At 42.1% G+C, this 144179-nt stretch overlaps 2 protein-coding genes across 5 annotated transcripts; one reads left to right on the top strand and one right to left on the bottom strand.

The window, feature by feature from the left end:
* Positions 1-41662: 41662 nt before the first annotated feature.
* KIAA0319L (KIAA0319 like) lies at positions 41663-100621 on the bottom strand. Of its 3 annotated transcripts, XR_009156607.1 has the most exons (22): positions 100379-100621; positions 90847-91015; positions 77219-77913; positions 70923-71196; positions 66390-66491; positions 66039-66136; positions 65390-65477; positions 63711-63803; positions 61329-61461; positions 58850-59078; positions 57645-57768; positions 55458-55590; positions 54136-54284; positions 53514-53668; positions 52585-52723; positions 51066-51225; positions 50047-50189; positions 48523-48645; positions 47289-47379; positions 46803-46894; positions 43842-45141; positions 41663-43190 (listed from the first exon to the last, which is right to left on the bottom strand). XR_009156607.1 is itself a non-coding variant. In XM_058195902.1 (21 exons), exons 2-21 carry the CDS (start codon positions 90986-90988, stop codon positions 44954-44956), a joined length of 3351 nt encoding a protein of 1116 aa, XP_058051885.1. In that variant the 5' UTR covers positions 90989-91015; positions 100379-100621; the 3' UTR covers positions 43197-44953. The 3 variants fall into 3 exon arrangements, 2 of the variants coding, with proteins under 2 accessions (XP_058051885.1, XP_058051886.1); XM_058195902.1 differs by lacking the exon at positions 41663-43190 and having other exon boundaries at positions 43197-45141; XM_058195903.1 differs by lacking the exons at positions 41663-43190; positions 77219-77913; positions 100379-100621 and having other exon boundaries at positions 43197-45141; positions 90847-90983.
* A 535-nt stretch (positions 100622-101156) lies between these two features.
* On the top strand, positions 101157-118260 carry NCDN (neurochondrin). Of its 2 annotated transcripts, none has more exons than XM_058196186.1 (8): positions 101157-101274; positions 107929-108033; positions 108448-108587; positions 108933-109907; positions 110489-110733; positions 112629-112853; positions 114383-114525; positions 116953-118260. In XM_058196186.1, the coding sequence occupies exons 3-8, from the start codon at positions 108462-108464 to the stop codon at positions 117387-117389; spliced, it is 2151 nt and encodes a 716-aa protein (XP_058052169.1). In that variant the 5' UTR covers positions 101157-101274; positions 107929-108033; positions 108448-108461; the 3' UTR covers positions 117390-118260. The 2 variants fall into 2 exon arrangements, with proteins under 2 accessions (XP_058052169.1, XP_058052170.1); XM_058196187.1 differs by having other exon boundaries at positions 101158-101274; positions 107934-108033.
* Positions 118261-144179: the final 25919 nt, after the last annotated feature.

Here is a 144179-nt window from a genome sequence, read left to right as displayed (position 1 = left end):
TTGTGAGAATCGGGGAGAGAAAGAGAAGAGAGAGAGGGAGGGAGAGGGAGAGAGAGAGAGAGAGCTAGGAATTCTGGAAGCTGTAATCAAGACCTCTTGTCGTGTCCCACTCCCACTCCGATGAATGAGTCAAGGAAGTCCATAACAAACTTGGCAACGAAGCCTCTGCAGCTTGCCAAGTTCCTTTGAGGTTTATCAGGGCAGGCAGGAGTCCAAGTTATGACTTCAGTGATAGGGTCCAATATCAGCAAACTAGACAAGACTTTGCTTGACTCAAGGTTGGAATGCCAAAAGCAGGTCCTTTATATAGGCTGTGGGGTGTGGCTCCATGACTCAGCATTTATCCAGGCCTGCCCCACCCTTCCTTCTGCTGGTGTTGCCTCTCAGATCTTCGGAAGCGAGGGTCCACCCACTCTAAATTGTCTTCAGGTGGATCTGCTGTCAGCGTCTGGGAAAGGGAGGGGTCAGAGGGAGTAGGCCTGGGTAATTCCACCACCTGGCTGGCTTCCTGCTCTGAAGGCTGAGCCAAAGGAACACACGCTGTATGAGTGAGGTTTATTGGGCTTCTCCTTTTACTCCTTGAATCCTCTCCGGGCTTGGGGCCAGGGCCGGAGGCTGGAGTCATGACTGGCCGTTCATCTTCATTATCAGACTTGGAGTCTGATAAAAGGCCCGGTTGGAGACGGGAGGGGCCCGGCTGAGGAGAGGAGGGAGGACGAGTCACAACACCTCTTCACTTTGCCAAACACTGGACTTGTACGTTGTGCAAATGAAAATATGGATTAATCCCACAGTCACATGTCCAACTCTGCTTCCTTCACCAGCTGGTTGAAGATTGTCAGGGTTCTCCTAATAGAAACAGATCTCTAGAACATGGATCTCCAACCTTGGCAACTTTAAGACTTGTGGACAAACTCCCAGAATTCTGGGATTTAAAGTCCACAAGTCTTAAAGTTGCCAAGGTTGGAGACCCATGCTCTAGAAGTCATACTTTGCTCTGTCCTTTTGATGGAGCAAGGACATAATTACAAGAATTCTACTCAGCAGATAAACTGAAACTCAGGAACAAGAATGCCAGTTCGATGAGTTCACTTTCTTTGGAACCATCTTCAAAACAAGAGAGGATGTGCTTTATAGAAGCCTGAAAAATCAGGTAAACACAAATGATGATTTGCTATGCCCAAGTAGGTGGCAACTCTAAACTGATCTTGGCTGGTCCGTTGGACTAAATCATAGAATCCCAGGGTTGGTAGCAGAGGTGGGTTTCAGCAGGTTCTGACCAGTTCTGGGGAACCGGTAGTGAAAATTTTGACTGGCCCTGCCCACATCTATTCTCTGCCTCCCAAGTCCCAGCTAATTGGGAGGAAATGAGGATTTTACAGTAACCTTCCCCTGCCATGCCCACCAAGCCATACCCACCAAGCCATGCCACGCCCACAGAACCGGTAGTAAAAAAAATTGAAACCCACCACTGGTTGGGAGTGACCTTGGAGGTCTTTTAGTCCAACCTCCAAGAGACAGAATTAGTTCTTAGATGGAAAACCACAAAGAATGTTAAGGCAATACTTATAATCTGAACTACAATAGATGTATCAGATTAATTTCTCTGAGGGATCATGAGATTAAATCCTATGATACCAGTTTCACATCTTTCAGATTCTGCAATTTTGTCTGGTACTGACATCACAGAACAGTTATTTTTTTTTAAAAAAATGCAGTCCACTCTTATCCATATTTCTGAATTAAGGCGGATGAATCCCCAGAATTACATCTCATTGTCCATCAGGAAATTCCAAGACAGCAGAACTGACAAGGAGGAGGAGAAGGAAAAGGAGGAGGAGGAGGAGGAGGAGGAAGAAGAGGAGGAAGGGTCCATGAAATCATCAGAAGTTGAGCTCAGCTTGAAGGAGTTATGACCCTTAACATTAAAAAATAGGGACTTAAATTATATGAATTTATTCCTATTCAGGGTTAGTGGTTGGCTGGTTGGTTGATTTGTGGTCCCAGATCAATCAAACAAAGATACAGAATTAAAAATACGGAAAAAACACCAAAGTTGTTATACAACACACCAATATATATGTAGTCTCCATAATAAAATATAAAAATCTAAATAATAAATAAATAAAATAATAATAGATATGACAGCAATTTGAGCCAAGGTTTTTAAAAAATCTGTCTGGAACATGTATGATGTTATGGAAATAATTAGAAATCATTAGTGAAATACCTGCAATTAATATAATAAGGGTGGATAGTTTTCCTTTATCATTTTGAAGGTCTAAAACCCAGGAAGTGTTTCTGGAGAAAAGAGAAATCTGTGACATTTGATAAAGAATTTTTAGCATGGCCTCTCTATGGTGTCCTTTTTGAACTTTCTTTGTGAGCAAGCCATAAAATCTGGGTTGTTATAAAATGGAAATAAGATTGTGATCCATAGAAAAAAACGTACAGACCCAAGCATACTTCTCTAAATAAAGACTCTTTTGAAATAAGCTTAATTATTTTTCCACTTGAAGATTTAGGCTAGAAGATGGGTCTACTGTAGATCAGGGGTCTCCAACCTTGGCAACTTTAAAACTTGTGGACTTCAACTCCCAGCTTTGCTGGCTGAGGAATTCTGGGAGTTGAAGTCCACAAGTCTTAAAGTTGCCAAGGTTGGAGACCCCTGCTGTAGATCCCAGGCTGGGCCTGATTAGCAATGATGGCATTGCACTGAATTAAGAGTTTCAAATTGGAGCTTATTAAATCCCACTGCTTGGGATCACCCAACACATATTATAAGTAATTGTGTTCTCTTCGCTGACGATGTTAAACTATTTAACACTACCAGCAATACAGCTACCCTTCAAAAAGACCTTGACTTTGTGTTGGAATGGTCAAAAACTTGGCAACTCCAAATCTCAACCAGCAAATGCTCTGTCTTACACCTTGGAAAAAAGAATCAGAACACTAAATACAAGCTTGATGGACATTACTTTGTAGATGACCCCCACCCCGTTAAAGATTTTCATATCAAATGATCTAAGTGCCAAAGCCCACTGCAACTACATCGCAAAAAAAGCTTTAAGAGTTATAAACTTAATCTTGCTCAGTTTCTTTTCCAGAAACACTACACTACTAACCAGAGCACATAAAACATTTGCTAGACCAGTTCTTGAATACAGCTCGCCTGTTTGGAACCCACACCTCATTTTGGACATTAATACAATTGAGCGTGTTCAGAAATATTTTACAAGAAGAGTTCTCCACTCCTCTGATTACAACAAAATATCTTATGTCACCAGACTTGAAATCCTGGGTTTAGAAAATTTAGAACTCCACCGCCTTCAACATGACCTGAGTTTAACTCATAGAATCATCTTACAATTTCCTTCCTGTTAAAAACTACTTCAGCTTCAATCACAGCAATACATGAGCACACAATAGATTTAAGCTTAATGTGAATCGCTCCAATCTTGATTGCAGAAAATATGACTTTAGTAACAGAATTGTTAATGCCTGGAATGCACTAGCAGACTCTGTGGTCTCTTCCCAAAATCCCCAAAGCTTTAACCAAAAACTATCTACTATTGACCTCACCCCATTCCTAAGAGGTCTGTAAGGGGCGTGCATAAGAGCACCAACGTGCCTACCGTTCCTGTCCTATTGTTTCCTTTGATTGTATCCAATTCATATAGTTATTTCATACTTATGCTTATATATATGATTATATATCATGTAGTTATTTCTTGCTTATGCTTATATATACTGATGTGACAAATAAATAAATAAAAATAAATAAATAAACGCAAAACAACAAACCATGATTTACAAACAGAATGGCTTATTTTACTCAAGCTGAACAACCCATGTTGCAATTAATGGGATGGGTAGGCTTAGTCAAGGTCAAGGGGGAAAGTGGCGTGGCAAAGATGGGAAAGGAAAATGAATCCTTGGTCCATTTGGCACCCAGAAGTAGGGAAATGACCTTCGTCCCTTCCATTGGTAGTAGAATGACACATCACAGCACTGCTCAGTGCTGGCAGGGGTTGCTGGGAATTATAGATCAGTACCTGGAAAAGTACCAGCTCCCTACCTTCAGCTGCTCCTTCCTGGAAGTTCTGAGTGATTAAGAATCTCAACATAAAATAGAATTTATATATCATCTGCCTGCCTGCCTGCCTGCCTGTCTGTCTCTATCTATCTATCTATCTATCTATCTATCTATCTATCTATCTATCTATCTATCTATCTATCTATCTATCTATCATCTATCTATCTATCTATCTATCTATCTATCTATCTATCTATCTATCTATCATTTATATCTATCTATCTATCTATCTATCTATCTATCTATCTATCTATCTATCTATCTATCTATCTATCTATCTATCATCTATCTATCTATCTATCTATCTATCTATCTATCTATCTATCTATCTATCTATCTATCTATCTATCATTTATATCTATCTATCTATCTATCCATCTATCATCTATCAATCATCTATATCTATCTATCATCTATCTCTCTCTCTCATCTATATCTATCTATCCCTATCTCTCATATCTCTCTCTCTCTCATCTATCTATCAATCATCTATCTATATCTATCTATCTATCTATCTATCTCTCATTTATATCTCTCATCTCTCTCTCTCTCTCTCATCTATCTGTCAATCATCTATCTATATCTATCTATCTATCTATCTATCTCTCATTTATATCTCTCATATCTCTCTCTCTCTCTCATCTATCTATCAATCATCTATCTATATCTATCTATCTGTCTCTCATTTATATCTCTCATATCTCTCTCTCTCTCTCATCTATCTGTCAATCATCTATCTATATCTATCTATCTATATCTATCTATCTATCTATCTATCATTTATATCTATCTATCTATCTATCTATCCATCTATCATCTATCAATCATCTATATCTATCTATCATCTATCTCTCTCTCTCATCTATATCTATCTATCTATCTATCTATCATCTATCTCTCTCTCTCATCTATATCTATCTATCCCTATCTCTCATATCTCTCTCTCTCTCATCTATCTATCAATCATCTATCTATATCTATCTATCTATCTATCTATCTATCTCTCATTTATATCTCTCATCTCTCTCTCTCTCTCTCATCTATCTGTCAATCATCTATCTATATCTATCTATCTATCTATCTCTCATTTATATCTCTCATATCTCTCTCTCTCTCTCATCTATCTATCAATCATCTATCTATATCTATCTATCTATCTCTCATTTATATCTCTCATATCTCTCTCTCTCTCTCATCTATCTGTCAATCATCTATCTATATCTATCTATCTATATCTATCTATCTATCTATCTATCTATCTATCTATCTATCTATCTATCTATCATTTATATCTATCTATCTATCCATCTATCATCTATCAATCATCTATATCTATCTATCATCTATCTCTCTCTCTCATCTATATCTATCTATCTATCTATCTATCTATCTATCTATCTATCTATCTATCTATCTATCTATCTATCATCTATCTATCTCTCTCATCTATATCTATCTATCCCTATCTCTCATATCTCTCTCTCTCATCTATCTATCAATCATCTATCTACATCTATCTATCTATCTATCTATCTATCTATCTATCTATCTATCTATCTATCTCTCATTTATATCTCTCATCTCTCTCTCTCTCTCTCATCTATCTGTCAATCATCTATCTATATCTATCTATCTATCATCTATCTATCTATCTATCTATCTATCTATCTATCTATCTATCTATCATTTATATCTATCTATCTATCCATCTATCATCTATCAATCATCTATATCTATCTATCATCTATCTCTCTCTCTCATCTATATCTATCTATCTATCTATCTATCTATCTATCTATCTATCTATCTATCTATCTATCTATCATCTATCTATCTCTCTCATCTATATCTATCTATCCCTATCTCTCATATCTCTCTCTCTCTCATCTATCTATCAATCATCTATCTACATCTATCTATCTATCTATCTATCTATCTATCTATCTATCTATCTATCTATCTATCTATCTATCTCTCATTTATATCTCTCATCTCTCTCTCTCTCTCTCATCTATCTGTCAATCATCTATCTATATCTATCTATCTATCTATCTATCTATATCTATCTATCTATCTATCTATTTATCTATCTATCTATCATCAATCTATCTATCATCAATCTAATCTAATCTAATCTAATCTAATCTAATCTAATCTAATCTAATCTAATCTAATCTACCTATACACACAGACACACATGGCTCTATCAAATGGCAGTCCTGTAGGGGTGAGACCTAGAAGAAGTTAGCCTAATTTGATCGTGACTAGATGGGGAGATAAATACAGGAAAAGGTTGTTCCTCGAAAAATTTGGATTGGAGCCATGTAGTTAGTACATGTTAGTACCTGGAAGCCAACAGCATACACACTTCATTATTGGGACACTGCATCAACTGTAGCTTTCAAACACTCTTCATGGGCAGCCACCTGGACAGCATTTTATGGTAACCCATGTAGGAAGAGGTTAAAGCATGAGTGATGGTAGGCAGATCCTGTTAGTCCAGCAATGTTGTGATTGGCACACTAATTGCATATAGTGTGCCAAGGTTCTCCTGGCCACAGCTTTCGCCTGCTAGTCAAGCAGGAGCTGCGAGTCCAAGAGAAACCTCTAATCTGTGAACCATTTCTGAACATTTCTGGAGTCCAGTTCCATTCAGAGTCAGAGGGGGAACTACTCCTGCATCGTTAGGTTCATGAGCTCAAAGCCTCTCTATCTTGAAGGGAATTGGAGTCTGTCCCTCCCGTCCTGACATTTGCTGGCTTGGCATTTCCACCATGCAGCAGAAGTGGACAGATGCCAGAAACTACACAAGGGATATCGTTAGATTAATTGCAGCTGTCAGGGTTGTCTGCAAGTAAAAGTAAAAGGTAAAGGAGTCCCTGAGAATTTTACTCCAGGTTGCCGACTTTAGGGGTGGGGTGCATATCTCCATTTCAGGGGCCTTTGAGCCAGGGGTCACAACATTTCCAAAAACATTTCCGCAGTCATGTGGCCAGTATGACATCACGGAGCATTGTTGCCTTCCCACCAAAGTGGTACCTATTTATCTACTCACATTTACATAATTTCAAATTTCTAGGTTGGCAGGAGTAGGGCAAAGACTGGAGCTCACCAATCGTACGATGCTCGGGTCTCGAACCTGGCCCATCTGTTTTCCAGCCAACAAGCCCAACATCTTAACTGCTGAGCCATCGTGCTACACCTGGTGTTTGCAAGGCCTGAAGTCACAATGGCATCCACAACGGAGTAACCAAAAGGCCTGCCTGCTTTTTATGTGCATCACAGGTGCAACACTCATTTTAAAAAGATGGAGTTTTGATCACACCATCAAAATAGCCATCCTGTCTTTCTTTCTTTTCTTTTTTTTTCATCATACTCTGCAGATCTCTTTGGTCTATGTTCACATGAAGCGTGCTAAATTAAGCTACTTTCTGGAGTTGTCCAGACTGAACCCTAAACTCAATCCATGTGTCAGGCTAAAAAATATGGCTGGCAAGTTTACTTTTCAGTATTTATCCATTTCCCTTGCATGAATTCTATTGAAATAAAATAAAATGCATTGTTTTTCTTGACTTGCTCCTACCCTGGCTTGGCTCTACCTCTTATTGTGAATAATTATCATAATTTCGGAAACTTGTATGCCGTCCAACCCTCAACATCTCTGAAATTACCGTAGAATCAACAGTAAGTAAAAAAAAAAAAACCAGTAATGAAGATTAGGGTGATAAAGGGAGGGGTCTCATTATCTCTCGCCAAAATTCTGGGTGAATTTCTCCTCCCCTTCCTCTTCTGGGAGAGACTGTAATTATGGTAAAATCCATATATTGCCTTTAGAAAAATCCAGCCCTTGGCAACTCCAGTTCTAGCCATCTACAATCTGGTACCCTCCAGTTGCTGGGAACTGTCCACACAGCATCCTGAGCCTAAGCTATAAAAAGGGGTTGGAAGGCTTGGTTTGAAGGAATCTCTAGCCGATTGTCTTAGCATCAGAGGTGGGTTTCAGCAGGTTCTGACCAGTTCTGGAGAACCGATAGCAGAAATTTTGAGTAGTTTGGAGAACCAGCAAATACCACCTCTGACTGGACCATCTATTCTCTGCCTCCCAAGTCCCAGCTGATTGGGAGGAAATTTGCAGTAACCTTCCCCTGGAGTGGGGTGGGAACAGAGATTTTATAGTATCCTTCCCCTGCCATGCCCACCAAGCCACACCCACAGAACCAATAGTAAAAAAATTTTGAAACCCACCACTGGATCTGTCAGAATATTCTATTAGTATTATCAGAATGCCAGAGACCACACTGGCAGAAGATTATGGGCAGCCTAATCCAAGACATCTGGAGAACATCAGTTTGGAGACCATTCTAGGAGTTAGCAAGAAAGGGCCTTCTTGGCAAGGGCAAACTGGAGAACTTGTTCCTGATTATAGATAGTCCTTGACTTATGACCACATGTGGGACAGTAGTTTGGTTGCTAAACAATGCAGCTGTCAATCTAGTCACCTCATGACTGGACCCAATTTTATGACCATTTTGCCCTAGTTGTTAAGTGAATCACACAGTTTTTAAGTGAATGTAGCTTCCCCCACTGACTTTGCTTATCAGAAGCTGGCTGGGAATGTTGCAGGCCGTGATGACCACACGACACTGCAGCTGTCACAAATGTGAGCTGATTGACAAGTACCCAAATTGCAATGATGCCATCGCAGGGGTGGTACGACTGGAAAAATCATAACAGAATACCATAATAACAGAGTTGGAAGGGACCTTGGAGGTCTTCTAGTCCAGCTCTCTGTCAAGCAGGAGACTCTATACCATTTCAGACAAATGGCTGTCCAGTCGCTTCCTAAAAACTGTCCAGTCTCTTCCACAAACAGAAGTTGTGGGTGATGGAGCACCCACAACTTCTGAGAGCAAGCCGTTCCACTGGTTAATTGTTCTCAGAAAGTTTCTCCTTAATTCCAGGTTACTTCTCTCCTTGATTACTTTCCATCCATTGTTTCTTGCGTTGACTTCTGGTGCTTTGGAAAATAGGTTGACCCCCTCTTCTTTGGGACAGCTTCTCAAACATTAGAACACTGCTGTCACCCTTACTCCATCTTTTCACTAGACTAGACATACTCAGTTCCTTCAACCGTTCTTCATATGTTTTAGTCTCTGGTACCCTAATCATCTTTCTTGCTCTTTTCTGCAAATTTTTCCAAAATCTCAACATCTTTTTTATAATACGGGTGACCAGCTCGAATGGTTCATGTGCAAATGCAGGCAGTATTTTAAGTGTGGTCTTACTAAGGCTTTATAAAGAGGTACTAATACTTCACGTGATCTTGATACTAGCCTTCTGTTAATGCAACCTAGGATTGTATTGCTTCTTTTGGTTGCCACCGCACACTGCTGGCTCATGTTTAAGTGATTGTCCATTAGGACTCCAGGATCCCTCTCCCAGTTAACTGCTGTTGAGCCAGGTTTCACCTAATCTGTACCTGTACATTTGGTTTTTCTTGCCTACTTTTCGCCATAATGAATTTCATGTTGCTGAATAGGGCCCAGTGTTCAAGTCTATCAAGATCCATCTGGATTTGGAGCCTATCTTCTAAGGCAGCGGTTCTCAGCCTGTGGGTCGCAACCCCGTTGGGGGTCGAATGACGATTTGCCAGGGGTCGCCTAAGACCATCGGAAATATGGGAAGTATACTTGTGAGTCGAAGAATCGCGCTCCAATGGTTGACTCCACAAGCCAGCTGCAGGCTCTTCAAATCGCTAGCCGAATTCGGCTTCAGGCGCGATGAATTAAAAAAAGAGAGAAATCTTTGCTCTGATGTCTCCCTCTCAAGCCAGCTGCAATCACTCCGAATCGCTAGCCTAATCAGGCGTCAGGCGCGATAAACTTAATAGGGGAGGAGTCTCTGCTTTAATGCCTCTGGCCTCAAGGTAATCGCAAGCAGTTCAGATCGCTAGCCAATATGGCTTCAGGCGCGATAAATTCAAAATGAAAATAATTTTACAGTTGGGGTTGCCACATCGTGGGGAATTGTATTAAAGGGGTCGCCACATCGTGGGGAATTGTATTAAAGGGGTCGCAGCACTATAAAGGTTGAGAACCACTGTTCTAAGGTATTGGCTTTTCCTGCCAGTTTAGTGTCATCTTCAAGGACAAGTGATAAGTCAGTTTTTTCAGCCGCATCATAACTCTGAACCGTCATGAAACGAATGATCATAAGTTGATCACTTCTTGTAGTGTAATATAGATGATATCGGGGACAACTGCACTGATGTGCTTTAAATAAGTAAAAAGGCGGCTCCGGATCAGTTTGAGCACATTTGGTGTTGATGGCTCAGCTTCAGGAATGGGACGAGAAGGCTGAATGGTAAAGATTACATAGCTGGTACCCAGGATAATCTCTAATATTTCCCAAATCTAAAGAAATAATTTAAGCGGGAATGTCTCTCTTTCACACACATACCCATTTGGAAAAAAGGCTCCTATAAACCAGCGAGAAAACATAATGGCTGTTCTTGCTTGCTTAGAGGCATATGACATAAATTTAACCTAGTTGCCAAATTATCCCATTTTCTGGATTTATACTATTTGTGTAGCATCCACCCTTAACACAATAGCCAGCTGGAATGGTTCATGTGCAAATGCAGGCAGCAGGTTTAGCCATTGACCCAGTTCGGTGGGCTGTGTGAAGGAAGTAAGAGGAGAGGACTAAACAAACAAATGAGGAGTTCTCACAATGGATTTAGCTGGAAGTACCAACATTATTCCTACTGATTGTAAGTATTGCTTTCATTTATTTATTTATTGCATGCATATTTAGAAAGAAATTATAGCAGTACTTGCAATTCCCTGAATTCCTCATTGGGAGCAGGGGGTGGGTGGGGGGGATACATCCTGTAGCATCAGTCAAGAAAATTGAAGTTGTGGCCTAGTTATTTCTTGCTGCAGTCTTCTCCATCTGATCTTCTCTCCTTCCAGATCTCCTAAATCCCCCTCATCTTTTTTCCCCCCAGGACTTCCTAGTCAGGATAATTCACACCTTCCCTTCCTTGAGCACTCTTAAATCTTAACTGATTTCTTTCCAGCCCTGGAAACTATTGCAAACAGTTGTCTTTCCTTTCAAAGCCCTTGATGGTCTTCTCCTCTTCCACCACCATTCCAGGCACTGCTCCTTTTTGCCCTATAATAAGGGGAAGCGTGCCATAAGACTCTGGTGCAGAAGTGTCCAATTTAGCCCACTTTAAGATGTGTGGACTTCAACTCCAAGAATTCCCCGGTCAGCAAATTCTGGGATTTGAAGTCCACACATCTTAAAGTGGCCAAGATTGGACACCCTTGCTTTAATATTCGGTATCTCCTTTATGGCCAAGAATGCTTCTGAGTCGATAAGCATTTTTCCCCCCTAGAAAGGCACATGGGGATTCGTTGCAATTCTTTTATGGAAGGGCATCCACCTGTCCAGAAAAATGGACACAAGCTGGGAAGAGGGAAAATCTTCCGTGGAGTTTTGGAAAAGTGGATGACAGAGAATAAGCTCATCTATGTCCTTTGGAGAAACAGATGTTTGCAACTGGCTAGGCTTCCCTTAGCAGCTATTTTGCATAAGCACACCTAGTAAGCTCTCAAAATTCCAGATGTGCCAACTGACCCCCAAATGCTTATCAGCCATGATCAGTCAGCTCCAGATAGGGTGCTTTTGCCTCCTGTGCCTTCTATTTTTTTCTTTGCTGTGCCTTGGACACCTGGCTACTGATCACATATGCTTCTCTTTCACCCTGCACACTCCAGTTCAAGCCCCCAGCTTTTCCACAGAGTCTTGGCAAAGCGCTCTGCAATCTCATGCCCTTAGTCATCCAGTAAATACATGTCACTAAAGTGAATTCATATTCTCTTCTATTGACCTGCAATTGCATTCTTTCCTTCCTCCCAGTTGTTCTGGTCTCCAATTAGAGATGGTCACATTCCTGGGGTAGAGATCTCTCTCCGTGGGGTTTATAAAATAGCAGTCACATGCATGGTGTTACAGCAGGACTGGGCAACCGTTTGACCTCCAAATGCTCTGGACACCAAACCCCATCAGCCACAACATGAAGTCTTTGGAGAGAGGAACAGGTAGTCCTCGGTTTAACAACAGTTCGTTTAGTGACAGTTCTAAGTTAAAATAACACTGAAAAAAATGACTTATGGCTGTTTTTTAAACTTACAACCATTGCGGTAATCAGACACTTGACAAGTGACTTATATTTATGATGGTTGCAGTGTCCTGGGGACATGTGATCAACTTTTGCAACCAAATAGAATAGAATAGAATAGAGTAGAGTAGAGTAGAGTAGAGTAGAGTAGAGTAGAGTAGAGTTAGAATAGAATAGAATAGAGTAGAGTAGAGTAGAGTAGAGTAGAGTAGAGTAGAGTTAGAATAGAATAGAATAGAATAGAATAGAATAGAATAGAATAGAATAGAATAGAATAGAATAGAATTGAATTTTTTATTGGCCAAGTGTGATTGGACATACAAGGAATTTGTCTTTGGTGCATATGCTCTCAATGTACATAAAAGAAAATATACTTTCATCAAGGTACAACACTTGCAACACTTAATGATAGTCATAGGCTACAAATTTAACACTTAATGATACAACAGTTAATGAATAGACTTTCTAACATCAACCAGGTTACTAACTTCACTGCAGTGATTTGCTTAACAACGGTGGCAAGCAAGGTTGTCAAATGGGGCAAAACTCACTTAAGAAGGGTCTCACACTGCAACACAAATTCGGGGCTCAATTGTGGTCACAAGTCGAGGATTACCTGCCATCTAAGTTGCCCCCTTATTAGAGAAGCATTGGATATAGATGGTGCTCCAGAGATGTAGACCGAATTCTAAGGTTCTCAGCTATAGCAATTCTAGCTCAGGAACCTGGAAATTAAAGTCCGCCCATCTGGATGGTAGCCAGGTTGAAAAAAGACTGAGTTAAAGAAATGGATAAGGTGATAAATAAGCTGAAGACTCCTGACTTTTTGGAATTAGTGTGACTCTAGATACAAATCTAGTTGTCAGTCATCCCAATAATCCAAGAACTACGTATTCTAAATACTGGTAGTCCTTGATGTACGACTGACCACATTTGAGTCCAACATTTCTGTTACTAAGCAAGACACTTGTTAAGTGAGTTTCACCCCCTTTTATGAATTTTCTTTCATGCTTGTTAAGTGAATCACTGCAGTTGTTAAGTGAGTAGCCCGGTTGTTAAGTAAATCTGTCTTCCCCATTGACTTTGTCAGAAAGGTGAACACATAACCCCCGAGACTCTGCAACCATCATAAACATGAATCAATTGCCAAGCGTCCGAATTTTGATCAGGTGACCATGTGGATGCAGCAATGGTCCTGTGAGAAACGGTCACAAGTCGCTTTTTTTCAGGACCGTTGTAACTTTGAACGGCCACTGAATGAACTAAGTGGTTAAGTCGAGGACTGACTGTGCAGCATTTCTGCGAAGAAAGGTGAGATCCTTCCGCAGAATCTTCCCGCAGACTCTTCCCTCAGGCATCCTGGCTGGAGAAGATGCTCAGGAATGAGATGTTTAGGATTCCGCATTGGAATGAGGTTTGGTGGTGTGCAGAACAACATGGAGTCTGGCCAAGTCAAGGCATTGATGAAGTTTCTCGGGGAACTTGCCAAAGGCAGATTGGACGAGGAGCAACCTCCCCCTCCCCTTCACTGCTCAGCATTTGCTATAAAAGGAAGTCTCTTGCTTTTTAATTCCATCTCGTCCAGCTTCAACCCAGGGTTTCTGCAGCCAGTCACTTAACAGAGATGCTTCAAGTTTTGCTCTTGCCCTCGGTTGGCCCAATTCCTGGTTTTTTGCCTTCTCTCACTCCCTGTTTGTGCCATCGATTCCATTATAAAGGGACTGCACTAGCCGCTTTATCAAATGAACGTTCTTTTTAAAAAAAGAGAGAGGGAGGGAGAGAGAGAGAGCCAGAGGAAGAGAACAGCTTCAAGAAAACAAGTCTGGAACTTTAAATCCACACCCTGCTACAACAACAGCAACAAGATTTGTGGATTCAGAAGCAAACCTCCTAAGCATCTTTCCTATCGCTGTGTCCAAGTATGACGCCAAGATTCAATTACAGCGAAGTTCCATCCTCTTTTTTTTTTTTTTTTTCTATTTTAGAATACTTGCCTTTTGCTCATGAGTGCCCGGCCAATCGATGTCTTTCTCTCTCTCTCTCTCCGTATCAGATTCCTAGGAAGCCCATCAAAAATTTAAGAATCCGATGCAACCTGATGTCTAGGCTTATTTGTTTTCATTTTGGGATGGGGCGAGAGACAACCTTTCGGATTATTAAGCGAGATCTGGATTTGTGGGTGGTCAAAAAAGTCAAAATGGTAGCCGGAACAGCACAACCGAAGTCCTGCCCTTTTTAACAGAAGTGTGACGCACAAAAAAAGGGTGGGGGGGGGGCAGGGCTTCAATTGTGCAGTCTTGGTAGCTTCCTTCCCCCCCCTCCCCAGATGTTCTGTTTAAGAATTCCCTATGAAAGCAACACAGCTAAGCGTCCTCTGGAGATAGCTCTAATTTCATGCCTACAAAATTCATTTTATGGCACTTCTAATGTAAGAGATTTTCATTATTGGGCAAAAATGTAGAATTGCCCTCCTTCCTGGTAATTTAGGCCTACATCTCCAGAAATAAAATTAACACACCCATCAAAGATTTTGGATTTTCACACCAGGATGCCATTGAAGCAACAAGATTATTTCTGTGTGTATGTGCATCTCTGTGTTATAATAAGGATGTGTAGTGATTTTATATATATTTATATATTTGTGTGTGTGTGTATGTATATATATATATATATATATATACACACACACATACATACACATCTATAGCATCTGTCTCTCTCTCTCATCTATATCTATCTATCTATCTATCTATCTATCTATCTATCTATCTATCTATCTATCTATCTATCTATCTATCTATCTATCTATCTATCTATCTATCTATCTATCTATCTATCTATCTATCTATCTATCTATCTATCTATCTATCTATCTATCTATCTATCTATCTATCTATCTATCCCCTCTCTCTACCTGTCTATATAATATTTTATTCTAGTCCATCTGCACACAGAGCAGGAAGAATGGCGTCCTCAGATACAAGTCGGTGCTGATATTCTGAAAGAAGAAAAGTCCTGTAAAGTTACAGATCTAAATGAGATCCATGCTTTACTTGGGGACACTTCTGCAAAACTCTCTAGTGCAAATGGTCCTCGATGCAGAGAAGAGAAAGAAGCCACCTTACCGTCTTTCAGATTAACTCCTGCCTCCTACCTTTCCTCTTTTTTTTTTTTTTAACTCCTGCTTTCCCTTCTCTGGGCAAGTCTCCATCCCCCCCCCCCATGGGCGATTGGTAGCCTAGGAAGTGGGGAAGGGGGATTTCCTTCTCAGACCACCTGCAAAGCAGTCAAGACCCCTCCCCCCCAAAGAGGCTCCATGGCAGAATCCCTTTGCCCCCCCCCTTGGGGGAAACCACTTGCACACGTCCACGGAAAGCTTCTTGAAGGATGCTAGTTTCCCCCCCTCCAAAAAAAAACCCCGTTTGTACGTGCATGCTTCCCCCTTCGCCACGTCCACAAGGTTATCCTTATTTGTTCTGCATCTTTTTAAAAAGAGAGAAACAAACGAAAGGTACACCTCTAATGTCCAAGCTTTGCAACATCAGCTCCGTACTGGTGAAGGTTAAACACGCCCAACTCTTCTGCAGTGCCCGGCAATCTGCTGCCCCCCCCACCCAGCTCTCTTTTCCCAGAGCATCACTTACAGTCCTGGTAGAGATGCTCCCATCCTCTCTGCTTGGGGGTGGGTGGGAGCGATTCAGGGGCCTTTGGGGTTGTGCTCTGCAGCCTGCCAAGAAGGCTGCCTCGCTTACCGGCACCGGGTCTCGACTTTGCCACGGGGAAAACTCCCAGTTCATCCTCACCGCCTCCTGCATTCTGTTCCTTGCTAGCCGGCTGGTAGGAGCCGTGGCAAAACCACTCGCAGTTCAGCTTGAGAAGTTCCTTCCTTGCAACGAAGGGGAGGGATTTATCTCTCTCTCTCTTTCTCTCTCCCTCTCTCTCTCTCTCTCTCTCTCTGAGATGTGCATGGGTTGTGTGTGTGTTTGTATAGTCACAGGCGCTCATACACACACACACACATCCATTGGGCCATAGAGGGACCTGCTTGCTGAGCTTTGCAGGGCTTGTCAGGTGCAAAGCAGCCATGGATTTACAAAAAATGAAGGTCGTTCTGCCTCCCCATCTCTAAAGCACAAGAGAGTCCCTTTCCGACTTCTCCAGCACCCCCAACTTTAGAGAGAGAGAGAGAGAGAGAGGTGGGGGGGGAATATTAGTTCCGCCTACCTTTGTCCGTGCAGCCCCATAGCCAACACCCCCTTCCTTTCCACCCAACAGCCAATGGAAGTTTGTACAGAATTAAAAAGAGGGCTAATGGTTGCCTCTAAGCTTTATTTATCAGCAAAGGTTGGCGCAAAGGGGTAAATAATTCCCTGTACATGTTTATCCACACTTGCCAGGAAATAACTTGTATATCTTCCTAGCCTAGGCACCTCTGAAGGGCCAAGGAATTGTGCTCTGCGCGCCCGTTGCAAATAGCCAAGATCTGGGTGGAACTGGTGCCAAAAAACAACAAAGTCAGTGACAGATGGGTCCTGGATCTGCTAGAAGGCAAAATATTTTTTGCTTAGGGCAGTAGCTTCACTCGGCTTCCGGCATGTGAATGTTGGACAAGTTGCAAGGCCTCTCTCCAAGAGGCCTGGAGTCTATGCTTAGGGTAGGACGAGGGGCAGGGGTGAAATCCAGCAGGTTCTGAGAGGTTCTGGAGAACCGGTAGTGGAAATTTTGAGCAGTTCAGAGAACCGGTAGTGGAGATTTTGAGTAGTTCGGAGAACCGGCAAATATCACCTCTGGCTGGCTCCAGAGTGGGGTGGGAATGGAGATTTTGCAATATCCTTCCCCCAGGAGTGGGGACGGAATGGAGATTTTGCAGTATCCTTCCCCCTGGAGTGGGATGGGAATGGAGATTTTGCAATATTTTCCCCCAGGAGTGGGGAGGGAATGGGGATTTTGCAGTATCCTTCCCCTGCCATGTCCACCAAGCCACGCCCAGAGAACTAGTAGTAAAAACATTTGGATTTCACCACTGACTAGGTGTAGTTCTTGACTTACTATAGTTCATTTAGTGACCGTTCAAAGTTATGACAACACTGAAAAAAGTGACTTATGGCCGTTCTTCATACTTACAACCGTTGCTGCATCCATCCCCATGATCACATGATCAAAATTCAAACACTTGGCAACTAACTCATATTTATGACGTTTGCAGTGTGCTGTCATAAGTTGTGATCACCTTTTGTGGCCTTCTGATAAGCAGAGTCACTGGGGAAGCCAGTTTTACTTAACAACCGTGTTACTAACTTAATAACGGCAGTGATTCACTTAACAACTCTGGCAAGAAAGGTGGTAAAAGGGAGCAAAATTCACTTAGCAAATGTTTTGCTTAGCAACAGAAATGTTGGGTTCAATTGCGGTCGTAAGTTGAGGATTACCTGTACCAGGCATCTGGTAAACCAGGAGCTCCAATGCTCCAACACTGGAAGTTTTTAAGAAGATGCTGGAGAACCATTTGTCTGAAGTGGTGTAGGGTTTCCTGCCTAAGCAGGGGGTTGGACTAGAAGACCTCCAAGGTCCCTTCCAACTCTGTTGTTGTTGTTGTTGTTGTTGTTGTTGTTGTTGTTGTTGTTGTTATTATTATTATTATTATTATTATTATTATTATTATTATTATTATTATTATTATTATAGCTCACATTCTCCTTTTTGTCCTTATCTCTTCCATCCATCAGGCATATCCTTAAAATCAAATATTGACAAGCTTCCTGAGTCCCTTTTTTTTTTTTTTAAAGGGCTGGTTTTACAGCAGAAGTGATTCAAACTTTCATGCCTTGCAACTTCATAAATTGCCTGCTTCTTTCTTTCCCTCATCTATCAATAGGCTAGATTTACATTTGTTCACTTTCTGATTCCAGCAAACAGCTTCAATCCAGACTCTTTAAATCTATGATCACGGGTGTCTGGAGATCACATGAATCATGGCACATTTGTAGGGTGAAATTTGAAAAATGTCTTGTTGTCAATTCTATATTATTGCTAGTATATGCTGTTGAAAATAAATATTTGACGGAGGAGCATTGTGATTGAAAAACCAATCTTTCTGACGCTGGAAAAAGTAATTTTATATACATGTAGGCCCAAGTATATTTCTTTTATAGTTTTTTTGGCTGTGATTTTTTTTTTTTGTAATGGCATGTGGGAATAATTTTGGGAGATGGGGGTGTAGGGGGCAGAAAGAGATGATGCTTAGGGAATGATGAGGTCAATTGGGGGGAGCCTACAGCTGGATAACGGGCAGAGAAAAAAACTCAGAAAGGAATGTCCTATTGTTTCCTTTCATTATATCCAATTAATATAGTTATCACGTACTTATGCTCATATATAAGCTTATATATTATATAGTTATTTTCATGCTTATGCTTATATATACTGTTGTGACAAATAAAATAAATAAAATAAATAAATAAATGTCCCAGACTTAACAGGCTGTCACAAGAGATGGTGAGAGATTTGTAGTTTCACCTCTTGTGAGATTCCATTAAGGTAGACTTACAATAAAGTAGGATTAGCTCATCTAGTTGTGTTTCCTGTTTGGTCTACCTGGGAAGGCTGATATTTTTGTCAGGGATTCCAAGAAAAATAATGAATCTCCCTCCTCCCCTTCCCCAAATTGTTCTTCTTTTCAATTATCCATGTCCTCTTTTGCTTGTTCAGGGATTTACAATAGGGATCCAGGCTATTATCTAAAGGTATGGAGATGCTTTGTTGGAAGTTGTTTTGTAACTTGCTTGTGTACTGGAGGTGGGTTTCAGCAGGTTCTGATGAACTGGTAGCAGAAATTTTGAATAGCTCAGAGAACTGAAAATACCACCTCTGACCGGCCCCAGCCCCATCTAATCCCAGCCCCCATCTAATCCCAGCTGATTGGGAGGAAATGGGGATTTTGCAGTATCCTTCCCCTGCCATGCCCACCAAGCCACGCCCACCACGCCATGCCACGTCCACCAAGCCACATCCACAGAACTGGTAGTAAAAATTTTTGAAACCAACCACTGTTGTGTACCACCTTGGATTCCATGATAAGGAGTTAAATGGAGTTGTAGTCCTAAGAACAACATCTCAAGTTCTTGAGGTCTTTGTGGATCTTAAGCAAGAGTATATTCACTCTTCTCATCTGTTACAACCTCTTAAACAATGAAATACTGGGATTTTTTAGTTTCTTCCTTTTTTTGACTCACCTCTTCCTATTATAAATGGTGACTGCTCATCCACTCATTTTCAATTATTCTATTAACCATCTCAGCCCATGCTCAACCCAGTCCTCCCATTAGTCTGCTCTGAGCCAACACTTTTCTCTAGGAAACAGAACATTTCCCCCACCCCCCACCCCTGGGTTTCTCCTCTCAAGCACGGAATCCTATAGCCAGCCTAAAAATTCATGGAAAAAGGGAAAAGAGATGTGTAGAAGTGTACAGATATGTAGAGAACCTTATTGCGCTGACCTAAAATTTAATTCTCAATCCAAGATGTTTTAGAATAGGGGGATTGTAGTCCCCCTATTCTAGTACCCCTGTAGGAAAAGAAGAAGATACCATCTTTTCCCTTAGTTTCACTCCAACCTTCTCCAACCTCATGCCCTTCTAGATGTGCAATCTCCAGCATTCCCAACTGATCCCCATCCTGGCTTCATGGTGTATAGGCCCTACACAAATGCAAGGCCCCAGATTGCGAAAAGGCTATATCAGTTATCAAAATATATTATGCTTGCAGGAGAACAATAGCAGTGATGGGGGTGGGAATGGAGACCCACTGTTGTGGTCCGCCAGCAGTCTGCAGACCTGGCAGAGGAGTTAGACAGTGAGGAAGCTGGTGAGGACAATGGGCCAGTCCTGGAGTCAGGGGAAGGCTCGGACAACGGTTCTGCGTTGGAGGCAGAGATGGGGCCAGGGCCATCTGGGAGTGATATGCGGACTCCAGAGCCTCCAGAGGCAGACAACAGAGAGGCAGAGGAACAGGAACAGCCTGTCCCTAGTGCATGCACATGAAGAGCTGCCAGAAGGCAAGAGCAGCTAAAACAAAAAGGACGACTTGGAAGTAAGGCCAGAATATGATTGGTCACTCCCATAAGGCTTAAAAGAGCAGCAAAGGCTCTTGGGCTCTTTGTAGGAAAGCAACATTGCTACAATTGTTTCTAGTCAGCGTCTCTTGTTTCTGAACTTCGTGGGGCTTTGCCAAGAAAAGCCTTTGGCAGGGTGCCAAAGAAGACAAAGGTTTGTGACAAGGCTGAAGGACTTTTTTTTTGGAATCAATTTGGACTAAGCTGAGAATGAAGTAATTCTCAGCTGTTCTAATAAAATACGTTTATTTAGGACTGATTATGTCTGGTAATAACTACTTGGGCCTTGGTCACAACACCCCCCAAAGAAAAAGAAAGAAACAGAAAGAGTAACGGAAGGGCTGGAAGTGACACTTCTTTCCCAATACTGTCCCATGATCCTTTTGTACAAGGATCATGAAGGTGAGACTTTGTTCATGTGACTCTCATGATCTTTCTGCGCCAAGTCAGAAAGCTCAAACGGCCCAAGGAGCTGCTGATCCAGTTCTACAGAGGAATTATTGAGTCTGTCATCTGCACCTCCATAACTATCTGCAACCCAACAAGACAGACACAGACTTCAGAGGATAATTAGAACCGCAGAAAAAACTATGGCTACCAACCTGCCTTCCATTGAGGACCTGTATACTGCATGAGTCAGAAAGAGGGCTGTGAAAATATTTACAGATCCCTCACATCCTGGACATAAACTGTTTTAACTCCCACCGTCAAAACGATGCTATAGTATAGAGCACTGCACACCAAAACAACTAGACACAAGAACTGTTTCTTCCTGAACGCATCACTCTGCTAAACAAATAATTCCCTCAACACTGTCAAACTATTACTAAATCTGCACTACTATCTTCTCATTGTTCCCATCACCCATCTCTATTTCTTTTATTTATTTATTTATTTTGTCACGCAGTATATATAAGCATAAGCATGAAATAACTATACAATATATATATAAGCATAAGTATGTAATAACTATATGAATTGGATATAATGAAAGGAAACAATAGGACAGAATGGTAGGCATGCTTGTGCTCTTATGCACGCCCCTTACAGACCTCTTAAGAATGGGGTGAGGTCAATCTCCTCCCACTTATGACTGTATGACTGTAACTGTGTTGCTTGTATCCTTACAATTTATATTGATATTTTTTCCTGATTGCTTATTTGTTCCCTATGACTATCATTAAGTGTTGTACCTTATGATTCTTGACGAACGTATCTTTTCTTTTATGTACACTGAGAGCATATGCATCAAAGACAAATTCCTTGTGTGTCCAATCACACTTGGCCAATAAAGAATTCTATTCTATTCTATTCTATTCCGTTCCGTTCCGTTCCGTTCCGTTCCATTCCATTCCATTCCATTCTATTCTATTCTATTCTAGTCTAGTCTAGTCTATTCTAGTCTAGTCTAGTCTATTCTATCTTGCCTCTTTGGACCTCCCTGCAGGTGCCACAGGCAAGAGGCTACTTGTACGAGTCAGTTCACAGTCACAAGCAGATAGCCTGAGAACACAACAATCCTTTAGGAAAATAAAAAGAGATCATCCCTCCCATCCAAAATAAAATAGTTTCTAGCCTTTTATGACATCCAGGCAGGAGAAATAGCTACAAACATTTGACCCTTAATTTCAATATAAATAGGGCTTGCCTTTTAATGCACAGCACTAACTGGAACTCTTTCATAATGGCTCCGCTAGCTTTTGTGCAATAAATCTTACCAGAGTTTTTGTGTCCTTGGAAGTTTGTTCTAACAATTTCTTGTCTAGCTGATCAAGAGAAGGCTGACATTATTGCAGTGACTGTCCCATTCAAATTGGGAAGTGGGATAATAGTATTTCAAGACTTGAGATCACTAAACTATGGGCAGGGCCTCCCTAGAGGCAATAATTTCCTCTGTTTAGGCCAGTCCTACTGCTAAATAGAGAACTAAATAGAGCATACAAAACATTTGCCAGACCTATTCTTGAATACAGCTCATCCGTCTGGAACCCATACCACATCTCTGACATAAATATAATAGAATGCGTCCAGAAATATTTCACTAGAAGAGTTCTTCGCTCCTCCGAAAACAACAAAATACCTTATACCACCAGGCTTGAAATCCTGGGATTAGAAAACTTACAACTCCGTCGACTTTGACGTGACCTGTGTTTAACACACAAAATCATCTATTGTAATATCCTTCCTGTAAAAGACTACTTCAGTTTCAATCACAATATTACAAGAGCAAAAAATAGATTCAAGCTTAATGTCAACCGCTTCAAACTTGATTGCAGAAAATATGACTTCTGTAACAGAGTTGTTAATGCTTGGAACTCATTACCTGACTCCATAGTCTCTACTCAAAATCCCAAAATCTTCAACCAAAAACTGTCTACTATTGACCTCACCCCATTCCTAACAGGACTATAAGGGGCGTGCATAAGAGCACAAAAGTGCCTACCGTTCCTGTCCTATTGTTCCCTTCATTATATCAAATTATAAGGGCCGGTTTAGCTCACGCTGGTAAAGCCTGTTATTAAGAACACAGTAGCCTGCAATTACTGCAGGTTCGAGCCCGGCCCAAGGTTGACTCAGCCTTCCATCCTTTATAAGGTAGGTAAAATGAGGACCCAGATTGTTGGGGGGGCAATAAGTTGACTTTGTAAAAATATACAAATAGAATGAGACTATTGCCTTATACACTGTAAGCCGCCCTGAGTCTTCGGAAAAGGGCGGGGTATAAATGTAAACAAAAAATAAATAAATTAATATAGCTGATGCATATTCTTTATTTATATATATATATATATATATATATATATATATATATATATATATATATATATATATATATATATATATATATATATATATATATATATATATATATTTGTTTTCTGAGGTTTCGCGGGTGTTTGTATGTAGGTCTTTGGTTATTGGGTTTTCTCCGCGTAAAATTGGAAATGTCTTGGCGACGTTCCGACGAGGGCCTCATTCGTCATCTTCAGGCTTCAGCTTCGTGCTTCTGGGAGCAATGTGTGATTGCAGCTGTTTCTTCCTCAAAAAGGAAGAAACAGCTGCAATCACACATTGCTCCCAGAAGCACGAAGCTGAAGCCTGAAGATGACGAATGAGACTTCGTCAAACGCCGCCAAGACACATATATATATATATATATATATATATATATATATATATATATATATATATATATATATATATTCTTCATGATATGTTTTTTTTAATGACAATGTTTGTGTATACTGTTATGACAAAATGAAATTAAAAAAAAAACTGAATTCCCAGTTGATGATGAAGACAGCCTCTGGACCATGGCTTGATTGTACCAATGCTTCCTCTATGGCAGGGGTCTCCAACCTTGGTCCCTTTAAGACTTGTGGACTTCAACTTCCAGAGTTCCTCAGCCAGCTTTGCTGGCTGAGGGATTCTGGGAGTTGAAGTGCACAAGTCTTAAAGGGACCAAGGTTGGAGACCCCTGCTCTATGGTGGTATCAAATGGAAAGACAGTTATGGACCCTTTTAAGAAACGCTGCCAATATTCCATCTGCCTGTCAAGCAGGAGTTAGTCTGGCATCAGCTCTGAACTAAGCCAAACGTAGCTTCAATATGAATCAGATCAAAAGAGGTGCCAATGCCAGCTTCAAAAGGAGAAGTCAAGAGTCTTGTCAACTGGCATCAACTTTCTTTGAATGAGTTAGGAGGTTGGATCTACCACCTTCATTCTCATCATGTAAAGGAGGTTTTGGGAAGGGAAACATTGTTTTCTACTCCTATATTTCTAGCCCTAGAGATTTCAGTATGGCTCCTACCTCCTCCCATCTTACCTAGATGCATGGGTTGAATCGGATCCATCTCCTCAGGAGGTCCCGCTTACAACTGCCAGGTCTAATTTTCTAAAGTGTTTTTGGAAGCTACCGAGCCTTTAATTTCATAAGAGTTGATTTTTCTGAGCGCAGAGATGCTCTGAATTGCAAAGCTGGTAGGTTCTTTGTTTGTTTGTTTGAACATTTATAACAAACGTTTAAAGGCACAAGGCTCACCGTGTGGGCTGCAGTCAGTGAGGCCTCACACAATCTTCTGCAACTTGACACAGTCCAAAGGAACAGCCCAAGTTCCCAGAATTCCCAGGAAGACTGGTCCCAGGAAAGCCTGGGAAATGTAGTCTCCATCTCATTTTCAGGAGACTATATTGGGCAAACCTAGCTGGATCCCCAAATAGGAAACATTAAGGGATTGAGAGAAGATTTCGCTACAAGAGTTCCCCTTGTCAATATTCTGTCACTCTTTCAAAAAAAAAAAAAGATTTGCAAGCATTGTCATTTTACATGAAGGCTTAAATACCAATCTGCTATCCTTGAAGGAAAATACACGGCCATATCCAGTGGTGGAATTCAATTTTTTTTACTACCGGTTCTGTGGGCGTGGCTTGGTAGGTGTGGCAGGGGAAGGATGCTGCAAAATCTCCATTCCCTCCCCACTCTGGGGCCAGCCAGCGGTGGTATTTGCCGGTTCTACGAACTGCTCAAAATGTCCGCTACCGGTTCTCCAGAACCTGTCAGAACCTGCTGAATGGCACCCCTGGATATATCTTAATGTTTTACCACCAAGAATATTAAGGATACAGATCACTCACTCTTGTCCTAGGCTGAAGGGGAGGGTGTTTCTGAAAATACTTCTTTTTGCTTAAAACGATTCCCTTCCTATGAAAGTAACTCTTCTAGGAATCCTTATCAAAATTGAAATTGGCTCTCCTATTCTATTCTATTCTATTCTATTCTATTCTATTCTATTCTATTCTATTCTGCTCTGCTCTGCTCTGCTCTACTCTACTCTACTCTACTCTATTCTACTCTACTCTGTAGAGATTAATAATAATAACAACAGAGTGGGAAAGGACCTTGGAGGTCTTCTACTCCAACCCCCTGCCCAGGCAGGAAACCCTACACCACTTCAGACAAATGGTTATCCAACATCTTCTTAAAATTTTCCAGTGTTGGAGCATTCACAACTTCTGGAGGCAAGTTGTTCCACTTATTAATTGTTCTAGCTGTCAGGAAATTTCTCCTTAGTTCTAAGTTGCTTCTCTCCTTGATTAGTTTCCACCCATTGCTTCTTGTCCTGCCCTCAGGTGCTTTGGAGAATAGCTTGACTCCCTCTTCTTTGTGGCAACCCCTGAGATATTGGAAGACTGCTATCATGTCTCCCCTAGTCCTTCTTTTCATTAAACTAGATATACCCAGTTCCTGCAACCGTTCTTCATATATTTTAGCCTCCAGGCCTCTAATCCTCTTTGTTGCTCTTCTCTGCACTCTTTCTAGAGTTCTATTCTATCCTATCCTATTCCATTCTATTCTATGCATTCTAAATGTTCACAGCCCCAAACCTGAGCTGTACCTCGCGCAAAACCAGTCAAGCAATTTTAGCATCTGTAGGGGGGAAAAAATTCTGGGAATTGAAGTCCTCCAGGCTTAAAGTTGCCAAGGTTGGAGACCCCCTGAGTTAAAGAACTCCAACTGGTGGTATCCAGGAAGAGACCTTCTCTGCCACAGCTCCCATCCTGTGGAATATTCTGCCCCCCCCCCGCGCGAGGTGAGGCAAAACCCCCCCCACTTTCCCAGCCTTCTGGAAGGGAGTCAAAACATGGTTCTTTGGCCTTGCATGCAGAACCCAGAGGATTATGTAGCCATGGGGCTGGTTAGCACCTTGAAAGCCCTCCCTTCGCCCTTCAATTCATTTTTAACAGTGTTTTAATCAACCTTGCCTTTTAATTTTTTAAAAAAAAAAACTTTTGATATACTGCTTTTCAAATTTTAATATTTTCTTGCACACCTCCCCGAGTCCCTCCATGAGGGAGATGGGTAGTTCAAAATAAATAAATGAATGAATGAATGAATAAATCCTCCAGGTGAACCTGTTGGCTCATGACCTTTGCAAGAGTCTCGGTCATGGGCCCTCCTTCTCTGCCTTTCAGTTTGCCAGCCTTGCAAGCCAGAGGCCCTGAAAAGTCATTTAGCATTGCTCTAAAAGAAAAAGATTAAAAAAGAAAGAAAAGAAAGAAAAAGAGGGACTTTTTACACCAAAAGTGAGGAAAAAAAACGGAAACTCCTACCTCATCCTTTCTTACCCAGGAGAGCTGAAATTGACAAGGCTGGGAGATACCTTTCTCCCTTTGGACTCTTCCCTCCCTCCATCTCCTTGCCCACCATCAGGCAATGTTTGCTTGCTATTTTTGGCAGGATCCTCCAAACTCCGCTCCGCCTATTAATAAGGGGAGTGAGAAATCTGTTTTGCCTCTGCTATATAAGGAAAGGTAGAAGGATCTACACAGCTAACTATACTCTGAGCCAGAGACTGTGCACGCAGAAGCAGAGGAGAGAGAGAGTGTGTGTGTGTGGGGGGGGAAGAGAATCACACTTTTGGCACACGGAATGGAAAAGAGATTGTGTCAGGACAATTCAGGGGCAGTCGCCTTGCGCACGTAGAGGGGAACAAATGCTCCGGCATCATCTTTCAAAAATCTTTGATCACTCACCGCTGGAAATCTCCTTTAGAGTTTCACAAATAAGTCAGAATTAATGGAGTTTTTTTCTGAAGGTGGAGTCATCACCTGTCACATCGCTGAACCCAAACCTGATCCTGAATAGAATAAAAAAAATTCCACCTGGTCCATTTTAGCTACTGGTCAAATTGCCTGGACCAATAAGTCAGAACTACAGCGTGCTCCATGACTTCAATATTGTTCTGTTTCCCTTCCCCCAATACTCCCAGCAAAGAGTCCGTCAGAGGCCTTCCTTTTTTTTCCTTTTATTTACATAGATACATGTCCTGGCCACGTCTACCCACGGGCCTGCCAAGTTTCTGGAGATAACGAGGAAATTATAGATAAGGCCAGAATTACTCACGAATATATTCTTCCCTCCATGAATTAGCTCGCGCCAAATTCATTGCTTTGTCCAAGACAAAAAACCAGGAAGTCCCGCCTCCTATTTATAGTCTCTGCAGATGTCACTGCATGACAATTATGACTTGGCTTTGTCCCAACTCTTCCGCTGCTGCGCACGCCGATCAAGTCTTCGTAATCTTGCGTCCCTCCAAAACTGTTCTTGGGGCGTTGCCAAATCAGAAGAAGGCCCGGGAGAATCAGGCCTTGCCGGCCCCTCCCTTTGAGTGGGTGCCAGGGAGGGAGAGGGCTCAAGAGAAGCAGGGCTTGCCAGGTCTTCTCCCTCATTTTCTGAATCATCCGAGTCCAGGAGTCTGGGTCCAGGAACCTGGGTCACAACACTATCCCTCACCGCAGGGCCCTTCCCCCGGGGCTGACGATCGGGATGCGGTCGGGCTGGGTTCTGCTCATGGAAGGCCTGCACCAGGTCAGGGGCATGAACGTCGGAGGCATCTACCCAGGAGAAATCAGTCCCGTATCCCTTCCACGCGATCAAATATTGGAAACGACCCTTTAGCCAGCGAGAGTCTCGTACGCTGTGGACTTCGTATTCCTCCGACCCGTCCTCGGCGACAGTGACGGGTGCTGTTGGGCACCGAAGGGGACTCGGTGTGGCCTCAGGAACCAGAAGGGACCGGTGAAAAACGGGGTGGATCCGCATGGATCGTGGCAGGGTCAGTCGGTAGGCTACCGGGTTGATGACTGCCTCGACAGGGAACGGGCCGATGAATCGGTGGTCCAACTTCTTTACCGGCCGGTCGGACGGGAGGTGTTTGGTGGAGAGCCACACCCGGTCTCCAACTGCCAGCGGGGGCGTTGCCCGTCGGGAGCGGTCAGCGGACCGTTTGTAGTCCTCCTTTGCCCGATTCAGCTGCTGACGTACCAACTGTTGGACCGCATGCAATTCCGTCAGGAAGGTCTGCGTTCGGGAACAGGAGAGTCCGGTGGTGCCAGAGGAAGAGCGCGGATGGTACCCCACATTGGCAAAGCGGGGTCATCTGAGTAGAGGTGTGCTGAGAGTTGTTAAAAGCAAACTCCGCCAGGGACAGGTAATCGGCCCAGTTGTCCTGTTGCTGGTTGATGAAGCAACGGAGATACTGTTCCAGTATACCGATGACCTTCTCTGTACCCCCATCGGTCTCCGGATGGTGCGATGACGACAGACATACCTGCACCTCCAACGCGCCCATCAGGCTCTTCCAGAAGCGGGCTGTGATCTGAACTCCGGTCCGAAACCACCCTGTCCGGTAGACCATGGAGGCGGAAGATGTGCTGCAGAAAGAGGCGGGCGTTTTGCGGCTGTGGGCAGTCCGCGGCATGGGATGAAGTGTGCCATCTTGGTGAGCATGTCCACCACCACCAGCACCGTGGTGAACCCAGAGGACGGCGGCAGGTCTGTCAGGAAATCCATAGAGATCGCCCCCCAGGGTCTGTCGGGTGTCGGCAAGGGTTGGAGGAGCCCGGGAGGGGCCCCCGTGGCGGTCTTGGCTTGCCGGCACGGTACGCAGGATGTCACGTAGGCATGTATATCATGCCGCACTCGGGGCCACCAAAGGTCCGTGTCACCAGGTGGAGGGTCTTGAAGAACCCAAAATGTCCTGCTGCAGGGTTGTCGTGGCACTGGGTCATGACGAGGGCTCGGAGTGGTCCTGTGGGCACATATAATCGCCCCCGAAACTTGAGTAAGTCCTCCTCCAAGGTCCAAGGGCGTGGGGCCCACCTCCGCTCTCCTTTGCTGCGCCCAGGCGACCTGGCCCTGCGCCCCTCGCACCTGGGCCCGCAAGTCCACTGGCTCCCGTGCTGCGGCCAAGGCTTCTGCCGGCAGCACTGTCCGTGGAGGAAGGGGGTCTTTGGCGCAGAGGTACTCTGGCTTGGGACAGGGCATCCGCCCTCCGGTTGTGACCGCTGGGAATGTAGGTCACGCGGAAGTTGAACCGGGCAAAACAACGACCACCGGATCTGCCGCTGGTTCAACTTCCGAGCTGTGGTGAGGTGCTCGAGATTCCGATGGTCCGTTCGGACCTCCACCTGATGTCGGGCCCTCCAGATGGTGTCGCCAAGCCTCGAATGCAGCCTTGATAGCCAGCAACTCTTTTCCCAGATAGTGTAGTTGCGCTCGGAAGGTTGAGTTTCCGGGAGTAGTAAGCGCAGGAAAAGTGTGCCGCCATTCGCCGGAGCCTGTAGCAGCACCGCTCCCAGAGCCACATTGGACGCGTCCGTTTCCACCACAAAAGGCCGGAGCGGGTCGGGATGCCTCAGGACGGGTTCCGTGTGAAGGCTTTCTTGAGGGCTGTGAATGCTTCTTGCTGCGGGGACCCCACGGAATGCAACCTTCTTCCTGAGGAGCTGGGTAAGTGGAGCTGTCAGTGTGGCGAAGCCGGGATGAAGGTCCGGTAGTAGTTGGCGAAGCCCAGTAGGCGCTGAACATCCTTCACCCGACGAGGGCTTCCCAGCTACACAAAGCTTCTACTTTACATGGGTCCATGGCTATGCCCTCGGGCGAGATGATATGCCGAGGAATTCTATGGAAGTCCGGAAGAAGACGATTTCTCCAGCTTCGCATTGAGTTGTTGCTCCATAGCGTTGCAGAACCAGACTGACGTGTCGAAGGTGGCTTTTCCTGGACCGGGAGTAAATCAGGATGTCGTTCAGGTAGATAACCACGAACCGATCCAACATTTCTCGGAACACGTTGTTCATGAAGTGCTGAAAAACGGCGGGAGCGTTGGTCAACCCAAATGGCATGACAGTGTATTCGTAGTGTCCGTGTCGGTGCGAATGCCGTCTTCCATTCGTCTCCTTCTCGTATCCGCACCAGGTTGTAGGCCCCCCGGAGATCGAGCTTGGTGAAGATCGTGGCCTCCCGCAACCTTTCCAGTAGCTCCGGGATGAGCGGCAGGGGGTAGCGATTCCGCACCGTAATGGCATTTAGCCGGCGGTAATCACAGCATAGGCGCAAGTCCCCTGTCTTCTTCTTCACAAAGAGGACCGGGGCCGAGAGAGGGGACTTTGAAGGCCGGATGAACCCTCGGGCCAGGTTTTTGTCCAGGAAGTCCCTGAGGGCGGCCAACTCGGGCTCCGACATGGAATACAGGCGTCCCACAGGCAGTGGTGCGTTGGGCAGAAGGTCCACGGGGCAATCGTGGGGCCGATCACGGGTAGTCGGTCCGCCTCCTTCTCGCTGAACACGTCGGCGAAGTCCGTCAGCTCAGGAGGCAAGGTGATGGCAGCGGTGGGGACGTTCTGGCGGCACAGGTGTGGCGGATGTGATCGACGCACTGCAGACTCGGGAAAGAGATGGCGTTCGCGACCAGGCCACCTGAGGATCGTGGGTCCGCCAGGCCAACCAAGGACCAAGGGAAAATGAAGGTCCGCCGTGACATAAAACTGGATCGCCTCCTCATGGTCCCCAATAGCCAGGCGCAAAGGCTGGGTGGCGAATTTAATGGGGCGGACACCAGTTCTCGTCCATCAATTGTCTCTACCGCATCGGAGGGTCCACGGAACCACGGGACCGCAAACTGGGTCACAAAGGCCTGGTCCATAAAGTTTGTTGTGGCCCTGAGTCCACCAGCGCATGCGCCTGGAGCCCGTCCGACTGGTTCCCCAACCATATCCGTGTGTCCAGAATCAGATGCCGAGGGGCCCAGAGTCTACTTCCATAGCGTCCAGTGGGGGCTTAGTACGTGCCCGACCTAGGGTTTCCCGAGGTCGGGCCTGCTCCGTTCGATTGGTCACGCTGTGATTCGGGGACCGGCGTGCGTGCCCCACTTCTGGGGCAAGAAGCGCGGCGGCCGGGCTCCCCACAGTACAGGCACAATCCCCTTGGCGCCTCGGTTCCGCTCCTGGGCTGTTAGGCGAGGTCTGGCGCTCCCAACTCCATGGGCTCTTCCATGGCGGTTACAAAGCGTGGGCGACCCTGGGTGCTGGTGGTGCAGGAAGTGGGGTGCAGATGTCGACGGAGGGTCCCGGGGTGCGACGGGACGGTCGCCGTTGCAGGCGGGCATCGAGGCGGAGACAAAGGGCACCAAGTTGTCGAGGGTCCGCGGCGCCTCCACGGGCCAGCTCGTCTTGCAATTCCTCTGAGAGTCCCTCCTGGAACGCGTCCACCAGCGCTGCATCATTCCAGTCAGAGTCCTGGCACAAAAGACGAAATCGGCGATGTACTCCTGCAGGGGCGTTTCCTTGACGGAGTTCCTTAAGGCGCCTGGTTGCCGTCAGCATTGACGGGTCCTCATACATGGTGCGAGGTGCTGCCAAAACGCTGTTGGTCCGCCAGCAGGGGCTGTCCTGGAGCAAGAGGCGTGGCCCATCGAGCAGCCGAGCCGGAAAGAAGGTTAATCACGAAGGCCACCTTAGCCCGGTCGTCTGGGAAATCCTCTGGCCTCATAGCCATGTAGAGCTGGCACTGTCCCAAGAAGGTCGGGAACATCTCAGGCTGCCCAGAAAACTTATCCGCACGGTTATCGGGCACTTGCGGCGAGGAGGAGGAGGAGGATGGGGGGCTGCAGGCACATTCCTGGCAGCAAGTTGGCCTGCCAAGTGAGCCACTTGCTGCTGGAGCTGTTGATTAGCCGCATGTAGCTGCTCTAACTGCTGCTGTACCTGCTGCTGATCCATCTTTGGTGGAAGATGTTTTAGTCAGGTCTTGGACAAAATGTTCTGTTTCCTTCCCCAATACTCCCAGCAAAGAGTCCGTCAGAGGCCTTCCATTTTTCCTTTTATTTACATAGATACATGTCCTGGCCACGTCTACCCACGGGCCTGCCAAGTTTCTGGAGATAACGAGGAAATTATAGATAAGGCCAGAATTACTCACGAATATATTCTTCCCTCCATGAATTAGCTCGCGCCAAATTCATTGCTTTGTCCAAGACAAAAAACCAGGAAGTCCCGCCTCCTATTTATAGTCTCTGCAGATGTCACTGCATGACAATTATGACTTGGCTTTGTCCCAACTCTTCCGCTGCTGCGCACGCCGATCAAGTCTTCGTAATCTTGCGTCCCTCCAAAACTGTTCTTGGGGCGTTGCCAAATCAGAAGAAGGCCCGGGAGAATCAGGCCTTGCCGGCCCCTCCCTTTGAGTGGGTACCAGGGAGGGAGAGGGCTCAAGAGAAGCAGGGCTTGCCAGGTCTTCTCCCTCATTTTCTGAATCATCCGAGTCCAGGAGTCTGGGTCCAGGAACCTGGGTCACAACAAATATCTTGTATTTCTGGACAAGGTTCTAGTGTTCCTCTGAATGAGGCTTACACAATTACTGGGTCATGTTTGTGTCATAGGAAGTGGAGGGCAGCCCGAGTTTTAATCAATCTTGAAGCTGTCTGTCAGGATGGGGCGAAGGTGTTTGCAATCTGGCAGTGTGATTCATAGCAATAACTGGTTATTTTTGAGTTGTTCTGCCTTTCGAAGAGAGGAATAATAAGCATTATCCATTCTGCAGCTACATTTTCTACCCTGCAAAAAGTAGCAGCAGGGTCCTCTCCTTATTTTCTTGTGGAATAGGGACACCAAACTGTTTCACTGACAGCAAATGAAATCCAAAGCAGAATATCAGTGCATGCTATTCTGCAAATGAGGTGTCAACTTTCCCAAGTAGTTCAGCAATGGTAGATTGCTACCGGTTCACCCCAGATCGGGAGTACCTGTAGCGGCGGGAGGCTCCGCCTACCATCCCCTGCGCATGTGTAGAAGCATCACGTGTGAGGGTGAGCGCGCACCCGCCCACAAGCGAACTGGTAGTGAAGGAATTTCCACTACTGTAGTCCAGGCAGGAAACACGACTAGATGAGATAATTCTTCTTTATTGTAGGGCTATACATTAACAGAATCTTGCAAGTGTGAAAGAACAAAGTTCCCACTATCTACCATATAAGAAGTTAGGGAGGTTCCTTTCCGAGTTTCTTACCTTGCCTGTTATGCAGCTGCAGGCTACACCCCTTCTTATCTGCTTGTTCCTTAGGCAGCATCTCTTCCCCATATCCCAAGGTCACTCCAAAATACCACTACATGAAGCTAGTTACTAGCATTGCCTTAAAGATTTCTTTTTTTAAAAGCAAGAGTGATAAAATAGAACCAGCAGATAAAACGAATGCAGCAAGAAATTGAATGCCTGTCAGGCTCAAATAACCAGGAACATTCGCTGAGTCCAAAGCACAGGATTGCTACCCATATACAAGAATCTAGTCAACCAATGGTCAAAGCTTAAATAGGTGCTAGATTAGGGTCAATAGAATTTAAGAGGTGGGGGCTGGATTTGGGTCTCTTATAGCAATGCAAGAACTCCAAACTGATAACACATTTAATTCCGTCTTCCCGCTCAGCCTGCTCTTCTTCTTCATCACCCTCAGTATCAGCATTATTTCAGTTCCCAGGAGGATTTTGGAGAAGCAAAATGACCACAGAGGTACATAAAAACCAGTGTTTTTCAAACTTGACAACTTTTAAGAAGGTTGGGACTTCAGCCCTCAGAATTAATGTTGGCTGAGGAATTCTGGGAATCAAACTCCACCCACCTTAAAGATGTCGAAGTTTGAAAAACACTGAAACGAACTTGAAATTGTTCCTTTTTAATGTCAGAGTATCAAGAATACCAAGTATACTTTTAAAAAATGCACTGCCTGTGAAAAAAAATGAAACTTCACTCATTCTCTGATACAGAAAGGACCCCCTAAAACAAGCTATTTGTTTCCTAAATGACATAGGTGAATGGAAAGTCCTTGCTTTGCTTTAAAAAAAAAGAAAAAGAAAAAGCAAACTCTTTGTATTCTAATCTTAATCTATTGAGTTTGTGTAAAGAATAGAATAGAATAGAATAGAATAGAATAGAATAGAATAGAATAGAATAGAATAGAATAGAATTTTTTATTGGCCAAGTGTGATTGGACACACAAGAAATTTGTCTTGGTGCATATGCTCTCAGTGTACATAAAAGAAAAGATACGTTCATCAAGAATCATAAGGTACAACACTTAATGATAGTCATAGGGTACAGAGTAGAATAGAATAGAGTAGAGTAGAGTAGAGTAGAGTAGAGTAGAGTAGAGTAGAGTAGAGTAGAGTTAGAATAGAATAGAATAGAATAGAATAGAATAGAATAGAATAGAATAGAATAGAATAGAATAGAATAGAATAGAATAGAATTTTTTATTGGCCAAGTGCGATTGGACACACAAGGAATTTGTCTTGGTGCATATGCTCTCAGAAGTCAAGAAGCAAAGCTAAGCGTGCTCTGGTATACAATACTGCATTATTCCTGCCCTAGAAACCGACTATGACCCCACCTTGGGCCAAAAAGTTCTAAAATGCGCTCACTCAACCAGCAGACTTGGTTCAGTTTCTTCACTCCATTGGTCCATCCCAGGGGTGGAATTCAATTTTTTTTTACTACCGGTTCTGTGGGCGTGTTGTGGCTTGGTGGGCATGGCAGGGGAAGGATACTGCAAAATCCCCATTCTCTCCCCACTCCTGAGGGAAGGATATTGCAAAATCTCCATTCCCACCCCGCTCTGGGACCAGCCAGAGGTAGTAGTTGCCGGTTCTCCGAACTACTCAAAATTTCCACTACCGGTTCTCCAGAACCTGTCAGAACCTGCTGGATTTCTGCCCTGGCCCATCCCAAATCTTTGACTTCAGGTAGTGTCATTCTCTTCTTGCTGAAGAGGGATGCTTGAGGCTTCGGTCTTTTTTGCTTTCTCTTGCCAAAACCAGTGTAACACATTTGCAATCATCTCTTTCTCCTCCTTACATTTCCCAGTTGGAGACCGAAAAAAAGTTCCTGCTGTTGGTTCCCAGCCTGATTCATGCACTGGGATCTTAAATCCTTCAGACATTCTTTCCCAACCCAATGTCCTCCAGGTAGGCTAGACTGTAACATGCTTAGCCACCAATCAAAGTTACAATGGACCTGCTCAGGGCTACTTGCGACCTGGATTCTAGGTTCCAAATGGCCGGGCCCATTCCATAGTCATGGGATCATAGTTTGGGTGTTCCGCAACCAGCCTGCATTTACAGTGATTTGCAGTGTTCCGTCATCATTGGGCTGCGATTCTCCAACCTTGGTCCCTTTAAGACTTGTGGACTTGTGGACTTCAACTCCCAGAGTCCCTCAGACAGCAAAGCCAGACTCTGGGAGTTGAAGTCCACAAGTCTTAAAGGGACCAAGGTTGGAGACCCCTGACCTAAACAGCTGAAAATAAAGAATCTGGTGTTCACAAAGCAGTTGATCTGACAACTCAGTAAAAGACCTACAGGTTGCACAGTATAACAAGCCTGGATTAGTTTTAACCGCGATTAGTTTGGGAGTAGTGTACTGTGTTGTTATGAACCTAAGCTATTTGGTTAGTTCATGGATTACGCAACCCTACCCCACTCCACTCCAAACTGGCTAATTTGGGAAAGGGTTAAACATGGAAGCCGCTGAAAGCATTTAAATTGACTCATATATTAATATGCTTACATACTGCCTTTCTAAGTGAATTGCTTTTAAACTTCATGAGTAAGTATTCAGATAGTTAGTTTTTATTAAGTGTGGAATAGGAGAGGTGGAAACAATGAGTCATGTCCTTTTACACTGCTTGATTAAGAGATGTCTTTGTGCAAGAGCTGTTTTTGCTTTTGTAAAGATTTTTCAGGCAGACAAATGAATGTGATTTTTACCTTTTAAAGCTGAGCGTTTGCAGTTTTACAACTCATACGTACCCAACTATCATAGTATTCCCTTCCCTTCCAAAGCCATATTATGCAAAGTATAGAAAAGGAGTAAAGAAGGATTTAAAGCATGAGATAAGAAAACATAGCTAAAACTACTTTACCTATGCACATTAGACCTTTCCACGGCTTTTAGTCCTGGGAAAAAATCCTTGCTTCCACATTTATATACAGATATACAGATATATACGGATATCAATTGCTTATGATTACAATTGAGCCCAAAATTTCCATTACTAAGCAAGACAGTTAAGTGAGTTTTGCCAAATTTTACAACCTTACTTGCCACAGTTGTTAAGTGAATCATTGCAGTTATTAAGTTACAGCTGTTAACTGAATCTGGCTTCCCCATTGACTTTGCTTGTCAGGTCGCAAAAGGAGATCATGTGACCCCGGGTCACCGCAACCATCATAAATACGAGCCAGTTGCCAAGCATTTGAATTTTGATTCCGTGACCATAGGAATGCTGCAATAGTTGTGTGAAAAACAGCCATCGGTCGCTTTTTCAATGCTGTTGCAACTTTTAATGGTCACTAAATAGAGGACTACTTGCACCGTTTTATACTACTTGCACCTTGATCAACTCCATCTCAACCATGCTTGCTTTGGAGTTCTTGCTCTTCCCCTGACTTCTTACCCATTTGCTCCTCCTTCATATATTTGTTTTTCAATTCATTCTCCTTATATGTATATAAATCTGTATATTCTTGTGGATTCTTTTTTGTATTCGTTCTTCTTCCTTTATCACCTGTAAAGACCCCATTTACATTCAAGTACTTTTCAGTTCCTCCTATTATACCCGCCTCTAATTTCCAGATAAGTGGACCTACAAAGTCTTATATACAGGTAGTCCTCAACTTACGACCACAATTGAGCCCAACGTTTAGGTTGCTAAGTGAGAACTTCATTTTAAGTGAGTTTTGCCCTATTTTACGACTTTTCTTGCCACAGTTGTTAAGTGAATCACTGCGGTTGTTAAATTAGTAACATGGTTGTTAATTGAACCTGGCTTTCCAGTTGACTTTGCTTGTCAGATTGCGAAAGGTGATCATGCGACCCCGGGACCCTGCAGTAGTCGTAAGTATGAAACGGTTGCCAAGCATTTAAATTTTGATCACGTGATCATGGGGTTGCTGCAAAGGTCATAACTGTGAAAAACGGTCATAAGTCACTTTTTCAGTGCCGTTGCAACGTCGAATGTTGTAAGTCGAGGACTACCTGTACTGTAGTTATTTTCTCTTCTTTCACAAACACAACACATTCTGCTTACTATCTTTCCACCCGATTTGCAACTTCTTAAAAATATCTCCATTTTTGTTGTTCTTAGTGAATATTCTACCAATGTACACAATTCCATCTATTTACTTATTTTTTGCCATTTCCATATAACTTTAAACAGTTGACTCCATTATTCTAATTGAGCTCAACTGCCTTGGTCTTTGATACATTAATTTTCATGCTCTTTTATTTTATTGTGTAATCTAACATTCCTTGCATATAATTTGAGACCTCAGCCTAGAATACAAAGTGTGTGTGTGTGTGTGTGTGTGTGTGTGTGTGTACATCTTCAACTAATAGTCTTCTAACATCATTATAAGCATTCTTTATGGGTTTCTCTATCAATATATTAAGTAACTAAGGGAACATCTTGTCTTAATTCTTTTTCAGTGTTAAACTGTTCAGTAACCATTTCATTTATTCTTACCCACTTAGTTCCACTCTTAATGCATTCATCAATTAACCTTCAGCTTCATACTCATGCAAAACATCCATCATTCAAATCTATTCACTTAATCATACACTTCTACTAAATCAACAAATGCACAATAAACTTTCTCATATTCATATAAGTTCTTCATGACCTAAAGAGGAAAAAATTGTTCTCACTTTTCTTGCCTGGCAGTTCCCACTTTGGTTGTTGTCTGTTCTCGTAGCTTTACCATCACAATTCTACCAAACATTTGCCCAGGTACACATAATGAACTAATCTTCTGGTAGTTTTTGCTACTTTGAATAAGGTACAACATTCTTCTGACTCTCAAGCACCAGTAGAGTTTTCACACACATCTTAAACTACTAACAGTCACTTCATTAGCAAACTACCTTCTTAATTTCCTGTTACTCTAGTTATACTGTGTACTCCTGCAATCTTAGTTTTTAATATTTTCACATCAGTTATCTTCTTTCTTGGAAACCAACATTTCTAGCAATAAACTTTAAAGTTATGATTATAAAACTTTGTTGCTTGTATCTTATGATTTATATTGTTTACTTTGTATCCTAGTATGATTTAATGTATGTTGATTTCTTTAGTATCCATGACTATTACTAAGTGTTGTATCTAATGTTTTATGATGAATGTATTTTTACAATGTCTATGATAATGATCTATCACAATTGTTGTAGGTACACTGAGAGCTTATGCACCGGAGACAAATCATACTTGGTCAATAAAGAATTCTAACTTCTAAACACACCATTGTTCTTTTACAAATCTCCTTCCAGCATTCACTTACTTCAGTTTCATCTCAAATACTTTTATCCTTGCCTTATACACTGTAAGCCGCCCTGAGTCTTCGGAGAAGGGCGGGATATAAATGTAAATAAATAAATAAAAAAAAATCCTTATATGTTTACAGTGGTACCTTAGTACTCAACTGCTTTGAACCTCAACAAATTTGGCACTCAATGCATTTTGATAGGAAAATTTTGTCCCAGTACTCATAGTTTGTTAGGCACACAAGGCACAAGCTAGAACTTGTTGGTATTGGCTGCTGTGTGATTCGCTACATCATTCCTTTATTTTGTATGCATCATTTTTGGTACTCATTGTGCCTCCCAGAACCAATTAAGGATGAATACCAAGGTACCACTGTAATTCTACTTGTACTGCTGGCAGCTTCTCAGTTAATCCTTTTCACCTACTTCTAATTTGCATAATTGCTCTGCCTTTTTTTCATATTTTCAGTCAAAATACCTATCTATATTATTTACAATTATTTTTATCTCTATACATATCATATAGTCCAGGGGTAAAATCCAGCAGGTTCTGACAGGTTCTGGAGAACTGATAGCGGAAATTTTGAGCAGTTCCAAGAAATGATAGCAGAAATTTTGAGTAGTTTGGAGAACCGGCAAATATCACCTCTGAGTGGTCCCAGAGTGGGGTAGGAATGGAGATTTTGCAGTATCCTTCCCATGGAATCGGGTGGAAATGGAGATTTTGCAGTATCCTTCTCCTGCCACGCCCACTAAGCCATGCCACGCCCACAGAATCGGTAGTAAAAAAATTTTGGATTTCACCAGTGATAGTCTTTTTCTTTCTTTTTTCTTTTTGCAGCTATCATTCTTTTATATACTTTTTTCCCACCCATAGCCTCTTTCACTTCATCATCCCAGACAACCTTTGTGCTTCTTCTGATTAGCATCATTTCACACACTTCTATGCAGTGGTGTGATTCAAATCATTTAACAACCGGTTCTTTGCCCTAATAATTTCTTCCCACAACCAGTTCACCAAACTGCTCAGAAAGTTAACAACCAGTTCTCCCGAAGTGGTGCGAACTGGCTGAATCCCACCACTGCTTCTATGGCAGTGACACATTCTTCTTTTCACTCTGTTCAATAAGCTTCGGTGTCATCTTTTTATGACCATTTTCTGTTTACTCCATTAGGAGGTTAATTAATACAGGTAGTCCTCCACAATTGAACCCAACATTTCTGTTATCAAGTGAAACATTTAACTCAATTATGTGCATTTTACGACCTTGCTTGCTCCAGTTGTTAAGTGAATCACTACAGTTGTTGTTAGTAACATGGTTGTTAAGTGAATCTGGCTTCGGCATTAACCTCACTTGTCAGAAGATGACTCCAGGACTTTCATAAATATGAGTCAGTTGCCAAGCATCCAAATTTTGATCATGTGACCATGGGATGCAGTAACGGTTGTGAGAAAAATTGTCATAAATCAGTTTTTTCAGTGTCGTAACTTTGAATGGTCACTAAATGAATAGTTGTACCTTAAGGACTACTTGTATTTTAATATTCTTTTCATAGAAGAGTTGGTCACAAATACTACTGAAGCCAAGTCTGATTCCAAGTATGTTTCACTATTTTTTCCAATTTAAAATCTCTACTCTGGAGATTATCTTGCAAGCCAACACAGAGTTGTCACAATCCACTTCCTAGCAGGTACATGCAGCATATGGATTATTGCTAGAACCAAATGTTGCATTATTACCTGTTTCCTCTGAAAACTGCTGGTCAACAAACAATAAAATATACTTTGGATGGAATAGCTTTTAAAATGCATGGTATGCATGTTTGCTGTATTATGTATTCATGATTATTGATTTATGACAGCAATAAAATAACAAAAGTCTAACTTTTTAAATGATAGAGCAGATTCAGAAAAGAACCAAAGCCAAAACATTTTTTTAACTGTATCGAATGTTCTTATGTGACACATTGGCCCTGTGGAGCTATTCCACCTTTTGTTTTCTTAATGGATTTTTAAAAAAGAAATATCAGAAATCAAAGCATTAGAGAAGCAAATTCATATTACCTATTTAAGTTAGCAATATCTGAACCCTAAGTAGGTTTAGTAAGTAGGAATAAGAAAAAAGTAAAACAGAAGCTCATTAAATTGCTGGTTTCCGGCAGACAAAAAAAAGAAAAGAAAGGAAGATGGAAAGCAGGTATCATTTTAAAACAGGATTGTAACCAAAGTTTAAATGTATGGTCACAGATGCAAATACACTTCAAACATTAAAACGCCTAAATGCAAGGAAATGATGAAATATGATTTCCGGCTAAGGATGGCCTCTCTGTCGTATTTCAAGCTTCCTCATACAAGAGAGTTATAACCTTTGAATCTTTAATTGGGAAATCATAACGCATAACCATGCAGAGCAATTCTCAAGGTCAACATAGGCTCTGAATGCATAGCAAGTGGTTAACAATACTCAAGTGTACAAGGAAGAAAAGCAATGTACATTTGGATTGCAGTCAGAGCTAAGATTACACTTAGGATACTGCTGTGTCATTTATGACATATATTGTGAAACTGGGTTTAAATGGTTAAATATTATTTCTTTCATAACTGAACTCACACATTGTGTAAGTCATGAATGATTTGATATTGGCTTAGAATGTTGTGGGACTCCATTGCTCTTCTTTGAAAATTATGGTGTAGTATTATGAGTGAACTCAGATAATATGGTAGATAAAAACCTACAGCCTTGGGTGATGCCTGAATACATTTGCCGTTGAACGCCGTTCCTCAAGTTCAACATTACTCTTATTTACAAGATACTACATGATGTAGCTAGCTAGCAATACGTTTAGGGCCAGCATCTACTGGACTTGTTTTTGAACTTTTTTCTTTGCTATAAGAACTGAGAATTTATAATAGCTATATACTTATGGATGAGAAATACAGTATATCTATTACAGAACTTGGAATACTGAAAAGGATACAGAACTTATCTTTCATCTCCTTATCTTTCCCATGACCAATGACTTTTTTCTAACAATGTACCAATATTTGCACATAAAGGCTCAAACGAAGAGTTGGAAATTTCAGTTGAGACTGGAAAAAACTCACCAACAAGACATGATGAAAGACCCAGTTATATTTATTCAGGATATCAATGTGGGTGTCCAAGAAATCAAGACGGTGGGCTCAATCATGTGACTGGAGCCTCATCATTTTTACACTGGCTGTGACCCTCTAGTTGGTTGTGGCTGCCACCTTGAGCCCTGTGCCAACACCCCTGCACTTAGTAGATCATCTAGAGCAGGGGTGTCAAACTCACAGCCCACAGCCCAGATGCCTCATGTGCTGGCCACACCCATGCCCGGTTTAGCAAAGGGGAAAAAAGTTGCAATGTCACGTGATGACGCCATGACAAGGCGAGTTTGACACCCCTGATCTAGAGTCATCTCCCCCACCCATCCATTCACTTAGGAGCTATTCCCCACTCGCATACAATAAAACTAAAGACTCCTCTGAGTCAAGCTCAGTTCCTGTGACTTTATGAACACATCTAAAGGGATGGAATGTAATTTAAAGGTATTCTCCCACTGCCTCATCCAGTCCAGTGAGTTGTCCTGGAATTGTGGTTTGCCACCTGGGTACCAACTAAGACCTGCTTAGGTTTGTTTTAAGATTGCATATGTCAACTCCCTGTGTAAAATCTATGCTAATTTTATTTGTACATGAAGTTCAAACCCATCTTTATTCATAGCCAAAGCCTACTGCTCATGAATATAAATTGTCCAGCCTCCAAGTAATGTGTTCTTCTCAGAGTCCCCAAACGCGCTTCAGAACCTTCCTGCCCACCAGTCTTGACTCACAGGGCAGGGGCTTGTTCCATTTTCTTCATCGGTTACATTTGGAACATCACTACAGAACCTGCACAGAATTTGCTTCTTGTTATGAAAGACACCCAACTTTCAGAAGCATTAGGGTGGTCGGAAATGTCATCATTTTCAGCAAATGGGCACTGAGAGCTAATATGATTGTTTATTAGCTGTTTATCTCACCTTTATTGCTTTATAAATAACGCAAGGCAATGAACATACCTAACACTCCTTCCTCCTCCTTTTTTCTCCACAATATTATGACATGTATTGGTAACTGATTGGTCCAAAGTCACCCAGCCAGCTATCATGCCTTAAGGTGGGACCAGAACTCAGAGTCTCCTTAACCACCACACCAAACTGGCTCTTATTCACATTGACCTAAAATGAAGTACATTTCAGTACAATAAAGGAAAAGAAACCACTCAAAGAGGCTTCTATCATCATATATCGCTCCTTTTCCTCAAGAATAATTTATGTCTGCAGCTGTCCACGTGGGCTCTAGGGATCAAAAGACCTTGACCTTTGAAGAGGTATTTGTTCTGGACAGAGATTTTTTATGTCCAGACCCCTGAAAGTCCTCGATTCTCCAGTACTATCCAGGAATTTCTCTGTGCTTGGTGAGGAAGCAAAATATTCCTCCTGTGAACATCCCCATGGCAACTTAGACCCCATTCCAACCTTTGGTCTGCTGGAAGTAGAACACCCAAGAACCTTCCTTCACCTAGGACAAGGTTGTTCATTTTCAGGGAACCCTCAAATTCAAGAATTCCACCTCTAACACTGGAAAGAAGGAAAAAAAGACAAGGACAGCCATGATTCCAGTTCAACGGGGTTAAGTGCCCCCACAGGCTGAGCAGCATATTTATTCTTCATCTTCCCAAAAAAATCAGTAGTGCAGCAATGTAAACAGGAAACAGGAGAAGTTGAAAAATGATTCTTCACCAGAGACAAGCCTGGCCAACCTCAGGGCCACATTTCCATTTTTAACATTTGGGGGGGCCTACATAACATTATCAACTTTTTCTCCCTTACTTCCAAAGACTTTATTAAAAGGACAGAATGTTGTAAACCATTCAACCTTTGCTCTACTAACCTCCAGAGGACCACATAATTGTTCAGGGGGATATCTGGCCATCCTAAACCTAAAAAAAAATTAATAAAAATCTGAACTTCCACAATTTTTTAAATTAGGGCAGCTCTCATCACAGTGTAAGCACTTAGAAGGGTTTGCCCCTTGCAATTCATCAGTGATAGCACTAAGAAGAGGGAAGGGGGTGGGTGGGAAGGAAGGGATAGTCAATTAGAGTTCTTTTTTTTTTCCTTTAGAGGGAAAAAGGATGTTTGCCAAGTGTGAAACAGGGAGCATGGAAATGAATAAAGCATGTAACAATAGGAGGGAAAAAGAAAAATGAGCGAGGGTAAATCACATACCCCCTAATGAAACTAGGAAGCATTTTCCATCATCTTAGAAGAAGGAAAGGGAGCTGGTTCACATTGCTTGGTAACTTGTGATTTCCACCAAATGAGCTGTTAGTGGAGATGCCTGCATTTGCTCTAGGTAAAAAAAAAAAAGGGGGGGGGTGTTTCTGACATGGGATAACCAACATTTTCATTGGGAAGCACACAATGTGCATGGGATGAACAACAATAAAGAGGTGGTGCAATAGGAGAGGAGGAGGCATTGATCTACTGGGCAGTATTGGAATCCATTTGTCTACATTTGTCTTTTGATCTTCTTCTTCCTCATTTTCCACTTGTGCAAAGGTGGGTTTTTTGTTTTTTTTTTGCAAGACGACACATCAGTATTTTTCACAGGCAAAGGAGCCTGTTGTTTTACAGTGTGACTGACTACCAGTGAGAAAAACTTTCAGGGTTGATGCAGTGTGTGGAGGAAAAGAGCCAGAGCAACCAGTGATCTGGAGGCTCCATCTCAATTCTCACCACGGGCAAAAACTTAAAAGGGGAATTTACCATCCTAGTCAAAATGCAGTTTCTTCACTTGCCATGGAGACAATGCTTGGCTTCTTCCATTTCTGGAAAATGAAGCTCATAAATGATGGTGAATCAGGAAAGTTTTCCTAGGAGTGAATTGGTTGGGGGGGGCGGGGAATATAGTTCAAGGCATCTCAGCTTTCAAGACCAACTACAGAGTGTGTTCTCACAAACAATACAGAAGAGTGTGTGAAGAAGGTTGCCAACTCTGTAGCAAACAAATGCTTGCATGAGTAGCCTCGGATCTGTACTGCAGCCCTACGCAAATAGATGCCTTTTCACAGGAGTGGCTGGGAAGTTCTGCATTGTTTTCAGAACCTCACCTACCCTTCATAGTCTTTGTTTCACAGCTTCTTTTGCCAAAATTAAATTTCCCTTTTGAGTCCAAATTCAAGTACTGGCAGTTTGACTCAACATTTTCTTAGAGATTATCGGCAAAGAGAGAAGGACTCTCCAAACAGTGGTATACTCCCAAGGTTCCTCGTGCAACCGAGGATTAAGAGAGTGGTCTTTTGTATCATTTGCCAACTCTTTGTGACACAGGCCTGTCGCTATAGAATCTCTTCTCGCTGGGTTTTTGGCTTCAGTATCACCTGCCCATTTCTCAGAAAGCCATTCTGGCCGTGGAGGAGTTTTCCCTTCTCCCGGTCAGGCCAAGTGAAGATGGCTTCGTCGCTGTCCAGTTCAGACTCCGAATGCATCAGACTGGTATTCTGTGCCTGGGATTTCTGCTTGCTGCCTTTAAAAACAAACAGAGAAACATAAAGAAACAAAAGGTTGCTTATGCCAGGGGTCTCCAACCTTGGTAACTTTAAGCCTGGAGGACATCAACTCCCAGAATTCCCCAGCCAGCTTTGCTGGCCTATGCAGCTGTCTTCATTCTGTGACATCTGCCCATCCAATCTGGGAAGGCAGGGAAGGTTGATGTTGCGGATCCCATCAGTTAAAGAATTCTGACTGGCTGGGTCCAGGAAGAGAGCCTTCTCTTCCACTGCCCTGTCTTCTGGAATATTCTCCCCCACCCACGGCTCCTGGCCTTCTGGAAAGAATGAAGAGCTGGCTTTGTGGCCTTGTGTGGGGAGCCCAGAGAAGCATGCCGCCATGGGCCTGGTTGGCACTCCAAAAGGTCTCCCTTCGCCTTTCCATTAATTTTAAACAGTGTTTTAATCATCCTTGCCTCACCTCAATGTTTAACTTTTATACTAATTTTTGGAGTATAAGATGCACCTTAGTTTTTGGGGAGGAAAATAAGAAAAAAGCTGATTGGCAGGTGGATTTGCCTCCTGGAATACCCCCAATCAGAGGTGAATTTTAGCAACAGGTTCCTTGGTTGTGAGCTCTGTGCCTTGCTTTTTTTTCCTGCCTCTGAAACTCTGTTTCAGAAAAAACTTTTTTCTGCCTCCGAAAGCCTCCAAAACAGAACTTCAGAAAAAAAGCCTCTGAAGCTGTTTGGGAACTTTTTTCTGCCTCCGAAAGCCTCCAAAACAGAACTTCAGAAAAAAAGCCTCTGAAGCTGTTTGGGAACTTCTTTTCTGAAGCCTTTGGGGGCTTTTTTCCTGAAGCTTCTTTCAGCCTCTGAAACCTCTGTTTGAAAAGCTGCGTGGGCTACATTTGGAGTATAAGACGCACCCAGATTTTCACCCTCTTTTTTGGGGGAAAAAGGTGTGATTTATTCTCCAAAAAATATGGTATATTGTTTTCATATTTTAATAGTTTTATTGTGCATTGCCCAGAAGTGTTCTGTGAGGGAGATGAGTGATTTTAAAATGTGATAAATAAATGAAAACAAACGAACAAACAAATAGGAGAGCCCCAAGCCCATTCTTTCCTTTATAGCCCTCTCCCAGAATAAATGTTTCTTTGCAAAGAAAAGCATTCCATCTCCAGATCACAAAGCTATGATGTATTAGAGGAAAGGCAGCAAAGAAATCACATGCTTGGTCCTCTATTTCACACATTAGCAGGAATGAGGAACTATATCATGTGGCTGGATCTGATTTCACAACTATTTTTGCTGCAGTCATTAAACGAATCACACAGTAGTCATGAATGAATCCCGCTTCCCCAACTGACTTTGCTTGTTGGAACCCAGCTGATAAGGTCACAAGTCACAATCACATGACCGCAGGATACTGCAACCATCATAAATGTGAGTCAGTTGCTAAGCGCCCAAATTGTGAACATGTGACCTTGGGGGTGGTAGGACAGTCATAACTTTCAGGACTGGTCGTCACTTTTTTGAGGCTGTTGTAGCTTCAAACTATCATTAAATAGTCATAAGTCAAAGATTACCTATAAAGACCTAAACTGAGGTTCAGGCAGCCGTTTAAAATCCCTTGAGAATACAAAACAGGCCGCCTCTGTCTTCAGTCATGACTAACCTCTTCTCTCAGATCTCACCTGCTTTGGAATTTGGCTTCAGCTCCAGGCTCTCTTGATCCGTGGCATCCAAGATCTTATACTTACTCTTCCTTTTGGGTTTTCCTTTTTTCCTTCAGGAGACAAACAAACAAGTTGGGACTCAGGGAAGGCAGAAGCAGATTAACAGCTCAGTCAGGGAACAGCAGCAACAGCACCAGTGGTGGTATTCAGCCGGTTCTATCCGGTTCGGGTGAACTGGTCGGGGCGACTGCGGGATGCCCTGCCCACCCATGCGGATGTCATGATGTCCCATTTTTGCACGTTTTCGAGGCTCTGTGCATTCACAGAAGGCCTTGTGCACGCACACGTGCGCCCATTTGCGAACTGGTAGGGAAGGGAAGTGAATACCACTCCTGAACAGCACTTAGACTTATATACTGCTTCACACTGCTTTCCATCCCCCTCTCAGCAGTTTACCCCCAACCATCTGGGAACGCTGGCAGAGGGCACAGGGAGCCTACTCACTTTTTGCAGCAGCAGACCACCACCCAAGAGAAGATCCCAAGGGAGACCAGAATCACAAAGGATGCAATCACGACGTAGAGCACACTCCATTCTGGAAGAAGGACAGAAATGTTCTAAGATTGTCTGACTTTTGAGACGTAACAGAAATTTCACATGTCCTTCGGGCAGAACAAGGAGAAGATGGGAATGCAGTAGGGGGTCCTCAATTAGCAGGAAATGTGGCACTTCTGAATTACCAGGATTAGGATCCTGAATTACTGCCCTTGCTTGGCCACTCTTCTCAATCCCCCTCTGTACTTCTGACTCCAGATCGAAACCAGCCTTAGGTATCCACCTTTCAGAAATCACACAGGAGAGCCTGGACTCTACCTCTGTCTTTATAGATAGGTTCTCTGTAGCTGACAACAGATAATTGTAAACTCTGGTTTAAATTCAGGAGCTGTTTTAGGCATAGAGAGAAGAAGTATGGATGTGGAAACTGAAAAGCAGCCCAGCTCTCTTTACTTCACCTATTCCCCTTGGGATTTCAGGCAAGAATGGTAAACACAGGAATCTCGTGAAATTTGGCAATCTTGTGATTTTTTTTCTTTTTAAAAATTAAACAAGCCCCACTTGCCCCAAAAGATCAGATGGAAAAAGTTGAGGTATTCTGCTATTGTGGTGTTGTTGTTGTTGTTGTTGTTTTTAATGACCTTCCGTGTTTGGGAGAAGCTTCAGTTGCCCTTTTGGATAAACACTGTAAATGGATTGGCTGAATTAAGGGAACATCAGCAGAACCTCACACCCCAGAGAAATTGACCAGGGTATTTTAGCAGGGGACTGGACTAGAAGATCTCCAGGGTCCCTTCAAGTTCTATTCTATTCTAAGGTAGTAGTTACTGTGACTACTCTCCCATGCCCTTTCGCCATTGATTTACCAGGATGTGCTACTGACAGATTGTAGGTTAGACAAAGTGCAATTATTGTGGTCTCCCCTGAACATTCTTGCGGAACTGAATGGCCCCACTGACCCTTCCTCTCCTAGATAGCACTTAAAACATGGGACATGCAGTCTGAGAGGTCAACAGCAGTGCTCTATGCCAACCATTGACCCTCCTCTCCCTATAACAGAGTGTAAGGTTTAAAATGTAAACGGAACCTAGACACACATAAATTGTAAGCAGCATTCTGACGCAGCCTCTAGCAAAACTCATTCTATGTCCAGCAGAGTCATGAAACTGGCATATCCACCTACCACAATTGCTTTCACCATCACCAATTTGCACTTTGATGAAGTTCTCCATCCAAAAAGGATCACAAATGCAACGCTTGGTGAAAGAGTCGCAGAGGCCGTGATCTGAACAGTTGAGCTGGCAGGCTGAGGAGGAGGAGGAAAATGTAGTCAATATTTAGGCAGACAGTACCAGGGACAGGCACAGAGTACGAATTCTGTCTTTATGTATATTTTTCATGGTTATTTGTCCATATAGCACAAATGTATAAATAAAACACAAGTACTGCCCGGCTGTTTGCGGTCTGTAATGCTGAATTCAGCCTATATAAAAGAACTCATTCTGAAGGATCAAATTTCCAGTGAGATGATGCTTCTGCTAATTGTGAATAGTTATACTCTAACAGAAAACAAACAGATATGCAGTTTGAGGCAAATCTGCATTTTTTTTCTGGTTTTGCAAATGGAGGCAATCATTTTGATCAACTTTGGTTGATGTACAACTCTATCACTTCCCTATATATGCATCATAGGGATTTGATGGCTATTATAGGTTTCCATTTAATATGAGTATTTGATGTTCAGAAACTTCAACTGGTTCAGAACTCAGCAACCAGGTTGGTCTCAGCCATAACTAAAAGATCATATTATATCTATGCTAAAGAATTAGGTTGGCTTCTAGATTATTTCCAGATAAATAGCCAGCATTGATTATTATTAACTCTATAGTTTTGGTCCAGACTACTTGAAAAGACTTTAAGATCTAGGACATCTTCGGCTGACTCCCTTGTTCACAGAGTTCAACTGAGGAGTTATACCTAGAGTTATAGTGGGCTCATGTTGTGGCAATCCTTGTAGCTGGATATCTAGAATGGGATCCCTGTTGAGTGGTGGGAAATGGCTTCTTTTTCGATTTTAAGAAAGTCCTAAAGGTGTACCTTTCAAAAGAAATTTGGGGTAACTGATTTTAGTAGGCATTCTTTAGTATTTCTAGCTTTCGCTACTAATTTATATGAGTATTTGATGTATAGTTACATCAAATAACTATATATAGTTATTTATGATTATATATAATAACTATATCTAGTTATACAAATAACTAGATGAAGTTAGCTTCCTAGCCAGATGTATACATAAGGCCTGGAGTGTTAGATTTATTTATTTTATTTATATATCAAATTTGGAGATGGAAGATCTGGAGTGGGGTAGGAATGGAGATTTTGCAGTATCCTTCACCTGCCACCCCCACCAAGTCACGCCCACCAAATCACACCACGCCACACCCTTAGAACTGATAGTAAAAAAAATTGGATTTCACCACTGCTTCAAGCTCTAACCTCACCCTACTCTTGGAGGAAGAATCTTTATGGCCTCCTGGAAGATGGAACTCCTGGAGAGTTGGAGCCTGTTGGCTCTCTAGAGGAATGGCATGCACAGGGCAGAGGCTGCCATGGAAAAGAGCACACTGCCAAGGTCCTGCTAGGCAGCAACATGATTTCTGAGTGTGATAGATTCAAAGTGAATCTCCTAAAATATCCTCTGACTTACTGACTGTATTGATCTCCAGTGCACGGAAGATAAGGAAATCTGATTGCTGCTTCCGCAATTCACTCTTGAGGGTCCATGCAACATCGCGTCCTTTGAAGATCTGGTGAGGAGGCTGATTCCGCACATAGAACACCAACTTTGTGCTGTCAAAGGGAAGAAAATTGAAAATTGGGAACGGAAAAAGATAAAGAGAAAATGGTTGACCAGAATTGCAATTCAAGGGAGGCAGAAAGGAGCCATGGAAGTATTTCCTTAATACACCATCTTCAACAACTTGCCCAATGTTTCTCTCCCAATGACCATGTGGTCCCTGTGTTTAACATAATTCTCTTTCCCCTGAAACTTAATGAAGAGCAAATGTATAGATGATCAAAGTCCAATCTTATAAAACATACATTATACATGTACAAAAGCCCACCTGCCATTTTGTTCAAGGGAGAACTACAGAAAAAAAAGACTCAAACTGCAGACATGTGAAAACTGTCCATGTCTACTGAGGGCTGAACCCTTATTTATCAAGCACAGAAAAGTGAGGCTGCAGATAACAAGAGCTACCTGTATATATGAAAGGGAGGTGAGGCTTTTTGTTAGCTAACTGCCCTTTCCTCTGCCACCATATTGCTCAACAGAATCATGCAGCTGAAGCTGGACTGTAGCCCCCTTCTTATGCGTCAGACAGACCATCCACATTGCTTTTGCTTCTTCTGTTTTAAACCAGGAACCAAACAGATTATAGGCTTAAATATTTGATGTTCCTATATTTTTAAGGTTATTAAAAATCTGCTTGAAGGAAGCAAAGGTAATTTAAGAAAAGCATTTTAGGAGTGAATTCATCAAAACTATATCATTGGGTTTGTTTTTTTTAACATATTTATTACATAAAACAAAATTGGCTATGTTTAAGCAACACACTTACAAGCTAGGCTGGCTGGAAACCAAGCAACATCCTAAACTACAAACTTCCAAAATACCACCATGGAAAGGAAGCTGGGTTGAAAGTGTGACTCTTTTTTTCTTACCTCTTCTCAGTGTAAGCCTGGATCTTCTGAACTGTGATGTCTGAATCCAGGACCCCAAGCAGAACCCCGATCTGACGGATGAACATGCCCTTCTGCCGCTCTGTCAGGTGGCTGACGTTCACATCTAGGATCATTTCCACCAGGTTGCTCTTCCTAGGATCTGGAAGAATGCTGGCGTAAGTGCTAGAATGCTCAATTGCAGGGATGAGGGTGGATCTCATTTAAAACAGGGCAAGGAAAAACAAAATAAGTCTGCTGTGGTCATCTTTGTCTTAACTCATTTTATTCTTTGGAAAATCTCGAGGGAAGAACATGAAGGATGGCTCCTGAGACATGGCTGCTCCATTCCGGAGGGAACCAACTTGGAGAAGCTTTGTGTTGTTTAGAACAGGAGGCAAAGTTTTGATTTGACGTAGGGGGTGAAGATACTTAAACATTGCAGGAGGGATAGGGCGAGTGGTTCTGTCACTTACGTGTGTGTGTGTGTGTGTTAGTTTCCACTTTTTCCTGGATTTGAAAGATGGCAGGGACTTTTTTTGGGGGGGGAGTTCCTTTGTTGGAGTAACTACATGCAAGTTGGGAAGCCATATAAATCCATTTAAATAATAAATATTTGTGTGTGTTTCCCCAGCTTAAAAGGCAAGAGCCATGTAACTTTTCAGTAGTAAAATTGAGTATTGCAGTTGGAGAAAGATTTGTGGGTTGCATAAAATGGAGGAAAAGGGGTGTATGTCATTTGTACACTGTGTGCTGAGAAATATGATCTGAGTAATGTAAACTTAGAATACTAACCCTACCATGTCACATACAGGTAATCCTCATTTAGTGATCACAATCGGCAATAACCACTATATTCTTAAGTGAAGCTGTCATGAAACTACAACTGTGCTTATGATGTTAATTCAGCTTTCCTTTGCTTTAATAGCACTTAGCAATCGCCCTTAAACTTATATACCATTTCACAGTGCTTTACAACCATCCCTAAGTGATTTACAGAGTCATCATATTGCCCCCAACAATGTGGCTCCTTTAAAGATGTGCAAAGGTCAAAAACTGTGAAGATTAGTCGTAAAGTTACTTTTTCATTGCTGTCATAACTACAAATGGTTGTGAAATGAGGCAGTCAGTAAACAAGGACGACTAGAAGTGAAACCCAATGTTAGGGTATTAGATTTTAAAATTAATAAAGCATAGCAGCTAAGACCAGAGACTGTGCAGCTTAAAGTTGTGATTTCATCAGGTCCGTGAAGGTCCATTTCTGCAATTGGAAGAGATGGATTTATCTCTTCTAATGATTATTAACACTGTGGATTACATGGTTGGAGGAATAGTATGCTGACGTATATGTCTTACTACCAAGCTTGCTCCTTCATTAGTCATCTATATTATTGTTACTTGTTATTAGCACATAATAATAATATCTTAACCGCAATGTCTGCATTCCCCTTTCCACATAAGCTTCATGTGGACCCAATCATTTTCTGAAAGAAGATAGGATGAAGGAAATGGATGCACTCACCAGCTTTTACTTCCACAGTGGCTCGGTCTACATCACTCTCCCCTTTGGCATCAGTCACTTTCAGATGGAAGGTGTACGTTCCCTCCACCAGGTTGGAGAGAAACAGAATGGGATGATGATCCGAATTATTTAGCACCTCCTGTATTTCACACAAATGCCCAAAAGGAAACATAGCAGAAATTCAAGATCCAGCAAAGGTCTTGAGGATCCTTCAAATTCTTAGAAGTATTGCATACAAACACATGCACACAAATGCATGCACACAAACACATGCACACAAACACATGCACACAGTACAGCAAAATGGATTCTCTCCTTCATATGGAGGAGAAATTGGAAGCAACCCAGGTATCCTTATCAGCTTTTGATCAACAACCTAACTGGTAAGCACCAGAAATGCAGGAGAAGCCGCTTTCTGAATGCTTTAAAAAACAACAACAACCTGGGATTGTGAAGGAAGCACCTGAAGTCATTTTGATTAAATACAGTATCAGGCAAGGTGAGCAAATATCAAGGGCCAATTAACAGTGAAATAGATTTAAAAATTAAGGACAGAGCAAGGGTATTTCATAGATACAGCAGCCATTACGCAGAGATAATGCTGTGCAGCTTCAGGATCTGCTGTTTCCTTTCTGGTTATCTTCTATTAGAGAGCTCCAAAAGGCCCCTGGGGTTAATTAGTTTTATACAGATTTTACAGACTTCTCCTGTACAATATTTATGGGAGTTGTTTCCAACCCATTTAGAGGGCAACTGACTGAGGAAAATTGCTCTAAAGGAAAACAAAATTCAATATACTGGATTGTCCCTAGCTCATGAGCTGCTGTTATCGTTCATGCAGTTGTGCAAAATATTGCTAAATGTTCATGAGTCTCACATATAGGCATAAGCACTGCAGAAAACGTGGTAGCAGACCTCTCATTACCCACCCCTGCTGCAGGGCTGCTCTCATCCCGAGTCCACAGGAAGGTGACAATTCCTTTGTCATCCATAGATTGGGACCCATCAAGCTCTGCAGTGTTTGTAGGGAGAGTGATGGTGACACTGTTGCCCACAATTTTTGCCACAGGAGGCTGATTTATCTCTGGGCAAAAAAGAAAGACGGAAAGATCAGAAGGCAAATGAGTCCAAAGGGTAACAGTAGGTGAAGATACACCAGGAGAGGGATATTGGGAACATTCATTATAGCTTGGAGTCCATCATTAGCGTAACACCCAGCTGAATTAACCATATGTTTAAGAACTAGTCAGAATATGGTCAATCAGTTCCCTCAAACTCAATTAATTAATAAGGAAGGTGAGATAATCCAGAAATATACTTTTTAAAAATTCCCGTTAGTTCTCTTAGAAGAAAGTAATTACAGAATACAGTAATAGCCAAGGGTGTTGGTTTAGTTCAATGTTTCTCAAACTCAACAACTTTAAGATGTGTAAACTTAATTCTCAGAATTCCCCAGCCAGCATCCATGGACTTCAGCTCCCAGAATTTCCCAGCCAGCATGGTCCATCTGATTTGATGGCCATTAAAATATTATTTCTACCTGCTACTCACCTTCTTTCACAATGACAGTAACTGAACTTTGTCCTTGTAAGTTCCGTTCATCTTTAACTGTTAGTGTGAATTTGTACATTCCTACTTTAAGCCCAGAGACTGTGGCTATGCTGCTGTTGGCATTTTCCAGTTTCACACCATCTGGGCCCCTGGCACAGAAGAAATAAGTTGAACTTGACAGAATTGCTTGCACAGGAAAGGAAAAGAGATGGTTAATCCTTTTGATACCTGAGGAAGAGCTAGTCTTCAGGTGATGCAAGGAAAATAATTTGGTGGGCCCAGGAAGAAAAAAAATGCATCAGATTGTGTTTCCTTTCTCTCTATGGTAGTCTTGGTCATAATTCTTTTTTCCTTGTTTTATATAAGCGAATGGAATAAAGTCAAAATAATTTTATTCTTGGTGACATAGATTTCTTTCCCTAAAAAAGACTGAATATCAATTTGTGTAAGTGTGTGAGGAAGAAGGGATATGTTGCCCTCAGAGAATTTCCTGATTTTCCAGAATCTTTGGCATTTTGCAACTCTAGGAAGCTACTTCTAGGCTAGGTCAAAGAACAGCATAGTTTTTCAAATACACAGGAGCAATGAGTGGCCTGAGACAAGCTTTTGTTCCAACGTGAGACCAGTTTCTTGTTAGGACTGCCAGGAAAATCTCCCAAGAGATTCCAGAAAAATCTCTGGCCCCATCAACCTCTTGTACCAAAAGGATTTGTTTCTCAATTTAGGTTTCAGGGAGCCTGAAGTCAACACTAATTATGTAATCCCATGACAATTTTTTTTAAAAAAAGATTCTTCCTCCAAGATGATTCTGCCTCCAAGATGATTATCCCTAATTTTAGACATAAAAACATATTCTACCACACGGTTCCCAACCCCCAGTCTCTGGCCCACTACCAGTCCATGACCCATTGGAAACTGGTCTGCGCAAACACGCAAAGTTCCATTTGTACAAGTGGCGGGCACATGCACAAAACTATTCCCCACCCCACCCCGCCAGTCTGCAGACTCAGAAAGGTTGGGGATTGCTGTTCTACTACATATCTTAGGTCATATGGAAGGAAATCTTGATTGCTCCAGAGAAGGTTACCTTGGTGGGAATACAAGGTGCTCCATGATTAGCAGTTTAAGTACTCAACATCATAACTCAAAATAATCTACATCAGTTCAGTCTGGGAGGTGGCAAGTAACTTATAGATTCTCAGGCCTAACTCAAGATCCCAGCTCAGAAGACCTTACTTTAGTAAGCAGAGCAGAGTAAATGTATAAAAAAAAATTTCATACAAAAGAATAACCATCAAGTGTGGGAGAAGAGAGAGACATACTGTGTTTTCTCCCAAAGGAAGGAGACAATCTTCTGGTCATCTGAGCTCTTGCTGCCATCCAGAGTGGTGCTGTCCACTGGTAGGATGAGTTCTTTGTCTGGACCGGCATCTGCCCTGGGAGGCTTATTGTTTTCTGAGTAACACATGTACATATTTTAACAGCAGTTAGGATTGTATACGCACAATATTGGAAAAATCAACAACCCCCCCCAGATGAGAATATAATCAAAAAAATAATGGAATGTGCAGAAATGGATAGGTTAATGCTATAAAATTAAAGAAAAAGAAGATTCTGAATATTTTATGACATGGGAACTTTTTTTACAAATGGTTAGTCAATAGATACAGAGATCAGATGGACAGGTTTATATGAAATATGGATTATACGAGAAAGAAAAATTGATTAGTAAACATTTTGATGCTTATATAATTGATGCTAATATGGAAGATAGTATACTTTATAACAATGATCGATAATATCTGCTATATGTTTGTATGTTGATAGGATCATAATGATTATGAGGATGTTTAAATTTTAACATGTTTGTTACCTAGAAAACACACTGTTCAATTTAGAAATGGAATTTGTGATATAAAAACAATAAAACGTGAAGAAAAAAAAAAGAAATTGAAAAGACCAAGAATGTAGCAGAGTACTTGTAACGAGAAGTATAAAGATGAATAAACACAGATGAAATTGATTTATAGGAAGTCAGACCACTATCTAACCCACTGGAATCCAAGTGACTTGCAATAATTAATGGATTAATTATTGAATTAATTGCCAGTCCCACTGGCAATGCCCCCCCCCAATCCCAATTTTCAAATATGACTCTTTCCTGTCCCTGCTAAGTCAAGATGTTTTAAGCAGGAAGGCTTAGAATCAAACAGGGCCCTTTTTACATGCAAGGCACATTCAATGTCCTGAATTATGGATTTTTCATAAACAGTCTGTAAAATATAAAGTTAAATTACACATTATAAATTTACTTGGGTACTGTCATATCTTGTTTCACTCACTTTTTATGGGATTTATACATTTATTTAACATAATCAGCTTCTACTAAGTGAACAAGGAAGCATTCTGTAAATCCAACTGAGAGATTGTAAGAGGCCTAGACAATAGTGAGAACTTAAACCTAGATCTCCTTTTTGTGGCATTAGCAGAATAATAATATTCTTTCCACAAGACAGGCATTTATTTTGGTGGTAGGAACTGCACTTTACACCCCCACAAAGAGAGTTCCTGAGGGCCAAAGGGAAAAGGGCATGACATAATTCTGAGTTCCCTAGAGGGTACATGGTCAATATTTTTGGCAGGTCTGTTGATGGTTCTTTTTCGAGGATTTGAACTGTTTTAAAAATAAAAATAGGTATGTTTTGTCTACTCAGATTCAGATATTTATTCATGTTCTTTTTTGTCAAAATATAAAATAAAATAAAAATAAAAATGTGCCATCAAAAATAGATAATATCCTGCGGAGGTTTGGGATAATGATTGTAAGGCATTCTAGAATCACAAAAATGAGAGTGGAGATGCATGTGGCCTATGAAATTGCTCAGCCTTCTAATTCTCTCTATATGCGAGATAAGATCTTGACCTAGAGAGTGGCATATCCAGCAAACAATACTCATTGTCTCATAGTATAGAGTTTTCCATTCCATATCTGCCCTACATTTCAACCTAACATACAGCACATAGAGAGCCCATAAAGTAGGTTAGTAGAGTTTTAACATATTTCCATTAAAGACCTCAATATACAGTACAGAAACTACTGTACAGGCTTAGCTTTCTGCTTTCCAGCAAACATTTAGATTTTTTTTTTACAATAATTCTTTGTGCTATGCAACATGCCATTTCTGAAGCCCAAGGGAGTTTCAAATGCTACTTTTTATTTTTTAAGTAGTTTGGGAGGGGATTGGTGGGGAGATAAGAGCGTGTGCATTTATTTGGGGAAAATGGTTTTTTTTAAAGAAGTCAAATGCTTTTAAGTTCCACCGGTTGCCAGCAATAATATTTTAAAAGCATGCACCCCGTAGGATGATACTCAAGAAGCTTCCCACTATTAGCATCCCTGCTCTACATTTGGTCTATAACTATCTTCATAACTAGGTTTCTGGGAAGTAATAGGGATTTGCATTTTGCATTCCCTTATGCAAAGCAGATTGTTTTGAAAGGATACCTACCAGGTTGTACAATCACAGTGACCTCAGCAGTGGACTGATGGCCAGCAGAATCTGTCACTGTCAGTTGATAGGTGTAGTCACCTTCACGCATGGCTGAGAGCTGCAGAGTTGAAGTCCTTACCCCCTATGAATTAGAGGAGGAGGAGGAGGAGAGCATTCAATATATTACTAAGTATTTCATTATTTTGAATCAACATCCTGGGGCATCCTGGGGCAAGAAATAACAAAGCATGGCCTCCTTTTCATGCCAGCCTCTCCAGCCAGTCTGTAGTCCACAAATAAAGAACTTGTAATCCTTCCGTTGTTGCTGAACTTCAATTTCCAACATCCCTCACCACGATTTCTGAGGGATGTCGCAAGTGACAGTTCAGCAACTAGAGAGCCACCAACCGCTTGTCCCTGCTTTGATTCCTCATCTCAGTGCAGCAGAGAGACAAGGAAGGCTGATTAAACTTTTCCTCTTGGATGGCCAGAATGAACCCAACTCAGATAAGCACAATTATAGCTCTTATTTCAAAACTATGAAATACACTTAAATGAAAGCTATTCTGGGAGACTTAGATATCATGCCGATTTGGTGAAGAAAGCTAGCCCTGGGCACTTACATGCGTGGCAATTCTGATCTGGGAGAGGAACAGGAACCAATGCAGCCAGAAATGCAACGACATTGGCGGGAGAGAAGTTAACCGTCTACCAACCTATTTCTATGGATTGAACCAAAATGTCCACTATTTGAAAGAGCGCATGAGACACATTTATTTTCATTATATTTATCAAAAAGCAGAGGGAGATGGATATTGACTAGGCCAGAGGTCTGCAAACTTGGCTCTTTTAAGACTTGTGGACTTCCAACTCCTAGAGTTCCTCAGCCAGCTTTGCTGCTGCGGAACTCTGGGAGTTGAAGTCCACAAGTCTTAAAAGAGCCAAGTTTGCAGACCCCTGCACTAGGCCATAAAAATCCTTGAAAATAAAATGGGCATGTGACTGCAGCCAATTTAAAGCCTGCCCACTAGTGTGTCTTGAACACAAATGTTAACATTAAGAACCATATTATTTCTTAATAATGTAGAATCATTTGTTATATAAGCAAATATTAGACAATAATTGCCAGCTGTTTACAAAGAATTTTTTTTCTAAGTTGAACTGTAAAGTGTATTTAGAAAAGCTTTAGGGTCTCATTGAAACGGGGGTCCTGGCGATCTTACCTGCATTTCTGCTACCTTCACTTTGCTGTTGGGACTGAGGGACCATTCGTAGCTGACGATGCCATGGTCATCTGTGCTCTGATTTCCGTAAAGGGTGATGGAATTTTGAGGCAGAGTGATCACTTGGTTAGGGCCCGCATTTGCCACAGGGGGGTAATCCACCGCTTTGTTTACTGTAAGGCTAGCAGTGGTGGAGTTGCTAGCCCCATCAGAATCCACCACAGTGAGGCTAAAGGAAAGGAAACAATTTCGCAGGCAGCGATCAGAGCTGAACCTGGCAATCAGAAGAATGCTACCTCTGACGTTTTTCATTTGTGTTTATTAGCTCCTAACAGAATTGACTGAAATGTTGAGATGGTGCTTATTTGAACATGTGTGGCAGCATCCCTGGCTATAATGGTTATTTATTTCCCATGCTGCATGAAACCGACATTTAAGTAAATATTAGTACTTCTGGGAGCAGCTCTAACTGCTGGCCAATTGCATGACACACAGCTTTACAGAGTAACTCTGAAGCCCTGCATTTCTATTCACAGGAAAGTTAGAAGCTACCTAATAAGCAGTATGGAATTTTCCACTCTTTGCATTGAAGATACATCATTTGTGATTCCACAATGCACCAAGAAATTCTACAAGGCACCAAGCCTCAATTAGCGAAGTCTGGCTGGCCTCCAGGGACTCAGGGGACTTCTTAACAGTGGCCGCTATTGAACAGGTCTCTTCTCTAATGGATATGCAGTTGGCTAGTTCGAAAACCTACCTGTACCAATGATCTTTGAATCAAAGCTTTCATCACACTTTCTTGCTATGATCTGGGAGATTGCTTTGTACTGGTGGAATTATATCGAATGCACTGCTATTTTTTAAATGTTATTATATTAATACCAAGCTTCATAATGGTAATTTTATGTCATCTGTAGCCCTGGATATTCTATTAATAAATCTGTTAAAATATTAATGCCATAAATCATTTAAAATAAATTTCAGAATTCAGTGCCAGAGGGCATAAGGCTTGTGTGGTGTGGCAATTTTGTATCATTAAGCATTTGCTGATGCCCTGTAAATAAGGTGAAATTAAAGGAACAATTCGGATAAGGTGGGTGGAAGAAGTGACCAAAAAGGTTTTGTGAATAATTTGGTTTTAGATCTGTGGCAACCTAGTGTGGGCACTTCTGTATATATGAGTCTCATGAATAATAAGGCTTCTTTGCAATTACCAGTTTCAAGCTAGTATTCACTGCCAAAGTAAATACATTTTTAAAGTGTTCCTCAAAAGTGCCAAAGAAATCCTTTCAGAAACAGCTGAAAAGCCTTGCTAAGCATGAAAAAAGAAGCATAAAGGAACAACTTGGCAATTAAGGCTAGCACAAGATCCAAGATTCACTGCTGGTTTCAAATGCACAGATGAAATCTAAGCCGTCACATTTTATAGGCTATTTGCTATTTGATAATCTGTCTGTTCACTTATGGAGGGGTCTGTTACAGAGCCATGCAAACAGTTCATTATTTAAAATCATTGGCAAAGCAACCCAGGAAACAGCTTTTCAGAGGAGAACATCTGAAGCATATCATCCTACCACTGATCAAAAGAAAAAAAAAGCTTTTTAAACTTGAAACATTTCCTCTACAAAGCAAACAGCAGCTATACCAATGAGTAATCCTTAACTTTTAGCTATTAAATTGAAGCCAGCTAGACAAAATACAAATAAAACTGAATAATATTTTTTCTAATATTTATTTATTTCTATTTATAACCCTGTAATCCCCTTCATCGGGGTAGAGGCTGGACAACTGCGTCGAGCTGAGTGTTTACTGGCCGGATGCTCTTCCTGATGCCTTATTTAAATATATTATAGCTGCCCAAATCCGATGGATACTGAGTGGTGTGCAATCCCCCCATCCATAAAAACAGATACTTAGGACTACAGATAGCCCAAACAACAAAGAATTGCTGCAGAAATCTCTAGAAAACTTGACACTTTTACAAAAGAAGCTAATTTAAAGATATCCTCATTATTTTATTATTTATTTGCAGTGTCTTGATAACCCTTAAGAATATCCATCTGAAACTTCAATTAAACAGGTATTTAAACATTATTTTTTTTAAATAGAAGAGAGGGAGGAAGGGAGAAATTTAGAAAGAAATAATGAGGGATGATGAGCCATTGGATATTCTTTCACTAATGTTCCTAATTCACTAAAAACAATATAATGTGGGACCTAACTGTTTTATGAATGCAGTAACAGCCTCCGGGATCCAGAATGATGCTAGTAGCAGCTTTGCCAAATTATGTTGTGAATTGAGGTGTATATGCTTATATAAGCAGACCACCTACACAGGCTAACAAAAATAAAATAACATTGTGGGTAAAAACAGCCTTGCTTTCCTTAAAACTGATTTAGTTGCTACGGTTATTATGTAATCTAAAGTAACACTGTATTTTGGCCTCACAATCAGAGGTAGGATCCCTTGACTTACCGGAATGTGTAATTTCCTGGTACCAGGTTGGTCAGTTCCAGAATATCTGTATCAGCAGATACCTTCTCTTCTCGAAGAGGCCCCTTTAGTTCTTCCCAGTGATAGCTGACTATTTTGTCATCATCAGTACTTTCTGGTCCAGTAAACAAAGATAATGTGTGTCTTATTTTACAAGCCACTTTCTCCATAAACATGCAATACAATAGTCAAATCTACTTAAAATTAGTCCAAAGCTGAAGTGTAGTTATAGACCCTTCCACAGGCCACAACAATTTAATTTCCAAGAATGATGCTATAGCAACCATTAGATTTTCAGGGGATGATCAAGAGCCCATGGAGAGAAGCTGTGTTATAGATATATATGATTCCAGTTTCAATCTCCAGAATGTCATGAGTGGGGCAAGAAAAAAATGAAGATGAGACTCTGGATGGCCCAGAGATAATTCTAGCCAACATGTCTAACAGGCTACGTCTTAAAATAGTCTTCCCCACAATGGCCTTTGGAAGTGCTGAAGAAGCAATCTCCAGAATTATCTGTGGAGATCTCAATCATCCAACTCACAGTTGTCTCAAAGATGCTTCCCACCCCACAAAAGGCAACTGGACTCCTTTTTCCTTGAGGAAGAAGAAAATGTTTCACTTCTTATCCAAGAAGCTTCATCAGTTCAGATGGTGGGGGGGATGGAAGGGCAGGTTCTGATAGAATGGTGGAGGGGGTATGGAAGGCTTGTGTTTCTTTGCAGTCACCTGGTCATTAGCATTCTCCGAGAGCTGTGTGAGGCCACTTGGGAGTTTATCTGTGCTCTCAGGTTTATCTGAATCAGGGTGCAATTGGTTGTGGAAACGTCTTGGAACAGCTTGAAGGGCTGCATTGTAGACTGGAGACAGATGGTGTCTTATTCCTCTCCCACTGTTGAGGGAGGGATGTTCAATTTTAACGTAGATGGATTCTTTCACCTCTACTTAATGTTTTCTTCTTCTTCTTCCTCAAGGAAAAAACAGTCCAGTTGCCTTTTGGGGAAAAAAGTCACCTTTGAGACAATCTCCAGAATTCTTTTGGCTGAGCTGGTTGAAAAGGCTAGGAGATACAGTCCCAATATACAGGTTGTCCTTGACGTATCAGTACATTTGGTACCAGAATTTCCATTGAATTTGCTTGTCAGAAGCCAGCTGGGAAGGTCGCAAATGGTGATCACATGATCCTGGGATACTGCAACCAATGTAAATACATATCAGGTGCCAAGCACCTGAATTTTGATCATGTGACCATGGGGATGCTGCAATGATTGTAACTGCAAGGAAAAAAGTTTGTAACTTTTCAATGCTATTGTAATTTTGAATAATTGCTAAACGAATGTTGGTAAATCAAGAACGACTTGTACTTAGGAGAGGCAAAAGTATAGAAGGCTAGCATAAAATACTTCGAGGAGTTAAAGCCATTTAATAGAAAGAGCTAACATACAAGTTGATGATCTTTTATATCCTCATCATTTGCAACCATTTGAATACAGAAATCCTTTATGATGGCTTTCTTTGTTATTGAAAAGGAAAAGGGAAAGTAGAGCTTATTTTTGAACAGGTGTCAGAATCTCTTCCTGACAATACAGCAGCATGAAATTTAGGACTAGAACTGGGAAATTGAAAAACAGTGTTTAATTTTGTGTGTGAGAGAGAGTAGCATAAAGCCCTGAATCTTTCAGACATTCAGTTATGCATTTGGCAGTTATGGCTTGTAGATAGGAAATCCAAGAAGTGAGTAACACTTGAAGTGCTCCAAGGGATACCTCTTTTCTTCCTTTTTTCTTAATGAATCCATGTTGCCTTCCCTAGCTTTTCTGATGTTTTCAGGAGCAGACTGCAACGGTTGTGTTGATGCTTGGAAACTGCCAGTTAGGCTGCAAGGAGGGGTCAAGCAAGGGCACAGCTTGGAGTCATTGCACAGCTGCAAGTGGCATAGCTTGATTTCCCCCAAGATCCAGGAAGCAGTGGTGAAATTCAATTTTTTTTACTACTGGTTCTGTGGGCATGGCCTGGTGGGCATGGTATGGCTTGATGGGCGTGGTTTGGTAGGTGTGGCAGGGGAAGGATACTGCAAAATCTCCATTCTCACCCCACTCCAGGGGAAGGATATTGCAAAATCCCCATTCCCTCCCTATTCCTGGGTGAAGGATATTGCAAAATCTCCATTCCCACCCCACTCTGGGACCAGCCAGAGTGGTATTTGCCAGTTCTCCAAACTACTCAAAATTTCCACTACTGGTTCTCCAGAACCTGTCAGGCAAGCAGTCTGGAGAGATTCCTAGAACACTAGTGGTAGACAATAAAGTTAGTAGCTATCCATGATGGTCTCTGATTGCCTGTGTCTGACATTTGAGTACTTACGGCTGCCATCAATGACTGTTGAGGTGGTTGGAAGAGAGATCTCCAGAAATGGGGGTGACACAATGGCCACAGGTGGCTGATTTACTCGAGGCTCTGCAGTGACAAAAGAAACATAACAATTTCCCTAGGAACATATTAGAAGATACTCGTGGCACATGCCATCTCCTTTAGAAATCCACTTCATTCAAGTGGAGCATAGTGGTAGAAATAAGAACTACAAAAACTCAATGTTGCTTCTGGATTGTGCTTGCTAGACAACCTTAAGATGAACCCTCTGGAGCTCCAAGACCCTTTCCTGTTCACTGTGCAATGTGCTATTCTCTCTTTAAAGGCTATTGTAAGGATTAATCAAAGAATCTATTAAAAAGTCTGAATTATCTAGAAATGTTTATAAAATGTAAAATCATTAGGTGGCTACAGCAACTTTTCAGTTTCAAAATCCTTATAGTAAGGCAAACAGTCCCACCATTAAGTTAGGGTAGTATTATAACTGTAAGAATTAATTCTCTACATTCTCTGGATGAAGCTTCTAGCATTTTTCAAAGAGTGGATAGAGAAGCAAGAGTGTCCTCAGTTGGCTGCATATATATAACGTGCTCTCATGTTAATGTTTGTAGTATTCAGATGTTAAATTACTTTCTAAATACAAAATAAGGAGCTGGATAATTTGAACCTAGTAGTCCTAAATTCTAGATTAGCAATGTTGTTTGCCCACTGCAATTCATTAGAGATATCCACTCTGGCTGCCCTATACTAAGAATCATCTTTTGCAAGTAATGCCATGCAAGTATTCCGATGGATAATAGGGAATATTTAAAATAACAAGACAGAACAAAAGCTCTATAGAGCTTCTGCAGTTCATAACCAAGGCAACACCATTCAATGCTGTATTGCCTAACTTAAAATAATTAGTGGTAAACAGTAAACACTTCCATAAGCAGGCAGTCTTATTAGACTGCTGGTATAAAAAACAGTCTGTTGCATCCTAGCTAACTTATATTCATATAAGCTTTATGCATCCAGCCCACTTCAATCGGACAGATGGAACAAAACCCTTGAGAGAGATTCTCTTGAGTACATGCAAAGGAAGGGAATAAGAAGAATTCCTAAGAGAATCAGGACACAGAATGGTTAGATGCTGGTCATAATAAGTTTCAGAGGTCTCATTTAGTGCCTCAAAGGGCACTAAATCCAGTATGATGTGAGTTTTGTGTTGTGAAAGTGGTGGCTTGTCAAAATTTAACCTGTCTCTTTTCAAAGAATTACATCACTGGATAAACCCAGGAGAGCAACTGCAGTTCAAGAGAAGCCTATAGTGTTTTCAGAGGGGCAGAAAGTGGTTTATATTTATTATTCATGCTCAAATTGCTCCCTGGGTATGATCTCACATCATGAAGAAGCATTGCCAAAAAAATTATATAACAACCACCAACAGAAACACTGCTGCTGCTCACACAAAGTACAGAAAGGGAAAAGAGGTGAAAAGAATGTGATAATGACACACTCCTTTTCCTCTCTCAAAACTGAGTCAAACGTTTTGCTTAGAAAATATTCAGGTCAGTGATAATTTGGGCCACCTAGCTTGCTTTTCAAATGTTTACAAAGACAGAAAACTGTAAGAATAAGACCTGGGAAGACAATGCAGAACAGAAGGAGTTTGAAGCAATCATTGAGCATACCTGGTTTAACTGTCACATTCACCATCCCTTCTCCGTGTGCGTTATCGCCATCTACTATCACATTGAATTCATATAGACCAACTGTAAGCTGCCAAACAAAACGAGCAGGGATTGTTAGGAAAAGGGCAAGGCTATGATAATATGTTAAAAAAAAATCAATCACAAGGAATATTGGCAGCATGTCTGAGGCAGGCCCTGTTACAACACTGTTCGCCTCTCTTTCCACCACTTCCACCATGAGCTGTAGTCACCAAAAGATATTGCCATGTGCTCAGGGAACTTTTAGGAGCCAAGGAAAGGTTCAGATAAAATGGGATGAAAATATTGAAAAGCTTCAAACTGTTTTATATGCTGCTGCTCACATGGAACATGTTGTTTAAAAACGTTCTTCACATACACTAAAAAAGTAATGCATGTTAAACTAGCCTGCATTCTCATCCTGCAATTTTTACATTCTCATGATCCTTAAATATTGCTGCTCTTGCATTCTTGTTTTATTCATTTACCCTTTTGCTGGTGGGACAATAGAGGGAGATATCTACAATGAGCAGATAAACACATGGACAAAAATGTTTTTATTTATTGCCACATTCATCTGCACCTTGTACAACGACACTTCCTACCTGTAGTTCTTTCTAGGCAGACTCACCTTGGACAATTTGAGAATCTGAGAATGCTGTCCTTCCATCTCTCCACTATAATCCTTTGGGTGTGTAATCAATCTCCAATCATAGGAATAGCTACTTCCTAGTGGAAGAAGATCAGAGATTATGGGAAGGGCTTTCATTTGCATGTCAAAAATTATTCAAAATGTAATGCCAACGTGGGAGCAGCTTACAATGGTTTTCTTTAAGCTGCCATATTTATGTGAATAAGTCTTGATTGCCAAAATAGATTTGGCCAGGCTTCCTAGCTTCATCTTCCATCTTGAACTTACACACGTTTACCAAACAAACTTGCAAGGGCTACCAAATTCTGAATAGGACTGTTCAGCTCCTACCTTTAGGTGGTGGAGGTAGGACATATGCATTCAGTTCCACTTCATTTTTCGGCAGGGTCACCTGGACACTGTCTCCAGCAGAAACTGCCAATTTCTTAATAACTGTGGAGGAAAAGAAACTTTCAAACACAGAGCAGAACTGGGGACAATTCACTTTTTTTAATGTTTTATTTACTTTATTTGAATAACATGTAAAAATTCAATTTCCATCAAACAGTGTGTTGTCTAGGTACGGTTGTTTCCAGGCAATCACAATCAAAATGCTTACAATAACATTTATCACAATAAGATTGATACTATAGTAACAATAATATTTAGCTTTTCTATTTTATCAAATTTCCATTTTAACATTTATCCTTTTTATGTCGCTGCATTTCTAATTTCTGTTTTTATTGTCTAATCATTGGTAAAATAAGTCCCATGTCAAAAAGTATTCAGTTTCTTCTTTGACCTTAATAGTAAGGGTTAATCAATCCATTTCTGCCTGTTCTAATATTTTCTTAAATACACTCTCATCTGTCGGGATCTCATCAGACTTTCATTGTTGAGCATATACAATTCTAGCTGCAGTTAATACATGTAAAATCAAGTATATAGTCTAAGTCTCTTCTTTCCTGTTCTCTTTGAAAAAGAAGTCCATTTCTTTTTCCATATTTTGTATAAATTCTTTATCTTGCAATATTGCTTGATTCAATGTCCATCTCAATTTTTTTTTGTCCTTTCCATACAACTTTTATCAAAAAAAGATAAAATTGTATCTGCCCAAACATTGGGTTCTATTTCTACCTTTTGTACACATGTTTTCCGTTCTGATGACATCCATACCATATCTATTCTAGACAAGGATTTATGCCTATTTGAATAAAATGGGTACTGATTTTTCTTGGGGTGTGTTTCCCTCCATACATCTTGAGTTCCTATTTCTTCATCATTTAAAAAAAAGGTTTTAAAGAGTGTTTTTCTAACTTTACCTGTTTTACAACAAAACCTATTTTTAAGTAAACAATGGAAGAAAAAACAAAACTGTTATCAAGCAACATAAATGGATTGAACTCACCTATGAAAAGAAAAAGGATTTTTAATAAATTAGAAAAATTAAAACTAGATTTAATCTGACTCCAAAAGGTTCACATTAAAAAACAATACAGTAAACTATTAGATTACCCCAAAATTGGGAAACACTATTTTTCACTAGCACATCAAAAGAAAAGGGGGGTGGTTCCAGTGGTGGGTTTCTACCGGTTTGCCCCAGTTCGGGCGAGCCAGTAGTGGTCATGGTGAGCTGAGAGCGAACCAATTTGTTCTGACCATCAGCTAGGCCCTCCCGCCTACCCCTGTGCTATATCTATCTATATTGGTTCATTTTTAGCCCAGCTGATAGGCACGGCAGAGCGGATTGCCGTGCCTCAGCTGTTCTGAAATGAAATGCGCTTGTGTGGAGCGAACCGGTTGTAACATCGGTTGAAATGCACCACTGGGTGGTTCTATATATTAAAGAAACAATAAAGGCTAGACAAATTTTTGCAGATGAAGATGGGAGAATATTGATGGTGGAGGTAACAATTAATCAAAAACAGATGCTGTTGATAGTGATATATGCGCCTCATAATAAACAAGATGAGTTTTATGGAAAACTTTATAAGAAAATTATAGAATTGGAATATGAAAATATATATGCGGTCCTACTTTAATGCCATTGTAGATACAGAACTTGATGACAATTCACATTTTATATTTTTCATTATAATATGTACAATAGGTTGGATTCAAAGGGAAAATAGATGTTTCAGAGTGCACAGATACTCATGTAGCGTTTACTGGCAATTTCTTAAAGCAGCTGCATCTTTCCCTGGGACTAGTTACCTTCCCTTTGCAGCTGCACAAGACAAAGGAAAAAGGGTTGTTTGCTTTAAAGAGCTGCTAACAAGTGCTATGCTTCTCCTTTGACATCTGAAATGCTACACGGGACTAATATACGAAGACTTCTACAACAAATGATTAACAGACATGATTTACGATGGCATAAGACATAAGAACCATTGAACATTTGGGCATGTATGTTCCCCCTCCTCCCCCTCTTTAGACATAGGTTTTATGAAGGGATCTAAAATATCTTTCTGCTTTTATACAATTAGAGCTTCTAGTTACAGATGACTTGTTACAGAGACTGGCTATTAAATTAGAATTTGATACTGGGTTACTTGTTTTAAGCTTGCTAAGATTTTCACTCATTAAAAAAAATAAAATACTTAATAAAAATAATTCCCGGTGTCTGGAGGCCGTGTGGGTCTGGATGGGGAAGAACAGGCTTCGACTCAACCCCTCCAGGACTGAGTGGCTGTGGATGCCGGCATCCTGGTACAGCCAGCTGATACCATCGCTGACTGTTGGGGGCGAGTCATTGGCCCCTATGGAGAGGGTTCGCAACTTAGGCGTCCTCCTGGATGTACGGCTGTCGTTAGAAGATCATATAACGGCCATCGCCAGGGGAGCTTTTTATCAGGTTCGCCTGATACGCCAGTTGCGTCCCTTCCTAGACCGGGATTCCCTATGCACGGTCACTCACGCCCTCATCACTTCCCGCCTGGATTACTGTAACGCTCTCTACATGGGGCTCCCCTTGAAGAGCACCTGGAGGCTCCAACTGGTCCAGAATGCGGCTGCATGGGTAATAGAGGGAGTGACTCGAAGCTCCCATGTAACACCTCTCCTGCGCAAGCTGCACTGGCTTCCGGTGGTCTTCCGGGTGCAATTCAAAGTGTTGGTTACCATCTTTAAAGCGCTCCATGGCATAGGACCGGGTTACTTACGGGACCGCCTGCTGCCACCAATAGCCTCCCAGTGACCTGTGCGCTCCCACAGGGAGGGCCTCCTCAGGGTACCGTCAGTCAAACAATGTCGACTGATGATGCCCAGGGGGAGGGCCTTCTCCGTGCGGGCTCCTGCCCTCTGGAATGAGCTGCCTCCCGGGATATGCCAACTCCCCGACCTCCGGACCTTCTGACGCGAGCTGAAGACCTTCTTGTTTTATTGCGTAGGGCTGGCCTAACATATTTTAAATGGGGGGTTTATTATGGTTTTATTGCTGTTTTATTTGTTTCGGCCTGATTTGAATTTAGATTTTAAAATGTTTTTTAATTTTTGTAACTCTGTTTTTATTCGGCTGTAAACCGCCCTGAGTCCTTCGGGAGAAGGGCAGTATATAAATTAAATTAATTAATTAATTAATTAATTAATTAATTAATTAAATAAATAAATAAATAAATAAATAAATAAATAGGTAATTATAGACAAGTAACCATTAACCACAACTGTGTCTCAATTAATATGCTACAATATTCTGGAACTGTACATTATGGTCTCAGGCTTGTAGATAATACCCATCTCTCAAAATATTTTACTGCCCCACCCCCAAGCTAATACTGAAGATTAAAAACTTTGCTCTTCTGGAGAAACTAGTTTGAACACTGTGCCCTGAACCAAGGAGGTTTGCTAGGAAGTGCGTAACAAACAAGACCAACTAAACTAGATACATTTCAGGAGAGAATATGAGTTTTATTTCTCAGGCAAGGAGAGGCAGGAATCTTGATTTATTCAATGTGAACTTATTTATTTAAAAGACTTGCATGGCTGCTCATATTAGAGAACAACTTAATGCAGTTGTTTGGACAATAAATTCACAAACATAGTAAAACACACAAAAAAGAAAACAAAAAACTGGCACCTCAATCATCCTTCTGGGATGCTCCCCAAAAACTTTCTCATCACTTTCTACCCCGGTGCCTGGATCTCAGATTTCTATAAATGTGCAAAAGGTCAGAATTCGGAGTTGGAAATTGAGAAACATTTTAAAGTCCAAGAATGTAGTCTGAGCTCACAGAACCATGACTCTGTAGTATTTTGAATATTTGGATATAGACAATTAGCACTGAAGCTGATAATCAAATCTTGTTTCAATTTAAGGAAAGCAATACAAGTCTTGTTAAATAGCTCCCTTGCAACAGCCAGATAAGGAGAGCAAATAACACCCACCATTTGCAAAGAAAGAAGAGCAAGACATATTAATAAGAATACATCTGAATTTTAAATAGTTCAAAGTCAGACCACCATCCATATTCCTGAGCACTGAATAAATTCACAGAGAAAGAGTTAATCTTACTGTTTTTTATTCTGTGTTTTTTTAGGAGGCTAAAATGAAGATAATAGTTGAACACAAGAATTTTAAAAACATACTGGGTCAGTAGAGACTGAAACTAGAAAACAATCAAAGCATATGCCCCCTTAATTTGTCTTCAGATCTGGTACAAAAGAATAAAAAAATCTGTTTTTGAGCTAAGATAACAGAATTTGCTGTTTTTATAAAAGTATTGGAAAAAAGTTATCTTCCAAACTAGTTTAGTTAGTCTAGTTTATTGATTAACTCATAGGCCATATCAAAAGTATTTTCCAAGCATTGTTGACAATACCAATGTTAAGAGAATCCAGAATTTGGATCCTGGTTAAGAACATTTAAAGAAGGAAGTTTGCTCTTACCTGGTGTTGGGGCAGGAGTACTAGGTACCATAGCAGGCTCCGTCAGAACTGCAGCAACACTACTATTGATGGGAATGCCAGTTGGAACAGGGATAACTTGTGGTAACTTCCCCAAATCTTTTCCCAGAAGACTGTTAGAAGTTGGGATGGCTTTTTCTAAAGAGAAGGTCTGGATGGAAACATTGTTGGATGGTCTGGTTTTCTCAGAGTTCCCAACAGGACTGGGGAAGATAGTTGCTGAAGAGGGATAGGGGGTAGAAACTCCTGTAGGGGCCTAGAATTTATGAGAGAGAGACAGAGTGTTTGTGAGAATAAATATCAGTTACAATTTGTAATAAATAACAGTTCTCAGTTCTTAAAAAGTGACTTAATTCTCAATTGTTATTTTAGAGGATTTCCTCGGTTCTGCTGCTGAGAAATTATACCCCATTCATGAATGACAGAGATAATACTGCCATTAGGCAGTAAAATTACTCCTAAATATTGCTTAGTTAATAAATATTTTGTTGTTGTTTTTTATAAATCAGATTTCTAAAAAACATTAATATTAAATTAAATTAAGCATACAATACAGCTATAACAGTGTATTGTAGGAATTGTAACAGAATTTGAATTTTATTTTTTAGGACTATAGCAAGGATTAGGGCTAGGGTTTGTACTTTTATTTTGTACTAGAAATACTTATTTCTTCTTTTCAAGGACAGAGTTATAAAACTGAGGATCACTATTGAGAAATCCTATTTAGAAGACCTGCCAGCCAGCCTAATAGCGAATATTCAAATTGGATATATATTATAGTATCATAATGCAACATACTTCAAGAAATATAATTGGGCCAAGTGATTGTAGATTGTTACACAGCAGGCGAGTTACGTAAAATTGAGTTGCTGTAGAGCAACACTGGTTCTCAACTAGGATTCTTAAAGAAAGCTAAGAATATCAGATTGCAAATACTATATTGCTGATGTGAGAAAATGCACCAGGTATGTTCCATATCCATAACCAGGCCCTAATGGGGGACATAGGAGAAAAAAGTTTGAGAAACATTATTTTAGAGGATGGGGATCACTCGGTTGATGATGATTAATATTGGGATAGCAGAAGTATTGAGATTATGCTAGCTATCTAAAACATGACAAATAAAATTTTATTTTCTATTCACTCAACATTTATCTTGCTTGCAAGCAGGATTTCCGTCTTCATGGTCAAGAATGTGAGTGAGGGTTTTGTTGTGGTAATATATAATATTATTTTACTCAGAAACTGATCACACTGGTGTAAACAAATCTAAGGAATAGATGGAAACAATTTCCTTTCTTTCATCAGGAAATTCTTTCACAGACCTTCCCCATTCCAATGGGTTGCCTGGAGCAGCAAGAACCGGACATTTCAGCTTTAACTGGGCTTATCAGTATAATTGCATATTTTCTTGATCCTTTTTATATAGCATCAATCAAATTCTTAAACTGAAGTATCCAGAAACATCTATGATATGGACCATGTTTATAAGGAAAAATGCAGCATATGTTATTGCGGTAGAAATAAGTTATTTTTATTATTAAATGTGTGATTTGGGAAGAGAGTTAGAAGATAAAATTCTGTCGTCCCCCCCACCCCCCGGCCTGGTCTATGAAAGAGCTTGCGACTGCCAGGAAAGGATATTTGCTACAAAGGCACTACCAATTAGAACCAAAACACTGAGCACAAAACAGACATTCAGTTGCAGATCGTAGAGTAAAAAAATAGCCCTTGAAACCTGCTAGCAGTTAGAACTGCCAGAATCTGATGAGTTACTCCAATCTATAATACAGTCCTCAACCTATAACAGTTCGTTTAGTGACCGTTCAAAGTTACAATGGCACTGAAAAAATTGTTTTTCACATTTTTACAAGCACTGCAGTATCCCAATATTAATGTGATCAAAATTTGGATGCTTGGCAGCTGGTTCATATTTATGATGGTTGCAGTGTCCTGGGGTCATGTGATCACCTTTTGCGAACTTCTGACAAGCAAAGTCAATAGGGAAGCCAGATTCACTTAATAATTTTGTTACTAACCTAACTACTGTAGTGATTCACTTAACAACTGTGAGAAGGTTGCAAAATGGGGCAAAATTCACTTAACAAATGTCCTGCTTAGCAGCAGAAATTTTGGGTTCAGTTGTGGTTATAATATTCACCTCTAGCTTTAATATAATTTGCCTGATTAGCTGGAGAAAAAATAGTTTCTAACTTCTCTAAGATGTTATTTATCTCCCTTATCTGTTCTGCCCATCAATCCCTTGGAGAAATCAGAAATCATAGTATGCCCCTTGGTTTTTAGGTGTTTGATTTCTATCTTGTCAATTTTCATAAGCGAGTTTATGAAAACCAGTCTTAATTTTTTTCCAGTCAAGTCTATTAAAAATTTTCAGCAATATTTACTATTTCTATAAAGAGGATCCACCTTCTCCTAGTTGGGGCATCTCCTAGTTGGGACATCAGAAATGATGCTGATAGTGCTTTGTTTTTGAAATATATCCCAACTGTTACTCTGTGAGAATTGCACTTGCTTCTCCACAACACAAACTATCACCAAAGAAGTGAGAGAAAATAGCACCAGGAGGACAAGTTGGATAATCTCTGGTATGTCAATACAATAGAACAAAACACAATATAGCTCCAGAGCTAGTGACAGAAATAGTCTATTTGGTGAATTAAATATTCAAACTGCTTTTTTGCCATTTTTCTGTAGCTTCTTATCAAGATATAAAAACCTTATGTTGCTCCTAAATGGCTTTGGGGTTGAAAGCTATACCAATATTATTCAAGAAACTGAGCAAAATAACCAAAATAAAAGGGTGCTTATTCAGCTTTGATTTAGATACAGTGGTATCTCGGTACTCATCGTTAATTAGTACCAGGAGGTGCAATGAGTATTAAAAATGATGAGTACCAAACATTTTTTTCTCATAAGGAATAATGTAGTGAGTCACAAGGCAGTCGATACCAACAAGTTCTAGTTTGTGTGTTGAGTACCAAACAATGAGTACTGGGACAATTTTTTTGCATCAAAATGCATTGAGTACCAAATCTGATGAGTTTTAAAGCAGTTGAGTACCAAGGTACCACTGTACTGATAAAGTCAAAGGCAGCGTTAACATACACTAAATAGAAAGATTACTTCATTTTCTTGAAACTATATTTTTCTAGCTCTCAAATTGCAGTATCTCTTAATTTTTCAGCATTTCCTTTGGATGAACAGTGTTCCCTGTCATTTGTTATATTTTCAGAAGTTCAATGTGCATTCTAACATATCCAGAAAAAAACAAATGCAGTGTAAATATGGCTTTTGGAAAATAGAAAAGGAAAACAGGATAAAATAGACATGTTTTTTGTTATCCTACAATATGGAGTCAGGAAAAACTAGTCAGTGAAGATTAGAAGTGATTGCTGTAATAAATGTTAGGAATAAAGCTAAAGCTACTATTTTTCTATTTTAGCAACCATAGAATTTTAATAGGTTGTTTCTGCAGTCCTTCTGCAGTGAAACAGCAGTGACTTTGATCAGCAAGCTATGCTTCACATTTCTCTCGTTGAATCAGTTTCTACTGTCGAATTCAAGCTCACATACTGATATTTAGATTTATTTTATTAATCCTGTTAGGTACTTTTTTTTAATTATACTGATGCAATATTTTTAAGAATAGCAGTGTGGAATAGGAAGTTGATATTTACAGAATCTCCTGCAATCTAAAATTATCTCTTGTAATACATGGCGAGATTGCTTTCTCAAATGTTTCTGTTGCAAGGAAGTTTTATTTTCTCATCTCTGAAAATTCAGTTTTCCACTATAGGGCAAAATATGACCCTTTCTGCCTCCCACCTCAAACTAATGTGTTTATTACACCATTTTGGACATTCATTGTATTAAGGCTATGCAGAAGCTTTGACATGACCATGATAATTAGCTGCACATATTAAAAGTCTCCCTCCTTTCTTAGGCTCATTATGTGAAGATTAGTATCTGTGGAGTCCTTGGTATCTCTCTACTGATAACATAATAATAATTTTAAATTTTCTTTATTTCTCTCAATTCATGATGAGAGAGGGAGAGGGAGGGGGGAGAGAGAGAGAGAGGGAGAGAGAGAGGAGAAATAAAAGACTGGCCCAAATTTACCGAGTTGACTTGGGGAGGACCAGAACTCACTAGGTTTCTAGCCTGATTCTCCTATACCAAACTCGCTCTCGAGAAAACATTACTATTATATGTATATGATTGATTTTTAAAAATATACATTTAATTTTCTTCTCTCCCATTCTTCAGAATTACATTTCTTTTCCTACCACTCCTACAGTTATAAGATGCTCAGTTTCAAACTACCAGCTTCTATAGCAGCAGTGTAAATTACAATGAGGAAAAACAGGAACAGAAAGGTTTTTATAATCCTTCAATCACTTTTGAAAATGCTCTCTCCTGGCAACAGATCTAATTAACTGTGCAAGATACTTTTTTCCAGGCTCATTGGAGCAATGAATTGGAGAACTTTTCCTAGAACATAAAAATGGCACAATGTTGTGCTATAAGGCCACGCTTTTAAGTTACCCTGAGAAGCAAAACAGCAACCTTGCAAGACACATAAAAAGTCAGGATCACAACTGACTATTACATAAGGATAAGAAAGGCTGATTTTCACATTATAAAGGCTTTTGCTTCTGAAAAACTTACATTCCTTCAAAGCCCAGCATTTGATAACTTTGAAAGTGATAGAAATTTGGTATTAAAAAGGCATAAATGAGTCTTTGCCAGAGTATATTATGAACATGGGCTGGAACTGCAGCAAAATGTTATTATCAGAATATTGAGAGAAAAGTAACAATTCAGGATGCAGTTTAAAAAAAGGATGCAGTATGCCTCAGTTGAACTCAGCTGAAATGTATATTTACTCCTCAGGTCAAGAAGGATTCAGCACAGGGAAGATAGTGTTATCTTTCTAACATACCAAAAGTAATAAACTCTTGTGAGAGGCCAGATGTTTATAATTTAAGGGACATGTTAAGTAATTGCTAAGACAGAAAAGCTGTATAATTCCTAGGTGACTAAAAAGTCAAGGGACAGCAGAGGGATAGAAGGGACAACTAAGGCAAAGCAATGCCATGTAGCTGTTTCCTATATAAAATGGGCCATTTCCAAATTTCCCGGAATGTCCTTTGGCTCTGGTCTATATCCTGTTCCACAAGTTTAGCAGTTCTCCTGTCACAGCTGCAAGGAGATTAAGGCTTGTAAATACTGCACCCAGCTATATGGGAAGATCATATTTCAAGAGTTACATTCTTTTTGCAATAGGTGACGTTAAGCAGGATATGACTCGGATCCTATTGGGCTTCTCCGTAGTTGCAAAAACCATGCTTTTTTGTCATGTCCTGGGGTAGGAAGGAGATGTCTGCTCCTCAAGGGGAATTTTTAGTTAGGAATATCTTTTAATATTCTCCCCAATGTGCTATGGACTGTTTTATTTTGTCTGTTGCTGGCTATTACTGATCTAATGTTTTAATGCTATTAAAGCCACCTAGAGTCATCCTGTGATGAGGCCATACAAATTGACAAATAAGTAATTTTATTTCCCAACTCAGGAAACTTTTAGTGAAAGCTTTACTATAGAATGGTTAACATCAATACAATGGAAGAGTACTGCACACGTAATTTACAATAAAAAGCTATATTTTGATACAATCTGTTTCAATAACAACTATCTGCAACATTTGAAGCAATATGCCAAACAAATGGAAACATATTTATAGTTTTTAATAGTTCTGTTTGCTATTTTTGCTGTGTGAAGAGACATGTTGATAAGCAACAAGCTTTAATATCAACCTTGCAACTGCAGAGGAGAGTGGGGAGCATTCTGATGGCTGCAAATTAATCCACACTTTCTCTTTACCCTAGAGTTGAAAATAAACTTGGCAAATGTGCAGCCAAGGGTCTGGGTTAAGGTCAGCCTTAACTTTAGAGAGGTGTTGGGTCAAACCAGCACAGCTTCCCTATTTCAGGATTTACTTATTTACTTAAGAGATATGCATGATTTATCCAGTTTTGTCAGGTTAAAAGAATACAGATGCTACTCTAAAAGTCTACTATTGGAAGCAAACAATCCCCTATACATATATAGATCAACAGAATATGGACTGATTGTTTACAGTCAAGTGAACTAGTTGGGTAACTGTCAAGGTAGACAGACAACAAGAGGTCAAGGTCATAGAAGTTCTGCACCGCCATTGGATCGAGCAGCATTACTGCCATTCTCGGGATTCACTTACCCCCAAGGAGCCACTCCCACCAAGATCATGCTCTCTGTTAATGTGATCACTGTTGGAAGAAGATGGGATTTGGAGTTTCAGTTCTTTTGAATCCTTATAATTTGGCAGGAGGATTTTTTCTACTTCAGTATGGTTTCCTGAAAGGTTTGCTTCTGGTCTTGAAGACTGCGGTTCTGTAAGATCCTTGTGAGTAGATATTCTATCCAAGGCATCTGATGGAGCTGGATCGTTTATAGAGCTTCCAACACTGGAGTCCACATCTCGCTTTAGAGAATTTCCCCTGACATTTCCTAAATGCAATGTGTGAGCAGGCAGCTCTTTGAAGGATCTCTGTATCCTTGATTTACTCTGATGTCTCTCCTTCCAGTTCAACCATTTGGGAAGATGGGCTTGCCTCTCTTTGGCAGGCTGGGAATCTCCATCAAGATCAGATTTTGTTACAAAGACCATGATGGGGTCCATCATGTCAGTTCTGATCTCCTGACACTTGTGAGACTTAGTACAGTTCACCTGGATGCAGATAGTCCCCATAAGCCAAAATGCATCACAGGCTGGGGTTTGACAACAAGCAGCTTGACAAGAGTGGATAGAGTGCAATCCTTCTAGCAGCTGGAGTTGGACACTATCTGATGACCTCAAATTGCCTTCTTCCAAAGGCTTTGCAGACTGGCAAGCACTTCTGCTCCAGCTTCCTTCTGTGCAAAGAGAAGTAAAATTACAACTATTTTAAAGAAGCAGTAAAAACAAAGGCAAAATGATCACCACTGGTTGGTTTTCTCACCTATACAGAAACAATAAAGGTGATAAATCATTCAGTTTCCCTTTTCTTATCCAGAAACATGGTTGTTGTTGCCATCATTATATTTTTGGTCAACTCAAGGTAGAGAACATACCTGGTATACCTGCCTCCCATTTTCCCCACAACAGCAACCCTGTGAGTTGGGTGAGGCTGAGAGGGAGTGAATGGCCCAGTCACCCAATTGGTTTCATGCCTAAGGAAGACCTAGAACTCACATCTCCTCATTTTGAGGCCAGCAATTTGACCACTATACCAAATATGTTCTATTATATTCAAGAGTTAATTTTTAAAGTAAGAGGGGGAGAAAGGAAGCAGTATACCAGCTGCTCAATGGAAACAGCAAAATGCTAAAAGATAACAAAGAATAGGAGGAACTATTCTTGAACATACTATTGTGGAGTCAGAACACTAACGCCCACTAACAAGTCTGCTGCCCCAAATCTGATACTTTGTTATCTTGGGCAGCCTTATCTGTCAAATAAAGAAATAATCAATAAATCAATCTTGCCTAACAGTAATTGAATTTTTCCAATAGAAAAAAGTGTTCCAGAAAGTTTATTCACCAGCTATATTCTTGAAGCTGCAACATACTGCCTCTCAAGACCACTTTGTGCTTGCTGTAAGGCAGGGTTGTCAAACTCGATTTCACTGAGGGTTGTATCTGATCTCCAGGGGGGCGTGGCCAGGGTGGGTATGACCAGCTCGATGTCACTCCTGTTGGGGGCACCTGCGGTCACTCGAGCGATCTGCCAGTAAAAAAGGGCTCCTGAGCTCCGTTTTCAGCTGCCATGGCTTCCTACAACCCTCTGCCAGTGAAAACAGAGCTCGGGAGCCCATTTTTGCTGGCAGAAGCACCATGGGCCGGTCCTTCACTATGTACAGGGTGGACCAGCGGGCCAGATCCAGCCCCCAGGTTTGACATCCCTGCTGTAAGGCATGAAAATATTGTCAAATATACTACACTAATTATTGCAAATCTACTGAGGTATATAAGTTTATTTAGTTCCTTAATGAAACTTGCAATAACAGCAATATATCACTAGAATTATAATTAGTACCTTTCTAAACAAAAAAAATGTCATTGCCACTGCCATTTTTAGGTGAGGTGATAAATTCCATCTATTTAGTGACAAACAAAATACCTCTTCATTGATTCATTGATTCAGATTTTGCATCGGTGACAAAAATATGCTTCTCTTTCCTCATTACATTAAAAAATGATGAGCTCACACATGCATATTTTACACTCAGTAACTACAGCCTATTTATTTGACAGAACATTGCTTTTTCTCGCTGCACCACGATATTAAGAGGACTAGAATCCAAGAATAAAAACTAAACATAACCCTCCTACTCTTCAATATGAATCAATTTTGACATTTCATTGTGATACATGATGTTAAATGATAAGTAGAAAGAAATGCGAGTTATCTGGGGAACTCTGACTAAACAGGGCTGGTTTGAAATCTCTAATCTAGGCTCCATCAGAAGGCTCCTTATCTTCATGCCATCCCAGGGTGGTTGTTTTTTTTTTTGCAAGACCTCTAGTCTAGGCAATGATTAAAATATCATTTTGCCCCAGGTCAAGAATACTAACAACTAATTCACCTATATTCAACTGCTTTTAGGATTCTGACTGCACTACCGTAATCTGGTAATCAGATAATGATTCAGCATCATAATAATACAACATTGTAATTAGTAATACGTAATTAACAGGTCCCATATTTCTGGACTACAGAAGAATGAGAAATTAGATGGACATTAATAAATAAATAAATTTAGCTCTGTTTCTCTATTTCTTAAGTGCACTCATTAAAATAATTTGATGGAAAGTAATATCTGATTTCTCAAGAGAATAGATCTGTTGTTCCCAACCCTGTGATGTGACAGTGCTGGGATGTTTTCTACCTCACCAACCTAACCTATCAGAAAACCTCCTCTCTATGCGTACCTGAATATAAACTGATGAAAAAGTAAAACATGGCAAAAGTGCTTCCCGTCTTCCCCACAAATAACTGACTGCCTGGAACACCTTAAAGTGACCTCACAGTTTCCCAGGATCATGTGGCATTTGTATATCAGCCAGAGCCAGTTATTATCTTGACAACCATCCATGGTCCTGCATGCTCAAAGTATCTTTTGGAGTCTGAACCTGAAATGCTGAGCTGTTATACTTGTTACTGTATTACATATTATTATTTAATATTCTATGTATATGTAACTATATCACTTCCATATAAAAGACTATTGAAGAAAAAAATTAAGCACTATGAATTTTGAGCTGGCATGTACCCAATTAACTGTCATGACACATCATGTTGAATTAATTAGTTTACTAATCAGAAAGTCATGAGATGCTTTTTCAAGCTGAAATCTAAATGCATTACATCTATAGCACTACAATAACTAACCAAAAAAAATAGGTGTTAGCTTCATAAGATTTTGTCTTGACAATGGAAGCGGACTTCTGGTTTTTAATGCCTGGTGTACAGTTTCTTGGATTTTCCTTTCAAGATACAGATTATATTTGTCTTTCCTTGTCCCCTGATACTGTTCTCCAGAATTACTCAAAGAATAACATATATATAAGTTTGGCAAGTTTCTTACTCCCTCTCAATTAATAAATTAGTTAATTACCAGTAGGCCCTGGAGATTTAAACCCAAAGGAAATGGAAGGTTTCTGACAGTCTCAAACTAAGGATCTAGTGATTAGCCCTTAATCTTGTTTTATACAATTTCATAAACTCTTCTAGAAAAACAACCAAGAAGAGAAGTTGAGTAATTCCACATTTTCTAATCTTTTAGCATTTTGCCATTTTCACTAAGCAGCAGCAGCTGGTATACTGCTCATTTCTCCTCCTCTTCCATAAAATTTTGAACACAAAGGTATTTTGGTTGTTTTTCCCTTCCTTTGTTAAATTCAACTGATTCTGCATTCTGGTTTTTCTAGCAACTTCTCTATAATTCGAAACGTCTTCATCTGTCACTCTTTTACCTTCTGCATGTAACTAACTCATTTATTTGCAGATTAGTGCTAAATTTGTCATTGATTTTATCTGTATTTCCTTCTCCCTCTCCCTCTGCTTTTTTTTTTTGTCACAGTGGAATTGGGCTTCTTAAGGCTTTCCTGTTTAAATTATATTTGGCTTCAGGTTTTTTTGAAATTCAAACATTCCAATGTTATTTAAACAATATTCTGTAATATTGATGCAACTTTTCCTCAGTTAAATCTTCCCTAACAAATAAAATACAGTTAAGCTTGAGTTATGTAGAAGGAAGTTACAAGACATGTCAGGAATCAGAACAGTGGGCAGCCTATATATTTTGATAGAATATAATGAATTTTCTAGAAGGTTTGTATATGGCAGATCTTCCTTCTAATATTTATCAGGGTAATAAAAATTACCCATCACTACTGCTTCATGTCTCCTTGAAAGATTTAGTTTGGAAAGCATCCTTCATCCAGGTTGTGTAAGCGATAGTCAATAACAACAATTACATGTAATTTATACAATAAGTACATGTACAATAATTTATACATTTTTGAAAGTTCATTCATTGATTTTTTGGGGAAGCATATTTTTAATCCAATTTCACCTCCCCTTCCATTGCTTTTGTTCTTTTTAACAGCTGTATCCACCAACTGCGATGTTCCACAAGCGTTTTCACTGCTATGAAATCATATTTACTTTCCTGTACTCAAGAGTTCAAGCTCATCCTGCTTTCTTCTTGTATTCTGAACGTACAGAAAACAAAGGTGTGAAGCTTGTGAGCCAATGTTATTCCTGATTTTTTTTTATTGAGTTAAGTAGGTCACATTAAAAAAAACCCATATCCACTTTCCTCTATAGAGTCCAAGGCTTCATCCGAGTTCCTTACATCACTATTTTCTTTTTCACAACACCACAGAATTCCATTTAATGCCCACTTGATTAAGCCAAATATATTTTTATCAGTCCTGTGAAATGCAACTCATTCTGTTCCAGTAGTCCATCAGGTGTCAGGCATAAGGAACCAGAAGCAGAACGTGAGATGATCAAAAGTTATCACTTTATTGCTGCAATGTTTATTTACAAGAATCTTGCCAGGCTGACTGCATTCTCTTGGGAACAGTCAGATAATGCTTCAGGGTAAAGCCAGCCATGCTGATGCTTTCTGTGAGGTCCGGACTCTAAGCTCAGGGCCCTCTTCATACCTCCCTCCACTGTAGCTAGAAATTCCATCACATCAGAGAGTCTTCAGATCAGAGTCCTGAAGTCAATTATTTTCCACTAACATCATTTGAATGGTTTTAGTCTTTTACCTGCACCATACTTCTGTTGTTTCCCAATTCTCTACCATGGCCCCGAAAGTTGAATAAGAACAGTAACTGAATCCCCCGGTTGAGTATCCTTCATAGATCGTCTAAATCTACAGTGATAACACTATATCTGCTCTGGCAGCATCACTAATATCACATCTATTACTTAGAACTGATAACTGATAGTGGATTTTATCTTGAAATTATTCTGTTATATTCCTAACCCATGCTTTTGGAATGAGTTATCAGACATATTTATTCCATACCACTGCCTCTCCTCTGTCTTTCAGGGATACATTAGCCCGGCGCATCTTCAGCCAAGCCTATTTTTCTTTCCCTGAAAATTCAAAAGAGCCAGGTTCTTCTCTGAGGGCCTCAGAACTGTTCTGATTTCCAGCAGTACAGAATATTTACTAAATTATTTGTTTCCGGCTGTTGCTTTTATTAACTGGGCTTGTTCCTTCTTTGATTCTTGTTCAGACAATATGTAGAGTTATTACTCTTATTAGTTTATGTTGCAATACCTCCAATGTTTGAGCTAGTAAACCTCCAACCTCTCCTATGGCAATTCACTGGACCAGTCCCCCAACTTTTTTTTCAGGTGCCCCCTCTAAGTTTGCACTTACTCAAATAAGTAATTTCTGGACTCTGGAAATAAGACTCTGGAAAGAGTGCAGAGAAGACCAACAAAGATGATTAGGGGACTGGAGGCTAAAACATATAGCAATAGTACTTAGACTTATATACCAATTCACAGTGCTTTACAGCCCTCTTTAAGTGGTTTACAGAGTCAGCATATTGCCCCCAACAATCTGGGTCCTAATTTTACTGACCTCAGAAGGATGGAGGGCTGAGTCAATCTTGAGCCTGGTGAGATTCAATCTGTCAAACTGCAGGCAGTCGGCAGTCAGCAGAAGTAGCCTGCAGTACTACACTCTAACCTGGCTATGAAAAATGGTTGCAGAAATTAGGTATGTCTAGTGTAAGATGAGGGGCGACATGATAGCAGTATTTTCAATATTTGAGGGAAATATTTGTGGAAGGGGGGGATCTATTCTCCAAAGCAACTGAAGGCAAGATAAGAAGTAAGGTTTGGAAACTAACCAAGGGAAGAAGTAATCCAGATCTAAGGAGAAATTTCCTGACAATGAGAACAATAAGCCAGTGGAACAGCTTGCCTTCAGACGTTGTGGGTACTCCATCACAGGGAGCTTTTAAAAAGAGACTGGACAGCCATTTGTCTGAAATGGTAAGGTCTCCTGCTTGAGCAGGCGTTGGGCCAGAGAACCTCCAAGGTCTCTTCCAATTCTATTATTTTGTTAAATTTACTGCAAGGTTGGTTTCAGGCAAAAATATAAACACAGTGCAAACACTACAAGTCATGATTACAGAATCATATCCATTCATCTTTGGAGCACCTTTGAATTCCTATCACTAACAGGAGGACAGTTAGAACTTGTTTTCTGCCCAGGCTCCCAGGCTAGCCAATTACACACTGAATTTGGGAGTGGAGAGAAAGACTTAGTGATCTTATCTTGAATTTCATTGTACTGCCAAATCCCCACTGAACCACCCTGGGATCATTTTTCACCTGATTCTAAAAGAGAGGAAAGGGATTTTTCCCCCCTAGTTTAACAGAACTAAAAAACACCTGAATGTTTTTCTCTTCTCCCGTCCTGCAGTCTTTATTTCTGAATAACAGGCATTTTCCTTCTTTGTTACAGAAATAAGCATTATAGTTTTTTCCTGCAGTTTTCAGTGTTGTGCTAATTATTTCACCAGAAATTAGCTTCAGAAAATTTTGACTGCATCAAAATGAAAGGCAAAAATAGAAAGGCAAATATTAAATAGAAGGGCACAGTTTCTATGCTTATGTTTCTTTTTTTTTTCTTTCCTAATCTCAAATATGTCATTGTAATGAACTGGGAAATCCTTGCAATAAAATGTCACTTTGTTTAAGTTGTAATTGGGAAAATCTTTCAGTATCATCCTTTATCCTCATTACAACACTTAAGAATATGTATTTTGTTTATATCTCACCTTTTGATAGACTAATCAAAGTGGCTAACATAGCAATAGCAGTAGCACTTAAGATTACATACATACAGTTTCATAATGCTTTACAGCACTCTCTAAGCGCTTGACAGTGTCAGCATATTTCCCCCAACAATCTGGGTCCTCATTTTACCAACTTTGGAAGGATGGAAGGCTAAGTCAACCTTGAGCCAGTCAGGATCGAACTCCTGGCAGTGGGCAGAGTCAGCCTGAAATACTGCATTCTAACCACACCACCATGGCCTCTTAATACCTAATATTTCCCCCTCCCATTTTCTCCATAACAATGACCTTTTCAATTGAATTTGGCTGAGAGAGAGTGACTGACATGAAGTCACCCAGCTGACTATAATGCCTAATGTGGGACTAGTACTCACCTCCTAGTTTGTAGCTTGGTGCTTTAACTACTACACTAAACTGGCTATTATGACAAAACTGAGAAAGTAATATAAAATGAAGAAGTTAAAGTGCCTGGGACTTGGAATTCCAATTAGACAGGCACCTGCCACATAACACCCCAGACTTAACAACTGTCGATAAGAAAGACAAAAAAGTCTGGATAGTGGACATGGCAGTATTTGGAGATGGTAGAAGAGAAGAGAAAGAACTGGAAAAGATAACAAAATACAAAATCTTGCAAATAGAAATAGAACATCTGTGGCAAAAAGAAGCAAAGGTAGTACCAATAGTAGTAATAGGTGCCTTAGGTGCAATTCCAAAACAGCTGGGATTCCACTTGAACACCATTGGCATTGACAAATTCACCAATTGGAAAAGGCAGGTTTACATGAAACAGCTTACATTCTGTGATGATATTTCTAACACCTTAAACATCAACATCTGCCTATTGCAGGTCCTTGGGAATGTCTATCTGTCCTTGGGAAGGACACAATAGGCAGACAAAAATGCTAAATCCAATTTGAACATCTGGTTGACTGCAACAAACCATAGGAAGAAAATATTGACCATATCTTACAGTACTATTTTAAGGATGAAAAAAAAATTAATGAAAAGCATTTGAATATAGTGTGCTTAAATATTGCAAAAGAGTACTGTGAAATTCACAAATTTATTATTAATATTCTTTGGTCAATGAGTGCTCCATAATCTTTTTCAAAACAAGGAAGGGAAGGGAAAGGGAAAAGGAAGGCTGTCTTCAAAATTCACCTAAAAGACAATAGTAGAACTAAAACAAAAGAATGCTCTTAATATTAGGGAAATGGACAGCCAGAATTTATTGCAAATGCTCTTTAGAGATCTCTCACACCAGGGCCCCAGCACACATAGGGGCAAATTTAACTTGCAGCAAAGAACAATTTAAATTCTTACAAGATGTTGTATTTGCCAATTGCATTGATTAATCCATCAAGCATCCTAACAATTCATTACAGAGTAATTAAAAAGAGGACACAATATTCTTGCCAGCTTGAAGAAGGAATTGTAGGGAGGAAATGAAAGGAAGAGCATTTAACTTCTGAATATAGTTAGGCAAAGCAAAATATTCCTAATTATATTTTCTTGCCAGCTGCCTCATATTTAAAATGCTTAATTTTAAAGTTTTCGGTTTGCGGCCATTATCCGTTGTGCTTATGTTAGCATTCGTCTCTCTAAGTTCCAGTTTGTTTTGCACTGTGCTCTCTGAGTGAAATTTATCAATGCATGAGGCAACAAGGGGGTTGTTTTTCAGCGGGCTTATTCCAGATCTGATGCTGATTAGGGATGAAAGAAAATGGCTGGCACAAGGTCACCCAGCTGGCTTCTGTATCTGATGCTGGACTTCAACCTGAGTTTCTCCGCCCCTATTCCAGCATCTTAACTTTTAAACTATTTGGCCACAACAGAGAGTATTTTTTCTCTTGTGTTTTGGCTGAAACAACATACTAAATGACAAATAATAAAACCATATTATAAAGGAAATACATTTCTGAAATTTGCTCTGGTTTTGAAAAAGACGTTTAACAAACATCAGAAGGAAATTCAACAATTTACAGAGTTGGTCTGTACAGAGGAGAGCCATCAGGATGGGAAGACTGGTGTAAAGGAATCTGTGAATTAATGTTCAACTATATCTCACCAGGATGTAATCTGGGTCAGTCACCGGGTCCAGAGATTTTGTCTTCCGAGCTTTCTGACTTGTGGTGGAGTCCACCTTCAGGGAACTTCGCTCTACTAGAAGAAGCTCGGAAGACAAAACTTCTGGTCCCAGTGACCGACCCAGATCGGCTCCTACAACATTATCCCGGGACATCTATATTTGCCTTATATTTCATCACTCCACCAATGATGTGACTGATTTTCAAGCCTTATGCTTGAACCGTAATAGTATTTAATTTCTTACATAAACACTCAATATGCTTTAGAAGCTTCTCAAACTAAAGCAGTTTTGCTTGCTTTAATATGCTGTGATCACATAATGGCATGTTAGACGTCCTGAATAACCACCAAGCAGGAAATAAGCTTGTCTATTAAACAGCCACATAATAAAATCTCTATAGATTACATGACAGCTTTAACATAGGCCCTTAGAGGAGAGATACTGAGGAATCTTTTAAGCACTGCGGTCTACATAAGATATGGGATCAGGTTTCATCTGCCAGTATGAATGCACAACCTGCACACAAATGTATACTACCTATTTTGAGGCTTCTTACTCATTTTCAATTGTAATTATGATATACACCTCTACTGGGATCAATTAAAAACCCAGCTCAATGCCGACAGAGTTTTACAGCCATCCAGAAGACCAACAGGATTGGGGCTATTCAGATTTCTGGAAGGAGGGCAAACACTGCAGAAAAAAAACATATCCCCTGGGTCCTGTGAGATGGCACTGTTCTTCTGAAAGGACGCAGACCACACCAACCCTGCCAAACCTGATGAGATGGGCAGAAACAATTGGAGATAAGCAGTCCTGCAAGTATCTTAGCCTTATGCTACATAGGGCTTTAAATAGGGTGACAACCAGCATCTTGAAGTATACCTGTAAGCCTACTGGGACCCAGCACAACATACAAAGCAAAGGTGTTACACAGTCAAACTTCATTGCCTCCAAAACTGTGCACATTTCTGTATTCCAGACCATTTGAAGCTTCTGAACAGTCTTCAAGGGAAGCCCCAAGCAGAGGACATTGCAATCATCCAGATGGAAACTGACTGGGACCTGAGTGACTATGAGCAGAGCCTCCTGATCCAGGAATGGACACAATTGACACACAAGATGGATCAGTGCAAAGTCCCTCCTACGTTGCTATCTGTTCCTTGAGCAGAAGTTGTGAATCAAGGCTGACCCCCAGATCAGGCACCAATTCTATCGACTCAAGAACTAGAGGAATCAATCTTGTTAGAGTTGAGTCCCCAATTTTTCATATCCACTAAAGCCCCCCACAGCCTCCAGGCACTAGCTAAGCACCTTTATAGCATCACTTGTATCCAGCAGAGATCACAGCTGGATATTACTGGTATAATGATAATAGTTCATCCTGTGTTATTACTCTTATATTAATTCTAGATTAAAATAAAAGCAGTTGGGCATATTAATAAATTCCTCCTTCACATAAGTATATTTAATTTCAAGAGAGGAACCACCTGGAAAAATACTGATTTTAACAATTTAGAATCACATCACTGTTTGAAAACAATCAGGATTTTTTAATGTGCAATACACTAAGCGCTAGACAATATCCACTTGTCTAGGAGGGAACAGAAGTTTGTCTGTTGCAAGAATACATTTATTCATTTTGAAAGAAGAGAGGTTGAGACAGACTGTGCCAGTACAGTCTGCTAGAGAAACCCTTTTCAAGTATTTTTTTATTTTAAATTGAAACTTTGTGAAAGTTTCCTGGCTTAGCTTGTCAGAAAACTTTTGGTATATATTTTGAAATGTACACAAAATTTGGAACATGGTAGTCTGGAATAAAAATGTCACTGTAAGAATTCTTTTTCTTTTTCTTTTTTGTAAATATGAAACAAGGTCATAATGTTGTGAACATTTTCCTCACAAAAGCTTAAATGTTTATAGAGGAAGGAAAAGAGTTAAAGAAAACAAGGAAAGATGTACCGTATTTTTCAGAGTATAATACACATTTCCCCCCCAAAAAGAGTATGGAAATGTTGGTGCGTCTTATACAGCCATTTTTGGCCTCCCGAAACCCCACCCCGCTTGTCCCTTTTCTGTGAAAAATGGGCCCATTTTTTGCAAAAACAAGGTGCGCAGAAGGTTTGGGAGGCCTGCAGAGTGCTCCTGGGGGCCAGGGAGGGCAAAAACGCTGTTTTGGTGAAAAACGGGCCTGTTTTGGCAAAAAACGGGGTACACAGATTGGGAAGCCTACAGAGTGCTCCTGAGGGCTGGGGAAGGCAAAACCCTTTTTTTTTCTTACTTACCTCTTCGAAATCTTGGTGCATCTTATACACTAGTGCATCTTATAGTCCAAAAAATAAGGTATTTACAAGATAAGAATTAAAGGGTATTTATTCCTTCAACTGTGTCTTAGTTCTGCATTTAGAATATTCCTGAAATATGGTAATTGCTTTACATTTAAAAAAAAACACACCAAGAATTTAGGAAACAGAAAACTAATCTCAAAGAAACAGAGGCATTCAAACTAAATAATTTGTGATTTCTGCTTTTACTGTGTATCCCAACCAAAAATAAAGATAATAAATCTAAGAGACTTTAACATCAACTGTTTTTGTATGTGCAACGCTAAAAATCAATGACTCACTTACTGCATATCAATTTAATCAATTTTACCAGTTACCAAATGTCAAAAAAGACACCAGATAATTTACCAGAGGTTAGGAGGAAAAGACAGATTTTACCATACTATCTACTAACATAATGAGTTCAAATATAACAGTGTCAGTTTAAGAGCCTTTTCTAAAGATACCAGTTTTCCAGTTGATAAGATTTTTTATAAGAAATATTTTTGAAAAAGCAACTAATTGAGATAAAATGCTGCACTATTTTGAGAAGGGTTAACAAATTATCCTAGTAATTTTCCATAGGCCATAAAGTTGACTTACCATATTCTCCAAGAGTTCTCCTTGCAATACCTCTTTAATCTTGCAAATACAGGCTAGATACTAAAGCTCCTTCTCTCTCCCCCCCCCCCCAAGTGATTGATTTGTCTTCTCCGACTGCTTAAAGAGAAAACTTTCTCCCACTGAGTAGTACCTGCTAAGTCAACATGTGATACAAGCTCCCTCCTTCCATTTTCAGGGCCACTTTGGGAGCCCCATCTTATAGACGAGTTTTCGAACCCAATAGCATTCTATAAGGAAGTTTGTATCAAGAACCTTCAACCAAGCACAACTATTTAGTCATTTTAACTCTATTCCTGAGTCATATCATTGTAGTTCTTTAATAACTAATTACAGTTAAGTCTTTATACAATGTCCCTATCATTACTAAAAGAACCTGTTAACAACTTTTATTTAGATATTTCATTTAATTTCCCAATATTTCCTATGTGACTTAAAGCTTTTTAATCTCTTTGTTATATCAAAATTATTTACATGAGAATGTAGAGGTAGCAAGTGTCTATGGTATCTTTCTAAGATTCTGGAATTAATTTGAAAGTTAAATATTTCCTGCTAAGTATTTACCTTTTCTATTTCTGTCCAAAACAATCTTACATATCCCTATAGCCCAAGGCTGTCAAACTTGCATCCCACAGGCTGGATGCATCACGCGCTAGCCATGCTCATGCCCGGTTTAGTGAAGGGGAAAAAAGTCACGATATATCATGTGACACTACCCTGATGACGCAAGTTTGACATCCCTGCTATAGCCCCTCGTCAGAGTTTTGTGTGGCACATAGAACAACCCTGTCCTACTTAGAAATGGTGTGGAAAATTATCTGGTATAGAAAAGCACTACACATTAATTACATACAGCATACATAATTGGCATCATTCACCATGTATTTTATATTGGAAGATGGGTACCCAAACGCTCACAAGAAGCAGACACGCTCATTTAGAGCTTTGTATTTCAAAAGGAGAAAAAACACTGTGTGAAAACTCAGAGCACACAGATGGTCCAAAGGCGTAGATAGATAAAGTGCCAACGTAACAAACCTTGGCTAAAAATCATATAATGTGGGAAGCTCTGTCTAACTCCTGCTTAAAAGTATCTCAAGAGACAATTTCCAAGATAATGATATTCAAGGTGCAGTCAACATTTATTAAAAGGCAACACCTTTCAGGAACAACAGCTCACTTTAAAAAGCATATGTATATGCATTTAATAAAATGTCTTACTGTAGCAAGATGCTACCAGATACTTCTGATTATTGACTACTAAGAGACCAATATGGCTTTCCTCCTACAATGTCAATCTTAGCAATGGGTATTCATAAGCTTTACATTGATAATTCATAGAACATAAATCAAATATGTTTACACTGCACAGATTGATATATACTTATTCATTCACAACTGTAAGTATCTTGGAAACAAACAGAGTCTCACCTGTGCAGAAAGAGATGGCACTGAGGCAGATAAATATGTAGATTAGAGGAAGATGGCCCAGACACTTGACAGATTTTCTAAAGAAGAACACCAGTGGATTCAAAAAGCTGATGCTGAAACTGATTTCCAAACTCTTCTCCATGGCCTTTGCAGACAGACACAGAGCTCTCTAAATATAAAAGACATACAATTTCCTTTTAATTATTCCGATCTCCAACTACAATCACTTTTGGAATTGAAATTGTACCCTATGACCATCATTTGTGTTGTAAATGTTGTACCTTGATGAAGGTATCTTTTGTTTTATGAACATTGAGAGCATATGCACCAAGACAAATTCCTTGTGTGTCCAATCACACTTGGCCAATAAAAAAATTCTATTCTATTCTATTCTATTCTATTCTATTCTATTCTATTCTATTCTATTCTATTCTATTCTATTCTATTCTATTCTACCTGTGTATTGAGACAATGAATACACACATCAAGCATAAAAAACAGTTTCACTATTTGTCATTAAGTTCTAAGATTTGCTTCTGAATTTATCTTTAAAAATCCCCTACAGCTGTCTTAACTGGTATATAATTTAGAGGTTACAGGCAGGGTCCCTTAGGCCACATGATGAGTTATAAAATCAGTTAATCTTTAAACATGAAACAAATACATGAAAAGAAAGCTACATGTGGCAAATTCTAATTTTTTCAAAGTAGTTGCCTACATAATTTTAAAGGCTGCCTGCTTGACATTTGTTTACTGACGGCCAGCTGTGTTCACATATCAAAATACTCAGTACTGAAACCAGCCCACATTTGGAAACAGTAGCATATTATGAAATTATGCAATGCAAGCAAAGCAAACTCAAAGCAAAGAATGCAAATTCAATGGCTTTTAAATGGCTTTAGCCACTGTTTCAAAGTTAAAAGCATCCATGCAGACTTCTAGTTCCACCTATGCTTCAACAAATGCAGTCCATCTGCTAAACAGGTGGAACTAAATGTTACCACTTGCTTATTGGTACTTCCTAGCACCAGCCAGAAAACAAGATAGAAATTAGCGCAAGCAACCAGTTGAACTGCAATGAAAAAGTAATCTTAGCCAAGTAAAACCTTTCTTTCTACTAGAAAAATGAGAAACTGAAGGTTAAATAAAGTTGCAATCCTTTGCTTGTGGATACAGGTAATCCTCAACATACGACCACAATTGAGCCCAGAATTATGTTGCTAAGTGAGAAATTTGTTAAGTGAGTTTTGCCCCATTTTACGACTTTTCTTGCAACATTTGTTAAATGAATTGCTGCAATTGTTAAATCATGGTTGTTAAATTAATCTGGCTCCACACTGAATTTGCTTGTCAAAAGGTTGCAAAAGATGATCACATGACCCCCTTGGACACTGCAACTGTCATAAATATTAATCAGTTGTCAAGCATCCGAAAGTAAATCATGTGACCATGGGGATGGTACAACGGTCATAAGTGTGAAAAATGGTCATAAGTCACTTTTTAATGTTGTAATTTCGAATGGTCACTAAATGAACTGTTGTAAGACAGGGACTATCTGTACTGTATAAATTGCACTGATTTCAGGCATTTTCCTTCTATTAAATTTAAATGGAATTCTGCTTACATTTATCTTAAACTTACATTGGATGTTTATATCTTGCCTTTTCTATGTATTCATTACAAGGGATCTTAAAAACAGAAATAATTATTTTATCAAGAATGATTCTACCTTTATTTTAACTCTCAATGAACTTCCCTAGTCTTATGCCTATATAAAAAATAACTACAGTTAGTCCTTAACTTACAACAATTCACTTAGTGACCATTCAGGAGGTGCGGGATGACCCGTTGCAGGGACGTGCCGAGGAGTTTAGTGGTTATCTATACGATAAAATCGCTCAGCTCCGGGATGGTCTGGACCGAAATTGGGATGATCCAGGTGAGGGAGAGGAGACACGTCTTGTTGAGTCCATTTGGGATGAGTTTGACCCTGTGGCTCCCGAGGATGTGGACAGGTTGTTGGGGAGGCTTCACGCCACTACATGTTTACTGGACCCGTGTCCTTCCTGGTTGGTACTGGCCACTCAGGAGGTGACACGAGGCTGGCTCCAGGGGATTATCAACGCTTCTTTGTTGGAAGGGGTTTTCCCTGCCGCCTTGAAAGAGGCGGTGGTGAGACCCCTCCTCAAGAAGCCCTCCCTGGACCCAGCTATTTTGGGTAATTATCGTCCAGTCTCCAACCTTCGCTTTGTGGCGAAGGTTGTAGAGAGTGCTGTGGCGCGACAGCTACCCCAATACCTGGATGAAGCCGTCTATCTAGACCCGTTCCAGTCCAGCTTCCGACCCGGGTACAGCACGGAGACAGCTTTGGTCGCATTGGTGGATGATCTCTGGAGGGCCTGGGACAGGGTTATTCCTCTGCCCTGGTCCTATTAGACCTCTCAGCGGCTTTTGATACCATCGACCATGGTATCTTGCTGCGCCGGTTGGGGGATTGGGAGTGGAGGCACCGTATCGGTGGTTCTCCTCCTATCTCTCTGACCGGTCGCAGACGGTGTTGACAGGGGGCAGAGGTCGACCGCAAGGGACCTCACTTGTGGGGTGCCGCAGGGGTCGATTCTCTCGCCCCTTCTGTTCAACATCTATATGAAGCCGTTGGGTGAGATCATCAGTGGCTTTGGGGTGAGATACCAGCTGTACGCTGATGACACCCAGCTGTACTTTTCCACCCCAGGCCACCCCAATGAAGCTGTTGAAGTGCTGTCCCGATGCGTGGAAGCCGTACGGGTCTGGATGGGGAGAAACAGGCTCAAGCTTAATCCCTCCAAGACGGAGTGGCTGTGGATGCCGGCACCCCGATTCAGTCAGCTGCAGCCGCGGCTGACTGTTGGAGGCGAGTTATTGGCCCCAAAGGATAGGGTGCGCAACTTAGGTGTCCTCCTGGATGAACGGCTGTCGTTTGAAGATCATTTGACGGCCGTCTCCAGGGGGGCCTTCCACCAGGTTCGCCTGGTTCAGCAGTTGCGCCCCTTCCTTGATCGGGATGCCTTGTGCACGGTCACTCATGCGCTCGTTACCTCTCGCTTGGATTATTGTAATGCTCTCACATGGGGCTCCCTTGAAGTGCACTCAGAGGCTTCAGTTAGTCCAGAATGCAGCTGCGCTGGTGATAGAGGAGCTCGCGTAGCTCCCATATAACACCGCCTCCTGCGCAGACTGCACTGGCTACCTGTGGCCTTCGAGTGCACTTTAAGGTTTTGGTTACTACCTTTAAAGCGCCGCATGGCTTAGGGCCTGGGTACTTACGGGACCGCCTGCTGTTACCACATGCCTCCCACCGACCCGTACGCTCTCACAGAGAGGGACTTCTCAGGGTGCCGTCCGCCAAGCAATGTCGGCTGGCGGCCCCCAGGGGGAGGGCCTTCTCTGTGGGGGGTCCCCCACTCTGGGACGAACTTCCCCCGGGGTTACGCCAAATACCTGACCTTCGGACATTCCGTCGCGAACTGAAGACACATCTTTTTATTCGCGCGGGGCTGGCTTAAATTGAATTTTATTAAATTTTAAATTTTATTAACTAATTTTAAATGGGGTTTTTAGTTCATTGTATACTTTTCAGGCCAATTTTAAAATAAGTTTTTTAATTGCATTTTAAATTGTATATTGTACTATCTGTTTTATTTTTGCCTGTACACCGCCCTGAGTCCTTCGGGAGAAGGGCGGTATAAAAATCAAATAAATAAATAAATAAATAAATAAAATTCAAATTTACAATGGCATTGAAAATTGTAACTTATGACCATTTTTCACAGTTATGATCTTTGCAGCATCCCCATGATCATGTGATCAAAATTCAGATGCTTGGCAACCGTCCCATATTTATGACCGTTGCTGTGCCCCAAGGTCATGTAATCACCTTTTGTGACCTTCTGACAAGCAAAGTCAATGGGGAAGCCAGATTCATTAACACTGGGTTATTAATTTAACAATTGCAGTGGTTCACTTAGCAACGGTGGCAAGAAAAGTCGCAAAATGGGCAAAATTCACTTAACAAATGTTTCACTTAACAACATACATTTGAGGCTCAATTGTGGTTGCAAGTCGAGGACTGCCTATTCTGAAATAACATACAGAAAATAGGATTAACACCTAATAAGCAGTAAACAATCAACAAATTAGCAACTCAATCAAGCAGCAAACAACTGCCCAACCAAGGAAGTACCAAGGAGAAAACAACACCCTCAACCTCACTAACACTGATAAATAGAGAGCAAATCCCACTCCCTTCTAGCACTGAGGATGTTAGCTAGTTGGGTAACAAAAACATGTAAAGGAAAATAACCAAGCTCAAAGTTTGTTTTTTTTGTTTACATTTATATCCCGCCCTTCTCCGAAGACTCAGGGCGGCTTACAGTGTATAAGGCAATAGTCTCATTCTATTTGTATATTTTTTACAAAGTCAACTTATTGCCCCCCCAACAATCTGGGTCCTCATTTTACCTACCTTATAAAGGATGGAAGGCTGAGTCAACCTTGGGCCGGGCTTGAACCTGCAGTAATTGCAGGCTACTGTGTTCTAATGACAGGCTTCTTAACAGCCTGAGCTATCCCGGCCCACTGTTGAACTCCACAGTGCAACCATGAGCCATATTCTCTTCTATTAGTAAAATAATCACAGTACAGTCCATATGTTACAAAAGTGTATACTTTGGTGACTAGATCATAACATAGATGAAGAGAATATGCCCCTCCACTTTTTCTTGTACCAGAAAAAGTCTGGTACATTGTCTGGTAGGGTCACTAGCAAAACTATTATATTTAGTTGCTGGAACCGAAAACCTGATGTAACTGGAAACTTTGGCTCTTTCCCAAAACAAAGCAAATTTTATAATCTGGTTATTGTAGTTCACCATGGCAAATGAACAGTGAAGGGAAAAACAAGGCAAAATTATAATAAGAGGCAGCTACAATCTTAGGGAACTTCATTACTGCATTTGAATTGCCTCACTAGTACATTTTGCTGGTTCCAAATCTATTAACAATTTAGCTCTGGATATTGTTAAATCAATTTAAATACTAAAACATAATAAAATTCCTTTTCTTTCCTATAGAATAATGTATCCACATGACAATAAGCACTGGGTTAGATTGGTATTATTATCCTAGAAAAAAACATAGAAGTTTGTTCCTGATGACTTGGATAGCCTGTTCATCACATTATTGGATTACATAAGGGATCGGCCATGCCAGAATCAGTGCAAAGCTTCTGCAGTGGCTGCACATGAAAAGAAAGTTCACCTGAAAAGCTCCTGAAATACTGCAGAGGATTCTAGGGTACATTTTCAGCTTTCATTAGGAGTCAACAATGCTGGAAGACATATGACAGCCTGAACTCCCATGTACGGCAGGTAGTCATTAAATTATGACAGGGAGCTGTCTAGTCTACCTATATCATAACACTGCTGAATTCATCTATGCCTTGCATCCAATTTTATGTTTTGCTCTAGGATGACTAACAGAGTTAGGTTACTGCTACTATGCTTGCCTTTGTTAAAACACCTTGAGAACATAGGAAGCGATCAAAGTTCAGTTCTGTCTTCTGTAAATGTGGAAGTATTTACGTGGCACAATGAATATAGCTTTGTTGCAAAACCAGATATTCATCTGGTATAATACCGTAGTTCATATACTTAGGTTACATAAAAAGGCCAAATTTAGGTATTAGTTGCAATCATATATGTAGACCTTTACTGACTGCAAACTTTAATTCCAGCTGTTTTTTTAACTCTTTTTATTACTAAGGAGACAACAGGCTGTTATAAAAAATCAGTTGTTTGCTTCTTGTAATTAAAGAGTTATAGCATGGTTTAAAGATACACATAGGAGGACAAACTGCAAAAGAACTCTTGGAGGATTTTTTTTCTTTTTCCTGCTGCTGGATGTTTTTAAGTATGGGCCATATTCTAAATTACTTATATTCATTCAATGTATGAATAACTTAACACCATTTTTTCTTTATTAAAATAATAGCATTTGGGATCTCTCAGTCATACTGATTTTTTTTCTTAGTCACTTCACCCTACGTTACATTGCTGGTGAAAGGCACCAGCAAAAAAAAGTTGCTACTAGAACTAAAGTGAGGAGAAAAACACTGAGACTTTTTAACAAATAAGAAACAAACATGCTGCTAAGTGCATTTAAATATTCAATGCAGGGTCTTAAAATTGCATATGCAACTATAGCAATAAAGTTTTGTCTTCCTTTTTTAAAATAAATGTAATAATGACCTGTCTGTGAAACAAATGAATTAATGCATCATTGTCCTACCAAGTACGAAACAAATGCATTCTATTACAATTTGCTATCCAAGTAATATTGGCAATATCATTTATACTTATGCTGATTCAAAGGAGATGTTAAATGTATTCACTGAAGATATATTAGATATACAGTATTTCACAATGTAAAGATATAGTTTCATATATAACATATGAATATCTGTTTATCAACATGCCAGATTTTTTTAATAAATGAAAAGGACTCCTTGTTATGCAGAGTTTAAAAGCTTCCCTCAGTGTCTATGCAAATAGATGCATATTCATTATTCATCAATATACCATTGCTCATTTGACTCAATTTAGGTTCATTACTGTTTTAGCAGAACACTCTATTTCATAATTGTAAAGCTCTTAATACAGCAAATACAATTTACTGTTCAGTTATGAAAAAAACCTCTTCCAAGTTAACTCTTTTAACAAGCTTTTAACACTCTGAAATATTTAACAAAAAATATTTAACAAAAAAAAGATATTTGTATCCAGCAAAATATCCTTATTTGAGAGTCCTCAGTCTTAAACAACTGACAGAGTTAATATTTGAGGGATGCTACTTTGAAATTTCTGACAGTCAAAGTGATTTTTCTCAGAATTTAAAATAAAAGGCTAACTTAAAACCAAGAAGTTCCTTTCTTCTCATGGGAAATTAAATCAATTTTTTTAAAAAAAATCTGATTTCTAAATTAGAGCTGGTCCTGTCTGTCACAGAATCTACGATTTGGGTCTCTGAGAAACTATTTAGGCAAGCTCTGATAGGATAAATGGAAAGTCCAGAAAAGTAACTCATAAAGAAAATCAAAATATAACCCCACTGGAAAACTCCACTGCAACAAGAGTGGATAAATATAGTAGTCAAAATAGTACTATCCACTTCCAACAGATTGCTTGGATAAAAAGCAAAGCAAAATCAACAGTCTACAGAGAAATAGTCTCCTTTGATAGGTAGGAACCTATCTAAATAGGTTCCTACCTATCAAAATAACAGTAGACAGTATAAAAGTTATTTAGCTAAAAGAAAAAAGCAGGCTCAGATATTAAATCTGATAATTTTAATCCATAAAAATAAGGTCTCAGCTTCCAGCCAGAGTGTAACTTCTGGTGGACTTCTGAGGACATAGAGCATTTCTGTCTTCCTATTGATATTCAGCTAATAACTACATGGATTATATTAATCCACTCAAGGAAGTGGTGCATGGAGCACCAGGAGGAAAGGTTGCATATATATTAAAGAACAAATATTTGTTAGAAACAAGTTCTCATTTGACTGTTTATTTTAGCATTTATTCATTTAAGTTATATAGCCACTCATCTCAACTGCATGACTCTGAGTGGCTTACAATTAAAAAAAACAAGAAAATACTATCCAACTATAAAAAGAACATACAAAACCTAATACAAATTAACAATATCCATAACTAGGGTCTAAAAGCAATCTACATCCAACATAATTGCTATATGGGCTCCTTAAAACAAGGCTATTCCTGCTTTTCCTAATTTTCAATTCCTTCCACTTGTAAAAAAAGAGAGTATCAAATTAAATTTCCCGTATTTTCACTTCAGTAAAAGACAAACACAACACCTGATATAGACTTTAGTGTTTTGCACTAGTTTAGTTTTGAACAATAACTTTAACAGGTTGTAGGAGCTGTATTTTCTATAATACATTTGTTCAACATCTAAAGTAGCACCCAAGCTTATTGTTAGTTCTGTAACTAAGAACTATCCACTCTTCAGTGGCAACTATCCTATGTTTAATCAGGTCCCAGACTCAATCTTCAGCATCTTTTGCAAAAGGGGTACTGAAGAGACAGGGGCCCTGAAAACGAGAGCTAATTAACCAATTTCCAGGTTTCTGAGTTTCCATAATGCTTTGCTGTAATGCGGGAAGTTGTGGCCAGGCACATCTGTCTCTGCTACCCATGACTATATATATATAAACTTTTCAGACACTGAAGGTCAAGGATCATCATCATCACTTGCATATCCCTTTGTTTATAAACTCCAGGTGGGTTTATTTATTTACAAGAGTTAGAAACCGCCTCGCTCCAAAGTATTATGAGTGGTGTAAAAAAAATCAAGAGTATGGAAAGCAACAGAACAATGAAAAGAATTGTAAATTGTATTCACTAACAGACAATCATGGTGGGAGCAACGTAACCTACATGAATTCTTAATTGCCCCGACAGTCTATACGTGGCATGATACCTTACTCTATTTTTACACCAATTCTTAAGCTCAACCATTTTACTTGTTTTGTTATACGATCTGATAAGATGGTTCAGTCAATTTCTGTGCTGTAGAGCAGTGGTTCCCAACCAGTGGTCCATGAACCACTGGTGGTCCCCGAGAAAATGTTGGTGGTCCGCAGAAAAATATTTTGCATTTTTTTATATTGCACTAAATACTATTTATCTTTTTTTTTAAAAAAATTCATATTAGTGGTCCTTGGGATTTAAAATTATGAATTTAGTGGTCCCTGAGGTCCGAAAGCTTGGTGAACGTGACTCTGGTTCTGTTTTGCTGGTCAAATGAAATAAAAGGGCCGCGGTGTGGCTCAGGCTGTAAGAAGCCTGTTATTAAAACACAGCTGCCTGCAATTACTGCAGGTTCTAGTCCCACCAGGTCCAAGGTTGACTCAGCCTTCCATCCTTTATAAGGTAGGTAAAATGAGGACCCAGATTGTTGGGGGGGCAATAAGTTGACTTTGTAAATATACAAATAGAATGAGACTATTGCCTTACACACTGTAAGCCGCCCTGAGTCTTCAGAGAAGGGCGGGATATAAATGTAAATTAAAAAAAATAAATGACTGACAGCATGAGCGCCAAAGACTAAAAAAAAAACTCTAGGTTTTAACTCTCGGGAGGGGGGGAAGCAAAAAAGTGGGGACCACTCTTGCTTTGGGGAAGAAGCTGTTCCAAGGAGGGGATCGGCCTCCCAGGACACGAGCTTCCGCCTGCCCTGGTCCGATCCCACCACAGGCCGGTGAGGTAAGTAGGCAGGTTCCGTTGACAGTCGGCCCTTAGAGCTCTTGGGGCACGAACTTGGACCGCCTCCCTAACCTCCACCGCTCCGGGGACCCTAAATCCCCAGCGCTCCCACTCAGGGAGGGCCCAGGCGGCTGCCACGAGAGGAGCCAGCGAACCTGAAGGCGCCGAGGAAGCGCAAGGCAACCCAACCCAGCCGGCGCTACTTACCAGCGGAGCATGGAGGAGGGCCGCCGTGAGGGGACAGGTGTTCTTGGCTGACAGGTGACAAGGCGGGGAGCGGGCTCCTGAGGTAAAGCTGCTGGAGGGAAGGGTCCTCCTGCCCGGGACCCTCGTCAGGGACGCGGCTTTACCGCCGCCATGGCCGGGAGGTAGGCCGCAGAAACTCCCCGGCGGCTGCTTCTTCAACAGCCCCCTCCCCTCCACCAAGTTTTTTTTTTTTTAAACAGCCGCCTCCCCCCCCCACCGCGCCCTCTAAATCCTCCAATTTGGGAGGCAGAGCAACCGCAACGCCTCACGCGCCGTCCCACTCCGCCCCCTCCGCTTCTTTCCCTTCAGCCGGAAACGCAAAAAAAAAAAAATACCCAACCACACAATACACACACACACACACACACACACGCACGCCTTAGCCGGCCTCTCCACCAATCGGCGCTCCCGACCGTCGGGACAGGGAGGGGGAGAAGAAGGGAGGGGGAAAAAACCCTCCTCTCGCCGTTGCTATGGTTGCCCGAGCGCCTTTCTTCTTCCCCCCCCACCCTTCGTTTCCTCAAAAGGGAAAGCGGAAAGAGGGTAGGAGTGGAGGCAGGGAAAACCCCTGTCGTTGCCTTTAGATGGCATGGCGGGAGCGGCTTCGCGAAGAGGTCGCATCAAGGCGACCGGTGATTGGGGGCCCGATTAGCAAGCCGTCAAGGAATTGGCTAACGAGAGAGAGAGAGAGAGAAAGCCGAGTAGAGGTGAGGCGGGAAGGGAGGGGTGGGGGTGGAGAGGGAAAGCCGACAGGCGTTGCGTTGGAGAGAGCGGCAGACGGTCCTTCGGCGCGCGCGCTCGCTCCTGGCAGATGCCATCCGGGAGAGCCGGAGGAGAAGCACGCTGTCGGCTGGGAGGTAATGAAGGGAAACAACGAGCGGCCATTCGGAAGGCAGAGTCAAGGCAGGAAAGGAGCCCGAAGGCGGCGGGGCGGGGGGGGGGCGAGAGGGGGAAACGGGACCCCAGGCCAGGCCAGCAGCCCCCTCCCTCAAATTGGACAGCCAGGGGCGGGGAGGGGCTGAGCCTCCCAAAGGGCGCCCTTAATAGTCTCGCGCACGCCGTTTGGCGCGGCGCATTTCGGGGAGGGGGTGGTGGTGGTGGAAGAATGTGGCCTCTCCCGCCCGATGTCGCAGTTAGAGAAGGCGTGCTGGGGCTGGGGAGCCCCCCCCCACCTTTGCAATCCCCTTCCATCCGCCCCCCCCCCGCCACGCGGTCGGGGGATGGTGGTGGTGGCGGATGGAGAGACAGCGACCGTCCCGTCCCGTCACCTGGGGGGGGGACGGACGGACAGCGAGTACTGTGCAACTGTGTCGATTTCCCTTTTTGCTGCGTGGCGGGCGTGGGAAAATCTGAAATCCCCCCCCCCGTCCCCGTCCCCTCCAGGTGGTTGTATTGGATAGAAAGAGTTTTGCGGTGGATTCGTGCTGTCCTTTCAAACGCTGGATGATGTCTCCGAGGGGAAGGGGGGGGTTCAGCTGTGTTTCAGAGGGACAGTTCCCTCCCCCCCCGCCCCCAAAAAAGCTCCTCTGCTTCTTAGGCAGAGTTTTCCCTTAGCGGCAACGATCCAGCTTTTGGCTGCCTCTTGTTGGCATCAGTTTTGACAGCGGTTAAATCCCTGCTGGACATCTGTGGGGCTGGTTTGGGTGTCCGGGTGGTGGGCTCTGCAAGGTGGGCTCCTGGGGACTGGTTGCCAAGGTGAAAGAAGGCTGCTTGGAAGGGTGGGTGGCTAACCCTTGCAGCATGCCGTGATGGGTCAGGTTCTTGGATTGCACGAGCTTCTGCCTGCAACAGCATTTAGGAATCTGCTTGCGCCACTGATAACCATCAAGCCTCCCCCCCCCACACCTCAGATCATAACTGGAAGAGAAAAGGGAGCAACCAGGCTTTTGTTTCTCCTGCAACCTAATTGCAATTAGCTGCATTCCTGCTGCGAAAAATTTGGTGGTTTTAATTAGGGTCACTGAGTAAAGGAAGAGCAGCCTCCCAGCAGGCAAATCTGTTTAAGATCCCTGATTGCCTGCTGGGTGAACAATGGGAATGCAGTGGTTTTGCATAGAGATGCTGGAAGAAAAGGATGGTTTTTTTCTCTCTTTGCAGGCTTGCCTGTAGTTAATCTAACCATTATTAACCTATTTGTAACGATCCACTGAACTATAAGCTGTGGTTATATGAGTAGGTTAAAACACAATTGCTAGTTTGTTGCTCGTAACAATCATTACTGAGGCGTCTTCCAAGCCACTTGGTACAAATTGCTGGGTTTTTTTTTCAGCCCTTACCAACAGTAAACCAGCAACCCATTTTTGACTGCTCTGCAGAGCAACTATCAGGAAAAGTGAGCTGAGGCTCTGCACAAAGGAAATTTTTTTTGCAGTCGAGCTGGATGTAAACTATAAAATTACTCCTGGGTTGTTCTTACTTGAATGGTCCAGTCCCTAACATGGATCTCAGACCAGCTTCCTCTTAGCCCACTAAAAATCTGATCAGAAACATTAGTACCATGGACAGCAACTCTTTGTGATGGTTTGTGACATTCTGCTTGTTCTATTTTTCTATGTGTTTCTTAAATACTTTTCCCAAAACACATAATTGTTCTTACTGTTGACCCTGTTATATGTACGTGTGTATGTATGTATGATTTTGCTTGTATTGAATATTTTTGTTTTTAAAACATTTGCCTTCTGAGAGCTTCCTTTAAAGAAGAGTAAAAATCCACTAAATACAAAGAGAGAAGACATACTTATTAATTTATTACTGCAATTTATATGCTGATCAGTTCCAAGAAGGCTCTAAGTGGCTTAGAAATTATACAAAATTATAGAAAATATAGAGAGAAAAAAACACCAGGAAAAAACATTAACCTAATAACAATCAATCTTGCTTGCCATTAAGGCACCAAGTCAAACATTCATAGCCGTAACAATTGCCTGCTGCAAGGAACAAACATGCCATATCATAAATCTTCAAAGGCTCTCCAGAATAGATGATGATGACTTTCCTGAGCAGCAGATAGGGTTGGTGCTGACCTGACCTCAGATAAAGCACTGTTCCAAATTGGGAAGGGGGGGACACTTGCATAAAAAGATCTCTGGTCCTTCAAGGATGGGGTCTCCCTACTTCCTTGCAAATAGCTGGAAGAAAATGACTCTGTAAACATGCCAGCCATGTACATGTACAGCTCTAAAGGTGAAAACCAGCATCTTGAATTGCACCTAAAATCCAATTGATCACCACTGCAGTTCTAACAGATGTGCTGTGACTTGGGCACATCTGGAGATGCCTTTAATTACATGATACAAGCATGTTCTATTGGTTCCGAAGCAACCTAATTAGAACAGGATGGTCCAAGGTTATATATCTTCAGCAGCTCCGGTCTGAATCTGGGTTTGATTCTGGCCATGGATGGAAGACTTTCTGCCTTAATTACTCTCTCCATCCTTGTTAGAAGCCATCCTTCTCGCCAGAATCTGGATTCAGGTGTTAGAATAATAATGTTGGTGTTTATTTCTTCGCATTTTGTCAGCCTAGGAGCTGCCAGGCATTGATATTTTTCCAGTCAGGAAGACCTGAATTTAAAAGAGCCTACATTTCTGGGTTTTCTCACGGTAGAGAGCTGAGGCCAGAGCTACTATTGTCATCTTTCTGCACGGATGAAGTCCTGGATATTTTTATCATCTCTTAATGTGTCACAGGCTTATTTGTTCCCATTCTTTTCAATTAGAAGCATCCAAGAATAAAGTGCGCGTGCTCTCACACCTGGATTGAATAAATAACAACATTTCCATCTTCCAAGGGCAAAAACCTATTTTAAAATGGGCTGGAGTTTTACATTCCAAATTTGTCATTAGGCTAGCAACGATAAAAAGACCAAAAGATTTCCTTTCTTGTCTATTTACGGTTTTATGCTTTAATAATAATGTTGATTCGTTATGGCTTAGACTTACATTCAGTCTTTCCCTGAGATAGCAAGGTAGCATATCTAATATTGTCTCTCCAGTGTTTTAAAGCTATATTTCACAAATTTCATTCATAAAATTACAGGGTTGGAAGGGACCTTGGAGGTCTTCTAGTCCAACCCTCCACCCAAGGCAGGAGTCCTCATACCACTTGGAATGATTGTCGAATCTTTTGAAAACCTCCAGTGATGGAGCAGTCACAACTCCAGGGGGCAAACTGTTCCGCTGCTTAATAGTTCTCACTGTCATGAAATTCCTCCTTATTTCTAGGCTGGATCTCCCCTTCGTGAGCTTCCACATCTTCTCTTCCCCGCTCCGTTCTTAAGGGAGCTCTTTCTATTTTAGTTGGTCTGCTGTGAAATACGCTGCAGAACCATTATACATTGTAGAACATTTTATAGCGTGCACTACAGCAAGGTTGAGAGAAGCAAAAGAGGAAAGAAGGACTTAAATAAGAACATTTTTATGTTTCAGTAGACATTGTGCACAGCTTCATTCCTCATTTGAGCTATGTTAAAACATTATTTTGTCTTAAATGTTAACTTAGTTTTCCACCTTATCAGCCAACAGTGTCACTCAAATGTCTGAAATAAAACAGTTTATTGCAACTGTATATTGCTGTATTTTGCAATTTTCCAAATTGTGTTTGACTGTAAATCAACTTGTTCTGAGGACATTATAGTGGCTAAGGCCCAATATATTGGCAATATTTTATATGTAAAGGGAAATGAAGTAGAATCAGAATTCTATGTAGCAGTGATGACAATTCTTAAACCTTAGGTTGGTTTTATTACACTGTTCAATGGTTCACCTAGAACATCATTTTTAACAATGTTTTGCAGACATTTCTAGGTGAGGAATAGGCAGAAGATCAGAAGTGGCAGATCAGGGTGTCTTGCAGCCAGTGCAAAAGTTTATGACTCATGGTTGTCTAACAATAGAACCAATTGAAAAGCTCTTTCTCTTCCTCCCCACTCCCCAATTATTCTTCCTGGATTAGTTTGCCGGAAAATAACAATTTGGGGGGGAAAACAGGAACAGATTTTCTGAATAGCCACATTCTGCTGCTTTTGATAAATTCCTGGTTTCCTGAGTATATAAATATTTATTTATATATAAATATTTAAAGACCATCCACTTCTGAGAAGCCAAGGCACTTTTACAGCCCAATGAAAAAGTAACACACAAACATTACATGACTCTTATTTAAGCAACAGAAGGCAGCCATTTTGCCTTTGGTGTCCAAGTGCCCTGTGGAATAGTAAGATTGTTAGTGGCTTCTGAAAGACCAAGAGGTTGGGTGCCTTCTGTGTCTTGGCAGGCAAGAACTTATAGAAAATGAAGGAAGCCACGGAGAAAGTATCTTACCACTTCCCACCACACATTCATTTAGGTGGGAACCTTCCACTTGTGTGATGGAATATGCACAACTACAGCAGCAAAGGGGGAGGATTTGACCAACTCAAGAGTTTTCCCAGAAAGAGACTCAGATGAAGAGACTGTGCAGCCTGGAGTTGGATGGGAGAAGGGGAAAGGAGCTCAGGATAGCCACATCCTAGAATCTGTCAGGATATATCTAATAGCTTACAAAGCGATAGCTTTAGTTTGGCAAGATTCTGTCTACTAGCTGTAAATAAATAAAAGATCGGACTCAACTGGATTCTCACTGTCTCTTCTCTGGGCTTGGGCCTGACAACAAGTCCTCCTTTAAAGGGCAAGAGGGAGTCCTGCAAGCGTCAAGCAAGGGCAAGAAACAGTCCTGCAAGCGTCAATTTGTGACAAGCTTTAAAGACGGTCACCAGTAATTAGAACGGGACCCAGAAGTAAACCAATAACCAGTGCAGCATAACAAATTTACACGGCTGAATCTACTCCCTCCAATTAACAGACCAAGCTGCTAGCTGAAGCATCTGAGTTACCTTCAAAGGTGGTCCTACATAGAGCATGTTACAGTTGTCTACCTCAGTGATGCTATTCAGCCGGTTCTATCCGGTTTGAGCGAACCGGTAGCAGCGGCTGCGGGAGACTCTACCTGGACGTCATCACATCCCATTTTTGATGCTCTGCGCATGCGCAGAAGGTCCTGCGTGTGCGCAGAGGTGGTGTGAGTGCACATGCGCACTCTCCCATTTGCGAACTGGTAGCGAAGATAAGTGAATACCATTCTTGGTCTTCCTGCATGGAGAGAAGGGCATGAGTCATGGTGCCCAGAGCTTCCTGGTTTAAAAACACCCACAAAGAAACTCAACCTTAATAAATGAGGATGGGAATCTTCTTTCCAATTCATAGGTGGCCTTCCTGTCAGCCCTTTAAGGAAGACTAAACTAGGAAAGCAATGCCATGTAGGTCAATGCTACTTTTATTGGAAAGTTATAGCAATAGGACTGATTGCACCTCCCTCCCTTTTATCTTTCTCCATGTCTTTCTTCAACTTCTAAAAGTTTTTGCCGGCCAAGACACAGAAGGCACTCAATCTCTTTGGTCTTTTCACCTCCTTCACATGTTTCCCTAATTTTCATGAAAACCAACTCTACATGCCCCGTCCGGCTGCATGAACAGTCCAGTTGGATCACGAGTCAAACTTGCAGGTGGCAGAACTTCTATTGCCACAGTCCCATTCCACATCCTTGGTCTGCACAGGCTCTAAAGAATCCCTTGCCAGAACCTTTTGCCAAGATTCTTTCCAAGAGGAAACCGGCTGAGAAGAATACAAGCAATTTTATCTGCCAAAATAATTTGTAAATATGTCACAGCAGCCTCCCAAAATCAGAGGCTGAACAACGGAGTCATTGGATAAAACTCTGCAGGCCCAGGAAGTTTAAAACCTCCACAATTTTTATGGTGCATTCACAAATGTGGACATGCACCCATGAGCCATCAGATTTACTCTGGTTTTGTCCACCCTCACTGCAATTCCTCAGTAAACCAAGGAATTGACAGGGATCTGCAAGGAGCAATCCTTATCTTCTGCTCTTGCCAGCACCATCTTCCAGAGCAGGGGTCTCCAACCTTGGCAACTTTAAGATTTGTGGACTTCAACTCCCAGAATTCCTCAGCCAGCTTTGCTTCAACCCTGGGAGTTGAAGTCCACAAGTCTTAAAGTTGCCAAGGTTGGAGACCCCTGTTCTAGAGCTTGGTGAGGGGCATGGAGCTGCCTTCAAGAGTGCTGGGAAACTGTTGAGACCTCTGAAATCCCGGGTGGGGGTGGGGGCAGGGAGTAGACACTGGACAGTTTAACTAGGCCACCCCCCCTGCAGAGGTCTGATGAGCTGGCAATGTGTAGGTGATCCAGAAAGCATTGTGACATGACAAAAGACCGGTCCTTCACCTTCAGTTCACATTGCAAACAAATAGTGCCATCATGTTCCTTAATCCCTAACATAAATCTGTCTGCACGATCTGCAGGTCCCCAGATCTATTTGTGGACTCCACCCTGAAGGCTGGCCATCTCTATTGAATGGACAGCGTGCACGAGCACGCACACTCAAGTCTGATAACCCAAAATTCTTTTGTCATTGTGGTGGTGTTGTTTTTAAACACGAGGCCATTGTTTTCCAGAGCAGCTCACATCAAAAGAGAGAAAACCTCTACCATCAGGCCTGCAAGCAAAAGTCTAAAAGGAAGAAGGAGGAAAAGAGCAATTCTTCAAAGCCGGATATAGTGGTGAGCGATAAGTTGTTGTTTAAGGCAATTTGGGGTGGGCTGCCCCGCTTTTGCTTCTGTTGTTCCTTAATTAACAATTGACAGTTCTTGTTCCTTTGGCAGATGGGTGAGAGACCAAAGTGCTCTTTACTTTGAGTAGTAGGATTGTGGGTTGTTGGAGCTAAGTGTTCTTTCTGGCAGGATGGAAGAGGCAAGCTGCCTGCAGCTGCTCCTTCTCCTGATAATAGCTGGGCCAAACTTGATGTTGGTTTGATGGCCATCCCAGGAGATAAAAAGGGCCACTTTCAGTTGGCACTTAGTTCCTTCCTGAGAAGGAAAGCCAGATTCATGCTTTGATTTTCTAGTATTACTTTGGAGTGGAGCCTCTCTGTCTGTCTTTCTGAGTTATTCCTTTTTTTTTTTTTTTTTTGACAGTCAACGTTGGCACCATGGCCTCAAACTCGGGAACTGCTGTTGATGATGGTGAGAGCAGCAAGAATTGTACCCTGGAGAGATGCCTAAATGTATTTCGCGATGCAAGCAATGATAGCGAACAATTTGCAGCTCTGCTCCTGGTAAGTCCCTGACCTGGTAGATGGAGGGAGGGAGGGAGGAAGGGAGGAAGGAAATCCTCATTTGTTTTAGCTATTTATTAGTAATTGGCTAACTATCTAAGAGACAAACTCACCTGGATCCCACCTGTAAAATGTGGTAGTGATGATGATGATGATGATAGGTCTAGCAGTTTTTTAATGTTATTTAGGTCATTTATTGAATTATAGAGTTTAATCTTCTCATATAAATCAAAGATGGACAGCATGAGCAGAGAGGGTTATCTAATTCACCTCTTAGCCCTGGCAAAGACCTAGAATCCTCCCCCCCCCCCGCTTCCTTTGATACCTTCTGCTACTTTTTTTCAGGTGACCAAAGCGATCAAAGCAGGAGAAATCAATTCCAAAGCCCGTCGAAGGATTTTCGATGCTGTCGGCTTCACATTCCCAAACCGACTTCTGACTTCCAAGGATCCCCCTGAGGGCTGCCCCCAGCACACTTTCCAAGCCCTGGGTCTCACTCTGCTAGCCTGCTTCTGCACCGATCCAGATTTAGCCCGGCATCCGCAGATGCTGAACAAAATCCCCATTTTCAGCGACGTGGTTTCAGCCAAGACTAGAGATGCTTCTTACAGCGCCATGATTGATGATGCCTACCAATGCCTCAGAGCCGTCTTGGCTACCCCCAAGGGCCCCAGAGAGTTGATCAACAGAGGTGCCCTCTCCGCCCTCTGCCAGGCCTACGTGAACCACAGCTACGGCTACGATCAGGCCCTTCAGCTGCTGGTGGGGCTCCTGACGTCGGCAGAAACCAAGTGTTGGCAGAGAGCTACTACTGACCTCATGGGCGTGCTTACTGTCCTCAGTGCGGAGTTCCAGAAGGCCGAAGACATGACCAAATTCCAGCTGTGCGAAGTGCTGGCCCGCTTTGTGCCTCCCCTTCTCCCCCCGGGCTCCGAATGTCTCTTGCCCCTCTACCGAGGCCTGTCGAGCATCTTAACGAGCAAGCTAAGCGCCTCCCAGCGAGACCCTGCCTTGAAGCTTTCGGCCTGCCTCTCCCAAGCCTGCAGCTCAGCCTGGATCCCAGCCGGCAGCTCCGGCAGCAAATTTTTTGCCCTCTTGGTCAACTTGGCTTGTGTGGAAGTCCGCTTGACCTTAGAGGAGCTGGATCTGACGGAAGTGGATAAGAAGCGGGAACTGATGGCTGCCTGCTACATCCTGATGGAGCTGGCCATTGTGGAGTGTACCCGAGAGAAAGGCTCTCTCCTGCAAGAGACGCAGAAAGTGCAGCTGGTGGGGATCCTGGAGGAAGCTTTGGGGGCGGTCATACATTACCTGAGACAGGTAAGAGAAGAGCCTGTTGAATGGGGCGGTTAATTATCCTTTTAAGATGGGAGGTTGAGGCTGGGAAGTGGGTCAGATTACTAAGGTGCGCCTGATCTACATGAGGCCATTCTGGCATGTAAAAAGTTTAGCATACAAGAGAAATAGATCACAGGACTGAGTCGGAAGGGGAATTTTAAGTGACATTCCTTGCCAGTTCTTCCCAAATGTGTGCCGCTAGGACTTCGGTTTCAGTTGAGTGGTCAGTTAGGAGCCATTTGGGTCCTGAAAAATCACTTTAGTTAAAAAAAGAAGAGTGGAGAAAGTTCAGTTGTTTTTCTCAGCTGAGTGCCTGAGCTGCCCATTCAAGAAAACATTCGCTGCAACCACTTAACTTTAGTAAAAGAACCTGTCACTTCTTTCCCAAAGACCTAAGTTGGGGCAGGTCTGACATTTATGGTCCAACAGGTTCCAGCTGTTTCACCCTCCTCGAGGCGGCCTTCCTCGTGATTCAGCTTTGCAACGCCTCTTGCCTCAAGCCCTTTCCTGCCTTGTCAACCTGGGATTTGGAGGTGTGTTTTTTTTCTTCTTCTCTTACTCAGGTTGGACAGAAGAAGCTGGAGGATCCTTTCATCTTTGCCTCTGTTCGAATCCTGGGCGCGTGGCTGGCTGAGGAGACCTCTTTCCTCAAGCAGGAGATTTGCGACCTCCTCCCGTTCCTCATTTATTACGCCAAGGTGCAGTTCGAAGAAGAGAGGAGAAGCCGGCGAAGCGCTTCACAGTCTGAAAAGGAGCAGGCCGGACAAGGCCCCATCCCGGAGCCTCTTTGGCGGGGAGATGCTCTGAGGTGAAAAATACTATTGGTTGCTGAAATACAAGAATTGTTAGGATTTCTCTCCAACATAGGGGTCTCCAGCCTTGGCAACTTTAAGACTTGTGGACTTCAACTCCCAGAATTCCTCAGCCAGTTGTGCTTCATAAGCTTTGCTGGCTGAGGAATTCTGGGAGTTGAAGTCCACAAGTCTTAAAGTCGCCAAGGTTGGAGACCCGTGCTCCAACAGATCAATACACTTCCTGTCTTTTTGGCTCACGAACCCCTTGTTCCCAGAGTCAGAATTGAAATTTCTTGACTTAGAACCACAATTGAGCTAAGTGAGACAGTTGTTAAGTGAATTTTGCCCCTTTTTATGAACTTTCTTGCCCCAGATCTTAAGTGAATCACTGCAGTTATTGAGTTATTAACACGGTGGTTAAGTGTATCTGGATTCCCCATTGACTTTGCTTGCCAGAAGGTCGCAAACGGGGATCGCATCACCCCGTGGAAGTTGAGGACTGCCTGCAGTTCTGGTTTGCATTTGAAGATCAAATGGATCATCTGTGAAAAGCAGAAAAGACCCTGGTTCAAATTTGCAGGGTAAACTTACAACCTCCCAGCCTCAGTTGCACCCTTGATTATAGCATGACAAAGCTGCAAAGTTTTCAAAAACAAAGGTTTGCTTCTTGAGGAGAGTAAAGTGAAGTTTCTTTTTAGAACAGGGGTCTCCAACCTTGGTCCCTTTAAGACTTGTGGACTTCAACTCCCAGAGTTCCTCAGCCAGGTGGCTGAAGAACTCTGGGAGTTGAAGTCCACAAGTCTTAAAAGGGACCAAGGTTGGAAACCCCTGTTCTAGAATGTTAATTATGGATGATTTGCTTTGTCTTGGCCTGGGACCATCCTGTGCTTTGCAGGATGCCCAGAGTGGTGATCTGAGAGATTTGGCTGTCCTCCATGGAAGAGACAGGGCTGCCTTTTACATTGACAAGTCATTTGCTTGAATCTCATGGGATTCTGGCTCTGGCATTGGATGGATATTGTATTGGATGTTCAATTTTGTATGTCCAGTACTCAGATTTCTCATCCAATCCCAGGGCAGATGGTCATGCTGATGTTGAGTTTTATGGAGAGTCTTCTTTCTATTAATGTCGCAACTAAAGTCTGTGTGCCTGGTTCCTCTTCTGAAGGTAGGATGAGGATTACTTGCCCCTCTACCTTCCAATACTCCCTGTCATTGGCTTAATTTTGTTTTGCAAAACATTCAGAGCATTGCTTAATAATTTCTTCATACTAAGCTATCAGGCTCCTTGTGTTACGGCAGCAAGTTTGGCTATGGGATTCTGGGAGTTGAAGTCCACACAACTAAAAGCTGCCAAGATTGAGAAACAGTGTGTTTTAAGAGATCTAATAGACTTGCTTCTGTTAACTGTAACAGCTTGTAATCACTAGCAGTGGTTGTATTGTAAAGGCAGCAAACCTCAAGAGGATTGTGTAGCAATTTGTAATGATGATGCTAGACCCACATATAAAGAAAAGGTCCTGCATTTATTTCTGTACCCTCCATATAATTTCCTGCTGTCTCACCAGCACTCTGCTAAGAGCTGGATTGGAAAAACCATGTCTGTAATTACTTCACTAACTTTGGATTGGTTTAATTTCAGCTCCTCCTAGTTTTCTGTTCTGTTGCAACTGAGAAATTCCCCAGTACTGTATTATCCTCAAACCCCTAAGATGTAGGTACCATCATTTGACTGAGCAGGTTACCAACACACCTTGCTTTGAAACATTCCCAAGGTCCTTTAGCTTTGCCTTTCAATCCAGAATGAAAGTCCATTTGGAAGGCTGTTTGCAGGCTTTTGGATTGAACAATTAATTCAAAACCCTCTGGCTTTAAATTCACTTCCAGGGCCTTGTATTTCCCCTTCTAGATTCCTGTTGCCTGGTTTGAGCCACCTGACTGCTGAAGATCGTCCTCGTGAGATCCTAATTTCGGAGGGGGCACCGGTTCTCTTGTGCCAATATTTCCTGCACCGTTGGGAGATGTTTGTTTCGAACACCGAATCCCAGTCCGCTTCAAAAGTTATTGAAGCCAGCCTTCAAACCTCCTGCGAGATTTTCCTGAATTTCGTTGTCACCGCTCCCGATCTAATCAGGTAATGTATGTAGGTGGAGGTGTAAGCAACTCCTTTCCTTGTTAGAAAGGTCTGCTTCGGTTTGTTGCTTAAGCGAAGCACTCTGCAGGGAGTTGATGCTAATTGCTCCTGTGTAGGCGTTTGCCAGCAATCCGTGAGAGAGCGAGAGAGCTAAGTGGGCACACGACTCCCCATGTGCCTGGGCTGCTCTTAGCGATCTTTGCACATTGAACACAGAGATCTAAAAAGCATTTGTAGCACATTCGGCTGCTGTGATTATGAAACTCTGTGTTTGGGGCTGAGGTTTTGCAGGGTTTCTGACAGCAGGCAGTTCTGCAAGCCCCATCAACTCTCTTTGCACTGAAAGCATCTGGACGTGTTCCTGTAAACACCTCCATCCCCATGCATAGAATCGTAGGCTAGGAGAGAACATTGAGCTCAACCTGTCCAACTCCTTGCCTAGAAAAAGATCTGGACTGCAGAATTGGTTAGTCCTGACAGATAGCTGCTTTGAATATTTCCAGTGAAAGGGGGAATGCCCTGATGGGTAATTTGTTGTGGGGCCAAACAGCTCTTAACAATGGGAAGAAATTAGAAAGAGTGCCACGAAGAGCAACAGAGGTTATTGGGGGTCTGGAGACAGAAACTATGATGAACAGTTCCAGGAATTGGGTATTTCTAGACTAACAAAGAGAAGGATTAGAGGTGACATGATAGCAGCCTTCCAGTACTTGAGGGGCAGCCACAAAGAAGGGGGGGGGTAACCTATTCTTCAAAGCACCTGAGGGTAGAACAAGAAGCAATAGATGGAAACTGATCAAGGAGAGAAGCAACCCAGAACTAAAAAGAAATTTCCCAACAGTGAGATCAATTAATCAGTGGAATGACTTGCCTCCAGAAGTTGTGAATACTCCAACACTGGAGGTTTTTAAGAAGAGACTGGACAGCCATTTGTCTGGAAAGGTTACAGGGTCTCCTGCTCAGGCAGAGGGGTTAAACTAGAAGACCTCCAAGGTCCCTTCCAATTTTGTTATTCTGTATTCTGCATGATGGCCTTTAACATCTTTAAAGCATTTGAAGGCTCATCATGCCTGCCCATAACTGCCCTGTCTTTTATAGAACCTGGTCTCCACCCCAACCCTTGTATCCTGGTGGTTTTCCCCTGGAAGTGTTTGACTTTGTGAGATTCTATTGAAATGTGGCCTCTCAAGGGAAACGCCGATGTATTTGGTTGCTTCTAAAAACCCATCTTCGTGTTTTTCCCGTATCACTCTTGGCATGAGTTGATCTATGTGCGGTCCAGAATTAGGTAGGATCTCAATATAAAGATAAAATAAAAAGCATGAAAAACCAACCCAAGATTTTACAGCCAGCAAGAACTGGCTTTGGGCCTGTCTTTTTATTTTATTTTATTTTAACCTCTTCATCAAGTCCCCCTAGCGCTGCGGAAGCAGAGAGCAAAATTTAGAAGTCCTAAGAATATCGCGCAAGAAGGAGGAATTGCAAATAACTCAGAAAACAATCCCCTCTTCCGCTCTCCCCTTCCACAGCCGAGAAGATTGTTTCTCAGCCTTGATGGACACGGTGCTGAAATCTCTTTCGTCTCTGCTGCCACAGAGAGAACATCTCATTTTGAGTGCCAACCTGGCCACGCTGGGGCTAATGATGGCCCGGAAACTGTTCGCTTATCCAGGCAAGTGGTGGTGCCTCCGGTTCTATTGACAGAACTAAATCATTTGAAGCCGAGAGGGGACCAAAGCCATGGTGGTGTTGATCTTGTTTCAGTGCTTAGTTGGCTGGGCTCCCATTAATGTGGGTGGGTACTTGCATAACCAATACACATTCCTTGTATTTAAAATAGTGCGTAGATCACCAAGGCAGTGCCAAGAAGAGTGCTGCCCCAGATTTCATATTAAACAGTGTTCTGCATTTTTCCTTACAGCAAATAACAACTGTACATCTCTACAGGTAGACCTTGACTTACAGGCATTCATTTAGTGTCTATTTAAGGTTAAAAGGTAGAAAAGGTGACTTATGATTGGTCTTTACATTTACAACCACTGCAGCATCCTCATGGTCACATGAAAAAAAAAATACAGTACAGGCACTTGGCCAACTGGATTGTATTTATGACAGTTATAGCATCCTAGAGTCAGGTGATCCCCGCCCAGCTGGCTTCCAGCAAACAAAGTCAATGCGGGATGTCAAATTTGCTTAAGGACTTTTAAGAGCTGCCGTGAATTGCTTAACAACCAGGTGCAAAAAAAGTTGTAAAATCAGCTGTGACTCACTTAACAACTGCCTTGCTTTGTGATGGAAATATCTGGTTCCGATGGTAGTCGTAAGTTGAGGACTACTTGCAGAGCGGTTTGAACTCCTCTTGGTTCCAGGTTCAGGTTTATTAATGAGGGGGGTGCCGAGGGGTGAAGAAATTCCGCTTATATGCTTCCATGGTGCCTTCTGGGTCCGCCCCCCCCCTCCCATCCCAAACTGGGAATTGATTGATAATTTGCCTTCGTGCAAGCAAAGTGCTTAGTGTTCTTCCCTTTTAAGAAGAGATTAGACAGCTATTTGTCTGAAGTGGAATAGGGTTTCCTGCTTGAGCAGAGGGCTGGATTTAGAAGACCTCCAAGGCCCCTTTCAACACTCTTATTCAGTGCTGTGGAAAGGAAGCCAACCAAGATCCAGGAAGTATTTTACCGAAGCAGGAAGAGCAAACTATTTCTCTGCCTTGGATAGCAAAGGATCCAAAGTCCTCCAAGCCATCCAGATTTTAATTGGGGGATGTTCTTATTTCAAATCCTTTATTTTCTCCAACCTTGCCTTTCCCCCCCACAATGCTCTGGAGCATGGGTCTCCAACCTTGGCAACTTTAAGACTTGTGGACTTCAACTCCCAGAGCTTTGCTGGCTGAGGAACTCTGGGAGTTGAAAGTCCACAAGTCTTAAAAGTTGCCAAGGTTGGAGACCCTTCTCTGGAGATCAGAGTGAAGGCTAAAAATGAGCAAAAAAAGATTGTGCTGGAACAGCATTGTTTCCCACATTTTTCCCCCCAGACTAGAATCACCTGATTATTTCAAAAGGTGATTTCCACATTGATGGAAGTAGATGATCTAGAGCAAAAAATAAAAAATAAAAAAATAACGATGTTCCAGAATGAGGCGTGCTAGTTATTTCCAGAAGGTTCAGACTGACCAATTCAGGAGGGAGATTGGGACTGAAGCCAGATGGCTCTAGCTTTTTGCCCTTCCCTAATTCCGACAAAAATACTGTTTTTGTTTTGCCCCTAATTAATTATGTCTTAAATCCAAGAGATGCTTTTCCCAAACAGGATCACTTTCCGATGTATGGAATCCAACTCCCATACTGGCTGGGGAATTCTGGGAGTTGAAGTCCACACATCTGAAAGCTGCCAAGGTTGAGATACAAATGAATGTTGGAAGTGTTAAAGTAAAGAAGGAACCTTTTACCACTTATGGTGGATCTGTGACAAAGCAAAGAAAAATTGGAGTAGGATTCCCATCCTAATACAGAAGATTCTCAAAGTGAATATAAAGATAAAACCAGAAACTTCTATTTTGGAAAAAAAATGTGGAACTTTGATAGGATATATGTTATACGGCAGCAAGATTACTTTACGCACAAAAATGAAAAGATACTTTTCATCATCCACGATGGATGAATGAATGGCTGCAGAAGTTGATGGAGTTAGCAGAGATGGCCAAACTGGCTGCTCTGATTAAAGAAAAAAAAAACATAATTACTTTTTTTTTCTACTTGAAAACCACTTCTGGACTTTGTGCTTGAGGTGGAAAAAAATGAAACTTTGATTTTCGGTTTTACCGATTAGAGATAGGCTTGTTGTTATAGAAGTGGCTAGTTTATAGTATTGTGTAAAAGTAAGAAGTTGAGGTTTGATGTTATTATCTTATGCTACTGCACCAAAGGGAGTCGAAAGTCGGTGCCTTTTCTTTCTTTCCCCGCTTTTTCCTACACTTTTCCCTTCCTTAACTTTCCTACTATTTTATTTTGTATTTTATATTATAAATTTTAAAAAAGAGAGAGAGAGAGAAAGACTGCTCTAGATCCATCTAATGCACCTCTTGCATTTTCCCTCTCAGGTCTCCAGGGGACTCCTGAAGCAGAGAGCTTCTTCGACGCTGCCATCCGTTTCCTTGGCGAAGCTTACATGGCCCAAGCCAGCACCGAGGGGGGGATCGTGACCCTTGGCGTTTCGCCCACCTACAAGGCCGCCTGGCCGGCCATCCGCGAGTTGTGGTTTTTGGGGATGCAGGCCTTTGCTAGCTGCGTGCCTCTCTTCCTGTGGCTGCCCCAGGACGTCCTGCGTTCTGGCTGGCTGCAGGACCTCCTGGCCTTGCTGGGCCGCGTCGTCCCATCCTCCGTGGATATGGAGGTGACGAGGGCTTACCAGGGAGTCTTGGTGGAGCTGGCCAGAGCCAGCCAGCCATGCTTGGAGAGGATCCAGCAACATCGGGGTTTGGAGCTGGCCAGTCTGTATGGCATGGCCGCCTTAGAACAGTGTCTCTCCGAGCAGTGAGCGTGCTCGGGAAGAGGTGGTGGGAGAAAGGTGCATTCTCCCGGAAGTCGCAGCTTCCTTCTGTGTCCTGCAGGGGGCAGCTCTCTGTGGTAGGGGGAGATAGTGTATGCCCAGCCTCTCTTCTTCCCTAGTAGCTTGCACAAAGTTATACCGTGTAATAGGGGTTGGTTTATTTCTTTGCCATTCTTTGTATTTTATTTATTTATTTATTTATTGGGGTGGTGGTGTCTTTCTGCCTTCTTTCCAGGTGGCAGAAGACTCCCAAGGCAGCTCAGATCTATCACACACACACACACACACACACACACACACACACATTCACACACACAGAGGGGCAAGCTTTTGCAAAGTTTAAAGATTATCATAAAGCGACTCAGAATCCATTATAGGGCTGATGATGAAGATCAGGCAACGATTAAGCTATCCAGCCCCCAACATGGTGTTCATTAAAAGATTGGGGCAAGGTATATATGTGTGTGTGTATTGGCGGGGTGGGTGGGGGAGTCTTTAAAGCCCCCTTTTTTAAAGAAAGAGAATAAATAAATAGTTGAAGAGGTGCCAAATATTCATCGCTTGGAGTTCCATGAAGAGTGGGACCACCAATTTAAAAAGAAGAGGAAAAAAAGGGGGGGAAATGATGTCTCCGTGCATGTTTTGTAGCGCTCTGTGATCTCGTAGAGTAATATGAAGCAAAAAGTCTTAACTTGCTGGCAGTTAAATTTTTTTTTTAAAAAAAGCATCAAACATAATGTATTGCAATGCACATTAGTGCTGCTCCGTTGACTCTTTAACGCACTGTGAAATGAGATAGATTCTTCTCTGGGAGAGAGATCCAACAGATGCTAAAGGGAGTCTGGATTTTTATTTTTAATTTTCCTAGCGTGAAGATGTAAAAGATGACCTCGGCATAATGTTTGAACCCCAAGTGTCCTTTGCTAAACCTCTGTCATATTTGGATAGGCTCCAAGAATTTCCTTTTAAGTGCGGAAAGGCCTCCAAAACAAACCAATTCTTGTCTCAGGACTCTTGTCACGGTTGAAGCTTTCCTCTTAAGGAAGAGGGGAAACGCGACACACCTGTATTTGAATGTAATTATGTCTATCCCATTTCGAATAGTACAAATCTTTCCAAAATAATCTGCAGGGAAAAAAAAAATCAAATGACCAAGAATGATACTTTTTCTCAAAAGGCAGCTGGTGCCAAATTATATTTTGCTTGGGTTGGGGCAGGACGGGGTGGGTGGGTGGATGGGGAGGGAAGGCTTTCTCGGATGTTTCTAATAATAATAACTTGCACACAGCAGCTTACAAAAATTTAAAACTTGCGTGTGTTTTTCAAACTTGACAACATTTAAGGTGGAGTGGACTTCGACTCCCAGAATTCCCCAGCCAGCATTGGTGGGGAAATTCTGGGAGTCGAAGTCCACTCCATCTTAAAAAGTTGCCAGGTTTGGAAAGTACTGATTTGAACCAAGAACAATCATGAAAATCTATGTCCCTTCCTTGCTTGGGACTTGGTTTTATCAATGAAAAGTAAGATAAGAAGTGTTTTGTTTTGTTTTTAAAGAAATCATCCTACAAAGGAACGGTGAGCAGTCTTGGGAAGGTTTTTTCCCTCCTTCTCTTGCCCCACCCATATGGTGGGAGGGAGGTTGGGCACTAAAGAGGATCAAAGCAGCCTTCCTATTAACAGGTCCCCAAGCTTGGCAGCTTTAAGATTTGTGGACTTCAACTCCCAGAATTCTCCAGCCAGCATAGCTTTAAGACTTGTGGACTTCAACTCCCATAGCTGGCTGGAGAATTCTGGGAATTGAAGTCCCCAAGTCTTAAAGCTGCCAGGTTTGAAGACCTCTGTGTTAAAAGAACAAGATGGGTTCCCTAGGGCCAATAGATCAAAGCGGGATTTAGACTCTCTTGGATTGTGGATGTTTGCTTCTTTGTGTTCTTCAGCATGTGAGCTCTTGCATGCAGCCGGTAACTATTGCAGTGCCGTGTTCTTGAGTTGGAGGATGGTTCAGCCTGTGAAGCTGTGGCCTTGATTTGTTCTCCTGGTGTTTTCCGGTTCCGTAAATAAAAGTGGTTTGTCTTGTTAACGAGCGCCTGGCTGTCTTTCTCTTGTCCGTCCGGGGAGATGTGTCTGCAGAGCCACCACTCCAGATTTTTGAAAAGTTTCAAGGGGTTTGTTAGAGTCTTATCCCATTTGTAGCTCAAAGGGAGGGGGGGGGTGCGAACAGACATAACGCAGATAGTCAACAGTTCACTCAGTGACAGTTCAAAGTTAACAATGTCGCTGAAAAAAAGTTACTGAATGACCATTTTTCACACTTAATGACCCTTGCAGCCTCCCAGTGGTTTACATTTGGATGTTTGGACAACTGATTCACATTTATGACGATTGCGTTGTCCTGGAGTCATGTGTGACCCCTTTTGCAACCTTCTGACAAGCAAAAGTCAATGGGGAAACCAGGTTCACTTAACAAATGTGGCAGAAAAGGTCGTAAAATGGGGCAAGGCTCACTTAAATTTCTCACGTAACATCAATTCTGGGCTCAGTTGTGGTCGTAAGTTGAGGACTACATGTACTCCTCGCTCCTCTTTTTCCCACAATAACAACCCTGTGAGGCAGGTTGGGCTGAGAGAAGGACTGGGCCCAATGCCACCCAGCCAGCTTTCACACCAAAGGTGGGACTAGAACTCAGAATCTCCTGGTTTCTAGGCCTAAATCACTACACTAAACTGGCTGTCTCTTTAAATAGCTTTGCTAGAAGCAACTAAAGGCCCCAGGCCTCCAGTGCTCTCTTCCAGCAGCACCCAAACTGATATTCCAGGAAAAATGGACAAAGTGGTTTCCAGTCCCCACTGAGGTGGTCTTCACCGCCTTCTAGATGGGTTGGGCACTCAGTTTTTAACTCCCAACCAACATAGCTAAAATATTATTGGTTTTTCTTTTTCTTCAGTCATCTGATTTTCTGAGATCAGCTGGATAAGTCCCTGCAGTTTTCAAAAGTGGTTTGCCATTTCCTCCTCCTTAGGGCTGAGAGAGAGGGACTGGCCCAAGGTCGCCCACCTGGCTTTGTACCCACAGCGGTATTAGAACTTCCAGCCTCCCAGTTTCTAGCTTGGTGCCTTCACCGTTACACAAGGTAAGGTAAAGGTAAAGGTTCTCATTGCACATATGTGCTAATCGTTCCCGACTCTAGGGGGCGGTGCTCATCTCCGTTTCAAAGCCGAAGAGCCAGCGTTGTCCGAAGACATCTCCGTGGTCATATGGCCGGCATGACTCAACGCCAAAGGCGCAAAGAACGCTGTTCCCTTCCCACCAAAGGTGGTCCCTATTTTTCTACGTGCATCTTTTACGTGCTTTCGAACTGCTAGGTTGGCAGAAGCTGGGACAAGGAACGGGAGCTCACCCTGTTATGCGGCACTAGGGATTCAAACCGCTAAACTGCTGACCTTTCAATCGACAAGCTCAGCGTCTTAGCCACTGAGCCACTGTGTCCCTTGCACAAATTGTTACACAAACTGGCTCTCTTGTTAGGGCACGAATTCAAGTACAAAGTATAACTCCCGCCCCATGCATCATTTTTCCTTTCTCTTTTTATATTTTATATCGTGGACATGCCATTTTATGGGTGCGTTCTAGCACTGTTTACCTGCTTTTGGCCTTGTTCCGAGTTCTGTACCTCCCCTAAAAAAAAAAATCCATGCCCTTTGCACAAACCCAGCCTCTTCCCCTGGCTGGGCACTTCTCCCTGCCATGCTACTGACTGCAGCAATGACCCAAGACAAAAGAGTGCTCGACAGCACATAAGGATTCATGGTAGAGGTAACTGTTCTGCCTTTAAACTGGCAGACGAGGGAGCATTTTTTTTTTTTTTGCCAGTTGGCATTCCTTGAATTGGCATGCCGTAGATGCTTTTGCGAGGCCCTGTTTATTTTTTTAAGAAATCAGTGATCTTACCTCAGCTGATCTCAAAAGCTAACAGGTAGCTCTGGTTAATTTGGATGGGCAGGTATGGTGGAATTCTAGACTGGTCAACTAGAAGAAGTCTTTTTAAAAAGTCCTGAAACAAATCCAACCTAAACCAAGCAGACAAACTAAGCAGCACCTGCCTGGATGTGATGAAGAGGAAAAAGGGGAAAATGCTAAAAAAAAAGATGGGAGGCCTGTATAAAAAAAGAATCAAGATTGACTTAAAGGTACCACCCCACCCCAAAAAAACCTCAGTTGGTACCCAACTGTTTGAACTTGGCAACAGGGGTGAAGAAACTTCTAGCCCAGAGTGGGGAGAAGGGAAAACGTGAGGATGGAAGTTAAAATAGGTTGCAATTTGTCTTGGTTGCTGTATCAGTGAGATGGGCAGGAATTTGATTTAAAAAAAACAACAGTAAAATGATACCGCAAAAGAGATCAGAGATTTGGAAGCTTGTTCTCAGTGGCTAATCAAAGTCTCCAAGCTACAACTGCAGGAGCCAACATACCTGGCTAGAAATGAAACGAAATGAAATGAAATAATGAATGGAATGGAATAGAATAGAATTCTTTATTGGCCAAGTGTGATTGGACACACAAGGAATTTGTCTTTGGTGTATATGAAATGAGAAGAGAAGCAATGATTCTGCAACCAAGTTTATTTTACCTTTGACCAACTTGATAAAAATGTAGGCTGGTTCTCCAAGTAGCAGCAGATTAACAACCATGTGGGCTTGTTCTTGGCCTCTAAGCTATGTAGGCAGTAAGTACAACATTGTACAACAGCGGCATAGAACATAAAAACCATGGTTACTATGGAGCACAAAACAATAACAGTTTATTAGTTTCCAGTTGTAGAAAATGAAAACTACTGTAAACCAACACTTAGTCTAAAATAATAACTGTAATAAAAACAATGAATAACAAGAATATCTCAAAGCTAAAAACAGTAGGCTATAGCATTAAGTACTATGACACTAATAAAGGACCGTATCAGATGACAGATATGGGATATATGAGGTCAGATTAATATTTTCTATCATCCATTCCTGCTGGATTTTGCCTGAATCTAGCCAGAAGTTAGCAACTTTGTGAAGACATTGTTCTCAAAAAGTACATAATGTAGAATTTGTCTTTATGGCCTGAAAAGTAATAGGAAAATAAGAAAGCTATGAAGGACAAATCCATCGTTTTAACTGGTCCAGCCATGTAAGGTGGCAGAGCTATAGTTTCCCTCTTACCTTTATTTTATTTATATATTTATTAGATTTTCATCCCACCTTTATTACTAACTAACTGAAGAAGGCAAACGTACATAACATACCTTCCTCCTCTTTTTCCCACAACCACCACCAACCCCCTGTGAGGTGGGCTGGGCTGAGAAAGATTGGCTCAAAGTCATTCAGCTGGCTTTCATGCCTAAGGCAGGACTAGAACTCGCATCCTCCTGGTTACTAGGCCACCGCTAACCACTACACTACACTGCAGTGAGCCACTAAAGACCTTCCTGGGGTGAGATGCTTCTAGTCACACCAGGAATGCCACAGGTATTATTAATCTAAACCTTGTCTTGCATTAATGGAAAGGATCGGGGTTCTGCCCAGTTTTGCCGGAGTAACTGAATTTAGAACCAGTGACTCCTTTCTGATCCACTGTGGTTGGCCTTTGAAGCATCAGAAGGAATAATATTGACATTTTTGGACCTTCCTGTTGGAGAAGATTCCTGGCAGCAACACGGACAGCCAAGAAAACGTACAAGTGGTTCACCAGACAAATCGTCTTGAATTCTCATTTGAGGTACAAATGACTAGATTCAATTTACTTACTTGGGACACGTTACACCAGGGGTTCCCAAACTTGGCAGGTTTAAGACTTATGGACTTCAACTTGCGGAATTCTCCAGCCAGCATAGCTAAGTCTTAAAGCTGCCAAGTTTGAAGACCTCTGCATTACACGAAGACCCAGCTCTCTTAGGGAAGGCTCTAATGCAGGGATAGGCTACCATGGTGCCTTTATGACCTGTGAACTTCAACTCCCAGAATTCTTGAGCCAGCCAGGAGTTGAAGTCCAGGTCATAAAAGGGCCACAGCTGCTCACCCCTGCTTTTAATGCTAGGAAAGGCAGAAGAAAAGAGAACAGGATGATCAGCAAGCAAGAAGGAGGGGCTCCATTACAGCAGGGATGGGTGCATTATTGGAAGACTTGAAGGACCTTGTTAGGGACATGATGGAGAAAATCTGCCAATTACTAGAACAAGTAATCTGAAAGATATGGGTGCTCCATTGCTGGAGATTTTTAAGAAGATATTTGTCTGAAACCATATAAAGGGCAGTGGTAGTCAGCCTGGTCCCTACCGCCCACTAGTGGGCATTCCAGCTGTCATGGTGGGCGGTAGGGGTTTTGCCCGATACTGAAGCACTTTCCTTTTTTTAAAATTAAAATTTTTTTAAAATTTTTTTAAAAAATTCATAGCATTATTAAAAACATTTTCATTAGGTTTTCATAAAATTCCCCGTGATAATTTAAATTTCTGAAAATATACTATTTGTATCACCCGCGCATAAGTTTACTTCGCGTTACGTAAGTGAAACTAAATGGCGCAAACAAAAGAGCCTCATCCCAGAATAACTCGTGCATCTCCCCCCCACACCACCCAGCTGTAACAAACAAGCAGAGCTGGTAGCCGGCGCTCCCCCAAACCCAATCCACGATGCACGAGAGGCATGCACAGACAACGATACACGGCGCATTACTGTGGAACCGGTGGGCGGTTAGAAAATTTTACTATTAACAGAGGTACAAAAGTGGGCAGTAGGTATAAAAAGGTTGACTACCCTTGGTATAGGGCCATGATGGCGAATCTATGGCTCTGCGTACCACAGGTGGTACTCTCTCTGTGGGCACACCTGCCGTCACTAGCTGCTCTTCCATATTCCATCTTGCGCATGCACAGTGGCCAGCTGCTCTTTCCAGGTTCTGGTGCTCCAGCACACGCGTGCTCCTGTTTCGGCACTCAGTGCCAAAAAGGTTAACCATCACTGGTATAGGGGCAATGATGGCTTACCTTTTCTGGACAGAGGGCCCAAAGCATGCGCACGTGTGCATGAATGCACATGCCTGAACCCCCAAAATGCAATGTGTGTGTCGCCCCTGCACATGCCCCCTGCCCCCCGCATGTGCCCTGTCCCTGCGCATGTGCGCACTCTCCCTGCATGCACCCCCATGCGTGTGTGTATGCCCCTCGCACATGCCCTGCCCCCCATGCATGTACGGCAGGGACCCGAAGACCAGCTGGCCAGTGGGAGGTGCACGTACATGCGCAGTGGTGCTGAACTGGGGCAACCACTCGCGTGCCATCGGAGAGCATGCATGCCATAGGTTCGCCATCATGGGTATAGGGCCTCCTGATTGAGTAGGGCAGTGATGGCTAACCTTTTTGCCATTGTGTGCCAAGAGGGGGCAGGGAAGGTCACGCATGTGCCCATACCCATAATTCTATGCACCTTGCTCCCACGCATGCACGCATGACCCCTCCCACGCTCCCCCACGCTCCTGACTTGTGATGGCCCGGTAGGCCCATTTTTCTCTCTCATCTGGCTCCAGAGCCTTTCTAGGAGTCTGGAGAGGGCGAAAACGGCCTTCCACCCCGCCCCGCCCCCCATGAGGGCCTCCGGAGGCAGGAAACAGCCTGAAGCTGCCCAGAAGCCCTGAAAATCAGCTGGAGCTGAGCTCATGTGCCCACTGATATGGTGGCACGCGTGTCATAGATTCGCCATCACGGGAGTAGGGGGTTGGACTAAAAAGCCTCCAAGATCCCTTCCAGCTCTCTTATTCTGTTACCTAGGTGGATTTTCTAAGAATCAGCACTGATTTAGTGGCAATCACCAAGCCCAGGGCTAAACTGGCAAAACAGTTGCTCAAAATATCAGCCAAGCGAAATGTCAAACTCAGTACTGTAGGAATCTACAAACAGGAGCATTGCCACATGGAAGGACAAAGCCGGCTTTGCAAGTGCAAAGATTTTTAAGAAAATATTTGTCTGAAACCGTTTAAAGGGCAGCGGTAGTCAACCTGGTCCCTACCGCCCGCTAGTGGGCGTTCCAGCTGTCATGGTGGGCGGTAGGGGTTGTGTCCGATACTGAAGCACTTTCCTTCTTTTTTTTAATTTAATTGACTTTTTTTTAAAAAAAAAATTCATAGGATTATTAAAAACATTTTCATTAGGTTTTCATAAAATTCCCCGTGATAATTTTAAGCCACATTTTATTTTCCCACGCTTTGCTAAAGCAAGATCAACTGACGAGTTTGCATAACACCTAAACCTAAAGAAACCACATTACAAATAATCTTCACCTTGCAATAGCAGTCAGGACCAAAATTCCCACTGCTAAGCAAAGAGGCTGTTCGGCAAGTCGTGCCTGATCTTATGACCTTTTTTGCCAGGATTGTTAAAAGCAAATCACTGCAGTTATTAAGTGAATCACACAGTCATTAAGCGAATCCGGCTTCCCCCAATGATTTTGCATGTTGAAAGCTCTCTGAGAAGGTTGCAAAAGGCAATCACATGTTGATGGACACTGCAACTGTTCCATAATACTTGCCATTTACCAAGGGCCCAAATTTTGATCATGTGACCATGGGGATGCTGTAACAGTTGTGTGAGGACTAGTTATATAACTCACTTTTTTCACTGTCGCTTCAAGAATTTGCTCAATGTATGCTCTAGCTGCACAACTTACAGTGTGGGGGAAGCCAAAATGCTTGCTTCCCCACCCCTCTGCGAATTGATGCTAGTAAGAAAGAACAAGAAGGAAAGGAGAGGAGAGGAGAGGAGAGGAGAGGAGAGGAGAGGAGAGGAGAGGAGAGGAGAAAAAAGAAAAGAAAAGAAAAAAGAAAAAAAGGATGGAGAGAGAGAGAGAGAAAGAAAGAAAGAAAGAAAGAAAGAAAGAAAGAAAGAAAGAAAGAAAGAAAGAAAGAAAGAAAGAAAGTTAAGTTCAGAGTTCAGTTCAGTTCAGGAGACTCAGCGAACCTATGGCATGCATATCCAAAGTGGCACAAAAACCCATGTTGCCTGGCACACGTGGTCTTGCCTGTTTGTCTTCTGGGTTTCTGGAGCACATGCATGTGCGCCGATCAGATGTCCTTCACGCGTGCAGCAGTGCCGAAAACCAGTGTGCGCATGCGTGCCAGCCATCTGATTGTCAGGTGCACATGTGCGCCAGAACTCGGAAGTTTGGCTTTTCTGGAGCGCAATCCCTTTGTGCATGCGGCAATGTCGAAAACTGGCCTGCGCATGCAGCCTGTGCAATTTATTTTATTTATTTATTTATCTATTTTATTTATTTATTTATTTTGTCACAGCAGTATATATAAGCATAAGCATGAAAATAACTATATAATATACAAGCATATATATAAGCATAAGTATATATTAATAACTGTATTAATTGGATATAATGAAAGGAAACAATAGGACAGGAGTGGTAGGCACGTTTGTGCTCTTATGCACGCCCCTTACAGACTTCTTAGGAATGGGGTGAGGGCAATAGTAGAGAGTTTTTGGTTAAAGCTTTGGGGATTTTGAGAAGAGACCACAGAGTCAGGTAGTGTTCCAAATATTAATAACTCTGTTACAGAAGTCATATTTCTGCAATCAAGATTGAAGCGGTTAACATTAAATTTAAATCTATTGTTTGCTCTTGTATTGTTGTGATTGAAGCTGAAGTAGTCTTCAACAGGAAGGACATTGCAATAGATGATTCTATGAGTTAAACACAGGTCCCTGTCGAAGGCGGTGGAGTTCTAAGTTTTCTAAACCCAAGATTTCAAGTCTGGTGGCATAAGGTATTTTGTTGTATTCAGAGGAGTGGAGAACTTTTCTTGTAAAATATTTCTGGACACGTTCAATTGTTTTGATGTCTGAAATGTGGTATGATTTCCAGACAGGCGAGCTGTATTCAAGAATTGGTCTAGAAAATGTTTTATAAGCTCTGGTTAGTAGTGTAGTGTTTCTGGAGAAGAAGCTATGTAAGATTAGGTTTACAACTCTTAAAGCCTTTTTTTACGATGTAGTTGCAGTGGGCTTTGGCACTTAGATCATTGGATATGAAAACTCCAAGGGTGGGGGTCATCTGTAAGGTAATGTCCATCAAGTTTGTATTTAGTGTTTAGATTCTTTTTTCCGATGTGCAAGACAGAGCATTTGCTGGTTGAGGTTTGGAGTTGCCAAGTTTTTGACCATTCTGATACAAAGTCAAGGTCTTTTTGAAGGGTAGCTGTATTGTTGGTAGTGTTAAATAGTTTGACATCATCAGCGAAGAGAACACAATTACTTTTAATATGGTCACAGAGATCATTAATGTATAATATGAAGAGTGTTGGTCCAAGAACACTGTCTTGGGGAATGCCACTATTGACAGGAACAGGATTTGATAGGGCACTGCCTATTTTGACCACTTGTTGTCTGTTTGACAGGAATGCTGTATCCAATTGTGGAGGGGTCCGGAGATGCTGTAGGATTTTAGTTTTAGGAGAAGTTTGTCATGTACCAGTGAGTCAAAAGCTTGACAGAAATCTATGTAAATTGCATCTATTATTTTGCCTTGATCAAGATTTGCAGTCCATATGTTTTTGCAGTGAAGAAGTTGTAAGTTACATGATAATTTTTTTCTGAAACCAAATTGTTTATTAGAGAGTAGATTGTTTGTTTCTAGGTGGAGGATAATGGATTGGTTGATGATAGATTCCATAACTTTACAGGTGACGCAGCATAGAGAGATTGGTCTGTAATTTTCAACTAAGCTGGGGTCTCCTTTTTTGAAGACAGGGATGACCTTGGCTAGTGACCAAAGTTTGGGAAGGGAACTGGTCGTGAAGGCTTTTCCAAAGATTATGCTTAGGGGTTCTGCTATATTAGTGGAAAGTTTTTTTAAGACGTATGCACATAGTCCATCAGGTCCTATAGATAGGGATGGTTTCAGTTTGTGAAGAGCTTTTTCAACATTTTCTTCAGTGAAATCTATATGTGTTAGGTCGTTGTTGGTGTCTGCTTGTGCATTTGAACCTGGAATTTCAGTTTTTCCAGAGTGCAACCCCACCAGGCGCATGCATGCACACACAACATTTCCATATGACCTTTTCGACACTTGGTGCCGAAAAGGTTCCCAATCACTGGTCTTAGTGGTTAAGACCCCAGGCTAGAAACTGGGTGACTGTGAGTTCTAGTTTTTCTTTAGTCATAAAAGCCAGCCTGGTGACCTTGGGCCAGTCCTCCTCCCTCAGCCCAACCCACCTCACAGGCTTGTTGTTGTGGGGGAAATAGGTGGAGGAAAGAGCATTAAATACTTTTGCCCCCTTGAGTTATTTATAAAAATAATAAAGACAGGATAAATAAAGTTACTTACCAACATTTACCACAAGAGGTCACTCGTATGTTAAGAAAACGCAAATTCGTCCTTTGTAAAGCCATTGGCCAATTCCGTCAATAGAATAGAATAGAATAGAATAGAATAGAATAGAATAGAATAGAATAGAATAGAATTTTTTATTAACCAAGTGTGATTGGACACACAAGGAATATGACAGAACAGCTTCCATAATTCACATCCTGTTGGGAAAGGCTGTCTCCGACTTTCTGCAGATTTCCTTAGTTGCCACATCTTCCCTATTCAGAGATTTAGAGCAGGGGTCTCCAATCTTGGCAACTTTAAGCCTGGAGGGCTTCAACTCCCAGAATTCCCCAGCCAGCAAGGCTGGCTGAGGAATTCTGGGAGTTGAAGTCCTCCAGGCTTAAAGTTGCCAAGATTGGAGACCCCTGATTTAAAGAGAAGGTAAGGGGAGAACTGTGAATGCTGCCCTGACATTTATCTATGGCACAGATGAACTCATTGCATCTATGGTGGGTCTGCTCAAAACTTGGTTTAGTTTGGCTGAGTAAGTTGTGTGAACCTAACCCCTGTGCTGTATAAGCCACGGTTTCTGCCTAAGGAAGCCAGTTGCTATGTAGCTAACCCATCATACTTAAATAAATCCGTGAACCAGGGCTCGAGCTGAAATCACACAGGCCATCAGCCACAACATGATTTATGGCTCAATATTCTTGCAGCCACCTTGCTATTGTGGTCTGCAAGCTATAATTTGCAGCTTAGTCCACTGACTAACGTTTACTTAGACCAGAGGTCTGCAAACTTGGCTCTTTTAAGACTTGTGGACTTCAACTCCCAGAGTTCCTCAGCCAGCAAAGCTGAGGAACTCTGGGAGTTGAAGTCCACAAGTCTGAAAAGAGCCAAGTTTGTAGATCCCTGACTTAGACATTTGGGAAGAATTCAACTAACCTCAGTGAAGGTAAACCATGACTTGGTGCAATGGACAGGATGACAAGATCTAGTCGGCAAAAACCCAGAGAGTCACAACTTGGTCACAGCAAAGGGAGAGCATTTAACTCGTTACTGCCATCTTGTGGTCCTCTGTATTTTTGCAGCCAGATCTGGGAGCCTTGGTACTACTGCAAAAAAAGGCAATCATACATCAGGGGTGTCAAACTTAAGGCCCAGGTGAGGTTCTTAGATCTGGCCTACAGGGCTGCCCTGGAAACAGTGAAGGATTGGCTCACTCTGCTTCTGCCAGAGAAAACAGAGCTCGGGAGGGCTGCGTTTTCTGGCCTTCCAGTACTTCCGGGAGACACGTTTTTTTGCCCCCCCAGAGCCTCCGTGCGGGCCCTGCACTTATCTCGCATCCAAAATGGGCTGCGTGGAGACTCCGGGGAGGGGAGGGGAGGGGAGAGGAGGGCAGGCCCAGCCAGTCCTTTGAACTACCAGTTTGGCGAACCGGATGTAAAATTAGCATCCAGTTCGCCTGAACCTGTCTGAAATCCCACCCCTGCATCAATCACCACCTTCTAAGGGCTGAGAAAAGTGACTGGCCCAAAATCACCCAGCTTAGCTTTGTGCCTAAACTGGGACTGAAACTCGTGATCTGTTTAATTCAGAAGAAAAGGATTCTGGAAAAACCCACCTCAAGATGATTGGCTGCATAGCCCATTTACTCTGTCATACCACCAACACATTTTCTGGTTTGAATAATGCCTTCAATCAGGAGAGATTGAGGAGAGCACACCTTTCTCCTTCTGTCCTGGCCACTTTTTAGAGGCACAATTCAGAGCGTTTTAACAAACTGCATCACTATTTGGTTTGGTGGCAGAGGTGCCTCAGATAGAAAGCCCATACAGAGAGTGGTAAGGACAGCTGAGAAGATTATAGAAAGCTCGCTTCCTGTTATTCACAATACTGCTTATAATCGCTATCTGTGTAAAGCTCAAAGCATTGTTAGAGACCCACACACACACATCCCATGGTCTGTTTCTGTTGCTCCCCTCTGGGAAGAGGTTTTGAAGTATTTCTAGAAGGATTGCCTGATTCTTTAACAGCTTTCTTCCCTATGCCATTCATCTTGTCAACTTGCAGGATTCTTTTTTCCCCCCCACGTTTATTTATACATCTGATCTAGACTGTGATGTTTCTCTGTGTCCTATATGTGGGCATCTGGGTATATGCATAATGGTTATCCTTTGAGAGCTGAACGCAATGAAATTTCATTTTAATGCATGCTGATTAGTGTATATTTACGTAGTATATGTAGTGTATATGCTTTGTAAGGCATCTTGGAGGTCATGCTTGCGTACATGATCTACTAAATTCTTGCACACTTGTCTGCCCATCGGGATATATAATTTAGCCGGGCTAAAAAACAAAAATTTGAAGCCTATAGTTTTTGGATTTTGGCCCATGTGCTAGTACTAGTTTTGGTTACTACCTTTAAAGCGCTCCATGGCTTAGGGCCTGGGTACTTACGGGACCGCCTGCTGTTACCACATGCCTCCCACCGACCCGTACGCTCACACAGAGAGGGACTTCTCAGGGTGCCGTCCGCCAAGCAATGTCGGCTGGCGGCCCCCAGGGGAAGGTCCTTCTCTGTGGGGGCTCCCATACTCTGGAACGAGCTTCCCCCGGGTTTACACCAAATACCTGACCTTCGGACATTCCGTCGCGAACTGAAGACACATCTTTTTATTTGCGCGGGGCTGGCTTAAATTGAATTTTATTAATTTTAAATTCTTATTAATTAATTTTAAATGGGGTTTTTAGTTTATTGTATATTTTTACTTCTCAGGCTAATTTTAAAATAAGTTTTTAAATTGCATTTTAAATTGTATATTGTATTATCTGTTTTATTTTTGCCTGTACACCGCCCTGAGTCCTTCGGGAGAAGGGCGGTATAAAAATCAAATAAATAAATAAATAAATAAAATAAAATAAACTATGTAAGACATTTTCTTCTGCAAATGGAAAGGCTGATGAGCAATATGTGGAAGAAGCATCTAGGAGTCCTACTGAACAACCACTTAAATATGAGCCAGCAGAGTGCTGCAGCCACCAAAAAAGCCAATGCAATCCTAGACTGCATTATCAGAGGGATACAATCAAGATCACGTGAAGTGTTGGTATCGCTTTATAATGCCTCGGTAAGCCCATTAGAATATTGCATCCAGTTTTTGTATCACCATGATATAAAAAAGATGTTGAGACTCTGGAAAGAGTGCAGAGAAGAGCAACAAACATTACTAAGTAAAGGTAAAGGTTCCACTCGCACATATGTGCTAGTCGTTCCCGACTCTAGGGGGCGGTGCTCATCTCTGTTTCAAAGCCGAAGAGCCAGCGCTCTCCGAAGACGTCTCCGTGGTCATGGGGCCGGCATGACTCAACGCTAAAGGCGCACAGAACACTGTTACCTTCCCACCAAAGGTGGTCCCTGTTTTTCTATTTGCATTTTTTACGTGCTTTCAAACTGCTAGGTTGGCAGAAGCTGGGACAAGAAACGGGAGCTCACCCCGTTACGCGGCACTAGGGATTCGAACCGCCGAACTGCCGACCTTTCGATCAACAAGCTCAGCTGTCTTAGCCCCTGAGCCACTGCGTCCCTCTAAACATTTCTAGGGGAATGGAATTCCTGCATGGAATGATTGCAGGAATTGGGTATGTCTGGTCTAGTGAAAAGAAGGACTAGGGGTGACATATTTGAGAGGCTGCCACACTCTATTCTCCAAAGCACCTGAAGGCAGAACAAGAAACAATGGATGGAAATTAATCAAGGAGAAAACCAAACTAGAACTGGGCAGAAATTTCCTGACAGTGAGAACAATTAACCAGTGAAATGGCTTGCCATCAGAATTTCTGGGTGTTCCATTACTGGAGATTTTAAGAAGGGACTGGACAGACATTTGTCTGAAATGGGGTAGGGTTTTCTCCTTGAGCAGGGGATTGGACTAAAAGATGGAGTTCCCTTACAACTCTGCTCTTCTGTTATATATGAACTGAGCTATCAAATCATCTGAAGGCGCATTTAGAGTGGCTGGAGATATATATCCTCCCACATTGGGCAGACCAAGTGCTTCGACTGAAAAACACTGTCTGTGTGTGTGTTCAGCAAACTGAGGTTATGTTCAGGACTGACTTAACACACACATATATAAACACACAAGCAAATATGAGGCTTGAAGGCATAGCCACTGCATGGTTCTCCTAAAGCAGGGGTCTCCAACCTTGGCAACTTTAAGACTTGTGGACTTCAACTCCCAAAGTTCCTCAGCCAGCTTTGCTGGCTGAGGGACTCTGGGAGTTGAAGTCCACAAGTCTTAAAGTTGCCAAGGTTGGAGACCCCAGTCCTAAAGCACCAGTTCCTATGTCCTAGGAGATACCATGGGTATCCAATAACTGTATTCACATGCTAAGCCAGTAATTCTCAACCTCAGCAACTTTAAGGTGTGAAAGTCTTAAAATTTCCTAGCTAGTGTTGGCTAGGGAATTCTGGGAGTTGAAGTCCCCAAGTCTTAAAGCTGCCAGGTTTGAAGACCTCGGTGTTAAAAGAACAAGATGGGTTCCCTAGGGCCAATAGATCAAAGCGGGATTTAGACTCTCTTGGATTGTGGGTGTTTGCTTCTTTGTGTTCTTCGGCATGTGAGCTCTTGCATGCAGCTGGTAACTATTGCAGTGCCGTGTTCTTGAGTTGGAGGATGGTTCAGCCTGTGAAGCTGTGGCCTTGATTTGTTCTCCCGGTGTTTTCCGGTTCCGTAAATAAAAGTGGTTTGTCTTGTTAACGAGTGCCTGGCTGTCTTTCTCTTGTCTGTCCGAGGAGATGTCTCTGCAGAGCCATACATCTGAAAGTTGCTGAAGTTGAGAAATACAGCACATTTCATAGTTTGTGAAATTATGGTTCATGAATAACCCCTACTTCGGGGTGAAATGCTACTGGTTCGCTTTGGTTCGGGCGAACCAGTAGTAAAAAAAAGAGCTACCGGTTCCTCCGAACTGGTATTTCCAATGATCAGCTGTGCAGCAGGATTTCCAGCTTTCTAGCAAAGCTAAATCATGCACCACAGCTGATTCCCCCCCCCTCGCTGTTCTACTTTTTTTTTTTAATTTGCATTTATATCCCGCCCTTCTCCGAAGACTCAGGGCGGCTTACACTATGTTAAGCAATAGTCGTCATCCATTTGTATATTACATACAAAGTCAACTTATTGCCCCCCCAACAATCTGGGTCCTCATTTTACCCACCTTATAAAGGATGGAAGGCTGAGTCAACCTTGGGCTTGGTGGGACTTGAACCTGCAGTAATTGCAAGCAGCTGTGTTAATAACAGACTGTCTTACCTTCCCCAGCCTCCTTTTGGTGCATACTGCACATGCTCATGTGCACGCTGCACGCACCAAAAGGAGGCTTGGAAAGATAAGTAGAACAGCAAGGGGGGGATCAGCTGTGGCGCATGATTTAGCTTTGCTAGAAAGCAGAAAATCCTGCTTTCCCAAGCCTCCTTTTGGTGCGCACTGCACATGCACATGCAACACGCGTATGGCACGTGGCGCGCATGCACAGCCAGCAAACCGATAGCAAACCGGTTCGGATTTCACCACTGCCCTACTTGGCTGAGTTGACACAACACACTTAGCTAAAACTGAAACAAAGATGCCAAATTTGACTTTCTAAAAAATATAAACGTGGCTGCCTTTTCAGCAATATTACACAGTAATGACTTTTAGCATCCTGCAGGTACAGTAAATCGCATATCAAAAAATGAATAGTTTGGACACAGCAGAATTTAAGAGGCAGCTTCTGGGCTGCACCATCCTTTCCACTTTGGGAATCTACACCAGCCACAGAGTTAAGATGCCTTCAAAAGCCATTTGCTCCAACATTCCACCTTGCAAATGTTGGGCTCCAATACAGTGCCAGCCATGCATGTCTAATTCCACGTAACAGAATAGTTTATTTTAAAGAGTGCTGGGTATTCTTATTTTTTTGTCATTTGCACCAAGGAGGCCTGCAAGATATGGTCATAAAGGGCAGCTGAAGGTGACTGCAATGGTACGACTGAAGTTCCACCCATTCTAATTATTATTATTATTAGTGTATGGGGTTGTTACATTAGCCAGGAGACCAGAGTGCCATTGCAGAGTAACAGTTTGGCTGCCAAAGTTACCAGCTCTGTTGTAGGAAATGCTCACATGCTTCCCAAGATGCGCCACAGGAGGGCAAGCTGCCTTAGCACCAGAAAGAGAGATGAGCAGTTCTTCCTGAAGCATCATCCAAGGCCCACTCCCTCCCCAGAGCCACCTCGCAAGCAGGCAAAAGTTCAGAGCTTGCTCCTCTCCCCACCAAAGTGGTACCTATTTATCTACTCACATAGAACATGCTTTCAAACTGTTAGATGGACAAAAGCTGCGGCGAGTGACAGGAGCTCACCCGCGTCAGGGCTCGAACCACTGGAGCAGAGATCATTCCGGCATCATCAAGTCACTGAGCCACCGCACCGTCCACCCATTCTAACATACCCTACATAACTGTAGTGGAATGTAGTCTGGATTCCCAGGAGGGAGAGCCTGAATTCCAGAGGCAAAGACACAGCAAAGCTTAGATAATTTGGTCGGGAGGTAGAGAATTAAGAAGGCTCCTCCCTAGCAATGCTCAGAGTATACCTTTAGTGAGGAAAGTAGTTGCTTTAGTCTGGCAAGATTTCTGTCTACAGGTGAGGAACAATAAAGCAAACTGCTCAGAAGTAATTCTACATACGTGTAGAATTATGTAACATACATAATTATGTAACATACATAAAAAAAAAGACGGAGCTTCAATCTTAATGTCATTTTTTTTAACCCTATCCTGCAGACACCCCTGATTTGCACAGTTCAAGATGTGAGACATACACTCTTCCAGATGCTATCAAACTACCTTTCCCAATGTCCTCAGCTAGAGTGGTCCACAGTTGAAGGATGCTGGGAGTTTTAGTTCAGCAACTTTGCTACATCATGGACAGTCTGATTCTGACCATTAGGTGCAGCAATCTGAAAACACATCAAGGAATCCCTTGGTTCCTTGTATATAAATACAAGTATAGGTAAAGATAAAGGTTCCCCTCGCACATACGTGCTAGCTGTTCCCGACTCTAGGGGGCGGTGCTCATCTCCGTTTCAAAGCCAAAGAGCCAGAGCTGTCCTAAGACGTCTCCGTGGTCATGCGGCCAGCATGACTCAATGCCAAAGGCACACGGAACGCTGTTACCTTCCCACCAAAGGTGGTCCCTATTTTTTCTACTTGCATTTTTACATGCTTTCAAAACTGCTAGGTTGGCAGAAACTGGGACAAGTTACGGGAGCTCACCCCGTTACACGGCAGCACTAGGGATTCGAACCGCCGAGCTGCCGACCTTTCGATTGACAAGCTCAACGTCCTAGCCCCTGAGCCACCGCATCCCTCATAAATACAAGTATACAAGTATATAAAGTTGTATAAACGCCTGCTAGTTTGGATACAATCTCCAGATTTCTCTGCTCCAGAGCCTCATATTTGGAGAATATTGCTCTTGCATATGGAGGCTCTGTGCAAGACAAACTGAAACAAGCAGAGAAAGGTGTCATTTTTGGTTATTGCTGCTTTGATAGTCAGCTTTTCTCTTTTTTTCAAATAAAATCACAGTGATGCCTCCTGTGTGTCTCAGCTTACGGAAGACGCCATCTTGACTTTTCCCGAGGCCTCCTGTGTTATAGCTCCATCCATCCCCTTTCAAGTTCATTTCAGCTCTTTCCCAGTCAATAAAGATCAGCCTTTATGCAGCCTAAATGGGTAACGGGTTTTAAGAATGATGTGGAAAATCACTGCAAAATATAGCATGCCTGATCCAATTTTAGCAAATGAAACGGGTCTGCTGGAAAATAGTCTTCCACGGGCCTTCCTTGAAAAGCCATTTCTTTGTCAGAGGAAGAGAAGAGACGGGTGGTAGGAAGAGAGCAAAGGCTCTTCTGAATCACACACACACACACACACACACACACACACACACACACACACACTGGTGTGGCTGTTCCCCCCCCCCTCTTCCCCCAGCATGATTTCGTGGCTCCTTACAACACCATATTTAATAGAAATAAATTAGAATAAACAGCCAGCCCTCCATGTCTGAAGACAGGTGGCAGAGTAATATTAAAAGAAAGGAATAAAATTCATTTAATGAGCATTGTTAATTAAACCTGGAATTCAAAGAGGCTGGAGTTGTGGGAATTCAGAGGGGGGGAAAAAATGAAAATGAAGGGAATCGTTGCTCCAGGCGGGCAGAGTGGAATGAAATTAAATTTAATGCGGGATCCTATTTGCTAATGTCTCTTACACGTCGTGCAATATTACAGCTGAGGAGAAAGTGGTTCCTACTCACAAACGCCATGAACAGAAAGGAAACTCCACAGTTTTCTCAAGGAGGAAAATGGCTGGGATGTAGTAGGAAGTCTGAAGGCCTCCCAACCGGGGGTGGGACAGGATCACCCGATCCAGTAGCAATGGTGGTGGGTGGTTGGGAGAACCGGTAGCAAAAATCCTTCCCCCCCTGCACCAGCTGAGCCATGTGATCATTAGAGGTTTTTTTTTTTTTAACTTTTAAAAGCATTTTTTCTTCGGCCGATAAAATGCTTTTAAAAGTAAAAAAAAAGCCTCTGATGATCGCACAGCTCAGCTGGGATCATCAGAACCCTTTAAAAGCATTTTTTCTACAACCTCTTGGGCCAAAGAGGTTGTAAAAAAAAAAAAGCTTTTAAAAGGCTCCTCTGGCGATCCCAGCTGAGTTGCTCTTCAGCCGAAGAGATTGTAGAAAAAATGCTTTTAAAAGTAAAAAAAAAAGTTGGCTGTGCCCACCCAATCACATTACCCCACCACCACCAAGTCACGCTCACAGAACCGGTAGTAACAAATTTTACAGTTCACCCCTGCTCCCAACCCAGAAGAAAATTCTTCAGGGGAAAGCGATCTCCTATCAGTGACTGATTTAACCCCGCTTAAATAATAGCACAGTACAGGTAAGTCCTTGACTTACAACAGTTCATTTAGTGACCTCTCAAAGTTACAACAACAGCACTGGAAAAAGTGGCCTATGATCATTTTCCCACACTTAAATGACCTTTGTAGCATCCCGCATGATCATGTGATCAAAATTCAGATGCTTGGCAGCTGTCTTGTACCTACGACCGTTGCAGTGTCCCAGGGTCAGGATCCCTTTGGTGACCTTCTGTCAACCGAAGTCAATGGGGAAGCTGGATTCACTTAACAACCGTGTTACTAATGTATCGACTGCAGTGATTCACTTAGCAACCGTGGCAAGAAAGATCGTAAAATGGGGCAAACCCAGTGGTGGGATTTAGCCAATTTGCACCACTTCGGGAGAACCGGTTTTTTTTTTATTATTTTTTTATTTGCATTTATATCCCGCCCTTCTCCGAAGACTCAGGGCGGCTTACACTATGTTAGCAATAGTCTTCATCCATTTGTATACTATATACAAAGTCAACTTATTGCCCCCAACAATCTGGGTCCTCATTTTACCTACCTTATAAAGGATGGAAGGCTGAGTCAACCTTGGGCCTGGTGGGGCTTGAACCTGCAGTAATTGCAAGCAGCTGCTATTAATAACAGACTGTCTTACCAGTCTGAGCCACCAGAGGCCCTTTAACCCGGTTGTTAACTTTCTGAGCAGTCTGGCAAACTGGTTGTTGGAAGAAATCATTAGACCAGAGAACCGGTTGTTAAATTACTTGAATCCCACCACTGGGCAAACCTCACTTAACAAATGTCTCACTTAACAACCGAAATTTTGGGCTCAATTGTGGCCATACGTCGAGGACTACCTGTTACCAGCTGATATTTAGTTGTGTGGTGGGGAAGCTGTCCCCTTCTCAATCCTGCCTCCGTCCCTTCAACTGGAGGCGGAATGCAATGAACCAGTCCTCTGCTACACCATCTTCATTGACTGCAGGCAGTCGTCCAGTTACGACCATTTATTTAGCAGCCATTCCAAGTTACGATGATGTTGAAAAAAATATGGCTTACATTTATGGTCCTCATGTTTATGATTGTCACAATGTCCCCACGGTCACCCGATCAAAATTCCAGCACCTGGCAACTGGAATGGATCTACAACGGCTCCAGCATCCCAGAGACATGTGATTGCAAGTCACAACCTTCCCAGCTTTGGGAGAATCGGAGAAACTGGATTCGCTGAATTACTGCATGATTCCGTTAAGAACTGCAGTGATTTTGCTTAATAAAAGTGGCCAAAAAATGGTCATACAATTGTTCTAGAAAATATTAAAAAATGCCTCTAAGCACTTATGGACAACCATAATTGGAGTTGTGCTTAAGAAGTTAGAACTAATGTTTGCCACCCTGTCCCCTCCTCTTCTCTCCCCTCCTCCCTTCCCTCCCCTTCCCCTCCCCTCTCTATTAAATTTATACACTGCCCATCTTGCTGTCACACTATATATAGCCTGAGCCTCTGCAATTGTCCCACTTTTTAAGATCAAGCACTTTCTTAAGAAAGCCCTAGACTAGACCTTCCACTCCAAAGGAACCCATTTTTCCAAGAAAGGGAGCAAGGGAGAGAGGGAGCGAGTGAAGGAGAGAGAGAGAGAGAGAGAGGAGAAAATCTCTGTCTTTCCAGAAAGTTTCCATCTGCCCTGGCCAGGCCCAGGTTTGGCATGAGCCAAAAGAAAGAAAAAGAAAGAAAGAAAGAAAGAAAGAAAGAAAGAAGGAAGGAAGGAAGGAAGGAAGGAAGGAAGGAAGGAAGGAAGGAAGGAAGGAAGGAAGGAAGGAAGGAAGGAAGGAAGGAAGGAAGAACAAGGCTCTGGGTTCAAGGCACAACTTTCTTCTACCTAAGAGCGCCTTCCCAGGTGCTCTGCTTTCCAGGTGGGGGCCACCCTTCCCCCCACCGGAGGGAGAAATGAAGGACTGGAATAGGCACCTTCAGCACCGCCGCCTTTTGCGCCCTCTGCAAAGCTCCGCTGGCATCAACAATAATGGAAGTGACCCTCTGGGACCCCACCCTCCCCACAGGGGTCTGGAAAGGCAACCCTGGCCACCCCAAGGATCCCGTCCCCCATTCTTCTGCATCCCCCTGCCTGATGGGGTTAAACGAGGCCAGTATACCTGACTCTGTTGTTACATCCTCTAATCCCCAAAACTTTAACTTTAAACTGTCTACCATGGACCTCATTCCATTCCCAAGAGGTCTGTAAAGGGCGTGCATAAGCGAACCAGCATGCCTTCCATCCCTGTCCTACTGTTCCCATTTATTCGTACTCATTCCTTATACTTATGCCTGTTTATAAGGGGATGCAGTGGCTCAGTGGCTAAGACACTGAACTTGTTGATCGAAAGGTCAGCAGTTTGAATCCCTAGTGCCGTGTAATGGGCACCTGTTACTTGTCCCAGCTTCTGCCAACCTAGCAGTTCAAAAGCAGGTAAAAAATGCAAGCAGAAAAATAGGTGGGAAGGTAACAGTGTTCCGTGCGCCTTTGGCGTTGAGTCATGCCGGCCACGTAACCACGGAGACATCTTCGGACAGTGCTGGCTGTTTGGCTTTGAAACGGAGATGAGCACCACCCCCTAGAGTTGGGAATGACTAGCACGTAAGTGCGAGGGGAACCTTTACCTTTTAGTAATAGATTTTAATGCAGCCTTCAGTCCCTTCACTGACCAGGAGGTTCCTTGAATACCAAGCAGAGGGGTGAAATCCAGCAGGTTCTGACAGATTCTGGAGAACCTGTAGCGGAAATTTTGAGCAGTTCGAAGAACCAGCAAATACCACCTCTGGCTGGCCCCAGAGTGGGGAGGAAATGGGGATTTTGCAATATCCTTCCCCCAGGAGTGGGGTGGGAATGGAGATGTTGCAGTATCCTTCCCCTGCCATGCCCACCCAACCACGCCCACCAAGCCACACCACGCCCACAGAACCGGTAGTAAAAAAATTGGATTTCACCACTGGTACAGCATGCTTTCATTCGGCAGCACACAGATAGACTACGTCTGCACTACATGCTTAAGCAGACCTGTCAATCTCCTAGCGGATGACCACGCAGCGCTGGCTCTTCGGCTTTGAAACGGAGATGAGTACCGCCCCCTAGAGTCGGGAATGATATGCACATATGTGCAAGGGGGAACCTTTACCTTTTACCTTTATACCTGTTTATTTATTTATTATTTAATGTTATTATTTACTGTTTATACTTATATGCCTATATGTTCTGTTCATACATACTTGTTTTCTCATACATGCTTGACAAAACAAACAAACAAACAAACAAACATACATACATAATACCTGTACAATTAGCACAGGGGCCCCCCAAGGCTGTGTGCTCTCCCCACTTCTCTTCTCTCTGTATACCAATGACTGCATCTCCAATGATCCATTTGTTAAGCTACTGAAGTTCATAGATGACACAACAGTGATTGGTCTCATTCGAGACAATGACGAATCCACATATAGACGAGAGGTCGAACGACTAGCCTTGTGGTGCAACCAAAACAATCTGGAACTGAACACACACAAAACCGTAGAAATGGTGGTAGACTTTAGGAAAAACCCTTCCATACTTCCACCTCTCACAATACTTGACAACACAGTATCAACAGTAGAAACCTTCAAATTTCTGGGTTCTATCATATCGCAAGATCTCAAATGGACAGCTAACATCAAAAACATCGTTAAAAAAGGACAACAAAGAATGTTCTTTCTGCGCCAACTCAGTAAGCTCAAACTGCCCAAGGAGCTGCTGATCCAATTCTACAGAGGAATTATTGAGTCTGTCATTTGCACCTCTATAACTGTCTGGTTCGGTTCTGCAACCCAACAAGAAAAACACAGACTTCAGAGGATAATTAGAACTGCAGAAAAAATAATTGCTACCAACTTGCCTTCCATTGAGGACCTGTATACTGCACGAATCAAGAAGAGGGCCGTGAAAATATTTGCAGATCCCTCGCATCCTGGACATAAACTGTTTCAACTCCTACCTCAAAACGACGCTATAGAGCACTGCACACCAGAACAACTAGACACAAGAACAGTTTTTCCCAAGGCCATCACTCTGCTAAACAAATAATTCCTCAACACTGTCAGACTATTTACTGAATCTGCACTACTATTAATCGTTTCATAGTTCCCATCACCAATCTCTTTCCACTTATGACTGTATGACTATAACTTGTTGCTGGCAATCCTTATGATTTATATTGATATATTGATCATCAATTGTGTTGTAAATGTTGTACCTTGATGAACGTATCTTTTCTTTTATGTACACTGAGAGCATATGCACCAAGACAAATTCCTTGTGTGTCCAATCACACTTGGCCAATAAAATTCTATTCTATTCTATTCTATTCTATTCTATTCTATTCTATTCTATTCTATTCTATTCTATAAATATAGCTTGGCTGGGACCCTCCTCTCCCTCCCCCTCCCCAGCCGCCACTGTTTGGGCGGCCTTTGCCGACGGCAAAACAGCTGTTGTTAAATTCCGGCGGCAGCTGCGGAAGAGTTTCGCCGGACGGCTGCAAAGGGGCAGCTTTTTTCTTTTTCTCTCGGCAGAGCCCGGGGAAGAGAAATGCCCAGTTCTGCTGGACCTTCGGAACCGGGAGGCTGCGTTGGGGGAAGCGGGGAATGAGGCTCGACGCCCCGCTCGGTCTTGGCCAGCGCTGCGCGTAAAAAGCCCCCAGCGAACCTGAGCCTCTGGATTTCGACTCCGCGACTTACTTTTGCTTGTCGTGATTCGGACGACGTGGGCGCCCCGCTGCGGAGCGCTTCTGCGGGGGGCGGGGAGGTTTTCTTTCTCCCCCCCCCCCCGTCAATGGACAGAGAGAATCTAGACCGGGGATCTCCAACCTTGGGAACTTTAAGCCTAGTGGACTTCAACTCCCAGAATTCCCCAACCAGTTTTGCTTTAAGTCAGGTTTAAAGTTGCCAAGGTTAGAGTCTCCTGCTCTAATCTCTGTTCTGCTTTCAAAGGGAAAAGTCGGCAGAGAAAAATGCAGAGATTGACTGAAACGTCCCAGACACGCGCGCCATGCCTCGTTTTTCCGAACTAAGTTGTCTTCACTAACAGTAACAGAGTTGGAAGGGTCCTTGGAGGTCATCTAGTCCAACCCCCTGCTCACGCAGGAGACTTATACTAGGGATTCGAACCTCTGATCGACAAGCTCAGTGTCTTAGCCACTAAGTCACCTAGTCAGAATAATTTACAACTTACAACCTCTTTGTCGTTGTGCCCGATTTTCACCAGTCACGATTATTGTTGTATTATTATGGTTACTTATCTTGAGGTCGGCTGTGCTACCAATATTAATTTGTGTCGTTAATGTGATAATAACGATAACAGAAATGAAGGGAAACCAGCAGCCGGGCGGTGATGCGCTCCCTCCCCCATCTCTTTCAACCGGCCGACTCCCGCCCACCTGCCTCTTTCTCTGCCCGGCGCAAGAAAAAGCCCAGCTGTGAGCAACGCCTGGCGAACCCGGCCCGAGCCTGGTTCTGATTTATTGACACGGGGCGAGAGACTCGGGGAAGCCCCTACAAAGGAACGGGGAGGGGGGGGAGCTGAGGGTAACCGACGGGCAGAAAAAGCGCCCGACCCGCTGACTTCGGCGGAGATTGTCCGGGTGATGGCGCAGTTCCCGATTGCCAGCCCCGGGATCGCTGCGTGGTGCTTGTGCCTGTAAAAAGAGAAGTCTGTGGAGATTCTCAGTCATCCAGGTCATGGTTGTACGAAAGGTGCTTTTTCAAAAGACAACTGGACTTGGTTTTTTTGCTTGCTTCTCATCCAAGAAGCTCCTTTGGTTCAACTGAACTGAAGAACCGAAGAAGCTTCTTGGCTGAGAAGCGAAACGTCTTCAAGCAAAAAAAAACAAAGAAAGTTCAGTTGCCTCTTGAAAAAGCACCTTTGGGATGGAAAGAGAGTTTATTTTTTAATTTTATTTTTAAGGAAACCCTTCGTTTTCGCCCCGATTCCGAAACAACGTTTGTTTAAATTAGGTATCTTGACATTTTACGCATAATGCACGGAAAGCGCCGCCGGAAGGAATCCGCTTACTTCAAAAGGGATCCCGCTCGAAATGGAAGCTGGGCTTCTCCTTCGGGCTATTCAGGGGGCCTGGAAGGACCGGAAATGAAAGAACTTTCGGAGCTTTTCGGAACTTAAGTTTTATTTTTCTTTTTTTCCCCGTGTCTTGTCCAGCCAAAGCTTAATTTGGACCCATAAATCAACCGCTGCGCGTCTTTTAGGATATTTTGGGCGCTTTCGCCGAAAAGATCTCAGCATGATGGCAGCTGTGGGTATTTATTATTACTATATTTTGTTTCCTTTCTATAACGGAGAAATCTGGATTACGCTTTCTCAGATACAGGATTCGCCTTCCCTAGTGGAGCTAATTGAAAGGGCTGATGACTTAA

This window comes from Ahaetulla prasina, chromosome 10 (assembly GCF_028640845.1).
Source record: "Ahaetulla prasina isolate Xishuangbanna chromosome 10, ASM2864084v1, whole genome shotgun sequence".
Classification (NCBI taxonomy): Eukaryota; Metazoa; Chordata; class Lepidosauria; order Squamata; family Colubridae; genus Ahaetulla; species Ahaetulla prasina.
Note: the sequence above shows the minus strand (reverse complement) of the source record. Positions and strands in the feature narration are given on the sequence as shown.

Bases quoted from the DNA above. Each gene is read 5' to 3' on its own strand.
- NCDN (XM_058196186.1), top strand. From the start codon at position 108,462: ATGGCCTCAAACTCGGGAACTGCTGTTGATGATGGTGAGAGCAGCAAG. The intron at 108,588-108,932 runs GTAAGTCCCTGA...ACTTTTTTTCAG, and splicing joins AATTTGCAGCTCTGCTCCTG to GTGACCAAAGCGATCAAAGC. The intron at 109,908-110,488 runs GTAAGAGAAGAG...TCTCTTACTCAG, and splicing joins TCATACATTACCTGAGACAG to GTTGGACAGAAGAAGCTGGA.
- KIAA0319L (XM_058195902.1), bottom strand. From the start codon at position 90,988: ATGGAGAAGAGTTTGGAAATCAGTTTCAGCATCAGCTTTTTGAATCCA. The intron at 77,914-90,846 runs GTGAGACTCTGT...CTCTTTGCACAG, and splicing joins TGCCATCTCTTTCTGCACAG to AAGGAAGCTGGAGCAGAAGT. The intron at 47,380-48,522 runs GTAGGTGGATAT...TCCTTCTTCCAG, and splicing joins TGATGGTGAAAGCAATTGTG to AATGGAGTGTGCTCTACGTC.